Here is a 142,347-nt window from a genome sequence, read left to right as displayed (position 1 = left end):
AATTGCCTTTCATTATGGCAAGGCAAGGCAAATTTATTTGTATAGCATAATTCAGTACAAAAACAATGCAAAGTGTTTTACATGATTAAAATATAGGAAAATAAAACAGAATCAAAGCAAGTAGGGGAAAAAATTATGGAATTTGGCAAGAAAGAAAGAGAATTATGCAAAATACATCATTCTTTATTTGGAGGAAGATTTTCAGTCAGCTGTTGCATAATGTGCTTTAGAGAGATAAAGCAAAATGACAAACACTGAACCTCTATAGACTTTCACTTTAATTAAAACAAGAAAATAGATAAAACAAACATCTATGTTGATAAAAGGATGATGAATTGATACCCAGTAGCTCAAGGTAAAGGGTTTTTGTTGCTTTGTATTTGAGACAGTGTCATGACGATTAAATGGAATTCTATTCTATTATATTTACCTACCTAATGTAGTTAAAACAGAGAAAATTTAAAGTAGTTTAATCAAATCTGAGAATGTTGTAACGGTTGAAAAACATGGTGGTAGTAGAATCATGCTTCAAGGTTCCAGTTGTACTGGAAGGCTGACCAAAGTGGCTAGACTAATGAATAAGAGTGTAAACTTAGATTCAACTTGGCTGCTACTGAAAGGCAAGATTGTAAAATGTTTTGACCATCTAGGCTGCTTCAGCAAGATACTGATCTCGAACAAAAATCAAAACTGTGTTAGAAACTTCTAAGGCAGAGTAACAGTATGCCTCTGGAAGAGCTCAGAGCCCAACTCTTTCAAACATGACTGTGATACAGCATGTTTAAAGTTTGTGATGCCTGGAATCTAAATTTAAATGACTTCAACCTTATTTGCTGATCGAAGTGTTTAACTATCAAATAAAAATATTTTAGAAGATATTTAAAGCTGCAAAAATAACATGTAAATCTTATTTTTAGTAAAAATAATGGTAGAAATGCCTTCTATCGTTTTATTTCAAATACTGCAAGTGATTCTGACTGAAGGTTGTTTAATTAGCATATATGCCTTTTGAACCTTGAGTGATTCAAATACTGGAATATTTATGATATCAGTATATCACTGTAAAAGGGTATTCTTAATTTCTACCATTATCAATTAAGTTTTCCTATTGTCAGTACCACGTTTGTTTATTGCAATTACAACAACTGAGATTTTGGTTTCATTTGAACATGTTTTATTTTGATACTGGCCTCTGAAACTATCAAACAGTTTACAATTAAAGGAAATGAAAGCAGAACAGTTAAAATGTGAAAAAGAATCCAGCATCCCCACAGTTACCGTAAATGTCATTGGCCTTCTTTTCTAAATCCAGCTATATGACAGAAATGTAACTAGATAAATTTCTATAGAAAAGCCAAGGCCATTAGAGGGTTTCGTACATCCGTTTGTAATAAACACAATCCTTAAAAGTTTTGGATGGGACGGGTAGCAGTTTGGCTGATCATATAACACATATTATTAAAGAAAGAGTCAAGCATCATTTAATAGGCAAAACAGAAGTTCCAGATGCAGGAAGGCGATAAGAACACTTAACTGAAAATGTAAATTGTTTATTACTTTTATTACCCTACAGCTGCACAGAGTAAATAAAACACACTTTTAACTCAAGACACACACAAAAACTGTTATGTCTGTATAGACCAAATCAATAATTAAATCTAACCACATTTTTAAGCATTTTAAGCACACTTAGAGTTACATAAGTGGCTGCAAAAAACATAACATGCACCTTATGGTAAGCTGTTGCAGCCAAGTTTGCTAAAACAAACATTTAAATCTGAACCATTCTGTGGTTAAGTCGCTGATTTTATAAACGCGTTCTTCTCTCTAAGGCATTCAGAGTCCATGTAGTCCACATACTAGATTAGCAGGCACCGAAATATCTGCAAAGAAAGCAGAAGAGGACCAGGTAAAGATGTGAGGTGAAGAGTTGCACTTTTTATTTGTACAAGACCCTGTTATTAACACACAGGTGATAGTCTAACTGTTAAATAAGATGATTCAGGTACCTATTTTGTCTGGTTTTGGGAGATTCAAGCTGTTCATAATATCCACAAATTCATCCTTGGACTTTGTCAGGCGAGGGTTAAACTTGCGTTCTTCACCAACTGTGGAAACGGTCTGACCTGGATCATAAAAAAACATACAGTTCGGTGTGATCTTAGTGGAACAGGCTCAAATTAGAACTGCACAGATCAAGCATTACAAATACTAGGGTTTAAAATATATAAAAAAAAAAACATTTAAAAATGTTAAAATATTAGATTTGAAAACTTGACCTACATTTTATTGATCAGTTAAACACATTTTTATTATAAGTCTTTTTTCTGTTGATTTTGTCAAAAAACAACTTAAAGATAAAAAGAAAAAAAAAATGATTTCAGTTTCTCAGAGCAGACTGTTGGGGAACTTACTTCTCCAACAATTTTTCCTTTTACTCAACTTCCATTTACATGCTTGAACACAGCACTTAGCAATTTGGGGATTTTAACCAAATGTATCATCCCTTTCAATGCCATCATAAAACAATTCTAGAAAAAAAAAGGTATTGGAAATGAAAAACATTCCAAGATTATATATGTATCTAAATATATCCTAATTAATTTTTCATTTAACATAATAATAAACACCGCACATGTGTTTTAAAACTAACTAACCTATATAGTCGTGTGCTGGGTATACGAGGCAGTCATCAGGCAGTGTGAAGATCTTGTCGTGAACTGAATCATAAAGGCATTTTGCACAACCTGCAATATAGAATTAAAAAATGGCAAAAATATTTATAATATATCAGAAATATAAACAAATATTTTCCAATATTTTATGTTCAAGTTTTCACAAATAACACACAATAATAATATTTACAAAGATTACAAAAATAAAAGCTCAGCACTGAACCGTTTTTATTCAAATACATTATATGAAGAAAAGATTTTAGTCTCTTTTCCCAGCAAAATGTCCTAATAAATACTCATGGTTCATTAAAAGGCTGCTTCAAAACTTCCAAAGAAGATGAAATAACTTGATTCAGGTGGTTTAGTAACACAGGACGTTATGCCCGAGGACTAAGATTGGGAAACTCAGTGTATGCAGTGATAGTTCCATTAAGAACAAGGAAGTGTCATGACATGAACCTACCCTGCTGGAAGTCTGTTCTGCCGCAGCCTCGGATGAGCAGAGCGTCTCCAGTGAAAGCCATGCTCTCATCTCCTGATACAAGAGTTGTGCACCCATCTGTGTGTCCTGGTGTTTCTTTCACAATAAGGTACTAGAAAGAAGAGAAACCATTCAACACCAAGCATGTTAAAATGAAATATTTCAAATTTTATGGCAACAGGCACAATAAAAAGGTCGAACAACAAAATTTAATAATGACAAGCTAAAATCTAGAATCAGTGGGACAGGGAGATAAAATGGTTGTAAAAAGTTTTAGAGCCTTATTACATGTTTTCCAAAGGGGATCCGGTCGCCTTCCGACAGCAGGATATCTGCAGAGGCGCCGCTGTGTTTAGAGATGGCACTCTTCAATCCTGCAATTTTTTTCTTCATCAACCCAGAGCTCGTTATGTGGTCTGCATGGCAGTGGGTGTTTACTACCACGAAAAAAAGAAAAGAAAAATGAAATGAAATACAGGTTAACATATAGCATTAGGTAGGTTTCGGTTATTCCATCTTTTGTATTTCACTAGAATTCTTTTGATAAGAAATTATGTCTCCCACAGTATGATTAATCCAGATTAAGCTACAAACCTATACCCACCTGGGGGACATTTCCCAGCCCCTTTGACAATGTAGAATTGTAAATAACTTGCAATAAAAATCTCACCGGGGTGGCAAGGTGTCTAGGTTTGTAGCACTGTTACCTTGAAGCAAGAAGGCCCTGTGATTGAATGCCATCTAGTTATTTCCTGCATGGAGTTTGCATGTTCTAGCCATGCATGAATGCATGAATTCTGTTGTTCTCGCTCATTAATAGTCTAGAATTGTGACTGTGAAGTTGAATCCACCTTGATTGGCATGTTAATTACCCTTAAGTGTTACGGTAGAGTTAGTGGTAGAAGATTGATGGAATATTCTTAGTCTACACTATAAGAATATGATCATGACTCACAGCACTGGCATGTTATCACTTGTAGTTTTATTGAGGTTTTAAAAAGTTACAGGTATACTAAATCTTTCATTCAGCATTCCTACAGCCTGCCACAATAAATCAGTCAATTGCATGATAAATGTGCACAAGCTCAATACTTGTTGCTTGTTTGTTTCCTTGCGTCTACCTCTTCTTTTACTATAAAGACTGGATGACAAAATGTTTTACTCTGTCTCAACTAACCCCTCCCCTTTCTCCCAATTTCTTAAGCCACTTTCACTAAGAAAACCTGAGTTTTTCCCGAACCGGGTTGACCCACTATCAACCGGCTTTTGGCCTTTTTCCGATTTGACTGAAAAGTTGAGTCTGACACCCTTCTCCCATTGCACTGCGTTGGGTGAGCGTTGATGATGTCGACAGTGGATGGGAGCCAGAGCATAGTTAGTATTCTTTGTTTCAGTCTTTTATCCTACCGAATCCCTCTTACCAGTGCTGCACCATATTTATCGAATGTAAACAGAGCTGTTTCGGCTTGTTAGATCAGTAATAACTGGCGCGGTGTGTTAAAGTAGTTATACGTTGCGTTCAACTGAGTCACATAAGTTAGCAGGTCAGCTTAGGTCTGGTGTTCCCACTGCATTCCGATCAGAGCCGAGGCGACTTTAACACAGGCCGCTTGACCTGGGTAGACACACGTCAGTGAGCTGTTCCCACTGCCATTAAAAGCCGATTGCTCCCAGATTTTCTGTTTTTTCGGCCAGTGTGATATGGGGTATTATTGTTTGGAGGAATGAACAAAAATTCCAGGGGAGGGTGTGGTCTTCCAGGGGGTGTGTTTGATTTCAACGGCTGCGGCCTCTAAGGACCCGGTCTATCTAGACGGGTCCTTCAAGGTCCATAAAAATAAGAAGGCTGGAAGAGTTTTGGCTATGGATTTAAACATATCCACCCTTCTGTGGCTTCCTAGGCCCGTATGCTTTGTCACCAGCAACTGTGACAGTTGACACACAAAGCAGGCAAACTGGATGCCAAAATTCTCCCATTGTTCTGTGTGCTAATTTAACTTTCAAGGAGCTTCAGCAGCAGTACCATTGTTGTGAATAACTGTCTTGTAGTCCCCACACTGCAGAGATATTGGAACTATTCACATACTTCTATCATATTAAACTACACTTACAATATTCACCATGGCTCGGTGCCATTTCCCTTATTCCTCTGAGCATGGAGCAGCTGGTCTGCTTTGACTAGTAATGAATCATGGAATAACCAAGGCTACGTGGGATACACCGGACCTGCTCTTCAAAACCGGCAAAAAGAAGGCTGCATTTGTCAGCTGCATAACAAGGAGTCTTCCCATCCGAACAGGCCTTGGTGCCGTGCTAAGTCGTAATCGGCAGACGAATCTTGCCTTCGGAGGACGCAGCTGCTGAATTCGAACTAAACAAATGTCTCTGTATGTTCCTCAGAATGAGGGCAGCTGCAGTGTCCTCGCTCTGCGGAACATATCGAGAGAACCATCACCAAGGATTGGCCGAGAGACCCGTGACCAGGTTGCTAGTCCTTAGTAGCAGTCACTGAAAAAACGCAGAAATTGAAATGGTTTCAGGGCAAGCCAGTATGTAGAATTTGTTATGGAACAACTAAACCCTAATTATCAAATACCGATTTCCAAGCTGAGAAATATTTTTTTAAAATACGACAGATGGGAACATCTCTATCGTCCCATTAATTCATGCTTATAAGATGCTGAATCAACAAAAAAATACAAAAAGGGGATCCAAAATGGTGCATACTCACAGACTGTGCATTTCACTTACCCTCTACATAGATGCTGACCTCTAACACCATTGAATATTGCAGATATTTTGAAAACTGTTGCAAAGATCAAATACCCACCCAAAAAAATTGCCTGGAAAAAATTACCTTCCCAGGTATATGTGGCCAATTGAGGCACCTGCTCTTATTTAAACAAAGCGCATTTGTTGGTAACTTTCAGTTTTTTTTTGGCTATAAAACCACCCCTTTTCTGTTTTCAATGTCTGAGCCTAATGATTCATATTTTAAGGGTCAATATAGTCTACAGAAAATACCCAACGTATTTTATTTATTTTTTGTCATTTCCAAGAAATTGTTTTCGAATTTGTCTGATTTTTATTCAAGGGCTTGTTTTGTTACACAGGCTCAGAGTCCATTTCTTCAACAGTTTCTGGTATTTTAAGAGTTAATACTTGCTTGATAATGACATTATAATTAGTTTAAAATGGTCTCCAAACAACGATATTATCGTTTATCTCAATAGGTTTTAGGACAATTTATTATCCAGCAATACTGGTTATCGTGGCAGGCCTATAGTTCAAAGTTCCTTTATTAAGACAAAAGAGAAAGTACCAGGTAAATAGAACAAAAGTTGCCTCTACATGACTCGTTCCTGTACACTGCCTGTCAGCTGGCTGAAAGAAGTCTGCTTCACTTGCAAGAAATACAAAGTTCTCTTTTAAATATACTATTCATGCCACCAACAAAATGGACAGTCCTGATGTGGAAGCAAAGAGAACCCCATCCCTCTTTATCATTAAGATAAGGCTGTTGTAAAATCATGGGTGGCGTGTCTATTAGGCTGCTGACTACAGGATAATTCCCTAAAAAGATAGCACAACTGATTATCCAGCTTGTGTCAGCTTGTTATACTCCTGTTGCTAAACCCTGTGAGATCTTAATAGATTCTACATAACTTTCATATCACATATTATAAAGGGCATTAATGGAGTCTATTTAACATTTCAAATTTCTGTTTAATGATGTTGAACTTATCCACATAGGCAAGTTTACTGGATGCTGTGGAAATGTCACATAACTACTGCTCAGAACGTTGGTCAGAGACCAACCAGTTGAGAACCAGCCTGATAAAACACGTTTAAACCATCTATAAAACTCTGCTTTATTGACACTAAGATGTGCAAACATTACCTTTATCAGTTTGTGTTTCCAGTCCTGATCTTAATTTCATGTCAAGCTGCTTCCGTTTCTACCGTCCTCTCATCTAAAAATAGGTTTCAATGTTAAATATTTTAATTACATGGTAAATGTAGGACCCATTTACCTTATTTTTTCTGTATTTATCTACACCTAGGGGTGCATCTCCTTTTGTGTTTTGATTATGTTGGAAGGAGGAAGTGTCATTCTATTCAGGTGTAAATGAGAAGAGGCAAACAGTTTTCTACTGTGCTTAGAAGTTATGTGGGTTTATTTTGTTCAAAATGGAAATGGAAAGACAATGGACATACAAAAATAAAATGGCTTTAAGAATAACTCCAAAGAAGGCTGACATATTCTTGATTGAGCTAATGTAAGGCCAAAGCATACCAGGAAGGAAAGCAACCAGTGGCCTAAAATATAAGATTTTAGCTGCTACAGTAGTGTTTCTCTTTGGTAGCATATCATTTAATGCAAAATTAGTACTCCTATTAAGTCTATATTAATAATAATAATAATAATAATGGCCTAAAAATTACAGGTAGTAATAATACAAATAAGTTTGACAGAGCAATTCATAGGTTTTTTGTTAAGGGTTTTCAATAAATATTTTTCATTATGTTATCAAGGTTTACTTGCAAGGGACCACTTGCTAGTTTTCTGCAAGGTTATCATACTATCATAATCTCTGACTGAAACATAGCCATGTGACTGCAATACATAATATCTTCAGGGAGTTATTTGATTTGATCATGAGGCAGAATCCTTCATATTTAATAAGAGTTTGCAGGCTGGGAATGGGAATCATGATTCCGGAAAACGTTCTTAATCGCTGTAAAAGTAATCCATCTGCCTAAAACAAAATTAATGGAAAAACGGTTTCAGTTTTGAGTAAATAATGTATCTTTAAGGTATGTCTAGGGCTGAAACAATTAATCGGATTAATTGTGATTAATCAATTATGGAAAAAAGCTACAACTAATTTAGTAATCGATTAATCTGTAACTGGAGTAGAGACTCTAAAATATGCCTTTAGCTGAAAGAGCAACCCACTTAGAGCAGTCATCATATCAAAATTGTAAAAAAAAAATACATATTTTGCATTTAAGATAGAATATTAGAATATTTATTCATTTGTCAATATACTCTATCCAGAACTCCCCCACTGGAAAGGTTTCAGTTTATGTTTAAATCTGTAAAAACTCTTCTTTAAGTCTTTTTCTAAGAATGATCAACAAACTAATTGATTAGAAAAATGATCTTGAGCTGCAGCCCTAGGTATGTTAAATAAATACATGGCACTGGAGCATGTTTATGATTAGATATCCATCTAATTCTTGAAAATACTTGACTCAAAATGAAAGAAAACATTTTTAGTTTGCTGGTACAAAAGTTGTTTGTTTAGAGGTAGGAAAATTGGCATTAACTGTCAAAGTAGTGAACCTGATGTATTGTGTCATCTTCTGTGTGGATTGTGGAGATAACCAAAGTGACAGCACAATCATGAAGAGTGATTCAGATTGCAAATCCAGAAAAAAAATAGTGGGAATGAGCATTAATTTTTTTCAGCTTAGCTGAAAAAAGTCACTCAAAGATACCTGCAAAAATCAGATTGAGCCCCAGCTCCTTCACCAGGATTAGATCCCTGTCCATTGTCTCCAGCACAGGATCAATAATAATGGCCTCTTTGGTGTTGGTGTCTGCCAGCAGGTAGGTGTAGGTGCAGCTCTCCACCTCAAATAGCTAAAGAGGGAAAACACGTGAGAAGAGGCGTTGCTTTGCTATGACAGTAAATATAGGTCAAGTTCTTCACGTTCTGCTCGTGTTCATAAGAGAAAGTAAGTGGAGATGCAAAAGCAATCTGTGCCCAAACATAACTGACAACAAAAGAAAAGTTAAAACTAAGATATTCTGTCAATTACAGTAAGCAGGAAAATGTATTAATATATTGAATTTTTTTTAAACCCATAAAATAAACTGCAACCTCATGATGATGAGGGCATATGATGGTTCTAAACATATAGATCTACAGCCTAGCTTAGCTCTGTTTGAACATTAGGCTAACAATATAAACACAAATGCTAGCAGTAATGCCTCTATTTACTGCAGCTTTTATCTTACAACCATGAAGGTTAAACATTTTCAGAACTCTCCCCCTTTGATAGAATGACAGAAGCTAACATAATTTGGACCTACTTGTCTGAACAGCAGTCCTTCGGTCTTCGCCGCCCTGGAGCAGTAAAACCTGCCGTTAGCCGCGGCAGAGCTCACGCCGGGGGAGAAACGCTTCCTCTGGGTCGCCACATAACTCGAGCCCTCGGTGTTGGCTCCGAGTCGAAGAGTCAAGGCTACAGCCCGGTGAATGGGTCTTACCCTTGTTAATACAGAGCACATTTTAGGTCCGAACTAACAGCGATGTTCGACCGGATTGGAAGTGGAACCTAAAAACCTTGAGCTTCCTAAAGAGTTTCTGCTCACACAGGTCTCATCCGGTCCTTTCCTGTCTGCTCTGATCTCTACTATACACAGAATTTAGATCTTTAAACAACAAAATCCGGGATTTTCCGCTTAGATCCAGATACTTCCTTTCAACCGGTGTGATGTTCTGAAACTGGGCCAAATCTGTCAGCTGTCGCGCGCAACCGCTTCCCAGGCGCGCTCACAAGTGACGTAGACACAACCGACTGTCGCGTACGTGACAAATGTATCATAACTGTTTCGTGCAAACGAAACGAAACCTGTTTTGTTTGTGATGAATGTGCCAACTCATTCATATAATTACACAAGCACGTACGCAGACCCACGTATATTTATATACTGCCAAAGTCATTTAGGGACTCACCTTACAGTTTTTAAAGCTTAAATACACTCATTTGAGTTATTGCTATATTATTATTTATCAAAGACATAGCAGAAACCTAAGATTTATAGGTAGAGTTGCCTGATGTTTACAAAAAAGAGAGATTAAACCTAGGCATGTGGATATATATATATATATATATATATATATATATATATATATATATCTGTTGACACTCATTGATTTTCAGTCATTTTCGACACTGCCTAACCCTAAAACTAACCCTAAACCTAACCATTACTAATCCATACCTCACATTAACCCAATTGACACCTTAGCCCTTAACCTAACCATTAGCAAAATACCTTATGAAGACCAGAAATATGTCCTCACTTTACAAAAACTGGCCCTCATTGTGATAGTGAAATATAACTTCTATTTTATCTGCATTCAGGAGCAGAAAGTTAAGAGTCCTCCAGGTTTTGTGTTCAAGACATGCCTGTAGTCTATGTAATGGGTTAGGGTCATCTGGATTATAGACAGATATAGCTAAGTATCATCAGCATAACAGTAGAAATTAATCTCATAGCTGTCTAATAATTCTACTGATTGGGAGCATATATATAGTAAACAGAATTGGTCCTAGCACTGATCCCTGTGGTACTCCACAGGTAACCCTTGAGCATGAGGAAGATTTGTCATTAACGTGAAGAAACTAAAATCAATCAGATAGATAAGATTTAAACCAGTCTAGTGCTGTTCTTTTAATCTATCTTTCAATCCTTATGTCATTTTGTTTGTATTGTGTGCTCTTGTCTGTTTGTGGGATAAATAAAGGATAACTCATGTTTCTGAGTGGATTCCAGTAACATATGACATATAATATCTACTTTGAAAGTTAATATGACTCTTATCTACCTAGATATTCTCTTTGGTCTGAAACGCCTCTGTCAGGTCGAGGGTCTGTCGGGGCAATAAGTGAAGTTTCGACTACGGTACTCTGTTTCTGTAGATCTACGTTTTCTTGCTCATGTTTTTCATGTGCTTATATAAACTTTTTGTGTTTCCACTGCATTTAACCAGCTTTTTACAAGCCTTATAGCTTGCCATTGTTTCATTTACAGCATTAACATATAATCTTTTTCAGCTCTGGTGTCTGAGGAGCAGCAAGTGGAGAGAGAACTGAGTGGGCGGGCCAGGCTGGTGAGAGGAGAGGGGGGAGCAGCAAAGTGCTGTGACACAGACAGGGTGACTGGTGAATCTGCTGCAGTTAGTGCGTGCGGGAGAAGTATAAAAAAGTATATATTATGTTAAAAAAAATATTGTTCAATATCAATACCAGCCTTGGAATCGTTACTATCAATCCTAGGATCGATCCGCCCACCTCTAAGGGAAAACAAGACTCTAGGCAGAGCAACCTAAGAGCCTCTTTGACCGAAGAGCCCTTTTAAAGCTACTTGTTCAATAAAAATTTTCATTTGTGTAATATTCAGTTTACTTTCAAACCAGTGGGCTTCAATCAGACTGTAATTTTGAATATAAATTTATGCTACAGAAATTAGAGTTCCTTTTACAGCAACTAAAGCCCCCGTCACACTTTGACGCTTTAGCCAGTCTTCTAAAACACTGGCATATGCTGAACTTTCTATGTATTTTTTTCAATTTTGGGTGTATGCATAGAGTATTCATAACGAGTCCAGAACTTATGTCCAATGATGGCCTAACTTATGCATAACGCAGAGCAGCGTGATGCCTATGAAATGTTACAAGCCTGTGTCCTGAGGGGGGCAGCAATGCACCCAGAGGTGCCCGGGCTGTATAGAAGATTTTTTTGATCATGGTATTAACCCAGCTGCTGTTTACCACCTGGCAAAACAAGAAAAAAAAAAAGAAAGAAAAAGAAATAGAAAGAAAGAAAGAAGGTTGGCAGCCACAGCAGATTCAGCGTCATGTCTGCTAGGAAGTTTGTTGGTCGTGGCCGTGGGCGCGTACGCAGGCAGGATCCATCACACTCACCTTTTCGCTCACCCTACCACTGGAACAGAGCCTAATTGATGAGATCATGCTGATGTTGGAAGAAAATGATCAAGATGTGCCAAGTCCAGCTCCTGAAAAACAAACCCTTACCATAATCTGCCCTCCTCCAAATTTTACACTTGGCAAAAGGCAGTCAGACAAGTACTGTCTCCTGTCAGCGGGCCTCCTGGCAATCACTAAACTTAGTCAGATATCCAGATGGAGAAGAGCGATTAGCCAAGATGTGCTTCTGACCCTACAGTCTAACAAACTGTTGTCTGTTTGTCAGGCAGTCGTTGATCCAGGTGATAGTTGATGCCTCCACCTAAGTCTTGTGGAGTTTTTTTCACAAAGTAAGTCAGGCAGAATTGTGTTAAATACATCGGAGAAATCAAAGAACATGATACTCGCAGAGCTGTCTGCTGTGTCTAAATGACAGTGGGTTTGTTGAAGCAGGTGCATGATGGCATCTTCATCTCCAACTCCATGGCGATAAGCAAACTGCAGAGGGTCCTGATGACTAGTTTGCTTGCTGAGTGAACCAACAGGGAAAACAAGGTGTAACTAAAATAGTGCCCCTCATCCATTAATGTCAGTGCATATCATGTGAAAGAAGTAGTGAAACATTGGACAGCTGTCCATGTTGACTGCTTTGTAACCTCGTTATTACCATCTAGTCAGCAAAGATTGGATTTATCATGAGTTTGTTGCTTTTCCCTTCAAATGGTTAGTGCACAGTTAGACTCATGGACAACTGGAAATACTGAAAGTTAAGGGCTTTTCAGAAAAAATGTTTCACCTAGTCCACCCTTTTCATCATTTTACAGCCAGAAAATAAGTAAAAATGGTCAGGTCACCTGTATATAACTATGAACGTACCGTGTTTAAAACCATCTGTGTAAATGTAGCACAGGTGTTGGACATCATTATTGTTATATATGAAGAGCATGCAGGGGCAAACTTCCTTCAGGTCAGTCACCTTGTTTAATGGTCAAAGTATAGGCTTATCAGCTATATATCCTTATCAGAAAAATTACATGGAGCCTGAACGTGTTATGCAACTGCTTTTATTACTACTATTATTACTATAAATATTTGTGTTTTATTGCTTTCCATTGCATAAGTTTGCACAACTGAAAAGTACCCGATTCTGATTCTGATTCTGATTCTGATTCTAAAGAACGTTGGTCATATCTGTTGGCTTCTTCTACATTTCATTGCCATGCCGATAAAACTCTACAAAGCCTTAGTATCTATTATATCAGCTTAACAAAAGCTGTGTTTAATGATAAGACCAACAACCTGAGTGACAGATCTCTAATATAATTAATCTTTATTGTCACTTATTCCAGAGAGGAATTGATTAATGACCCAGTCTCCTTCACAACTGTCGTGACATCCTTCGATACTTCCGGTTTGATCTGAAACAAACATTACAAAAAGAGTAGCATTAGCATCAAATGTATGTTGATTATTTAAAATGTGTGCAATGGGTTAAAAACTAAAGGATAATGAATCTGTTAATGGGAATGCTCTATGTATTGTATGCCTTATCAGTGCTATTAAAAAAAAAACATTTATCTCTTATGTTTTGACCTATTTTATTCAATCCTGTTTAATGCAAAATAGGTACTGAATTATTTAAAAACCAAAATAAAACGTTAGGGCGGTTTTAACAACCTAACAGTTATGAGTGATTTATTATGGCTGACCCTAAAGGCCCGCCCTTTTAAGAGTCTTGATAACAGACAATTTCATATGTCTTTTGTGTTGTATGATTATTTTCTGCCTATAAGTTTAAGAAAACAATTTTTTTTTTTACCTGCAAAATGTTAATAAAAAAATATCATATTTTCTTGAAATAGGTGTAATTGCACTTGATTTGAGTTGGTAAGAAAAATTACATGCCGGCATAAAACTTTGCACTAAAATAAAAAAAAAAACAACAACAACAAAACATATCAATAATCTTTTGTTAACACAGAACATATTTTCTTATTTATTTAAATATTTACTTATCTTTACATGCTTTTTTGCACAACTATTGAATCCATGTCTTGAGTATTTAGCTTTTCTTCAATAATTCAACTCTAAGTATTATTTTTAAAGTCAATGAGGCAGATAAGAACAAGCTGTTTTTTAGACAGTAAGTTATTTACCTCTGTGACTCTCTCAACCCACTGGAGCAGGTGAGTGACTCTGCTATAGACGCCTGGTTTATTGGGCCGAGCGCAGCCTTCTCCCCAGCTTACCACCCCTGCCAGCCTCCAGTCGCCATTAGGAGTCTCACACACCAGGGGTCCTCCACTGTCCCCCTAATGCAAACCAAACAGGACAGAATGTTTAGATCAGGCTTTTGAGTATTTGTTTCTGAAAATCATAGCAAAAAACAACTATTTATTTAGATGGTTTCTCAGGCCCCCTGTTAGTTACAGTATATTTGTTGTGAAATGGAACCATATATGTATTCTGAGATAAAGTGAATTGTGTCACCTGGCAAGAATCCACTCCCCCAGGGAGGCTACCAGCACAAATCATGCGCGGAGTAATGAAGGCCCCATAGACAGGCAGGCTGGAGCAGATGGACCTAGCTATTACCTTCACCTGAGCCTGTCGTAGATCTTCTGATACAAACCCTTAGACATAAGAAACAACACAAACAACAAATCTTAAAGAGATAACTCCTAAAGGTGTTTTTAAGATTATTTTAAACACATTTTGGCAAGTTTAAGTTTAGCTTCATCTATAGCTTTTTGTTCATTTCATCACCACAGTGATTGAGTTTTGTGGCTAAGGGGCCATTAGGGAAAATGTTTTCCTTGTCGTTCACCTCCTTCGTGGGTAAATCCCCAGCCTGTGATCCAGCAGGGCGTCCCAGGGACAAAAGTCTCATCTGGTCTTGGTAAACACACTGGCCGCACCCCACCTGTAAAAAACAGGTCAAAAATATCGTATTGCAACATTTTATAACAGGTAATCTAAGCAGTAAAATGATAAAGGTCTCTGAAGTTTAAAGGTCCCAAAGGCATCTTTTGTTAGAAGAAACCAGTTAGCCTATTTTATTTCTTAACATACTTCCTAATGTTTTTGTTAAAGCAGATTCTTGTTTTGAATTAAATGGAGTTTTTTTTTTTCAAGCTGAATTTTTTACATTTAAGTTAAAAAACAATTTAAGTAATTTAATTGTGGTGTACCTGTTCAGGTAAAAAATGCACTCAAACATATTTCATTAAAATATTAAAATTATCACATAAAATAATAAAATATTGACTCTTTTTTTCAATACTCTACTTGACACTAACATATTAAATAAACCTTTCAGGATGCATAATCATTAGTTTAATGTAGATTATTTATTTGAATTAATACTTGCTAGTATTAATTTTGAGTAAGTATTCAACACTTCGTTAATATACACAAATACACAACTTTATGATAATACATGTAAAAAGTAACCTTTATTATACAAATGAATATGCAATATGTCAGGTGTGTTGAGTAGGTTTGTGTTAAAATTAGCTTTAAAAAAAATGAAGTGGGAATTTGTTATGTAAAAAAATGACAACAAATTCCCAAGATTCCCCCCAAATCTTAAAATGACATGCAGATGTATGGTTTAAGACAACCAAACTATGCTTTCAGTATAATGAATTTAAATGATGCATCCTTTCACAAATTTATCCTAGATGAAATTATATTAAAGCATGGAGAATTAATTATTTTAACAACCAAGGAATGGGTGCGAGGGCTTGAATTTATTTGTGACTTTCTCTAATCCATAAAGAATTAAATGCGTAGAAATACCCCCACTTATATTATATTAAATTGCTGCAAGATACAATTCAGTTCAATGTACTGTTTTGTTTGTTTTTTCTTTTCTTATTTATTGATTTGCAGCTAAAAGTATTATTCTGGCTGAATGTTACAGTATGCTTATGATAAGCCAAGTTACAGGCTTCAGACCTAAGGACACTGAACCAGCTGACAGTTATGTAAATAAACACCCCAGGGATGTATTAATTTCCCTTTTTCCTCTTTTAATTTTAAGACTGTGATAAGTTCTCAGCTGTCAATATAGAGCGCCATTTCTTTCTTACCAGTCATGTCCATGGCTGTGATGGTGCGCAGCAATCCCACATCATAGTCATTGTTTTGCTTGTTAAACTGAGGATGGTGGTGAATCTGCAGGGCTCGGTGGCGTTTCCCAGGGGAGTTGTTTGCGATGCTCACTGTACCCACCACCACCAACCAGTCTGATGCTTCAAACATGTTGTTCCTACACACAAGTAGAGGAGTAAGTATAATAGGCTCACCTCAAGTTTTGTTTAAAGGACTTATGGATGTAATTGATAGTGCTGTTCTCACCATGTTAATGATATTTTGCCTTATTTTGTTATTCAGAGTAGCAAATAGGAACAATTTAATGTGGCAAAATCATCTCATAACATTTTAGAATATTTGCCAGACTTGCTTTTTCATAAGAAATGAATGCAATGTTGGGGGGGGATTTTATTTTAAGTACAAAATTATTATGCAGGCAAATATTTTAATAGAGCTTTTAATGGCGGTGCTTATATAAACAATAAAAACAGCCCTGCTGACAGCTGAGCAAAGCTTTAAGGTTAGAGAGAAAATATGCAGTTTGCCTAGTAATCACCAAAGAGCTGGGATAATTCCGGACACATACCCAAATATTGGTCAGATTCTGCATTATGTATTGTGCCTTAAAAAAAACCAAAAACAATCACACATATGAAGGTTCTTTGTTTTAAAACTGTTTGTGCATTTTAAGTGTGAAGTTGAAGTTGTAGAGAGAGTAACATTCTAAGTTTTGTATTTTAAGAATAAAAAAAATCACAAGTACAAATATTTTTACACCTGTTCAATTTTGAACTACAAGTACACAAACTCTGTTCTACAATTTGCACATTAAAAACCTCTGACATTCTCAGTTTTGCTTCAAATGGTCCAGAGCTATTGTTGCAAAACTACTGTAATTACTGTGTTTTGTAACGGTAGATTTCTTTTTAATTTGTCACAATAAAAAAAAAAAAAATTTCACCATTTCAAATTCTTGAGTACAAGTGAACAAATTGTGTTCTGTGAGTTGCATATAAAACATTTCTTCCATTCAGTTTTGCTATAGTTGATCTAAAACAAATGGTGCAAAACAAATTCCAAATACGTGTATTAAAATCTTAAAAAAAAAAAAAAGTATATGTAAATCAATGAATACAACTACATGAATCTGCTGCTGTGAGTCACAAATGTAACTTTACAAGTTATCCTTTATTTTCACTTTTGACACAAATGTCACACTGGTGATAAATACTGGTGATAAATATCTGTGAGGTGTGGGTAGAACCCTTGATTGGACAGCAGATGGCGCTGTCTGCTCAGCCAGTTTGTACCAACCTTAAATACATATATGGCCTTCTGCCATGGATTTAGCATACGTTTTTTGGAACTTCTTTTTTAATTTACAAAAAAAAAACTTAGAATGTAACTCTCTCTGCAACTTAGCAATAAAATAACAAACCCAGAACCATGTATAATTGACTGCCTTCTGAATTAAACTTTACTATATATCCTGTACATATGTGGAATTTCAACCATTCTATGCACTGCTTGATTTGCTGGTTCACACACATTTTTTTACGGTGGCTGAGAAGTGCAAAACACATTTACAATTCAAAAACACATTAACAAATAAAAAACAAAATAACATTTGAAGAAACAAAATTATATTTTGTGAAACAAATGTATTTTTGAAAAAAAAGTTTAAATTTTTAAAAACAAATTTACATTTTAGCAAACAAATTTACATTAACAAATAAACAAAATAACATTTGAAGAAACAAAATTATATTTTATGAAACAAATGTATTTTTGAAAAAAAAAGTTTAAATTTTTAAAAACACATTTACAATTCAAAAACACATTAACAAATAAAAAACAAAATAAGATTTGAAGAAACAAAATTATATTTTATGAAACAATTTATTTTTGAAAAAAAAGTTTAAATTTTTAAAAACACATTTACATTTAAGGAAACAAATTCACATTTTAAATAAGTTAGATTTTAGGTGAGAGAAAGTTTCATTTTAGAGAAAAAAAAATACATTATAGGGAAACAAATTTACATCTAAAAAAAAATTGACCGTTCGGAAACACTTGTACAAGTGCAAAGACAAAACTGCAAGTGGCAAAACACATTTACATAGCCAAAAACAAATTAACAAAAGACGGCTACACGGAAAGGGAATGTCCCAGTGGCCGGATGTGACGTCACGATTACCCTGACTTGTAGTACAAACAGCTCAATCTGTAGTCCTCCTGCTTCACGTGAAAAGTCAGCGGCGATTTTAGATGGAAAGAAGATGGTCGTTTGGTGCATGGCGCGTGTTTTGAAGCTGCTTATGGAGAAATGCCTTGGGCCGTGAGTAGTGAGGAAACAGGAAGCGATTCTTGTGGGATGGAAGAGGGAAATAGTGACAATGAAGGTTGGAAGATAGCAACATCAAAAAATGAGAAAAAGCGGAAAAAACAGAGATCAGTTCAAGGGGAATCTAGTTCAGAACAATCCAGTGATGATCAATCCATACATTCCACAGCACAACAAAATGAATTCAAAGTCATATTCAAAGTCGTTAATCAGGCAGACTCTTTTACAAATTGGAATCCGGTTCACTTAACAAAAACCATCAATAAACTTGTCGGAGAAGTCAAAGGTGCCAGAATTCTGTACAGTGGAGACCTGCTAATTAACTGCAGAGACAGCGCCCAGCAAGGCAAAGCAATACGGATCAACAAAATTGACGGGATAAGAGTTCAGTGCAGCTTAATGGAGAACAAAAAGATCAGCAGGGGAGTCATTGGAGGAGTTCCTCTAAAAATTTCTGAAAAAGAGATTCTGGAAAACATAAGCGGTGCAAAAGTAAAAGAAGTAAAACGGTTAAAAACAACAAGAAACGGAGAAAGATCTGACAGTTTATCTGTGCTAATTAAATTCGAAGAAGAGCAATTACCAAGCAAAGTATTCATCGGTTACATAAGCTATAATGTCAAAATCTACAATCCTCCACCATTGAGATGTTTCAAATGCCAAAAATTCGGTCACATTGCAGCAGTTTGTAAAGGGAAACAGAGGTGTGGAAGGTGTGCAGGAGAACACGAATATGGTGAATGTGGAAAAGAAGCTAAAATAAAATGCTGTAATTGTGGTGGAGAACATACTGCTGCCTATCGCGGCTGTGAAGCAAGCAAAAGGTCTGAGGAAATTAAAAAAATGAAATTTGAGCTCGGAATAACCTACGCTGAAGCTGCAAAAAGGATCCCATCTCAGTCAGAAAAACCCAAACCTACAGTTCAACACACAGCAAATTCCAAACCTCTAGAGAAATCTCTAAAAATTGATGAAGACTCACTTATTGTTAAAAAGACAAATTTTGTTCTTTTCATGGTAGAAGTAATTAATTGTACTGCACAGACAACAAAAAAAACGGAAAAAATCAAAATAATAGTGAAGGCTGCAGAAAAATATCTGGACATTAAAGATTTGAACTGGGAGATGGTTGGAAGTATGATGGGAGGACCGATGGGACCATCAGAAACTGGCAGAGTTAAGATGACCTAGAGTAAATTAAAATTATATGGGCAAATGTGATTTAGTATTATGTTGGTTTAAGTTACACAGGGTTTTTTTTTTTTTTTTTTTTTTTTTTTTTTTGGGGGGGTGAATCGTTTCCTGTTTTCTTGCTTTACTCCATATCAGTTGGTGGCGGTAATGCACAATTCACAAGTCTGCCAACCGCCATAAAATCCCATAAGAAGAAGAAGAAGAAGATGGAAAGAATTGCACTGAAGCTGTTTTTCTTAAGTTTACGCTAACCGAACAATGTTTTCAGCCAATTTACACCATTTTGTTCTTCGTGCGGACGGTCTCTGGAACTTTTACGGGACACGGACCAGGTGGCAGGACCAAGCAGCAGGGCCGGGCGTATTACTGGCCGGAGCCACTATTATTTTGTCATGTAGTTTTTTAATTACTTTTCTTTGGTATTTAATTTTTTTTTGGGTATTTTTCCTGCCGTTTTTCGGCAAATGCCTTATTTATAGTACTTCTAACTAGATTGTTTTATATAGATATATATATATATGCTATATATTGTGATGTTATCGCTTAATAACCTGTATTAAAATGTATTCTTTATGGGTTTCTTTTTATTGTGATGTTATTGCTTAATAAACTGCATTAAAACTTTTATAATGTCACATTTACTTGATGGAACGGAGCACTTTATCTGCGAATAAGTGGCCTCGACCGGCAGCAGCCACCATCGGCCTCTCCGATGGCAAGCTCTGACGGCAGCGGCCACCATCGGCCACTCCGATGGCAGGCTCTGCCGCAGCCACTGCCACGAATTGAGCTCGGCCCTGCTGCTTGGTCCTGCCACCTTGTACCGTGTCCCGTAAAAGTTCCAGAGACCGTCCGCACGAAGAACAAAATGGTGTAAATTGGCTGAAAACATTGTTCGGTTAGCGTAAACTTAAGAAAAACAGCTTCAGTGCAATTCTTTCCATCTAAAATCGCCGCTGACTTTTCACGTGAAGCAGGAGGACTACAGATTGAGCTGTTTGTACTACAAGTCAGGGTAATCGTGACGTCACATCCGGCCACTGGGACATTCCCTTTCCGTGTAGCCGTCTTTTGTTAATTTGTTTTTGGCTATGTAAATGTGTTTTGCCACTTGCAGTTTTGTCTTTGCACTTGTACAAGTGTTTCCGAACGGTCAATTTTTTTTTAGATGTAAATTTGTTTCCCTATAATGTATTTTTTTTTCTCTAAAATGAAACTTTCTCTCACCTAAAATCTAACTTATTTAAAATGTGAATTTGTTTCCTAAAATGTAAATTTGTTTTTAAAAATTTAAACTTTTTTTTTCAAAAATACATTTGTTTCATAAAATATAATTTTGTTTCTTCAAATGTTATTTTGTTTTTTATTTGTTAATGTGTTTTTGAATTGTAAATGTGTTTTTAAAAATTTTAACTTTTTTTTTCAAAAATACATTTGTTTCATAAAATATAATTTTGTTTCTTCAAATGTTATTTTGTTTATTTGTTAATGTAAATTTGTTTGCTAAAATGTAAATGTGTTTTTAAAAATGTAAACTTTTTTTTTCAAAAATACATTTGTTTCATAAAATATAATTTTGTTTCTTCAAATGTTATTTTGTTTTTTATTTGTTAATGTGTTTTTGAATTGTAAATGTGTTTTGCACTTCTCAGCCACCGTAATTTTTGATGGCTAAAATAATAGAATACGAATGGTAAAACAATCAAATGAATACATATGTTGAATAATTAAGTGCAATTGCAATAACACTATAATTACAGTCATATTTTATTTGGTCACGCCTAATTTTCGCCACAGCTCTGCAAAGCATTTAATAAGCAGCTTTTTTTCTGAAGTGGAGCTCAAAATATCTGCAGCGAGTGCTCAGAATCCCAATTAAACATTCAAGGGGCTGTTTGGAGAGTCCCAGCAGACAGAGCACCATCTGCCTGGTTCTAGGTTGTATTTTATGTTAACATACTCAGATTGATCAACAACCTTTTACCAAAAGCAAGATTAATGAAAACGACTTCCTGACTGAACTACGCTTTTGGTCTGTATATTTATGTTCTCCTCATAAGTCTACCTCTTACTCAACAAAGCAGTGAGCTGCAGTGATGACCCAGTAGGGAGAGATGATGGCACCTCCACAGACGTGTTTCCCCCTCCAGTGCATGCTGACCTGCCAACCCCAATTACTTTCCGACGCCAGGGTCCCACCCACAATGCGTTGCCGGTCACTGACCGCAACCTGGCAGCCTGGATTTGAGATGACAGTAAAAAGTTATGCAGGAGCTATCAAAACACACTCCAGCAACAACCCATGTAAACATTTACCTGTCAATGAAGGTTAAGAAATTGTTAGTCATTAAAAAACGTGGAACATAATTATAGTTCTCCATCTAAGACAGGTAAGCACAGAATGGATACTCTGCATGCATTTATCTTTCAGTGACTTTATCTTTCTTTACCTGCAGTGATGTTTCCTGTCTGGTTGGCTGGGTTCTTAGATAGAAAGGGCACTTGACTTGGGACACCACAGCTCCCTCCTGCATCACAGGAAGGAGGTGATTCATCTGTCTCAGATGGGAATGCCAGGAACTTGACTGATAAGAAGAGACAAGAAAAGCAGTAAGATGACAGAATAAGTTATTTTAAACTGACAGTGAAGCACGGATGCACTATGGAATAAATCCATATCATTAAGTAAATCAGATGTTTGGTCTGTATTTGAATTTCATGATAGAATGACTACATGGCACTTGAAAACTAATGATTTTAGCTCAGAAATGTTACTCTAGTAAAAACTTTGTCCATTTGCTGCACACTTTATACACTCTGACCTGCTGAAATCTAGGCCCTTCTGTTTATCCTCTACTTTTCCCCCCAATTTCTTTTAATATTCTTCTAAATAGAACTCTGTGAACCCCTCTTTTTTTAATCACAATCATATTTTGTGGCTTATTGTCCTTGTTGAGGGTCTCATTGAATACTTGCTTGACACAACTTTCAAGTCAGCCAACTTGTCCAGGATTTTGTGGGCCGTTGCATATCGATAACATAACATTTGTGTTTTTAAATGTTTTTCTTGGCTCTATCCTATATTGGAGTTTTCGAAGATAAACCATAATTAGGAAACTATGCAAAAAATTACGCTTGAGACATAACACAAAATATTTAATGAGTATATTCACTATCCTCTACATATAACAATTTCACATTTTTTACAGTTATGGAAATAATTGAACTTTCTAGTGATATTCTAATTTATGTACGGTATATGAATATATGTATGTAAGCACCTCTATACTACCATGTGAAACCAATAATATATTCAACGATTTCATGACCAAAATCACACCACTGTGTAAAAGTATTCTTTTATTTATTTATAACTCCCATCAGGTCAAGCTCCTGGCTAGTGACCGGTCATCCTGTAAAATCGTCATCTCATCCTCCCTGAGCTGCTCTTTTGCAATTTGAGCTAAATGAATCCTGGCACTGACATTCCATCCCAAATGGTCGGGAATGAATTATTAAGGGTACGTGAAGATGGGGGTTAAATAACAGCCAGTTTGTTTCATTTAATCTGGATTACTTTGTGGCATAATAATTTGAGAGTAGTTGCATTTTTAATCCTTACACAGAAACATACCTTTATATGATGTTCTACCGTGTATGATCTGCATCATCTAGCTAATGTGCTTGAGTTACAATTCATTTACAGTTTGCCTAAAACTTGCTAGAACTAATTCTCTAATTCTATCACATACCTAGGAGAGCAGAAATGATGACCAATTTAATACCAAGTGGGATTCCCACTATTGCAAGCAGTTCACGAGATGTAAGTGCGTGACGGTTTCCATCTGCAAACAAAATACAAACAACAAAAGCAATGCAGATAGTTGAAAGATTCAGTTTTAAAGGAAACGAGGCTGGAAAGTCTAAATCCTACATCTTCTAGCATCCAATTTCTTTTTTGGCTATTCAGTATTCGCTTTGAGTCACAGATTAGCTCCGCTGCTGCTGGGACCCTATCAAGCATTGCATGAAGTCCATGTAGAGCATGACTAATAAAGTTAGAAGGACTCAGGAAAGTATAAGGTTTGTGGTCCATTATATGACATGACTAAAGTATTTCTATGGAGTTGGGATTGCTTGAGTGTTTCATCATTCTATGCCCGGTTAACAGTGCCGCCTAATAGACAGAAGTATGCAAGGCTATCTGACGCTCTAGTAACCTGTCAGTGAGTTTTAAGTTTAACATTCAGGGTTCTGCTTCAAAATTTTACCCATTCTGTGTCATTTTTTTCTTATTCTTATTATTATATTATATTATATTATATTATATTATATTATATTATATTATATTATATTATATTATATTATATTATATTATATTATATTATATTATATTATATTATATTATATTATATTATATTATATTATGTGGAAAGTTATTTGAGCTAATTTTTATAATCAACCCTAAGCATGCAATAATAATTTGAATGATTAGAAATGTTTTTTTGATCAACCCAACCTTAAATTCTTGTTGTGGGGGTTTCCTATTAAATAAGAAAATCCCAGCCTGTTTTAATTTGCATAGCTTGCCGTTTATGAGACAAGCACATTATTTATTGATCATAGTTTTCCATTCAAAACAATTTACGATAATGGAAATGGAAAGAGAAACCCTGTATTGTAGCAATAGATGCTCTTGGATGAGATGCAGGGTCTTTTCCATCTAAAATGTTGTGCTTACATATGCATGAAAAAAGAGGATAATTTCATTATTAATGCAAACTTGGTAGCAATCTGCCTGATGCTAAAAAATAACATATAATATTTAAAAAAAAGTTTTCTTTGTGTTTTTGGATTACATATGGCCTGTCAAACACTAGTGTATTTTTTATTTTTTTTTGCAAAGTAAACAAATAAAGTAAAAATGGTTAAAAAAAACTGATTTGGAGTCATATTTTCAAAACTAAAGTAAACTATACAGTAGATAACTCTGCTCTGACTTTAAGTTGTTATTTAGGTCACATAATCCTCAGGGAGTCTGGTGTTACACTCTGTCAACTGCTCAGAGGCAAACACAAGCAAAGCTTTTTCAGCCTTAGTAAGGTAGACAATGAGGTACAATTTTCTTCTCAGCAAAACAAGCTGTCATCTGAGCCGAGCAATTTACTTTGCTCTCTAGCTGGCTCTGATAAAGGTGAACAGAAGGCTTTTGTAATGAGAAAGAATCAAAGGGAAACAACACTCAATGACTTCTAATCGACTCAGCGAACATTACAAAAATCCTGGAAATGTGAAGAAAAGTACTATTTCTCATTAGTTACTGGTAAATTGTTTTAGTTTAACCATTTTGTGACAAAAGCATTCTCTTCCCTTGATTCTACAGTATTTCATAAGTACAGATTTATATTCTGACCTCATGAGTTACTGAATCTGAATATTTTACTCTTGCTACTCTTTGGGGGCAAATTTAGTTTCAGTTTAGCACATTTTAGGGATACAATTCTATAAGTTGGTTAAAAAAAGGCCATTTCTTAATTAAACATGATGGATTTTGTAATGTTATGTAACTTAAAGGAAGACATACAAACTACTTGATATGCTGAAAAAGCATAGCATAACTGCAAAAACAAACTGCAAACCCAAACAGGACTGAGTGAGAAAAGGTGTTTCCCAGTTACACAACATCAGAAAAAGTTGATAATTTCTTTGAGATTAGAAACAACTAAAACATGAATAAACCAGATTAATTGTAGGTTTGTAAAATAAACTGTTTTTATGCTGCAATGCTTTTCCCTTTTTGTCTGACTGTACAATCTCTTGCATGACTTAACCAAAATCTGAGGGTTTAGTATTTTTTTATGCTTTTTTTTGCAATAGAATTTTCAAAGTAATTGATGTATTTGAATTATTTAAAAAAACAGAGACAGTGTTGTTAAATATTTGTTGTAAAATGCACTTCATAATAAAGCAACTAGGTTTTGCAAACTAAGGGTAACAGGTGGCATTTTTCATCTGAAATATTCTTTTGTTCATAATTAACACTTAAATATATCTGGTTTCCAATGTTTCCATTTAAATAGAGCTTTGTGAATTAATATTCAGTTGGTTTCTTCCCTGGTCTAATAGCTGAAAAAAAAATGCATTTAGTTTGATGAATGCAAACAAATTATATTTATCATACATATATTCTTAAAAATAAAAGTGAAAAACATTTTCACCAATTTTGACTTTAAACAAGTCTAGAGAGAAAATTTTAATGAATTTGTGATGCTAATGTAATGCAAGTCATTTTTTAAATCAAGTGACCCAGCTGGTCAGTCTGCTAATTATGATTAAGCTTCCTTAGGCTCTTTGACGAAATAGTTTGCTCATCGCAAGGCTGAGCCAACACAACGTTTATGCAGTGAATACAGAACACGTCTTTAATATCAAGTAAAACATGAGCTGCATACAATCGATTAGGGCTAAAAACATCTTAAAGTCAGACTTTATGCTTGAGTGACAGAGACCTAAGGCAGATAAGCACTTCTTTAATATATAATCTCTCTTAGGTCTCTAATGAAAGTCTGTTGACAGACAAACTGACAGTTTATTTTATTTTTTTTATTTTTATTTTGAACAGTTGGGTTGTTTCTAAATGAACAAAAGACCAGATGTGTTTTGTTTGGTTAGAATGTCACTATTGACGTAAACGTTGTGAATTTTTGACTCGGTGACACTTTAACAGAACTGGGGGTGTTTTGTTTTTGACAAGGATTTTAAATTTAGCACACAAGTTGCCTCTAGTCAACACAACTCTAACAACATTCCTCTTTTAAAGATGAAATTTAAAGTTTACACTTTTTAATACACGCTAAGTCTGATCTTGAAACTGTTTTACCCAACTTTTTTATCAGCTCAAGTAGCGATTACCCCCACCATTCAACACCGTTTATGTTGGTGTCTCTCAGTTGTCCATTAAAGGGTCTCCATTGGTCCTAATTGTGGCTGCAGATGTTTTAATTGACACCTCCAGACACAAGCAAATCTTCAAACAGCTTTCCGAACATTTTAGAAATTTTAGAATTTAAAAGACTATTTCTCATTAATCATGTTTGTCTGTGTGTGTTAAACTATGACACCATCGTCCCGGATCTCTATGAATGTGAGAACTAAATCAATATTTTCAGTTAGTGGACCTTCTTAGTCTCAGGTATACAGAGTCTGGACCCAGTTCCCCTTTTATCTAACATCAATCACTGACATGGGTCTTAAATACAAACAAAAGCTTTTTAATCAGGGAGGCGTTTAATACTCTGTAGCACTGTGACATAACAGATCACCAACTTTTATTCATTTTTTAAAAAATTTTCAAAGTTTCATCTGCTTTAGCTTGTTTAAAAATCTGACATTGTAAGGCACTTTGGATTTCTGGTTGCCTTTTTTAAGAAGGCTATAAATTAAAAGGAAGGGGGGGTCATAAATACTGGTAGTTAGGTAAAGTTCAATTTCCTTACATAGTATTCTGAGTTGTTTTCCTTGGGAATAAACTAAAAGCTTTATATTCTACTATTTACCTTGAGTTGTGTTACAGAAGAGAAGGTAAGACAAATGATACAAAAAAATTACAGTTGACAAAAATTTTATTGATAGAAAATCATTTTAAATCCCTTCGTATATGGTTTAGTTAATGGGTCTGTCTTGCAAGTCAACAAGTTCTGCAAATGCATGGTAAACCACTATGTTGATTGAGGTGTTAAAAATGAGTAACATCTAAATTTGGATATTTTTCTCTTGAGTTTTTGTAATTTTTAGCTGTGATTATTTAATGTGTTTCATACATGAACAAGTGCTAATGAAAAACCAGGCAGATTTTTTTATTTAAAAAAAGTCCCCAAATAACACCCTATTTATTAGTCATAATCTCACAGGATCATATAGTTAGTTACAAAAAACCTTTTCCATGGTGGGGATGGCCTATTCTCTTCAACTGTAGGAGTTTAGACCAGGGATGTCAAATTCTTTTTTATTAGGCTACTTCAGCATTATCAAGTCTTTAAAAAGGGTAGTTTCAGCTCCATCAGTGATACTTCTGATTTCATCTAATATTATAATTTTTCTCCCATTTATATTTAACAGTTTAGCCACTTTTTACATGTTAACAATCATAGACATATACTGTACAGCATAACATGACTTTTTTTTTTTCAGTTCTTGAGAGTTGGATAAATTATTGTGAGGTTTTCCTACAAAAATTAAAGAGGTGTTAACTTCACTACACCTGCAACAACCTGAAAAAAATAATGCAACCGTTTTTGGCGTTTACTTAATAACATTTAGTTACTTAAACACAATTGTTTCATGTTAGCAGGGTAGGACATAAAACAATTGTGTTAAAGTAACTAAATATGATCAAGTAAATGCTAAAAGTGGTTACATTATTTTTTTCAGTACATGGCAAAAAAGCCTTTTAGCTTTCATTTATGTTTATTTTGTTCAGTCAATGAATGACATGGGGAAGGTCACTTGAAGTTCAACAGCTTTATATAAATGAGACACCCTTTCTCTATCCCATGCTGCCATTCTTATTAGAGTGACCTTATCCCTGGAAATCACCTCATATCATTCAAGGACACATTTGAGAACTGAAATTCCAGTGCCTACTACTGGTAAATGTAGACATAATCCCAATAGGAAAAGAAAACTAGAGTGAAAATTGATCTAAAAACTATTCAAGAAATAAGGACTATTTTCTGAGAAATATCAGGGCAGCACACAACCGCAATAATCTTTAAGTATGGTCAATATTTAAGACTTCACTAGTGAAGAATAATGCTGAAGCGAGTTCAGTTTGCTGCATTAAATTTACAGTAAAACTTTTAACTTTTGCAGAAGAGGCCTTCAGGCTTTCATTGACAGACTTCTACAAAACAGTAAATCAATACCAGTAAGACTGTAGCCATTCTCCTTTATATATATAAATTTGTTCAGAACATATGTCCAAATAAAATCTACATCCAATGTACAATGGTGTTTTTCTTATTTTTGAAAGCCATTCCCCTTTATTACACAGTTTTGTTGGTAGTATCCTTGTATACAAACTAACCATTTTAAGTTTGGATATTTAATATATCCATATGCAGCATAGGTATTACTCTGTTTGCCCCATTGTAGAAGTGACTTCTCTTATTTGTTTTATTTTTTTATGTTATTCATAAACATATGCAAACCTTTAGTCCTTCTAGTCATTGTGATTCAGACATATTAAAGGCTTTTCAAAATCTCACATTTTATATTTTACTTATAAAAGGCCTTAGCACTTGAAGTGCTTTCTAAATCCTAGACCAAACCAGTTGCTAGCATACCTGTTTCCTCATGATGTTCCTCCTTGGGCAACATTAAACTTATGGATTTGTCCTCCAGCGGCTGTCCATCTGAGGGCTTTCTCTGCTCAACCTCTGCAGGATTAGAGCCATTAGGAGTAGGTATGGTTTCCTGATTGTAAGTTTCTAAAAATTCTGAACTAAATGTTTCAGGATATTTCTTCTCTTCTGTTACGTTGAAAGAAGATGGAAATGCAGAGTATGGGTTTCCAGTAGTAATGTTGTTACAGTTGGGTATTAATGTGAGGACTGTGGAAGGGACCAGAGACGAAACGCTCAAAACTTCATCTGCACTTTGAAAAGATGTTGATGTCCATTGCAGTTGTGTATGGTTCAAAGTTATTTGGTCTGACTGGGTATGCAAATCCATAATTAGAAAACATAAAACATGTGGCCTCAGATGAAGGGATATTACTAAAATAAAAAGTTTTTATTGCTGGTGGATTTCAGCAGTATTCAAATGGCAAAAAGCCCTGCAGGAGAGAAAAATTCAAAATTAGTGTAAGGTTGACTTTTGTGTTATTTAGAAATAAGCAACGCCCTAAAAGAATCCTGACAAAGCTTAAAAAAACACATAATCTTATGCATGAAACTCTTTGAAATTTAATATTGGTGTCCTTTTTAAAGCAGTGTAAAGATTTGTTTACCTTAACTCAAATGCTTCATTTTTATGCAAAAGATCATCCATCCATGCTTTGTCTTTACCTAATAAACCAACTGGAGTCCAAGAGAGCAAAAGAAATTCATCATCTGTGTGGCATAGGCGACAGGACTCCGGGGGCTCCCGCTTACTGCAGTGCATCCTAAATCCAACGATATCTTCTCTTATTCTGCGTATTTATCATCTTCAACTTGCACGTTTCTGCAGTCAGTTACCTTTGCCTCTCTGAACTTCTTCAGATAACGCTTAATCCACATTGTGTGTCACACCTCTCTGCTCCCTTCCCATAATCTTTCTTCTCGAGCTGCGGCAGAGGAGTCTACAGCAATCGGGTCAGTAACAGATATGCGCCCTTGCTGTCATTGGCACTCTATGAAATATGCATGGGTATTATTGTGAGCCTGGGTCAGAGTTGAGAAACAGAGGGTAATGTATACTGCAAACAATGAGTCACTCACAAGGGCAGCTCAGACTCATGTAAAAAAAAAATTGGATTTCAGATAAATGAAAGATAAGTATCTAATACCCTGGCTCTCAATATGTGTCTTTTTGTGTTCGATTTTCCCTAAAGCCTTTTTGATCTTCTTTCATGAAACTTCCAAGTATTTAGAGGGATCACCGTGTCATGGAATTTGTCAGTATGTTCTAGGTTACATTGCAAGGATTATCACAGAGAAGGAGACATAGGGTTATCCCAACAAGACAAGATGTATCTTTGTCTTTCTTACTATTTCTGCAAGAAAATATCTTTCTTGTTATTTTTAGCTTAGTGATTTTGTTTCAATTTTGTGATTTTATTCTGACCTTTAGTTTAATTTCAATACATTTATGAGCTGTAGTTCCTATTTTATTTTGATAATCTTATTTCATGTTAAACCTGATTCCAAATTGTTTTCTTGGATTTCTCATCTCTTTGGTGTTTAGTCATGTTCAATTTGCTCTATGCCTAATTTGGGTGTTTTCATTGCACTTACTGATGACTTATCATTTCCTCACTTGGCTCCATTGGTTACATTTATCTGCTTCATTAGTGGTTACAAAATGTGTTGTGGAAATAGGCACTAGATGCATGTGGGATCTCTTCAGCCATCCATCCAGACAACCTGTTATCTTATTTTGAAATGTATTGCATCTGTCTTAATCTTCCTGTCTTGCTCGGTTTCCCGTTTTATGAAATTGACTAGTTTTGCTTCATCGTCTGTTAAAGTAGACTCTATTCCTGTTTCTGAAAGACAACGGAAGAGAGCTGCATGTGATGCCGAAACACCACAGAGCTGGTGGGAAATACATTGAATAAAATAAGAAGCAGGATGAGGGAGTCTGTGTGAACGAGGGGTTAAGTTTATGATCTCCCACACCTGCTCCACATTCATTAAACTGTTGTCAACTGTTGTCGAGGTAGCGACTGCTACCGTTTTAACATTCGTTGTTACCAAATTCTCAGCCATGGTGTAATGCCAATTTGTCTCTACATTACATTAGCTGTAGTTCTTCCACGCTGGGTTTTATTGACTGTTAAATTAATATTTTTGCCTGCTTGAAGATGTTGTGGCTGTGTTTGGCTCTGAGAGAGGACCTCAACATCCTCCCTGAACAGGAATCAGTCACCATCACAGTGACAGACATCCAAGAAATGTCTCAGGTATGAAAAACTGGACAGCGCCAGGCCCCGACATGATACAAGCCTACTGGCTTAAGAAACTCAGGGCACTCCATGAACGCTTGGTAGAACAAATGAACCAGCTTCTGAGAGATGGAAACCACCCTGAAAGGCTAACCAATGGGTGCACAATCTTGATCCTGAAGGATCCTTCAAGGGTTACAGTCCCATTCAGCTACCTGTGTCTTCACAACATTGAAGCTCATGTCTAGGATCATAGCGGCTAAGATAAGCGGGCACATGGATCAATACATGAGCACAGCTCAGAGGGGAATCGCTGAAAATACCAGAGGTGCCAAACATCAGCTCCTTGTAGACAGAACAGTTGTTCGAAATTGCAGAACCTGAAAACACTAACTTGAGCACTGCCTGGCTTAATTATAAGAAAGCCTATGACTCGATGCTACACCCTTGGATCATTGAATGCTTGGAGGTATACAGCATCAACAGGACTCTAAGAGCACTCATTACAAACTCAATAAGGTTGTGGAAAATCACCCTTGAGGCCAATGGCAAGAAACTTGCACAAGTCTCCATCAACTGTGGCAAATACCAAGGAGATGTGCTGCACCCACTGTTGTTCTGCATAGGTCTGAACCCCCTCAGCCAAATAATCAACAAGGCTACAGATACATACTCAGGAATGGGGCAACCATCAGTCACCTCCCTTACATGGATGACATCAAGCTCACGGATCCATACCACCCGGATCTACAGCACAGACATCGGGATGTACTTCGGATTAGAGAAGTGTGGTCAGATGGTGACTAAGAGAGGGAAGGTAGTCCACTGGGTCTCACTCCCAGAAGACAGAATTAGGAATTAGAAATTAGAAAATTATAAGTACCACAAAATCTCACAAGCAAATGGCAACCTTGAAGAGGTGACAAGGAGTGTGGCTACGGCCAAATATCTCCAACGAGTAAGGCAGGAACTAAGAAGCCAGCTCAATGGCAAGAATAAGTCTCAAGCAATAAATAGCAACGTTCTACCAGTAATCAGATACCCTGCAGGAATAATAAGCTGGTCAAAAGATGAGATACAGGCCACAGATGTTAAGATATGAAAGCTCCTAAACATGCACATAAGGAACCACCCCAAATCCAGCACCTTTAGACTGTAGCCGTAAGGAAGGAGGCTGAGGACTTGTGAGCAGAAGAGCTACTGTACTATCCAGGATGAAACATCCAAGATCCATAAGTACATCAAGGACACAGCACCAACAAGCGACATGCTCAGTGAATATCTCAGACAATGGGGAACAGAAGATAAGGTGCTGGCGGTTCCGTCATGGGAGGATAAGCCCTACATGAGATGTACTACCAAAACATAACCAAAGTAGCAGATATCAGAAAATCCTACCAATGGCAAGACAAAGCCAGACTGAAGCACAGCACAGAGGCACTCATCATGGCTGCACAGGAGCAGGCCCTGAGCAGAGATGGGAAGTAACGAAGTACAAATACTTCGTTACTGTACTCAAGTAGATTTTTCTGATATTTTTACTTTACTTTATTACTTATTTTTATGGCGACTTTTTACTTCTACTCCTTACATTTTTACACAAATATCTGTACTTTCTACTCCTTACATTTTTAAAAATTGTCTCGTTACTTTAGTTTTGAATCATTTCAATGGAGTTACCGTTATTATTTTTCACGTCATCAATACCAAATTCAATCTAATTGGATGGGAATCTACGTTGCATTTGACGCACCACTACAAGATGAATCGACAGATTCGGCGGTATTCATTCGCGGCAAATCATTGCAGCTTGGTGGCGGTGGCGTTAGCATAGTAGTATGGATGACGAGATGATTGAAAATGAACACAACGGAGATCTAGTCCTATTGGCAGACATCCATTCAAAATGTAGGCAATGGCATGAAAAAAGTGGTTTCTACTTTTACTTTTATACTTTAAGTAAATCTACAAGCCTGTACTTTGTTACTTTTACTTGAGTAAAGAAGTTTAATAAGTACTTCCACTTTTACCAGAGTATTTTTTAACACAAGTATCTGTACTTTCACTCAAGTACAGAAAGTGAGTACTTTTGCCATCTCTGGCCCTGAGCACCAGAACAATAGAGGCCCAGAACTACCACACAAGACAAGACCCCAGGTGCAAACTGTGTAAAGATGCCCCTGAGAGTGCTAGAGCACATATGTCAAGGCCCGTGGGACTGATCCAGCCCGGGAATTGTTTCTCCATGGCCCCCTAAATGATATTTAATTACCATTAGGCGGAGCTGATCCTGCAGGTTATAGGGACGGACATGCTGCTGAGCAAGGGGCAGGTGGGATCCTTACAATACTCTGATCGAGACGGAGTGCTTCTTACAGATGCAGACCACTGCCATGACTGTGCCATCAGGTCACCTCCCGGTTTTCTGTGCCTGGCATGCGTGTCCGTCACTATCACCTGCAGGATCGACTCACCTCTCCCTCCCTCAGCCTATAGAGATAGATATACCGTAATAGAGACCCAGATCTACCACACCAGACAAGACCCTAGGTGTGGAATGTGCAAAGAGGCCCCAAAGACAATCCAGCACATAACTGCAGGGTGTAAGATGCTGACAGGGAAAGCTTACATGGAGCGCCATAACCAAGTGGCTGGAATAGTGTACAGGAACATCTGCGCTGAGTATTGGCTGAAAATACAAAGGTCAAAGTTGGAAACACCTCCAAAGATGGTATAGAATGACCGAGCCAAGATCCTGTGGGACTTCCAGATACAGATGGACCGAATGGTATGGGGAACCCAACTGAATATTGACCATATGTTAACTTATTCACTAGAACTAGATATTTTTATTGCATAGTAACAAAGGAACAAGAACTGTTCAGCTTTTTCACATCCATTATAGCATGTTTCTTCTGTTTTGGTTTTATTTGTATTAAGAAGCCTTTTTCTGCCAGCTGAGTAAGTTGAAAATGTGTGTTTCTAGGTCATACAGAGTAGAAAATAAATATTGCAGAAAGAAAACAACGTAGTGCATACAGATATAGTATTATATGAATCAAGACTTAAGCTTTCTAATGTAAAGTTTTCGCTCAGACTGTTCAGAACCAAAGTATGTGGTCCCATTCTCCTCTCTTCATCATCACACTGATCGTGAGTAAATGAAACTTGCACATTTCTGACAGCTTCACATCTGAGTAGTAACAAACCAGGGAAAGAAAATAAAACACTTGGCTTTTCTGTGTTATGAAGAAGCAGTGTTTACAACATAATAGCATCAATTGTTTTATCTTGTGTGTGTTGACAGATCAGTAAGCTTCACTGACAGTGCAGCAGAGCTGCTGTCATGAAGCCGTAAGTTGCACACTGGAGTAAACTACTTTTCTTTGTCTCTTGTATTTGAAATAAAAAAGCTGGTATACTTCAGCTGATAAAGGAAGGTTTATCTAAATTTTCTATTACTTTTTCTACTTGTAGTCTAGACGCTTAATGGATTAACATCTAAAGAAAGTTGACTAAATCACAGAAGAATTTGTAGTTATTTTAATCTTTAGGCTTCGTTAGAAGAGAGGTTTGTGACAACAAAGGAAAATATCTAAAATGAAAGAATGCCTATGATGTAAATTAGTTTAGTCACACAGCCCTCTGATAAAATTTCCAGGTTTCTGCTGGATGCGAATAGAGCTGAATCTCTATGGTTGATTTTATTTGGTGTCAAAACAAGAATGCACAGTGATCATCCCATTATTACAGTAGCCAAATTCATTTGGAATAAATTAAACAGAGCAGGTATCTGGGATTTTATTAAGTCATCTCTAACTCCTTTATTGAATAATAAAAAAATCAGGGGGGGAAATCAGTTAAATGGCCACAGTGGCAGAAGGTGGGAATTTCCTGTGTATTTCATTTGTTTGATATCAAAACTAAAACGTATCTTAACTTTGATGAGTTTGTTGATAGGTATAATTTGCCTTGCAATCAATTTTGGAGATTTGTCCAATGAGGTAGTTCATTGTCCAAATGGCTAGGCAGCCCACTCAGATGTCCTTTGTGCGGCTCTGAAGAAATATTGCTTTGTAAGCTGGCCAGTGGCAAAGGTATTACCTCTAACATATACAAAATGTTACTTATTCAAAGGGTCAAAGTAAAAAAAACCTCAAGACTCAAGACATGGCTTTGGACATCTGAAGGTGATTGGCACTCATATTTACAAAATGTAAAAACAATGTATAAAGAAATTAGTAACAAGTTTATTCAATTAAAAACCATTCATAGATGGCATAGAATCACTCAAAAACATAAACTGAATTTGATTCCTAAAGACACTTGCTGGAGATGTAATGAGGAGGGAGCATCTATTCTACATATACTGTACTATGGGCCTGCCCTGGTCTTCAATGTTGGTGGATAAAGATTATGGAAGCCATTTTCGGAATATTGAAAAGAAGGTTTAATGCTACCAAGCTTGCAGATTTAGGCTCATCAGTAGAAGTCCCAGACTCACACTTCTCACCTTCTGACAAGAGGTGGCCTTTTCTGACTACAGCAAAAGGGATTCTATTAAAACACTGGATGAAAAAGAACCCTCCTCATTATGATGAATGGCTGAAAACTATGGTTTAACTGGCTGTTTGGTTAAACTGTTGCTGTATATTGTACATGGTCTGCTTTTACCACCTGGCTAGCGGTAAAGTAGAAGTGGAAAGGTTGGTGTGACAAAATTGACATATTTGCTTTTTAAAAACAAAATAAAACTTGCATTAAAAAAGACAACCACCAGCTAGTCCCTTCATAGTTCAACTTGCACATTTTCCATTTTGCTTCACAGTTTATTCAGAGTGACATTAGGGCTTATTTTTACCTTTATAAGTTACAGATATTGTCTTCTTATGGGACAAAACAATAACTTATCTTTAATACTTTTCATTGATGCAGCATTGAACAAATGCATAAAGTACTCTTTTTTGTGGCATCATGTACATTCAGAAAGAGAACAATGTATTTTCTACATATCAAAAGAATAGAAAATAAGCACATGCAGAGTTCATAGTGTTTAACAGTTATCCATTGTGAAAAACAACTTCAGATTGTAGGGCCTGTGGGAAAAGTTAGGATAAATTAGGCAATAAAAAAAACCCCAACAACAAATAAAACAGATTTTGTGTGAACTATTCATTTCTGATGCCCTCATTTAAATATTTGCACAGGCTGTTGATAAGCTTATGTAAATACTGAGTTTTTTCTTAATAATTATTCATACAATGGTCAAAAAATAAAAAGCATTCAAAAGTAAAATTTACGTTTTAAAACAGTCAGCTGAGTAAAAACACTTATTTACAGCACAAACATATGAGTTTATTAAAATAAAATAGATTCTTAAAGAAAAATAACAAAAGAGTTGTCAGCAATACAAAAAGACGATTTATTTTCCTGTTTTTGTTTGTTTAAATGAACCCTGTCATGTGAGGAATACAAGCACATGGTGTTTGTCAAGATTACAAGTAAATTCAACAGAGCCAGTCTGATGCAAATCCAGTGAAGCTGTACACCTGGACAACATTATTATTATCTTAAAACCCACAAAGGAGTTAGACTGAATATATTACTCTTTACTGAATATATTTACATTGCACAGAATACATCTCTTCCACTATATATAAATCCAACTTTTTTGTTTACCTTGTGGCTGTCTTCCACTTTTCCAAATCTGTTTTTGTGAGTTCTTTTGAGCCTGTTGTCATTGCCTTTCTTAAACGTTGTTTTCTCTCCACGGTTTTGTCTTGTCTTAGCCGCTGGTTCTATTTTTCTCTTCTATCCTTCAAAAAAGTATTTATCTCCATGTCTCCAAGTTATCCTGATTACAGTCTCAGTTCTTCTTAGCATCGCACTGTCACAGAGATCTTTATCTTTGCTTTCTCCTCTATAGCCCCACATCTATTTTTCTTATTTATTCACTTTGACAGCTGGTGCTTCTCGGTCAGGGCTAGCAGTGAAGGATCTTGATGAAGGCTTTACGAAATTCAATGTTAAAAGTGGTGTAGATAACGGGGTTTACAGCACTGTTGAGATATCCAAGCCAGGTGACAGCACTGTACAGAGAGGGCGAGATGCAGCAGCTCCTACAGTGGGCTTTAAGCACGTGGGTCAAGAAGAAAGGCAACCAGCAGATAATGAACACACCTTGGAGATAAAAGACAACATTGATTATACATTTGTGTATGTTTAAATATAGCATGCTTTTGTGGTGTGTCTCAGGAATAAATGCATAATTCTACCCTCACTGTGCTCAGCAGTTGGACCACTGTTTTGGGACTTTAAAAGCTTAAGCCTAAATGTTCCATGCAGCTTTTTGTCATGTGGCCAATTAGCTCAATCATCATCATGTCATTCTATCATAAAACCCTTCATGAAAAATTCCCTTTTCTTGCCCATGTGGGCAGCTGAAAATGTTATTCAAGTTTTTAAGTGTCCTATTTAAGGTATTTCCTCTGTTTTGGCTGGTAACATCTTGGGTTTATCTAAATTTCATCTTGAGGATGAATTTTGTCACAATGAACATTTGCTCAGGCGTTCCAGTATTTTTCTGTTAATTGAAGAAATAGGTCTAAGTGTTTGCTGAATTATTCTTAAATATATAATGACCAACTTCCCTTCATCTGAGACCCAGTTTTTGTTAAACTGTTCAAACTTTGGGATATAATTGAGTTTAAATGTAAGTTAACAATTTAGTTAGATTTAGGAAGACTGGTTATATATCACTTTTTATGGGATGCCTATTTAGTTCAGAATATTTATGTATATTTAGATAAGATAGCTATGTATGATAAAGGATTTGCTTTATGCATCACAATGTGTGTGAAACCACACCAGCTATTATTCTCTAAATAATGGATCAGTAAACTTCTATTTTCATAATAACCAATTCAGATAAGCATTTATGAAGCAACCCCAAGAAAAAATCTTCAAAGAATATCAAAAGACCATTTGGTCCAATTTACACTAACTTTTGAACTTAAACGGGTCTAAATTAAACTAAAATACCATGCCTTTAGAGACTATTTGGCTCCCTTGAACTTTTCGACCTTTTGCCACATTTCAGGCTTCAGAGATAAAGACATAAAATTGTATTTTTTTTGTGAAGAACCGACAACAAGACACAATCATGAAGTGGATCGAAATGTATTGGACATTTTAAAAAATTGTGTGCAAAATTATTCAGCGATTAAATTTGCTGTGATTACGGCTGCAAATCAAATGGAGTATGTCTCTATCAGTTTTGCACATTGAGAGACCAACATTTTTGCCTATTTTTCTGTGCAAAATAGCTTAAGCTTAGTAAGGTTGGATGGAGAGTGTTTGTGAACAACAGTTTCAGTTCTTTCCACAGATTGGTTTAAGGTCTGGATTTTGACTTTGCTATTTTAACACCTGGCTATGTTTATTTGTGAACCGTTCCATTGGAGATTTTGCTTTATGTTTTTGATCAATGTCCTGTTAGAAGATAAATCTTCACGGTCTAAGTCTAAGTCTGAGACTTAGACTTAGACCGCGAAGACAACTTTTATTGTCATTTTGTACACAGAGGGTGCATACAAAATGAAAATTCGTTCAGTACAGCTCACAACACATTTCCATTTTTTAAAGTGGAGCAGTGATAAAATGTAAACATGGTGATTAGATGTAAACATAAGACTGAGATAGGATTTACAGTTTTTTTTATTTTAATTTTTTTGTTTTTTTCAACATTCAGTAGTCTAATGGCGGTGGGAAAGAAGCTGTTCTGGAATCTGCAGGAACTGCATTGGATGCTTCGTAGCCTCTTCCTAGAGGGCAGCAGGGAGAACAGTCCATGGTGGGGGTCTGAGGGGTCATTTATAATGTTACAGGCTTGGGACACGCAGGGCTGGGATGAACTATCTTTTATGGAGGGAAGAGGAGCCCCGATGATCTTCTCTGCGGTTCTCACCACTCTTCTCACCTTCTTCCAGTCTGAGGTGCTGCAGCCTCCACACAACACAGTGAGACAGCTGGTCAGAACACTCTCTATGGTGCTTCTGTAGAAGGTGATAAGAATGGGTGGGGGCAGGTGGGCTCTCTTCATCCTCCACAGGAAATACAAGCGCTTTTGTGACCTTTTGACCAGTTAAGTGGTGTTTACAGTCCAGGTGAGGTTGTCTGTGATGTACACCCCCAGGAATTTGGTGCTGTTGACCACCTCTACAACTGAGCTGTTGATGACCAGTGGAGCGTGGTTAGACGGTTTTTCCTGAAGTTAACGATGAGCTCCTTCGTCTTCTTCACATTCAGGATCAGGTTGTTGTCTCTGCACCAGCCCACAAACTGCTCCAACTCCTTCTGTAGTCCAGGTCGTTGTCATCTCTGATGAGGCCCACCACTGTGGTGTTGTATACGATGTTCACGATGCGATTGGTGGTGAACCTGGGGACACAGTCGTGCATCATTAGAGTGAACAGCTGGGGGCTCAGGACGGAGCCCTGATGGGAGCCTGTGCTTAGGTTGATGACATCAGAGGTTTTCTGTCCAACCTGGACTAACTGGTATCTTTTTGTGAGGAAGTCTAACAGCCAATTACAGAGGGGTGTATTGAAGCCCATCTGTTCCAGTTTGCCTGTCAGATGTTGTAGGATGATGGTGTTGAATGCTGAGCTGAAGTCCAGGAACAACATCTGCACATGGGTGTTCTGCTCCTCCAGGTGTGCCAGACTCAGGGGAAGAGCGGAGGAGATGGTGTCCTCAGTGGAGCGGTTCCATTGGTGGGAAACTGGAGCGGGTTGGTAGGAGACTTGAAGCATGCTGGCACTATGGATTGGTCCAGCGAGGTGTTGATAATGTCTGTGAGGACAGCAGCCCGCTGACCTGCACTCTCCTTGTACAACCGCCCAGGTATGTTATCAGGGCCTGGGGCCTTTCTTGGGTTAACTCTCCTCAGAGTTTTCCTCACTTCAGCTATGTCAAGGTTAAGTGTCTCCTCCCCCTGGTGTAGAACAGGTTTCACTGCTGAAGTGCTGTTTAGAGTCACTGCTGGAGTGCTGTTTGGTGCCTCAAACCTTCTAAAGAGGTTTTTTAGTTCATTTAGGAAGTCAGCGTTTCCAGATGCAAACAGGTTTCCTTCAACAATGGTACTGTCTTTGGGTACATCAATCTTCCCATCATCCCTGTCCCTGCTGAAGAAAAGCAGGTCCAAACCATGATGCTGCCACCACTATGTTAGACAGTGGGGATTGTGTGTACAGGGTAATGTACAGTGTTGCTTTTATGGCAAACATAATGTTTTGCACCTTAATTCCACAAGTTTACTGTGTTTCCTAGGTGGCTTGTTGCAAACTTTAAACAAGACTTTTTATGGGTATGTTTAAAAAAATGTCTTTCTTCCATGAAGGCCAGATTTGTGCAATATTTGACTGATTGTTATCCCATGGACAGTCTCTCCTTCTGTAGACCTCTGCAGTTCATCCAGTGATCATGGGCCTCTTGGCTGCATCTCTTATCAGTCTTCTCCTTGTTTGAGCTAAAAGTTTAGAGGGATGGCCAGGTCTTCCTAGATTTGCAGTGCCTTATACCCCTTCCATTAAAATATTATCCCTTGCACAGTGCTTCTTGGGATGTTTAAAGCTTGGAAAATCTTTTGGTATCTAACTCCAACTTTAACCTTCTCAATAACAGTATCTCAGACCTGCCTGGTGTGTTCCTTGTTTTTCATGATGCTCTCTGCGCCTTACTTCTTACTTCTGAGACTATCACAGAGCAGATGCATTTATACAGACTTGATCACACACATGGATTCTATTTATGGTCATTAGTCATTTAGGTCAACATTGGATCACTTAGATCCTCACTGGACTTTTGAAGAGTTTGCTACATTAAAGTAAAGGAGCCCATTCATTTTGCATACCCCAGTTTTTTTTATTTGTTAAAAAAGTTTAAAATATCAAATGATATTTGTTCCACTTAATGATTCTCTCCCAATTGATTTTGATTCTTCACAAAAAAATAAAAGATTTATATCTTTATGTTTGAAGCCTGAAATGTGGCAAACGATCATAATGTTCAAGGGGGCTGAATACTTTCCCATTGAATTAAATACAAGAACAACTCATCAGTGGACTAAGTTTGGAATTTTATTCTCTTGGACTTCTTTTTTAATCATTTAAAGAACATTTCATCATTTTATTACTCAGATAGGGCATCTAAGCATTTATAGAGATTTTAAGATACAAATATCTAAAAGAAAATTTGAAATTAAAAGAAGCATTAAAAACATGCTCACTATGTATAAAGTTTAGGTGAACAGCGACTCTTCCAGGTCATTGGTCATTATTGGTAGCCCTTCCTATGACTCTGTACCTATGAAGAAGCTCTAAGCCTTAAAAAGGGCGGTGACCCCTGCTCTGTAAAATTACACCACAGACAATTATTTTAAGAAATTATTTCTTTACTACGTTGATGTTTTTTGTTTCAACTATAACAACGCTTTGTTCCGATCATCTTTAAAAATATAGTTCAGCTAATTCAACTGTCAGACAGCTTGTGTGTTTAGTTTGCGCAGCAAGAAAACAAATCAAGCAGCAATGTAAGTTATAAGAATTTCATCTATCTGCATTTGATCATTTCAAAATGTCACAAAACTGCTGAAGCTACAGATAACCTCATTGGTTTTTATTGTGAGTGATGCAGTCAGCCATAAAATATAAAACGCGAGGTTGTGAGAAGGCAGAATGCAATCGAGTAAGATATCAGATATAAATGAGATTGGAAAAAGATTGCTGCTATGAGTGTCAGATTTTACCAATAACTATATATCTCTTAGAAGTAAAAAGTGCAGTGAAACTGAATCTGAAACTCTCCAGTCAGTGTCAGAAAAACTATTCTAATCTTAACAGAAATTAATATAGTTTTAATACATTTTTAACTCCTTTTTCCCCTTAATTCATATAAAATTTTGTTCCTTCTGATTCACAAAAAAACCCTAAGTACAGAAAAATGAGACTGTTTGACTGTTCTCCCTGCTGCCCTCTGGAAAGAGGCCTTGCAGCATCTGCTGCAGGTCCAGCAGGTTCTGCAACAGCGTTTTTCTTGTTGACATCAGACTGTTGAAATGTTAAACCTGAAAGTGGACTTTGTATCAGTCTTGCAAAATTATTTTGCACCACCAACATGGCTGAAAACTTTTATAACCCTTATAAGTAGGACACAACTCAATGTTATACTGCATTTTGGATCTTATTTTGCACTGCACTGAACCTTTTCATACTAATGCTCCTTTGCACCATTTTTTCTTTCTAAACTGGTTTTCCTTTTCTCTTATATTGTTTACATGATGATCACTACTGCACTTCAAATGGCAATGCTCATTTCACTGTTGGAAGCTGTAAGCAACTTAATTTTGTTTTGTATACACTTGATGTATACAAAATGAGAATTAAGGTTGTCTAAGTCTAAGTCTGTAACTATAGAGATTAAAACTGTTCAAAATGTGTCTTTTTAATAAAGTAACATGATTTAATTTGTTTTAATAACATCAGTATAACAGTAAGGCAGATTATAAATTGGTTAACTGTGTAAATAATCCAGAGGTGAACATCTGATTAGTTTGTCTGGCCTTTCTCTTCCTCACCGAGCACGATGGCCAGCATCTGTGTCGCCTTCCGCTCCTTTTGCTGCGAGAGCCTCCCTCTCACCCTCTCCTTGGTGGTTCCCCATTTCTCTTTGCCTCCGCTGCGCTCCCTCCACCCCTCTCGACCTCTCATACCATCCTCTAGAGTAGGAGGACGGGGCATCAATGCTGATCGTGCCACAACAGAGGAAAGGGTGGGGGCCGGTCCCACTGCGATGGAGAGGGAGATCTTAGACTGTAGTGAATTAGAGGAGGGCTGGGGAGCGTTGGGAGGGGGGAGGTCCTGCTCTGTCTGTGGCAGGAACCGACCTGGCTCCACTTCGAGAGGATGAACCACGGACTCCTTTACAAGTGTCTGACAGACAATAAGAGAAGACGGATGGAAGTGAGGAAGACAGGCTTTGGGAAAAAAGATGCAGATAATTTTAAACCATGAACTGCTGGTGAATAGCAGACTGTTCAGCATTTAGTAACAACAAAAAAATAAAGCAAAAAAAAGTTGCTCACCACTTTCTTTCGTTGAGGGCCTGCAGTGGCAGGTCTAAGGATCATGGTGCATAATTTCACATCTTCTGGTTGTGTGCATTTATTCTTAAAAGAACAGAAGCAGGAAATAATAAAAAAAAAAACAGGCATTTACACTTGAGAAAAATTCATTTACAGAATTTCAATTACATGTTTGGTCCACTGTCCCTTATTAACTGTGGAACAAAAATGTTTTATATAGCTTTACTATTAAGATATTGTTTTTTGGACAACAATGGAGAACAAGCAAGAAAAACCAAGGAACATGTCTTTGTGTTTTCTAGCACACAAAATCATCACCTTACACAATATTTCTTATGTGGTAGTCTTGATTTTCATGCATTCTGTGGTGTTTCCAGCATAGTGTGCTATATCTGCTCTGTAAAAAGGATATCTAAAAATGGTATTCTCATTGTGTGAATAACTATGAAATCTAAATCAAATCCAGCATTAAAGTAGGCAGACCATAAATATGTTATTGCAGCCTTCTTTTGAATTACAACCATTTGGGTTGATTGTGTGTTGGAGTGCATGACTAAACATTTTTGCATATATAAATGTTTTGTGTTATTGTAAGGGAATGTTTGTAACCTAGATGTGTACATTTAAGTTTGTCGAGCACCTAAATGCAGCAGGGGGCAGGTAGACCCCACCAGAAAAGGCCACAGCAATCCAAGAACATTACCTTAGGACAGCCAATCTCCCTACTCAGAGGTACACATCCAAGTCAAATGTGCAAAATTTCTAAAGTTGGTGTTGTATCTCGAAAGGACACTGTTAATTACACTTGTTTAGTTTGATTCAACTATGCAGGAGTTAGTTCTTCTAAATATTTGGTGTTACTTTACCCACATGGCCTATCGATGGCAATCGGACGGCCAAGTGGGGTCTCTGTACAGGCGCCTCACTTGGTTACGGTGTAGCTCATCACCATGAATGAGTAAATGATCAATACTAGTGTGTGGTGTTAAAGTTTGCCCTAGTGGTTAGGGCATAGAGCTTGGAATCCTGAGGTTCTGAGTTCAAACCAAGGTAGAAATGGCATATTTTATATCCTGGGAGGCCAGTGGCCAAGAGCTCAGTAGAGAGAGGACTGCCACCACAGCCTTGTGCAATGCTTGATGCCCTCAGCAAGCCTAACACAGCTCCAGGAGTCACTGGCCACCAGATGGGGGACCATAATACTTAGGGACGTGGCCACTTTCCAAGAAACTTTAAAGGTCTTATTGAATATTGTCTGTATGTATTATGATTTAATATGATTTTAAGTGCTCTAACAACTTTTCTAATGTACATTTAATGTACCTTTCATTGTGCCACACTAGTTTTTTCAAATTGGTATCCTTGCTTGTAAAAATAATAAATGTGTGTCTTATGTAAAGTGTTTTACACTTGAAACACCCAATGAGTACCTTAAGCTCATCTGTAGGAAACCGGTTGTCAGCCAGACACAATCACAACATTTAGAAAGAAGTAAACAGATCCAAAGATAAATGTTCACAATATATCAGTGGTCGTTCCATTTGATAGAATCAATAACACATTACTTTTTGAAATAGGACAAATATGAAAATTTAGCATAATTGTTTTTCTCCACTATGAAAACCAATATTGTTGCTGTGCAGAAAGAAAATTGTGAAGTGAAGTTGTCGGTATATAATAACACTTTTAATCTTCTGCAGTGTCAGCTTGGTTGAAGACAAGGAGCAGATTTATGGGCTTTGTTAAAAAAAAATAATAACAATAATAAAACACAAAAGAAATTCGATCCACAGTATGGATCAAATTACATAGCCGGATGTAATGTCCTGCATTGAAAATAGATTTCAATTCAAAGCTGTGTATATTTGGAGCATTAAATTTTTTGGGGGGATTGCACAATAAAAGTGTCCTCAACTACCTATATAATAATACACAAAGGTTATTACAAAAGGGAAAATGTAAATACTTTTTGCATTAATTATCTGGATATTGTGTAAGCTCCATTAGACATTGTAAGTGCTCACACAGCTTTTCTTATTTTGCCAGATATACAGCTGTATCACAGAAATGAAATCATAAACAACTCAAAATTCTCTCTTTGAAGTATATGTTTCACTTCGAACAACAACTGCAATGTTAATTTTAAAGTGAGTAGGAGAGGTGTAGTTACTTCAAACAGTGATCTTAAAATGTCAGTGAATCTTCATCAGTATGACAGTATGACAGAAAATTACTTTATGAAGTCATTTTATGCTGTATTTTCTTTGCATTCAGAAACTGCAGGTTTCAATTTAATTTCAGTATCAAAATGTTGTTTCCCCTTATAAAACATAACAAAACTTGAAATATTTAAGTAATGATCATATTTATGGATCTAGGTTGGTCTCAATTTTCAGAAATACACATAAGTGATTCATGCTTGCACGAGACAAGATCCACACATGCACAGAGTGATTAACACAAGCACCAAAAAAATCTACACACGCACAGCATGATTCACGCAAGCACACAAGATCCACACATGCACAGACCAAGATTCACCAAAGTATTTCTGGTCTATTAACAGTTATAAATTAAATTACAAAGTACCAGTGCTCTTTAAACTTTGCTGCATTTGTGTATGGATTTGTGAGACTGCCCTGACGTGGCTCGATACACACATGCATTTTTTTAAGCAGGGATGGTTTGCCACCGATCACAAAGCTCCCTTGTATAAGCCAATCACAAAAAAGTACACTACGCGGGATGACCCAGATTCCACATCCTCCCTATCCAACCTGTTCTGTTCTGCCCCGCCCCTGTACGTTGTTCGGACCACTTGCGTACTTGTTTTAATCCATAAGTACTCTTCCACATCCACTGCTACCCCTTGGCAAGTTGACATGTTGATGTCTTTTGCGTCCTTTACTGTCAAAATAAGGAGCCGAGCTATTTTAGCTCCACTCCATTCCAGCCAGGTGCAATCGCACCAAACAGGAAAAAGAATTGCGAGAAGATCCGGCTTGTCCAATTAAAATAAGGTAACGATGGATCTGTAACTACAAATTAGAGCATTCTTCTTATATATTACCACAAACTAACACCGTTTATTTAAATTATTGGATGCAAATTATTATACTTCAACATACCAGGAAGCAGATTTCTCATCTCCATCAAAATATTTATTTTATATCGAGAGGCTTAAAAGTGTAATCAAATCCAGTCCTTCTAAGAGCGCCTCTCACAACCTCAAAATACATTTTTTATTGGAGGCATGGATGAAGAGATGCTGAGTTTGGAGGTAGAGAACAAACCAATTTTGTATGATTATCCCTATTACAAAGAGCTACAACGAAAAGAAAATGTTGGGCAGAAAGGTGTGTGATTGATGCTTATGGTGAGATTCAATTACGTCATATCAAATTAAGCGTTACAACATGTTTTTCTCCTATGAATTGAATAATAATATAGCGTATGCTCTCCTTGAGCAGGAGGAACGGTGGAGGATGTAGGCTTTGCTTATTGCAGGCTGTCTGGAACGGAGCGGGCGGATACAAAGGATGTTGGATCTAGGTCATCCCACGTGGAGAACTTTCTTGTGATTGGCTTATACAAGGGAGTTTTGTGATGGGTGGCAAACCATCCCTGTATAGCATTTGTATATCAAGGCATGTAAGGACAGTATCAAAAATCCACACACAAATGTAGTGATGTTTAAAGACAACTGGTACTTTGTAATTTAATTTATAATTGTTTATGGACAAGAAATTAATCTTGTTCTGTGCAGGTGTGGATCTTGTCCTGTGCATGTATGAATCACAAATGTGTATTTGTGAAAGTTGAGACCGATGTAGATCCATACATATTTAGTATTACAGAGATACAATGAGATTGGCTTGTATACCTATATCTTTTTAGCAGCATAGCGGTTCGCAAGTTCCAATGGTATCTGATTTAAAACTGGAAATGATCTGTGACCAGGGGTGGAAATTTACATCAGCCACTGAGCAAATGAGGGTAAATCATGGAAGTGGAGGGTAGATATTAACAGTGTACCAGCCAAAGTGGCAAGTTGCAGAACATGTTCAATTTGCACAACTTGCTACTCGTCTTCCCCTATAACAGAGGGAGAGCATGTTCTGTATCACTGAACAATGCTGCAGGGGGCAGCCATTTAGTTTGTTTTCCTTCACAAATTGATGATTTTGTTGATGGGTTACAAGTTTTCCTGCATACTTAGACAAAGTTAAAACATAGAAAGCTAACTCCATGGTTTAATGCAGACTGAAAATTTAGCCGTCACTAAAACTGACGTTACCTTCCGTTGCCGATTTTCTGCCCCTGCAGAACCACTCTGTGTAAGCAAACCATGTTTGCGCGGTGGAGCAGTGCGTCTTCCACGTTTGCGCAGCACCACACAGATCTGGGCGTATACCAGCAACGTAACAATAAATGGCACATAGAAAGAGGCCACGGATGAGTAAACCACGAACGCTGGGTCTGCAAAGCTGCATGTGGTGCCATCTCTGCTGGCTGGTGCAGAACATAAAGATCGACAAAAAAAAAGTATTAGTTTTGCAAAATAAGCTTGTCAAACAATCAACTTACAAGATTCTGAGACTCATGAATACATTATTGGAGGTTTGTACGTGAGTTATTATAAGTATGGAATAACCAAGGCCCCCCTCAATAACACACCTGTTTCAAACAGAATTTAAAGGCTTTCTTAACCTTTTTAATTGGCATCACCTTGACTAGTCTTGTGCTTCTTAATGGTGAGCTATTACGCACCTAAATTAAGAAATTATGACCTGCCTTTTAAGTCTTAAATAAGAGCAACACACACTGTGGTGAGCGAGATGTTTTTTCACAGTTTGACTTGCATCATTCAACGTCCTGCTGTTCTGCGTTGTTAGAACTAAGCTCTCGCTTTACTTCACAGCATAAAAGCCCTTCCTTTGAGCTCAGTCTGTGCGCTATCAAAGCTTCAGCCTACCCTCCCACCACAGAAGCATTTATCAGCGCAGAGGCTGGCAGCTGTGGACTATTGTTCCACCTGCTGTGTGAGATGACAAACTAATCAAATATTATCTGTGTCTAATCGCTGTACAAGGCATCTTCTGACATTCCCTAGAAGAGGGACCAATTGTAGAGTTGACCCTTTTTTTCTAATGTATTTCTCAGTATAATATCATTTGAGTATTTACTAATGTTAAAGAATGTTTCAATTCAGAGGAGAGAAATTGCTATTGAACGTCCCAAAAATTTTGACTTAAGTCTAACACTCTACTGAGAATAAACCCTAACATTCCTAATGCAATTTAATAGAACAAGGTTGTTTCTGTCAAAAATAGCATTAAAAGTGACTATGTCTCAAATTTGAGTCCCAGTTTTCTCATGGAAGGGTCTGGAAACCAACATCTGGATGCACAACAGCCATGGAGCCCACTTGTCAAAGTACAAACTCTCTGATTAAACTTTTCTATAATCAGCTTGAGGAAAACGATATACCAATTAAGAACATCTTACAGTCTTATTTAAAAAAAGGCACACAGCAGAAATCTACCTACATTTAGAATAGTAAAACTCTCTTATTTGTTATAAAATCATGCTCTATTTACTTAGAAAATATCCAAATATAGGGAATATAGGGAATTAAAATCTGTGCTTTTAGGGCTGCAACAACGAATCGATAAAATCGATAAAAATCGACTTTTGAAAGCGTTGGCAACGAATTTCATCAACGATTAGTTGTGTCGCGCGATTAATGCGTCATCCGCCGCGCCTCTTGACTGAAAGAGGAAGAAGAAAAAAAATACGGCAGAGCGAGTCAGCGCCGCAGGTGCAGTGTTGCCAACTCAGCGACTTTTCAGACCCCTCCAGCGACTATTTTTCAAAAAAGCGACTAGCGACAAATCTGCCGACTTTTTTCGGTGTCACTGGCGGCTTTTGGAGACTCTTACGTGAAAGCATGCATCATTCCTACTCTGCCGTGGGGCGCCTCCCCCATCCCAACCCCGTTCTCCCACAGGAGTCCCTCTCAGCGCTGCAGTCAGAGCCTCAGCGTCCAGACTGCAAATGAAGCGCGCATGCACCGGGATTGACGGCGCAAATTGATCACAATAATTAAAATAGCCTGTGCTTTGTAAAGTGAAAAAAGTCGTAACATGCAACTTTTGTCAAAAGAAATTAACATGGCACGGAACCACCATGTTTGTTTGGTTTTAAAGAGGGGAAACGTAACGTTAGTTTCTCAGGTAGCTCATCTGATGCTTTCCTTACCTTGTTAGTAGGTTACAGACAGTGATATGGTTGGCTACTTATTTTACTTTTAATTTCATTTGAATTAGCTTAAGCAGCGTTTATATTTACTTTATAAATAAATTAACTTGCAAATTATGAGGGCAAGGCTTTTAAAGTTTAAATCTTCTGGCAAAGATAAAGTAAAGAAGATCCTGCAATTTATGGAAGTAAAGCATAAAATCCAGCAAGATCAGTAATATGTCAATTAATTATATGCCACATTTCCATGTATATATCTGTCTTTGGAGGATGTGTTTTTTAGCACCCCTAGTTCTCTCATTTTTATTCCAAATACAATTTATAATTTGAATCACAGGGCTATTTTTATCTCTATGGTTCAGTATTTTCTCAAGTAGCAACTTTAACTGCTATACTTTCCTGTCTTAAAAGGCAGAACTTGTTGAAATGGGGGGACCTATTGTTTGAACCCCTTAGGGGCTTTTAAAAACAAAAATGTCTTTTTTTGCGCTTTATGAAACAAAGTACCCTATATTTTGTGGATGTACAGCTACATTTCTCATGTAAGTTTGCGTAGTTTTAACACAAACATTTATTTTTCATATTGCACCAGAACAGTTAATGAGCAACCTGTACTTGTGTGCTTGTTTGTTCTGTCTAAAATGTTTATTTTGGAATAAAGAGGTTAATATAAAAAATATTTTTTGTCCGATTCATCGATTAATCGAAAAAATATTCGTCCGATTCATCGATTTTTAAAATAATCGTTAGTTGCAGCCCTATGTGCTTTATAAGGTTAAAAACCAATAGAGTATATAAAAAGGGATGTCAAGTTGGCCCCCTCATTACCCCCCTGTATACTACATGACGCATCATGCACGATGATCCACAAACTCGGTCTGATGCAAAGAATTCTCGCACGACTGGAAAAATAGCCCGAAAAGGGCTCAGTGTATGCCCAGCTTAAGTAATTCTATTTAATTTTTCACTTTCATGGCCTTAATTAGGGGAATTTTATTGAAAACCTCACTGGTTGATGAGTGTTGCCCAATCTAAAAGAAATGTCTAAAGGTTACTTTCACCTGTGTTGTTTAGGCCGAACAATAAAGGGCAGGAGATGGCAAAAGAGAGAAACCACACTACAGCGATCATCACAGCCACCCTCCTCCTGGAGCTGTATCTGGTGTTGTAGAGCAACGGCATGGCTACTGCTGTGTATCTGCACATACATAAAAAAAACAGTAAGGTAGCACATGTGCATCTGAAAGATCCTCAATACACAATTGACAATTGTCAAGGAATCCAGTGAGTTACTCATCTAACACTTCCAGTTTTACATTTTTAAAACAGAAAACCTGACAAGAAATTCCCAGTTTGCCTCCCAAACATACAAAAGCTGTCACTTCTTGTTTGACAGCTACAAGGACACAAAACACACAACTGTCAACATCAATTGAACTCGTCTGCTGGTGTGAGTGGTTTTAAGTGAGCAGCTCAAATCCCGACAGCAGCCAGAAGGTCACAGACAGAAAGAAAGTATAGGCTGTTAAAACATGGATGGATTCTGCATGATTTCCACTCCGTATAAGTTGGTTCAGGCTTTAAAGCTTGCAACATATAATCACAAATGGTCAGCCTGAGGCAGTTAAAGTGCATCATATGTTTTTAGAGCAGCAACATTTCTAAGGCTTAAGCTATATTCTTACAATTTAAATGACTTTTGTGATTTCTTTGCAGATGATGATGGTTTAAGGTAAGAACACATCAGAACTAAGGTTATGTATTGTTTTTCTTTACAGGTGCTGGTCATAAAATTAGAATATCATGAAAAAGTAGATTGATTTCAGTAATTCCATTTAAAAAGTGAAACTTGTATATTATATTCATACATTACATACAAACTCATATATTTCAGATGTTTATTTTGTTTAATTTTGATGATTACAAATGACAACAAATGAAAATCTCAAATTCATCATATCAGAAAATTAGAATATTGTGAAAAGGTTCAAAATTGATGGCCCCTGGTGCCACACTCTAATCCGCTAATTAACTCAAACCACCTGTAAAAGCCTTTAAATGGTCTTTCAGTCTAGTTCTATAGGCTACACAATCATGGGGAAGACTGCTGACTTGACAGTTGTCCAAAAGACGACCATCGACACCTTGCACAAGGAGGGCAAGACACAAAAGGTCATCGCTAAAGAGGCTGGCTGTTCACAGAGCTCAGTGTCCAAGCACATTAATAGAGAGGCGAAGGGAAGGAAAAGATGTGGTCGAAAAAAGTGTACAAGCAAGAGAGATAGCCGCACCCTGGAGAGGATTGTGAAACAAAACCCATTCAACAATGTGGGGGAGATTCACAAAGAGTGGACTGCAGCTGGAGTGAGTGCTTCAAGAACCACCACACACAGACGTATGAAAGACATGGGTTTCTGCTGTCGCATTCCTTGTGTCAAGCCACTCTTGAACCACAGACAGCGTCAGAAGCGTCTTGCCTGGGCTAAAGAGAAACAGGACTGGACTGCTGGTGAGTGGTCCAAAGTCATGTTCTCTGATGAAAGTAAATTTTGCATTTCCTTTGGAAATCAAGGTCCCAGAGTCTGGAGGAAAAGAAGAGAGGCACTTCATCCACGTTGCTTGAAGTCCAGTGTAAAGTTTCCACAGTCAGTGATGGTTTGGGGTGCCATGTCATCTGCTGGTGTTGGTCCATTGTGTTTTCTGAGGTCCAGGGTCAACGCAGCCACATACCAGGAAGTTTTAGAGCACTTCATGCTTCCTGCAGCTGACCAACTTTTTGGAGATGCAGATTTCATTTTCCAACAGGACTTGGCACCTGCACACAGTGCCAAAGCTACCAGTACCTGGTTGAAGGACCATGGTATCCATGTTCTTAATTGGCCAGCAAACTCTCCTGACCTTAACCCCATAGAAAATCTATGGGGTATTGTGAAGAAGAAGATGCAATACACCAGACCCAACAATTCAGAAGAGCTAAAAGCCACTATTAGAGCAACCTGGGCTATCATAACACCTGAGCAGTGCCACAGACTGATCGACTCCATGCCACGCCGCATTGCTGCAGTAATACAGGCCAAAGGAGGCCCAACTAAATACTGAGTGCTGTACATGCTCATACTTTTCATGTTCATACTTTTCAGTTGGCCAACATTTCTATAAATCCTTTGTTTTTATTGGTCTTCAGTAATATTCTAATTTTCTGACATGATGAATTTGAGATTTTCATTTGTTGTCATTTGTAATCATCAAAATTAAACAAAATAAACATCTGAAATATATGAGTTTGTATGTGATGTATGAATATAATATACAAGTTTCACTTTTTAAATGGAATTACTGAAATCAATCTACTTTTTCATGATATTCTAATTTTATGACCAGCACCTGTATGCCTTTACTGCAATTGCCTTCAGTCAATATTCCATATATCTTTCTGCTTTTAATTTCTCCAGCGACAAATTTATAGCTTCATATATTAATAAGGAGTTAAGTAGACGGTTTGATTCTCCCTTGTGTTGCTTGCATATTCAATAAACCAGAATCATTTTGGACTGATGTTTTCAAGCCTTCATGTTAGTTATACTGATTTTACACTTGCAAGTAAACTATTACATTTCAGATTACAGTACATAAAATCAATACAATAAAATTATTTCACTCTAGCAATAGGAGCTTAATAAGCGTTATGTTCAATATGTGCTTAAACAAGCCACATTCTAATTGGCGGAAAATGTTTCAAATATTATTACAGACATATTACTTATATCCATCACCATGCCATCATAGCGGCATATTTACATGTCTGTAGTCATTTTTACAGCTGTACATCTTTAATTAGGACCTATTTCACAAATTCCCTTTTGCTAATAAGCCTACGACAGACTTTGTCTAAAATCTTGTTAGTAAAATGAGATTTCCAGATTAAATTAAATTCAGTTCATTTATATAGCGGCAATTCACAACACCTCTCAAGGCAAACAACGGAGAAGATAGATAGATAGATAGATAGATAGATAGATAGATAGATAGATAGATAGATAGATAGATAGATAGATAGATAGATAGATAGATAGATAGATAGATAGATAGATAGATAGATAGATAGATAGATAGATAGATAGATAGATAGATAGATAGATAGATAGATAGATAGATAGATAGATAGATAGATAGATAGATGGCATGCCTACTGCTAGTACTAATCTTTGCAATTCAGACTCATCTACTGATCTTTCTGATGCCAGTTTTGCAGAGCGCTTGGCAGAGTTTATGAACTAACAACAGAAGACTTGGACAGAAAAAAAACTCAAGTTTTTGTGCAAATTGTGCCCACTGGAAATGAACAAACAAGTCCTTACCTCAGCAACGTCCACTTCAAATTGAAAGAGACACATCGAGTTAAAGCATCTGAGCTATCGTGGGAAATATCTGCTACTGAATGAGGAATGCAATAAATCATATTTGATACAGATCTTTTTAGCAGAACCTGAATGTACTCCTACGTTTCTGTAGTTCTGTGAAATTTGGCTGAATAAATGCTTTACTGCACATACAGTATACCTTGACTGCATTGATTGTTTTCCATTTCTTTCTCTATACCATGATCACACATTTAAGGGTGATGTTATGATGTTCTACTGTGTAGGATTGTTGCTCAGTTGGCCAAATAAACTTGAGCTAGTTAATTTATAGGTTTGTGAACTTAGTCCATTTTTGAAAACGCGAACTATGAACGTGAACTATTTCATTTTTAGCTGTAAACTAAACTTTGAGCTAGTATTTTTTAACTATAAACTGGCACAACATTGGTGACATCAGCTTCAGTGTATGTGATATATTTAACCGAAGCAACTTTGGATAACTCATTAAGCAATGTTTTTTTATTCGCTTCTTGTTTAGGGTGTCCCTGGGATTTTATCTCACATCATTGCATGTAAGGGTCTCTACTAAATCTCATCAATATGAAGATCACAAAGAGGCTTTGATGATGGATAACGACTTATAATTCAAATGCTATGCATGCATATTGTTCTTCAGTCAAACCAAAATTAACCTTATCTGTTTTTGTTTGTTTTGGGGTTTTTTGGTAACTTTTAAAGAATCATAAAGACTTGGGTCGATGTACCAAATTGGATGTGTAAACTAGTGCAACCTAAAAATGTCGATTTGAGAAACGAGGTCACAGCTCTAGACAATCTGCCCGCTGGGTGTCTGGTGACCTCCCCCAGGCCCAGTGAAGAGGGCATTGACTGGAAGATGACATCATTAAATGTGTTATAAGGCAGAAAACCTGCCAAGATCACAGACGACATTGGGGATATAAAATCACAGACTCCTCCTGCTGGGCCGATAAACAATCAAAGTACATGAAAGGCTTCTTGTCTTACAGCTCATTGACAGGTAGAAGCTTACATCTAAAACATATCTTTTTTTGCTGAAAATAAAATGATAAAGCAGTTGGACTACTTGGACTTGTAAAAAAGTTATTTTCACTAAAGGTTTAGACAGATTTGCCATCATTCTAGCTTGGTTATTTGTTTATGTTTTCTCAATTCCAAAACACTAAGGGGAACCACAATATGTTTTCTAAACTATTATTAGGCAGAAATGCAAGGTAAGGTAGCTTTAAATAAATTTTGGAATACTGTCAGAAACTTTACCTATATAATTAGGAGAAAAAACGCAAATGTTTTTCTATTTTACATTATTTACTGTTAGCAGCTTATTATAAACAGTGTTTTTTTCTACTATTCTTACAACCGAGTTTCCTTTCAGAGCTTTGAGTATGAATGATATGAATAATCATTTCCTGAAAAGGTGTTCTGAAGAAAAAACAATCTATTGTCAGAGACGTAGTTAATAAATAATGGTATAGAATAAAAATAACTTAAAGGGGAACACCGTTTTTTTTACATTGGCCCCTTGATTTTACGTTGTTACGTTATTATATCATGTTCTACTCACCCATATTAGTTTTGTGTCATTTTGAGCTGTTCCAAAGATATTCGGTTTTGTAATCCAAGTAATGTCTTCCTATGGGCAACGACTTGAAGGCACAAACTAAACTGTTCATAATGTTTTCTTTATAGTACGCCAGCATTCATACCATGTAGGCGAATCACTGTCCCTCAGACATCCACGATAATATTTTTTATATTTATTTTTATTTTTTTTAAAGCGGAGTGTGTATGACATCATCCTGGCGCCGGACTGGAGTTGTGACAGGCAGCCCGGGCCAAAGGCGGCTACGCTCTACCCCTTCTATTCGTTCATCTAGCTAATCTTAATCGTTCAATTCCATTTCAAGAGCGAGATCATCTGTGGTAGTAGCACTAGACATCTTCCAGGCATGTGAGTAAAACTAGCAGCAGTTCAGCGGACAGGATGAAGGAATGGTAGCCGGCGCGGGCAGATGACGTCATACACACTCTGCTTTGTTTTGATGATCATTATGTATTAACGTAAAATCAAAATCATCAAAATCAAAATCATTTTTAACACCTCTTTGCTTTTGCAATTACCCTCCTTTGTTCCCTCACTTATATTTCTCTGATTGACATTGTGGGGCCAATATCAGGTAATTTTTCATTTTTGTCATTTTTTTCCCCTGGAATTTATGGTTTTACTTTGCTTTTGCAAAAGTATAAAAGTTTAGTTCACTAGCCTGTCTTCCCTTTGTCATGTTAGGTTCATTTCAGAAAAAAAAAGAGGAGCCCTACCTGTCGATGCTGATGGCACACAGGTTGAGGATGCTGGCAGTGCACATCATGACGTCCAGAGTGAGCAGGATGTCGCAGTGGATTAGACTGAAGCGCCACTCGCCAACAACCTTCAGGAAAATCCAAAATAAACCAAAGTTATGGCTCGGTTGTCACACAAGGACACAGCAATGCACTTATTTTTGACAGTTTGACCCTTTTAAGACGTTATACTGGTTGAAAGACATGGAAATTATGATGACAGGCATAACATTTTCCTATAAAACTCAATAAGATTTTATACAAGCTAATGGGCTGCTCCTACTGCTAGAAAGCACTTATATAAACATACATAGATTAAAAAGTAAACTTCATGACTACATAAGTGTTTAGTAACTTTAAAAAATAACTAAACAAAAATATTGGGAATTGCATTTATGCAATAGTTACTGACACAGAAATCAGCTTTTGTTACCACAGAAATTCCTTATTAAAAACAAGAATTCATAGAATTCCTATAAAGAACATCTTGGTGTATTTACTTCACTGAGAATGCGATTTTGTGTCAAAAAACAGGCAGTTAACGAGTAATATGTTTTAATTCCTTGAAAAGAATCAAATGTACCTATCGAATCTATTATTCTTCTAGTAAACTTCCTTCATTTTTGTCTGACTATAAGCGCACAATGCATTGCCAATTAAATATCAGTATTAGCAAAGACTGAAACTGCATGTTTATGCTTTGGTGTGATATTTGAAAACAAGTACAGGTGTAATCTCTGTTCATATAAATGAACATAGTTGGTCAGTCAGACTGACTTTTTAAAAGGCTTAATGCCCAAACCAGTCATTGTTGTCACTGATTAAGAAACTAAAACCAATGACAAGTGGTTGAGAAGTTTCAAAAATAGTCAAGTCAAAGAGAGAGGAATCAAAACTATGGATAAATAGCAACAAACATAACTTCTATTGACGGATATGCAAATATAATAAATGCATGTTTTTTTTCCTCCTCTCTCACAGTGAGGAAACTAAGGAGAGGACATGCAGAGCCTTGCAAAAAGTGATACTTTTAAACTTTCACCAACAATGGCTTGAAATAAAAACTTTAATTTGTTTTACATTTCATCCAACAATACATTGTTTTGAACCTATGGAGAGTCAGTGGTATTAATCTCTGTGTCAGAGTGGTTGTTTACCAGTGTGACTAAGAAACAGAATTATGCACACTTGTACTGTACCTCTAGGTAGACACCCCAAGGCATGACCAGCGTTGCAAGCAGCAGATCAGATACAGCCAGGGAGACGATGAGGTAGTTGGTGGTGGTCTGCAGAGCACGCTCCCGAGACACAGCCACACATACCAGTACATTCCCAAACACCACACAAAAGATGAGAAGGACTAACAGCACGGCGTAGAAGTTGTACGGGGGTGAGGAAGATGCTGGAGAGCTGGTGCAGTTGGAGGGTGTCAGCAGGGAGGAAGAGGATGTGGGATAGGATGAAGGGGAATAAGAGAGGTCAGGTGTGATAAAGGCTGAGAAATTGTTCCTAAGGGAGGAGAGGGGAAGGGAGGGAGAGGTGGTCTTCACTGACTCGTTGAGTAAAGTCATGATCTTGCTTCAGTGAACATGATGAGGCTGAAAGTGGATAAAACAGAAATAGGAGGGGAAATATAATTACCAAAAGACCTCACAGGACCCAGAGTTCATTCAAGTGAGCAGATACAAACACTGTCTTTTTTTTTTTTTCAACAACAGAGAACATCAAAAGGAAAGGTTCCTGTAACACCAGCGCTGGAAGTTTTGTCCCACATCAAAGAGAAAACTACATAGGAAATCACCCAAAGGACAACACTGTAAATAAATAACATATAAGCTCAAAACCCTGCTTCAAAGTTAAGAAAATTCATTTAAAAATTGAAAACTTTAGCAAATATTTCTAATATACTGTGGAACATTCTCCATTGTAATGGTATTAGTAATTTTGCCCTTCCCCGAGTTGTTCTGGTAACCTGACAATGATAATGACAGTCACTGGTTGTAAAATATGCAAACAATCTAAGGAAATTTTTAACACCATGTTGCATCACCTCCTCAACTCATAAGACGTGGTTGAAAAATGGCAACAAAAAAAAAGACTATTAAGAGGTCAGTTTGATGAAAGTCATAACAAGGAACAGTAACTCAGAAACTGAAACAATAAATCTAAATGGCAAAAACTGAGCCTGAATGGAGCATATGTTGCTCCTAAACCTGAGTGTATTTTTTCCAACTTTATTGACAAAACAACAGATGTCTGAGCGTCCACACCTTTTACACTTATGGGGATGGCGAGGCAACCACTATAAAAACCATATGGTTCTTGTGGTCATTAGACCACAAACTGCTGTTCCTAGGCTATGAACAACTATTTCAACATTTCAATGCGTAAAGCCAAATAAATGTTTTCCTAGGCAATCCAGAACAGAAAATGTTCTTTTTCTCTTGCTTCATGGATAACAAAGTGTCCACTCAGCATCATTTAAGATGACAGAGGTGTTTTATTTATCACCAGCTGCCTTTAGGAAGCCTGTAAACTGCCACAATACAGGATTAATGCTCAGCTCTGCTCTAATCCATCTTTCCATGGCCGTCACTGGTTGAAACGCTGAATTAATCATATTTGAGCAGTAGGGTTAGGACTCAATGGTTCTCATGGCAATATAAAAGACAGAAGGCAGGGGCTGTGACATGACAGGAAATTCTTCCTCACATCTATTTGTGAGCAAGCATGGGACATGTACAGAGAGGTCAAGTTACGAAGTACAAATACTTTGTTACTGTACTTAAGTAAACTTTTTAGGTATCTATACTTTACTCTATTACTTATTTTTCTTCCCATATATCTTTTCTGACTTCTACTCATTACATTTTTTACACACAATATCTGTACTTTCTTTTCCTTGCATTTTTAAAGCAAATGTTACTCATTACTCTTAGCTTCGGTTTTATGTTTATAAATATTTATTTCACGCCATGTGCGCCATCCAATGCAGATCACTGGCGCCATCCACACCTAGTGAAAACTAATGTAATTGGATGAGTCATATAATGCAAACACTCATTGGTTAGCTGAAGAAAATTATAATCAAAAGTAAGCAGGTGTTCTTCAAACTGCAAACGTGAATTGTCTATGCCATGCTACAATGTTGGATTCAGAAAAAGATGTTGAAATGTCTGAAAGGTCGGACACAGGCGAGAGCGTATCGGGAGATGGAGACCAACAAGTCCTCCCTCATCCTTGGCCCTATCTCAAAGAATTTTTCAAAAAAATTGAAAAATTGAGCTTTCAGTTCATATAGTGGCATCTGGCTGTTTTTTTAAGGTTACTTTATAGCAGTTTAAGTAGTTTTTGGAGCACATACTTTTTCACTTTTACTTGAGTAAAGAGGTCAAGTTGAACAAATGTGTACTTTTGACACCACTGGACTTGTATGAGAGAGACTGAAACACGTCCATCCATGTGGCAAAAAACAACTTCTCTTTAAAAAGATAGAACAATCCAAGCAAATAAAAAAAAAAGGATTATATACAACATGAGAATATAATTTTTCTAAACTAGCCCTAATCAAGTTGTTCAGTGAAAGCACTGACATTTTAAGAATGTGTTTATGTATAAATACATAAACAAATCTTTAGTAGTATTTCTACATTAGTACTTTCTTTTCGATTGTCAAAACTGCTGTAACTCCAACTGGGGTTTAAATTAAAGGTATAGGGGAGCATGTTCCTTTCCCAGTGGATCATCAAATTAAGTGGTTTTCCTAATTGTCAATCTTTCCGGTGATATGTTTCTGCGCAGGCGCAATTTCAGGCATATTTATGTGAGCTACAGTTTCAGCCAGTCTTTGAAGCTCACCTTTCTCACCATGGTTCTTTGAAAATGGTTAAAGTAGTGTACGAGAAGAAAAGAAATGCATCAAGGGGAAAAATATGACCAGAGTGTTTTGGGGGGATTCTTTCACACAATGACGAACAATGAAAGCACAGGTCGGGCTTCCCACTGATGCCTTGGTAGCGAAGTTTCCACTCGACAGGTAAAGTTTGGCATGCTATTTTGAGAAATCCATTTCACATCACTAACAGTAAAATGAGGAGAAACGGCCTCATGCATACTCTCGCTTAATATGCGTTCCCTCTCTAGAGTAGGTACAGGGTTGTGCATATTTTTTGTTAAAAGTGGAGAGGGTGGATCTTTTCAAAAATCCATGAAAAATCTTCCACTATACCTTTAATATGAAATTGGGAGAACAGATGAACACAAAAATCTGTATTAACAGGAAAAGGTGGACATTAGACAAATCTCTAATGCCAGTATGCATGCAGTAAAAAAACAACATAAGCAGTGATTATATCCACTCTTCCCCATTCTATTCTTATCCCATTGTGTCCCCTCATTTGTCCAGCAACTACAACCAATAGTAACATGCAAAGTGGCACATCACTTATTTATTACCAAGAGAAAATTGAATAGGACCTTTAACCTAAAACATCATTATATCAAATCTGTTGTTAGCCTTTAGGAATAATATGAATAAATTCATATTCCTACATAGCTACAATGCTTACCTCACGTTGATCTCCAACAATAATAAGCACATTCTAGGACGAGTTGCCCATGATAAATCAGCAACCTGTCTCACTTGTTGACCTTGTAAAGGACATCCACAGCTTATGCTCTAATCACTCAGATATACTGACAAGCTTCACATTCACACAAACACCCCTTGCTAAGAATCTAATAGGCCAACCCTTTTTAATAGATTGCTCAGACATAAGCTGCACTTAATGTAAAAAATAATCCTACATATCTATGTCTTTCTTCCAAGGACATTTTATTCGTTCCTCATGTTCTCTAATTTTTATGTTCCTGTTTTTCTCTAAGGTTGTTTAATTTTATGTCTTTTTTTAAGTGTGTCCACAAACTGTCCTATTTTTTTAATTTCTGAATGAAAAGCCCAACCATAAAATAACCAATTTTTGACCAAAACTCTGGGCCAATATACTGCATGTCGGTAAAACTGAATGAAAAAAAAAAAAAAAAAAAGCAGGTTTCTAACGAGTGGCTAATTTTATGTTGGACTACTTCTCGGACTGCACATTGGGGTGGTGGGTAGCACTGCTGCCGTTCATAAAAGGGTCTTTCTTAATGAAGTTTGCCTGATCCCCGCATGCATGTGTGGGTCCCTGGCTTCCTCCCACACTCCAAAAACATGACTGTTAGGTTGACTGGCATCTCCAAAGTCTCCTTAGGTGTAGGTGTGTGTTTGCATGGTTTTATGTCTTTGTGTGTCTCTGTGTTCATTTTCCTTTCATTTTTCTTTATTTAACCAGGTAAACCCTGTTGAGATCTAGATCTCATTTTCAAGGGGGACCTGGGCAGAGATCTGCAAAAAAATTTTGCCGTGCGACAGACAAGCAACCTGTCCAGGGTGTGTACTCTGCCTCTCACTCACAGACCGGACCCAACGCAACCCTGATGGAATAAGCTGGAGAAGATAGATGGATGGATGAGTACTTCTAAGATAGGCTAAAGAAACGATTAATTCAAAAGCATTACAGAAAAGCCACATTTTCTACTCACTATAATGCCTGCAGACACGTTTGCATGGGAGTGTGCAGCTAACTTTAAAACCTGTGTCCAGTATCCATTTCAGGTTTAATAATCAATTTCCTGGTCTCAGGCATTTACATCTTTTATCCTCCTGCAAGTAATTAGCATTTTTTGTCATCTGCATATGTTCAAAATTGTATAAAGACTATCAGGCTAAAAAGCTTTCGCTAATTGCTCTGCTCATTCCAAGCACACTAAAATGTGTGCTTGGTTAGAAGATCAGCACACACTATCAGGTTTTTTAAATATCAGGCCCTTAATATGATGTGAAAGCAGCCCTAATGATTTATTATCAACCAATTCTGCTAATTTGATTTGTTACATAAGTATAATCAACACAATTTGTTGAACAGTTATAATCAACACAAAATATGCCCTCTTTGGTACCAGGAAGTACATCTACTAAAATTGTTTGGAAGAAATCTGAAATGCATTAAACACTTTATTTTCTAAACTGTGTTTTATATAATATTTATGAATTTGACTCAGTAAATCTCACTTTAGTTTTATTCCTAAATGAATTCTGTGACATCAAAGAACAAGATGCCCTAAATACATAAGAGCATAAAAATAAAGTGTTGCAATCCTTAAGCAAAAAGGAAAAAAACAATTTAAACATTACCAGCTCATGCTTTGCCTAGGGTCCCTCGAATGGAACCTCTATTATCTACTTTGAACTTACAGCAGCAGGAAAATCTAACATGCTTGGCAAATACTCATAAATAATTTGATCAGAACACAAAAATGTTTCCTATGATCAAATATTTCTTCAAAAGTTCTTGAACAGATCTTGCTTCAATGTTGCTTTTGTAACACAACATATCACTTCCTTGCTTTTTTCGTGGAACCAAATACATAGATGCTGTTCAAAGACCGAAAAATTAAAACATTGTTGGAACACCAGCTGTGTTGAAATGTGTTTGTAAACAGAAATGACACACTATGGTGACAGCAAACATAATTGCAGAACTGAAAGCATAAGATCAAAGTTGAAAATGCTGTAGAGAAAAGAATAGAGTAAGTGCCAAAACGTCTCATGGGAAAACAGCAAGTTGGTTCAGTTTCTTTGAATTACAGATGGTCAGGGTGGCTTAGTGATTTGACTTTCACATAAAAAGAAGAAAATATTTGGCCCTGTTAGAAACTTCAATTTATATGATGAAAACCTTGGAAAACTAAAAATGTTCTCAAAAACTTTTTTGTTCTAAATAGACCATTTACACCATCAGGCCATCGTCTGATGGGGCCCATCTCCAGCAGCCTATGGGGAAAAGGCGGGGTACAGGTTGCCAACACACAAAGACAAACAACCCTGCACACACACGCTCACAGCTTAGGACAATTTAGAGATGCCAATTAACCTAACAGTCGTTATTTTTGTACTGTAGGAGGAAGCTGGAATACATGTGGAGAACCGACAAAAGGACAGGGAGAAGATGCAAACCCCACACACAGACACTGTGCCTCAAATCAAACCCAGAAAACCTTGTTGCTTCTTCTCTGTAAGTAGAATGTCATTAAAATATGTGTCTGATAAGTAACAACTCTGAAGGTTTGTTCATGCAAAATGCAAAACCTGTGAAAATTTTGCCAGATGTATCTGCTTTTTCTTGCCTTGGAATTCGCCTGGCCAGGGAAAGGATTTCGCGTGGCAAGCAATTCGCCCCGCAGGCGAGGTCATGGAGTCTGCTGGACATGGATTTGTCAAGTGACTGGCAGTACTGATTTAAAAAAGCCAAACAAAGCTGTCAATGCTCCTGTTTCCAACGTATTCCTAGAGACAGAACCACTATGTTGGATTACCACCCCATCCATAGGCTACAACTGTTTGACGGTCACTTTCAGAGTCACTTCCACCTATGCATTAACCAGTTCAAGGCTCTGCTGTCTTGAGTTGGGGAAAAAAATCACCAGGACAAACAGAATGTCATCAAAGCTGTGGAGCTCGAGTATATGAGGCTGCAAGCTATTTGTGCACAAGCTCTACTTTGCTATTGGTAAGATATCCCCTTCCCAGCACTGTTTGTGTGTGTATGTGGCTGGTGACTACTTATTCATTATCACCTAAAGTTTTTCTGATGAAAACTTTTCACTAAATTTTATATAGGGGTTAATTTTAATAAATTTACAGCTAATGGCTGTTTTTTTTTCCTTTAGAGTTGCTTAATATCGATTGAATTAAACTGTCAACCTTACATGTCCGCACTTAAGTTTTATGGGGGGGTTTGTAGCCATTTGCTACATTTTTCTAACTGTCTTTTTGTAGTTCTTTTCTCGAAGGCTGTAGTCACGGTTTGACCAACATCAATCCTGTGCATGTCTGTCACGTAATGACGTCTATAAGGCTGAAGGCTGTCTGGATTCAGCACAGAAATACGAAGTTAATTTCCTAACCTGGATATTGTTTTTACTGTTAAATCAGCAAAAGGATTGGGAGTTAGTAACAGGAGTTAGGAGCAACAATTTGAGGTATTCTGATTGAACATGTAAACTTGAATGCTCCTTTCAACCTTACTTCATTACTTAGTTTGAGGTAAGTAAGGAGAGGAGTGACGTCTAATGTTATTAAATACTAATTGCAGATGGAAATCAAAATATGGGACAGAGACCAACATGGGACACTTCATTTTGTCAGATCACATGGGACCTCCTGCCAACCCAAGACAGTTTTCAACCCTACCCTCTATGGCAGTGCCTACTTGGCAATGGCATAGTCAGCACCGTGAAGCAAGCAACGACTGTTGAGGCTGCAGCCCAATGGGCTCCACAGAGCCTACGTCAAACTCCAGAGTCAAGAACGGTGAAAAATACACCTTAAAAGATCTGTTCCTGGAGTCATTACCAAAGTCCCTCTGTTCACTCTCTGTTCTTTAATTAGACTAGACTTACAAAGGGTAAATAACACTTAAGATGTCTCCACTGTTTTTTAGAGCAGAAAAAAAAACAAAAATATCAATTGCATGTTGAATATCAAAACAATATTTACATAAAGTCCTAAACTCTTACAAACAGGCCAAATAATTATAACTGCACAGTTCCTACCTGTTTGAACAATGTTTTTAAACTTCATCTTCACCTGTTGACAGGTGTGCTTCTCTCTTGTGAGAGTTAACCTTGATAGATATATTGATACACCAACATTTAACCATTAAATTCGTTTTCCCCTTTAATGGTGTTATGATTAGACAAAGCTATGTTAGGCCATTTGTTTATTTATTAGTTTGCCTGAATAGGTATTTTTGTTATCTGAAAAACTTTTTTTGCTTGTCAAAAGTGACTTTTTACAAAACATGACATTCTTTATATCTTAAATACACCTTCTGGATGTCTAGAATTTATTTTCATTCCATATTTTTACCATTACTGGTCGTAATTTGTTTAATTTTGATCAGAAAGAAATATATATTTCAGATATCAAGATTACATATTCAGTCAAGCTGATAAATGTCAAAACGTCCCTAAACTTGCTGTGGAAGGAGGCCCCAATAACTCTGTCTGAAGAGCCTTGATTGTTTGTTGCAGCATAGACCTGTCCTGTTTTGTAGATTAAACAAACCTATTGCATCATAATTATGTCAAATAATCCAAGAACAAAACAAACACACTCACTTAGTTGATCTTAAAAAAGTGTTTAACACAATTACTCACAATTTATTAATCAGGATATTAGAACATTATAGAGTACTGGAAGTAGTTCTGGAGTGAATGAAGAGCTACTGAAGCAGTAGGCAACAATATGTGAAAACGGGATTATCAGTCTTCATGCTTGGAAATTGCTTGCATTGTCCTTCAGGGGTCAGTATTGAGACAAATACTATTCATTCTCTACATAAAAACCATGAATTTCAATAGCATTCTTTTTTTTTTTTTTATGACAAATATTTTCTGGAAACAAAGCGCTTACAGCTACTTCTGGGTGATATTGCACCAAAATGAATTGGCTACAAAGCTGTGTTGACAAAGGAAAATTCTCCTTGAACCTGGAAAAAAAAGTTCATGTTTGTAGATGGGCAGAAGTGAAATGATGTATTCAAATTCTTGGGTGTGACTAATGACTATAAGATCTATGGGACTCCTACCATTCAATGATTTTACCATACCTGAGATTCTATGTAGAATTCTGGGGTAACACCTACAGGACATCACTTAAAACGCTAAACGCGGTGCAGAAAAGATCCATCAGTATAATTCCTAAGGCTGGTTATCATAACCACATTAATCCATTATTCAATCATTCTTACTTACTTAAATTCTTTAATCTAGTAGAGATTCAAACATGACAATGAAAGCATAGAGCTAGAAACAACCAGCTATTAGACAGCATACAAAAAGTACTTTTTGAGAGAGATGAAGGGTATAATTACAGAGATTAATTTAATTTAAAAATTATATGTGCTTGAAAAAAATGAAAGGTATGCTAATTTTAATCAATGGTGTGAAAGTGTTAAATTAAAGCCATTTCCACGCATCAGACTGATAGGCTGAAACCAATTCCTTAAAAAGATATGAGATTCTAGGAGGGTATGTGAACATCAATTTTTTATTTTTTTTGACTAATGATGTCTATTAGATACATATCTAATGCCTTTATTAATGTGTTATAGAAATTTCATGAAAAATATCAAATTAAGCATTAGTCTTGCTCTTCAGAGCAGCGGGCCCCACCAGTAGCACTTTGCTTTGGGGGTTGGTGGCTGTCACAATAAGGGAGACTGGTTTCAACATCCAAATACTTAGGAGCATCGCAGGATCATTCAAAAGCTTTAAATGAGATGGGTAAAACTGAAGCAGCACATTTGATGGTGTTTTTTTTAATTTAATTTAGTTCATACAAAGCTGTGTAATCATAAAACATAATTTGATTTTCGACCTCCTATATATCTGATGAAATAGCTTTGAATCATATTGGATAAAAAAAAACTGCTATAGAGAAATATTTGAATTCAGATAGCAGAATTAAATAAGAGCCAACAGACCTGTATTGAAGTGTCTGTAGGCACATAAACACCAAATCATTCATGCATAGGATACATATTCTAATTTAAATATGTAAGATTTACTGAAAATAGATGGACGTACTTTCAGGATATAAAAAAAGCTTTAAGGATATTAAAAAAGTTTGACTTAGATAACAAAAATACAACGCATCCGACTTTCTGTCAACATTGATGAAAAACAAAGAAAAACATAAAAAAGACAATGTTGTTTATGACAGCTTATATCCTCTAACAGACTCTTATTTCTTCAGGTTAGATAAATCACTTTCAAGAACCTCTCATTCTACTATCGTCGTCCTCCCACTAACATCACCCAACCTCTTTTTTCCTCTTATCACCCAATCCTCCAACAAAATATGCCCTTGATTCTCCTCATTCACTGCCCTACTCCTCCCTGGACACACTTGACAGTTCTATTACATTCTCGCCCTTGTCTGGCTCTTGCACTTCTGGAATTAAAAACAACTGCATACAGAGTGAAAGAAGTTTTCAAAATATATTCCTCTGTAAGTGAAAGCAACGAGCTGTCCTGCCATAAATCTTTAATTGCTCTCATTGAGGAGCGGGAATGAGACTCGGTGCCACTGGGAATGGTGTTCAGCTGGTGTTTAATAAGCTCTATGTTTAAACTTCTCCACAAATCTTTCCCTTTTTTAACCACCCCTAAAAGATATTTGGGGCAACACGTTCATCCTCATATAAGATAACAGAGAAGTGAATTCAAACTAGGATTCAATCAGAATATCTATAACAGACTTTCAATCTGTTTGCAAGATTGGACTTAATTGATTTTGGGAGTTATTCATACTTTGTGTCGAGCTGATGCTACAGCAACAAATTGATATGAACTGCATTAGTTTTCCTTCTCTGTGTAGCTAGTAAAATCCCTTAACTTCAACTTTTAGAAAATTTAATTAGAATGTTGCACTAATTAAACTGGCAATTTAATTCAATTCAGTTTATTTATGTAGCGCCAATTCACAACACGTCATCTCAAGACACTCTACATAGACAATTTACCAGATCATACAGTCAAATTGATTCAAAGTTTAATATCGAAGGAAAACCAGCTGATTGCATCAACTTATTGACCCAAAAGCAATCCCTTACACCAAGCATCTTTGTAGTGACAGTGGAGAGGAAAAACTCCCTTTAAAGAGGAAGAAACCTCCAGCAGAACTAGGCTCAGTGTGAGCGACCATCTGCCAAGGCCGACTGGTGTTCAAGGAGACAGAAGCAGACTTAGAAAATGGAGCAGAGATACATACACATCTAACACACAGCAGCTTTAAAACTGCTGTTCACTTAGTGCTGCATTAATGCATATGGATGGAAGGTTAAGTGGAAGACAAACTTGCAGAATCAGAAAGCATGACCACAACCTTTAAAAAAAAAAATTCGGGGAATTTCACAAGAGGTGGTTTTCAACTGGAGCCAGAACTTAAAAGGTCACTCAAAACCAGAATATTGGAAGAGCTCAGCCATGGCTGTGACACTCATTATGCTAAGCCACCCATGAAGTAGGCAAAGGGTATGTCCTAAATCAAGGGCTGTATCCTCCAAAGGGCATGGTCCATGTAGACTGGGTCTTCAAAGACCTCAAAAACAATGAGGGAGGGAATTGTTCAGGTTTAAGCTGTGTAGCCTTTAGCAGCTGTCCACATCCTAACTCAGTGTAACTTTAGCTGTGACAAATAGACCTGTGGAGCCTGAACTTTTCTTTTTTTATATCCGTTATCAGTTAAGATAAAACCTAAAAAACAAACAATGCCATTTCAGATGAAGGCTCCTGATTTTGACAGACACATGTCAAAAATCAAACAAGACATGTCTTCAGCATACTGTTTTTTTTTGTAATTTTAGAAAAGCTCAAAACTATCTATTTTTAAATATATATAAGTTTAGAGGCAGTATTTAAAAAAACAAAAGTTTTCCTTATACATATTTAGCTAGAACAATCAGGTTTATAATCATAAAGTCTAATTTTGAATCTACAAACTATAGAGCAAATTTTACATGTTTTTATGGATCCTAACTCCTTAATCCTAACTCCTAACTCCTTATATCATTCATTTGATCCTTGATTACAACATCAAACATCTGTATCACTGTGATGGACTGGCGACCTGTCCAGAGTGTACCCCGCCTCTAGCCCATTGACAGCTGGAGAATGCATTGAAGAGCAAGTTGTTCATCTCTCAATATCTCCTACAGTAAAGTTAAATCAAATAATTACATTTTGAAGCTTTAATTTTAAGTTTAGCCAGGAATTACCGAGTAACAAATAAAGACTTGAAGAAGCCAAACATGAACGCATAGATATTATCTCACGGAATATCCACCCAGAAGTTTAACAGTTTAAATCAGGGTCTAGTAGTCTGGAAGAAGAGTGAAGAGACATAGAATCCAAGTTGCCTCACGTCCAGTTTGACATTTTCCCATCTAATCTGCTTGTTTTTGAAATTCGTCTTTAATAAAGTCCATTGAGAGAAGCCTTATCCCGTAATCGTGCTTTACTTTTTAAAGTTACTTAAACATATACATTAAACATTTTTATAATGATCTATACTAATTGGTTTAAATTCATCTGAAATAACACAACAACAAACAATTAACTGCACTCTTGTAATTTTCAGAGATCATTCGATACTTATAAAAGGAACATAAATGATAGAAAAGCAACAAAAGCCAAAATGTGTTGTTGCTTGTGTGCTAATATCTAATTTCTGTGTAAAAGTAGAAGCATTTTAAAGCTGAAGTCTGTAAGTTTTTAAAAATCACTTTTTTGTCATATTGGCTAAAACTGTCCCTATGCCCAGACAGCAGTACATGTGATATGTTACCTGTGGAAAAAACTGCTTCAATTGGTACCGCCTACTGCCTGTATTTCAATCTGGAAAGAATAATTCGGGACGGGTCAAAACAACCAATCACAGCCAGAGGAGCGTCTGATGGAGTGTCAATCACAGCTCACACACGCTGAATCCCGCCCCCCCCCCCCCTTCTGGTCGCATGCGGTAGCCGCGCAGATGCTCTGAGAGGGGTGGAGCTTGGAGGTGGGGCATGAGTGAAGCAGAGAGGGTGGGGGAGTGGAGTGAAACCTGTTTTTCTTCAAATTTTCAGTCGAAGTCTGCTCTCTCCTCAATGTTACAGACTGCAGCTTTAAGAAAGAGTTACCAAAAGCTCGTAAAGTCCATAAAATGTCACGCTGAAAAGATAAAAATGGAATTGAATTAAGGAAAGTGCAGGTAATACTTTTCCCTGTGACAGCTTTCAAAAATTATCTGAATTCCTCTACTTAGACGAATTCCCCATCAACTGATGAGTATAAAGGAGAATCAGTTCAATGCAGAACCGCAGAATTTTCCCTCCTGAGGCTGAGCTCCATACCAGCCACAAACATTTATTATTCAACATGCAATTCCACATCTCCTCCATCTCTTATTTAAAATGATACAGTGCAGCTCTTGGTAGTCACTTGTAACTGATGTGAGCCTGATGCGAACAAACCAAACGCACAGAACTCAGGAGTCAACAGCAGAAGATAAAGTGCTTAAGAGTTACAGCATGCAGAAAACGGCTAAGTCATTTTTTCCTTATCTGGTAGAGATTAAAACCTTTTTTTACTTTAAAATTTAATAAGAAAAAAGAAGTAAGCATTTGTTACATTGCAAAGATTATACACATGCTTTTAGTCATAGAACAAGGTTTAGCTTCATTTCCAAGCAATGCACAAATGAAAAGCAAAAAGCTTTGACTTTTGGCTGAACCTATTAAGTAGATTATTTTATTTCAAATTAGCTTATTTTAAACATTATAGGAAAATATAAACAGAAAAGTAAATCAAATAGATTTAGTTCAAAGTTTCCCAAGAAAAAAATCTCACCAGTCCATTTATAAGCTTAAACATGATTAAGGCAGAGCCTGGGTTCACCATGCATTGTCTAAAACAAAAATAAAACTTAATGAAAATAAATGTGAAAGCAAAAGAAAAATGACACTTAGGCTCTTAGATGCTGCTTGTATTTATTGTGATAGAGCTACATGAGCATGTGCTGCATGCACTTTATAATAGCACTATTATTCTTCTAGTTTAGCATAGAGTCAGGATTAACAGGAGTTTCTAAATAAACAAAAACAGGCAGACCTATAGATAATTAAGTTGCTGCAACTATTAAAAAAATGAATAACAGGGGTATTTTAGTTTTTATGTATTTATTTTGCTCTAAAAACATCTGTATGAAGTAAGTAAAGAAACTAAAAATAAATATGTTTTTTTGTTACACTGCATCAAACTTCTCCAAAATATCAAAGTAGACAGATTGCGGTTTAAATAATCCAATCCCAGAGGCAGTTCTAGACAGGGGCCAACAGGGGCCAGTGCCCCTGTAGAGCATGTCCTGGCCCCTGTTATGGCCCCTGTACTGAAGACATTATACTCAAAGAAATTCTAATGATGATATGCGCTGGAACAGACATGGTTACTGATAGGTAATTTGGTTCTATTTCATTTTTTTCTTTACAAATCCTGTTTTACTCATTTAAAATCAATAAGGTGATAGCTTCAGTGGTATTGCGATAGGATCCAGGTTTTCTTCTGCTAAATCTTTTCTTCAAAACAAATTGCTCTCATTTTTATGGCTGAATTTATTAGTTTTTCTTGAGTTCTAATTCAGATTTTGTAAAAAAAAAAAAAAAAAAAGGTCATTCTAACTTAAATTAATTCATTTATGTTAAATTCCTAAATTATGAAAGTAAATTGACCTAGTAGGACATATAATTTTAATTGAACCAAATTGAATAGAAATTTCACTTCATAAAGCTCTCTTAACGTGTTTGAATCCCTTGTCCTATGTTTTATTTCATGCCTTTCTGAGCCCCCATGAAAACATGCTGGCCCCCTCCTGGCCCCCTGGTACATTTGGTCTAGAACCGCCACTGTCCAATCCACCGGTTTAATTTCCTTACCCAGGCAAATTAAAGTTAAAATTAAATAGTATATAAGGATCACAATTGGGGGAAAAAGAAAAAAAAACATTATTTCCAGTCCTAAATGAAGGAGTTGAATAATTTCTTTAGGAGAAAAAAAAAAGTGAATTGGAGCAAAATTAAAGAAGATAATTAAATGATAAATTGCAATAAATTCTAAACTTTCCATTAATAAATCGTGCCTGTTCCTCCTCTGCTGGCATTTCAGAGCATCTTTACCAAAGTGCGCTCCTACCTGAACTTCAGCTCCGCGCTCCTCTCACCGAGCGGCTCAAACATCCGTCCTCCTCCCTCCTGCTCAGTAGGGAGATCTGGGAGTAACTGGAGACCAGCTGAGCAGCGGAGGTGCTCTTTGCAGCGGAGAGGCTGACAGCTGCTGGGGAGAGGACAGGGGGGTGGGAGGAGGGGGGCTTACATGCTCATTTCTCCTGTTTATATTTTTTTCTGGTGAGAAACAGCGAGAGCCACATGATTGGCTAGAAACAGAAAGGGGGTGTGGCCAAACTGTGAAGTTTGAGCCTCAGAAACTGACATAATTTCAGGAAAATATGTTTTCTTCTAAATAACCTGAATAATATATACGCATGTTACATATTCTATGAGGTGTTTGCACACTGAATCTTGATCTGACCTGTTTATGGGAATATGTTTCTATCTATCCAATGGTGGTCTTCTTTTTCAGTTACATACACTGAGTGCAGAATTATTAGGCAAGTTGCATTTTTGAGGATTTTTATTATTGAGCCACAATTGTGTTCTCAATCAACCCAAAAGACACCTTAATATCAAATTTTCATATTTTTGGAGGTTGATGTTTTTTTTTTTTTTTTTAGATTTGATCATTTTATGAGGATGTCTGTGTGTGCAGGTAAAATTTACTGTGCAGAATTATTAGGCAATGTAATTAAAAACAATATATAGCCGTCTTACTTGTTTATGTTCACCAGGTAAACCAATATAACAACTTAAAATTCAGAAATAAACATTTGCGACATTCAAAAACAAAAAAAAAACAAATCAGTGACCAATATAGCCACCTTTCTTCACCATGACGCTCAAAAGCCTTCCATCCATACATTCTGTCAGTGTTTCCACATTGCGTGCAGCAGCCACCACAGCCTCCCAGACACTGTTAAGAGAGGTTTACTGTTTTCCCTCCCTGTAAATCTCACATTTCATGAAGGACCACAGGTTCTTGTTGGGGTTCAGATCAGGTGAACAAGGGAGGCCATGTCATTATTTTTTCTCCTTTTAGACTTTTTCTGGCCAGCCGCGCTGTGGTGTATTTTGATTCGTGTCACGGAGCAATGACCTGCATGAATATCATGCTTTTCTTGAATGATGGTGACTTCTTTTTGTACCATTGTTTGAAGAAGGTGTCTTCCAGAAACTGGCAGTAGGTCTGGGAGTTGATCTTGACTCCATCATCAACCTGAAAAGGTCCCACAAGCTCATTTTTGATGATACCAGCCCAAACCAGTAGCCCACCTCCACCGTGCTGGCATCTGAGTCCATAAGAAACCTGCTGCCCTTTACTGATCCAGCCTGGTGCCCATCCATCTGGCCAATCAAGACTCACTCATTTCATCAGACCAAAACACCTTGGAGAAATCAGCCTTCAGATATTTCTAGTCCCAATCTTTACGTTTTGTCTTGTGTGTCTTGTTCAAAGGTGGCCTTTTTTTGGCTTTCCTTATCCTGGTCCCTGAGTATTGAGCACCTTGTGCTTCTCGTCACTCCAGACATGTTGCAACTCTGAAATATGGCACAACTGGTGGCTAATGGCTTCCTGGCAGCTTCACGCTTGATCCTTCTCAATTCATGGGGAGTTATTTTGCCTCTTCTTTGTTCAACACGCTTCTTGCATAACTGTTGGCTATTTGTCATTAACCACTTGATTGTGCCATGATCCTGCTAAAACGCTTGGCAATTTCCAGACTGCTGCACCCCTCTGAAAGTCATCTGACAATTTTTGACTTTTCAGAGTCTGTCAAATCTCTTTCCTGACCCATTTTGCCAAATAATTGCCTAATAATTAAGCACACCTTACATGGGGTGTTGATGTCATTAGACCACACCCCTTCTCATTACAGAGATGCACACCACCTGATTTACTTAATTGGTCGTTGGCTTTTAAGCCTATACAGCTTGGAGTATGACAACATGTATGAAAAGGATGATCCAAATACTCATTTGCCTAATAATTCTGCACACAGTGAATATTTGAGATATAACTGTGGCCTTAATGAGAGAATCCAGCCCTTATTTTCCTCTAATAGCAAACTGCAAGTGGCATCGTGGGGTTTACTAAGATCTTAGATGTTTTATGCCAAAACCTTGGCAGAAAGGTACTCAAACACAATGGCTATCACATATTTTATTTCTGATAAAACAATTTTTATGCTTATGCTTTCTTTCATGCTGGTGGAACCACTTTGGTATGAATGACCAGGACAGTCACTGAAAAATAAAGCTATTTCAAACTGGTTTTAAGTGCTTTAAGGGCCCAGAAGGGCAAAAAGGTACATGGAGAACGTAGAGTTATTAAAATAAGAAGGATTTGAAAAGGCAAGGTGAAAAAGGAAATTAAATAATTAAATCACCTTTTGAAATGTGTGATTAGAAAAGGTAATTATGTTACATCATACTGATCACTCTGAGAGCCCAACTGCATATGTTCTTATTGCTTTCAGGATGTTATTGAATATAAAGAATCAAATATGATCTTTGATTTCTTTCTGTTACAGATATAATGAAAAGTTACTCCTTGTTGGGTTTTTTTATAGCAGTGATTTTAAATCTTTTGTTAAATAGGTTATAAAACACCTACTTTCAGCTCAGAATAGAGTCACATTGAGTTTCTTGAATAGCTTGGGTTTCTAGTTCTAAAGAAATACATCCAGTTCTAGGAATATGGACGTGAGATTTAGAAGAGAAACAGTTTCCCAGCTCTTATTACAGCTTATTAACCTTGACAGCTATATTTCAAATGCATGGCTGTACAACCTTTTCTACAGCAATCATTGGGCATTACTGAATTATAAATAAAGAGCAGCATTCCTGGAGAAGAGTAGACATTAATTATCACATCATTGTCAACTGTCTCTGATCAAAATATGCAGTGAGACGTTAATCAGTGGAAACTAACTGATCAAAATAAGTAGCAAGAAGAAGTAATGAGCCCCAATAACATTGCTTATTATAAACTACAGTATGTACATTTTGCCAGGTTGATAGCTGCCATGCATGTAATATGTGACTAAATGTTCAACCGAAAAGCACTTTATGAGCGCTAGGATGTAACATTTTACATATTACGGCTTAAATGTGCTATGATGTATAAATGCCCTTTTATAAAGTCTATTTTAAACCACAAACATCTCCAGCTTAAATGGATTAAGTGAAAAATACTAAGTATTAAGTAAAAAAAATACTGTGCTAACCTTGCAATCCTTTAAATGTTGCTTCATTCTCCATCATGGGAGATATTTAAACCTGATTGAAAGTCGAGATTTTTTCCCCCAGCAGAAATACTCAGATGATGATTCAAATGCCATCTCTTTTTCAGTGTGCACAATAGCAGAGGAGGAAAACTATTATTTTTTATCTTATAAAGCTTTTAAGAAGAAATACATTTTATTTTTTGCCCAAAGAAATATCTTTCTCCTTTTAATTTTAAGTTATAGTCCTAATTAAAACTTGTAATTTTTATGGTAAAATATATAAATACAAAATTGTCTAGCAAGGAAAAGATAAACAAGTCAATAAAAACAAAGGTAGTCACATTTTCCTGATGGTTAATAATTTGAGGGGCACCTTGCTGTTTGCAGGTTTGGAGCAATCTGACTAATTGCATCAATTATGAAATCCTAGGCATTTATATCTGAGGTTGTTTATTGATTCTTTGCTTCTAACAAAAGCAGTATTTTTTGTAATCCCTCATTTTTTTTAAATGTGAATCATTACTACTAAAATTGTGGTACCAAAAATACAATATTAAAGTTGTCCTTCAAGCATATCTATTTATTATTGCAAAATAACCTCTATAATATATATAGAGATATGTTTACTTGAATCTTTTTGAGGCATCCAAGGAACATTTTCTCCTCTGCGCTTTCTTCTGCTGGCTCAATGCTGATGAAAGAAATTGACATTTTAACAGATCTTTCCCCTATACAATTATTAATACTGAGCATCACAAAAAAAACAAAAAACAGAGAAAACAATATTTCTGAGTGAATAACTGTTTATCCAATTCATCCCATAGCTTTCTCTAAAGATGCACAGTTGTACGGTGATATTTACGTCAAATTATTTTCATGGTCAATATTTGACCTTTAGATGACCGTGCTATTTTTAGCATAGTTAAAAAGTTTTAAATGAAACACATTGTGTGTTGGCATAAGAGAATGGCTGTGAAAAATAACCTCCAAAGAAATAATCCTTTTTGAAGGGACATTAATTATTCAATAATTATCATTTATGACTAGGTAAATAAATGTAATATTAATAAAAATAATAAAAAAACAACTTACCAGTAACTTTACATAATCTATATTTTATATGCATTTAGTAAGAAAGCTGTATTGCTGTTAGTGTGGTGTGGAGGTAATATAAATGAAGATAATCTGTTCCGTAGAGTATATATGTAATGAATTCTGTATTTTTCTTGGTACCCTCCCTTGCTTTTGGGTGATATATTGTCAGGGACTTGTTCTGAATCAAATAACAGTAAAACTAAAAAGTCTGTTCATGTAGTAACACAACATAGATATATCAGGAATATTTGTAATAGAAAATAGGAGATATTTATAATATGTTTAGGTTTGCTATATTAAGGTTTTTCTTTATGGCATTTAACTGACCAGAAATGTGCTTTTAGTATTGCATTTTGTCAGTAATTTAAATAATTAACAGCACTTGTAGAAGAAAGAAAATATCCTTAGAAAAACACTATGAACTTAGAAATGTTGTATGTGCATAAAGTGCATAAAGTGTTCCTGAGATGTTAAGAATATCCCTTTCCTCACCATCTGGGCTCCATTGGTGAGGAAGTCACTGATCCAAAGGCAGATGATCCAGTGCTGTTGAAATTCAGGGCCAGCGTGTCTATCTAAGTAGGTTAGGATCATCGTAGGTTTTACTGTTTGCTAAAAGGCAGAATAACGACATGCGATTCCTTTTAGCTCATCCTTCAGACATAGATTCTGACATGTATTTAGTATTCAGCAGAATTGCATTTTAAACTGTATGGCATGGGTCAAACATCTTGGTGTTCTTTCATGAGCTCTTGGTGTAGTGGCTTCTTCGTGGCTGGTTTTGCAACGTTCTCAGTTTCGGCTGATTGATGCCAGACTTTTAAAAGTTAACTGATTTTATTAAACTGATAATTATTAATGACATGTGGTTTTTTTATACATGTTGTCTCATAACAAACTGATTTACGTAAACAGCAGCTTTAAAGGTGTAAATCCAGCCTTTCCCAGAATCTGAATAATTGAGTTCAAGTTAACCTATATATGCAAGTCTTGACTATTACAAATGAAGGCCAATTAGTCTGTTAATATTGTGCAATGAGTGATTTTATTGGAACTTCACAACATTAATTTATGTTTCCAATAGATAAATGCTTCTCCTGCTGTGTTCTATAAACAAGCAGTTCACCAGCAGTTTGTCATTATTGCCTCGCACTAATGAAATGTGCTCACATTGATTTAGTATCTCAGCAGTACCAATGTCAGAGGCAAAAGACAACCCTAATCACAGACTGCACAGGTCAGACATTGCATGAAAACAGAGCAATCGTGCAGATAAAATGTTAAATCGTAATGTTTACAGTTTCTTTAAAGATAGGAACTGATGTTCCATAAGCTGGTTTTACGACATAAATTTGAATTGCTATGGAAATTTCTCTGGTAATATGGATTCCAGCAGATGTTTACAGTATATTCTAATATACTTTGACTTGATAGCATTTTTTTGAATTATGAATAGACTATTTCCAGAGCAGAAGCCAAATTAATTAGTGGGGAAATCATTTGGCTTAAAGTAAATCTCCCTCAGCAGAAAACACATTTTTAGGATGCAGTTTTTAGGCTTTGCTTACAGGGACAGTTTATAAATATTTTTGATGCAGTGCATTACTGAAGATAGGTTCAGGTAAGCCTTGGAAAAAAAGGTTCAGTGATTTTCTCATCATGACAGATTTACTTTATTGGTTTTTATCAGTTGGGCTGGTTTAGAAGCAGGATGCTGATATGTTTACCTCCTGAAATGATAAAAAGAAATCCTGGCTGAGCCCTTTAAGCTGATAAGCATTGTCACTGAGAGCAGGGTGGAAATAAAATAAATAAGAAAAAAAGAAAGTCTAACTGAAAAATAAAGGAGCTTCAAAAAGAGGGCAGCCCACCTACCTAACAAATCCAAGAAACAAGAAAAAGAAGGTGGAGAAAATAGAAGCAGATGAATTTAGGATTGGTGTCTAACTCTGGCTCAGTTTATGAATTAGGTTTGGAGGTTTCATAAATTATTTGCATTATCAAATATTAATAAGTGACTTTCACATGATACTACTTTCAATCAAGTACAAGCTATGTGAAGTTAACTAAGTGTTTATTGGAGATAATCAAAATGCATCATTTAGATTTCCTTTAAATTCAAGGTTTAAATATTTTCATGAAGTCCTTTTTAAGATTTGACCATTTTACAACCGCAAACTATTTATTTCAATTTATTTGACTTTTCTATGTCCATAAAAATAATGAAGACTTGTGAAGTGGATGGGGAAAAAAACATTATTTTTAAACTTTCTAAGTGAATTTTTTTTTTCTGTTTTAGGGCCTTCAGTTTAAAAACTTGTAGAAATACTTTTTCACTGTAACTCTTATGAGGCTCATCTTCATAAATGCTATTCATCACCAGGGACCTAAAATAAAAAAGCCTTGTGCACAACCTTCCACATTCTCTACAGCATACAATTTCTGCATAGTAATGATGGCGCACCGGCTGGGGAGAAAATCCTTAGGTGGTATGCCTTTGATTTAAACTACATCATAAAAATTCCAGTGTCAAGTGGTATTTGGTTCATATAAATTAAGGTCCTGGTTCACGTTTTATACGTAGCAGGGAGTTTGAGTTTGGGAAAAGCTTGGATGAGTTTCCCATACCTTATGAAAGTTTAACTCCATATAGAATCAATATGAAAAGTATGCAGAATACTTCAGTTCTGAATAAATCAATTAGTGAGTAACATTGAACTTAAATTAAAACTAGCGAAAGCAGTCATTTACCTTGACGTAAGCAGGTATGTTAAAAATTAAAAAATTGAAGTTCCACATCACATGACAGATGACATTTTGTTTAAAACAATTTCTGCATTGGAAAAAGTGACCAAAAGCCGATGACTAATCATGGCATGCTAACTCTCTGTAATAGATTTACATATTCAGAAGTACTAGCTGTAGATTATTGTTGTTTCAGGTACTCAGGTAAAATGTTTTTACTTAATTAAAACGTTGAGTGACACGAAAAGAGCAAAACAATTGCTCTTGCTGTAAAGTGCTCTTTAAAATCCGGTTTGGAGCTTTGGTCAGGTTTCCCATGCAAAAAGTGTGATCTCTTTTTTTAACAGTGTCCTGTCTGGTAATGTGGCAATAAGAATAATTGTCTTGATGCCAAGAGCCCAACAGATAGCAGTGTAGCAGTATGGCAATTGCCATACTGCTACACTTGTGACATGCATATAAATTGCTTTATTATAATTATGCAGGGAGTTTTACAGTTTATATAGACACTGCAATGTAAATAGAGCAGAAAATCAGAAGAAGAAAAAGGAAAAAAGAAAAAAAAAAGATGAAAGAAAGAGGAGATAGAAAGGAGATAATGACAAAACATTTTCAGTCTGCTTCATCACCTGTAACGAGATGAAAAAAAACAGCATGACCAAAAGACATGGTACGAGATATACAATAAAGCAACACCTTGAAACTATCGCTAAAGTAATATTATTATATCTGACATGTACTCTGTGTTACCTGAAGATATGAATGTGGGCTTTCTGTTTGGAAGTGAATCTCTAAGTACCTGGAGCCTAGCACCTGTAATTGTTTATGAGGGTGAACTTGTGCATGTAAAGTTTATCCATAGAAAAAATTCTCAATAGTGGTTGTGGAGAGCTGGAGAGAGAAGAAGTGTGATCTCACCACCGTAAAAACCTGGTTACATGTACCGAAGACAAGGTGTGGACTACATCATCATCAATAGTAACATCTTACAAATAAAGCTCGGCTCCTGATTAATTCCCTTCCATCTTAGTGTGACAGCTGTCAGATTGCTGACATGGACCTAATTAGGTTTAACAAAAATGTCAAAGCTGGATTAGCAACTGAATAAGCAGGCAGAAAAACTTGCTAACCTATCCAAACTTTATAATCAAAGCGCTCCAATTGCTTCAAATGGCACAGGTGAGTAAAATCAAGGTGGCCAACATAAAGGAATATCGCCCAACAAGTCATCATATTTTTTATAATACTAGATGTGTAACTCATCTGTTAGTATTGTAACAATGTCAAACCTGATGGAAAGATAAGCAGTTCAGTTACAATATGGTAGTCCATGAAAAATGACACTTCGCTACAGTTTTTAAACAGTTTTTTTTTAAAGACTAAGCCATACAAATGTGGATGAGCCAATTTGGTATGGAAGAACTTTAATGCATGGAAAAGTGTGAGATCCATTTTGAGTTGCCAACAAATATGCTTCTTTGGAGAATTAAAAATCTTGCATAACAGATTTCCAAATGAAAATCCTCCAGAGAAGATGCAAAGCTGTTAAAGATGCAAAGTGTGGATTGACATAATTTCAAATCCTATAGAGGGGAAATAATTACAGTATATGTGCAAAAGGAGATGTTATAATGCGTTTGGCAATATAGGGTATCAACATTTGGGAAAGTCTTAAAGTTTGTGGGCAGAACTAAAATCAAAGAATATTTTATAATTCTACATTTTTAATGTGACAAATATCTTAAAATAAAAAAATGAATGAATGAAAATCAGAACAATAGCATATCCAGCAGCTTAAGATGCCATAATCATAAAATCAGAGGCTTAAGATCGGAGTGAAAGAAATCTTTACTGTTGAAGCGGCAGGCAATAATAGCCCAAGCTTTACATGAAACATAAATACTGTTACAAAGAGCAAATAAGAAATCTTTTGGGAATAAATTAAGCAGTCAAGAATGAGGAGAGATAGCCACTTAAAAAACTTTCGTGTCACCAAGAAGATGGAGACGGGTTCAAATGGGAAAAGGTGCTGCATTTGGTCGACCCCTTTCACAGACTAGATTTTCTCACTTTAGGACATAAATGAGTTTGGCCCCAAACTCAACCTGTTATAAAAGGCAAATACAGCACAAAGTTACAGGAAAGGGCTCAACATTCTCAGCTGTATGTGTGTGAGCCGCCTTTCACAAGAAATACAGCCAGACAATCCAATACTCCACTGCTTTAAAAATGCATCCTTGCAGAGATTTCCAACCTTTTCATCTTCCCTGAATTCAGTCTCCCCTGTAACCACCCCTACTTCCCCATCTCTCGTCCGCATACCATGCTTCTAATTCCCTTGACTGAAGTGCAGGAGACCCAGTGGCTCTTGGCACAAAAAAGGAGAAGTAAATTAGAGTGGAGAGAGGACTCAAGATCAGAGAGGGAATGGAAAAGAAGAGCCTCTCAAGCAGCAAGCAGAGTTGAAGCTAGAGAAAAGTAAAAAGTTGGATTAATAAGCAACAGTAATAAGCAATTAATAACAGCCAAATTCTTCGATAAAAACACTTTTATTTGGACAAAATAATTATGTACTACAGCAATACAAAACATTTTTTTTAATAATCAAATTTTGCTGTAGAGAGAACCCAAACAAACCACATGCTGCAATGTAAAGAAGGTAGGCATTTTTAAAATATCAGTGATGTAAAATTTGAAGTGCCTGTTTATTGCCTAAATAACACGTTCTCATCTTTTTCAAACATAAAGAGAGCAGTCACTGAAACAGAATATAAAACATAAAACAGACACCTTCACCTTCAATATTTTTAGTCAAGTTCCGCCATTTCTGATGCAACTTTGTCAAATTCTTGACTACAGCTTTAAATAACCTCAACCTTTCACTTGACTTTGGGTTGATCTCATAAAGTCTAACAGTCTGCAACAGTGAGTCTCTTATCAGTGCCACTGGCAGTCAGGACAACATCATTACTCATTCCCATCCAGTAGCCTGAGGTTGCAGAGGGGAGCAGCAGCAGACAGCAGCTGCGCGTGTGTCGAGAAACTCCAACAAGCTCCGAAGCAGGCATTTTGTCTTTTTTTGTAATGTCCAAGAGATGAGCTTCACATGAATGATGGTTCTCTCTTTTTCTGCTGGCTTGTGACTAACAACTCTAACAAAAGAGGTTAATAAACAAAAATCTATAACTAATTCTATCATTGAAAGCTTAAAGGGAAAGCATCTTAAGTTATTTCATTACCATCATGTAAGTCGATATAACCACAAACCCCCCCCCCCCCCCCCCCCCAAAAAAACGAATGAACAATCAATGGTTTATTGCTTCTTTGAAGTGGATAATCAGGAAAAAAAGAACTATGGCTTTTCCCTTCAGTGTATCAATCAGGAGTTGAACTGTGTCTCAGACTCCTCAGTGTGTTCGCGTATGCTGTATTTATCAGGGCACGACAGTGTAAGGCTGATAGGGCAGCATTTTCTGACGTTCATTGATGGCGTAAATCCATGCAGGCTTCACAAAGTTCAGGTTACAATTGTCCATCAGCGCCTGTGAACAACAGAAAATTGTGTAAATATTTAAAGATAAACTTTAAAAGCCTTATTGTGATTATTTTATAGCTAGAAAGATCAATTTATGTTTTGATTTAAAGCAGGACCCAAGTAAGAAGTACTGACCAGAAGTCACCCTGTTTTATCTGAAAAGCCATAAACAGATGTTAAATGAGGCACGTTGATTATGTTTATTTACCATATAATGGCTAAAAAGGCCTGGGTATCAAGGTACTGTATTTTCCAGATTATAGAGCGCACCTCATTATAAGTCACACCCACTACATTTTTTGGAAAACACTGAAAAAAAAAAAAAAAAAAAATATGCGAAATTGTTCTCCATCCATCCTGCTGCCAGGATGTTCTTGTGCTAAATGAATCTTTTTTTTTATTTTCTATTACTGAACTTTATTAATCTTACACTAGAGAAATTCATCTCTGCATTTGACCCATCTCCTTGGGGGGCAGTGGGTTGCCATTGTGCGCCACCTGGGGGGCAGTGAGGGGTTAAGGGTCTTGCTCAGGGACCGAGAGTGGCTCTCTGTGGGAGTGGGCATCAAACTCAGAACCTCCGCCACCCAGGTGCAATGCTCTAACCATTAGGTCACCACTCCCCTAAATTAGCCCCTTATTCTTTAACTTCCAACCATGACCTCCCTCTCTGGTGGATAGAAAAAATCCAAAGAAAAGCTGCAACTTCCTATAAGCTGCATGGTTCAAGGCGTGGGAAAAAGTAGCAGCTTATAGTCTGGCATATTAAACCATTTTGTTTTCCAAATGGTTTAGATTGGACCATTTCTACAGTTCAAGTTTTTTTCCTGTGCTGCCAAAGGAAATTCCTTGTAACGAAAGTGTTCCTTGACTGTATGGAGCATCGAGAAAATAAAAATCTGCTTCAGATTTTTGCCCCTCAACGAGTTTTTAATAAGGACATTGTGAACAGAAACTTTTAAGTTGTTTGTATTACCTTTTCTCCTTAACTTTTGGCTTATACAACAAAGCTAAAGAGGAGGTCCTAGTTTTGAAACATTTTACAAAATTTAACTTTTAGTATTTGAACTGTTGACCAAGCGAAATAGTCACATATCTGGTTAATTGATCGATGCGTCTCTAGTTATAACACCTAAACACATTTAGTTCATTGTAAAAGGGATTTGATTCAACAGATAGGTTGTCAAAGTTTGTATTCACACCAGAAGAGTCTTTTGGTCCGCTCCTTTAGTCTGGACCAAGACTGGACTTTATCTTCTTCTGTTTTGTGCAGTTTTTGTTTCGCATTGTGAACTATAAGTTGTAAAGAAAGCCTCAAGTATATAGGTTGCTGTTCCTGTTGAGGAGAAATGATGATGGCGAGACAGAGCATGGAAAACTATTATGGGAGTCCTGCATGCAGCACCTCTGTTCTGCATATCTGTGCCTTCAAAGAAGCTGCAGAGTCATTGTCTCCTTTGAAATTCAGCTCAGTTTTATCTTATATCAGAGTGGCATTGCCGGATGAGACCCATGGCATGCTGTTGGCAGGATGCCTGAGAAAGCACAGGGAGAGGCGGGTCTTGAATAATTTCTGTACCACTGCTATAGTGGTTGGTTCAGTCCAAAGAGATGTATGTTTTCTGTAGTTGCGACATATCAGGGTTATTGGTCCTTACCAAAGGTTCAGGACACGGGGAACAAACCCTGGTCTGTTTAAAGTGGATAAATGTGACAAATGCAAATAAACAGCAATTTAAGCATTTATATCATGTCAGAAAATGTCAAAAAGGTTTGTGTAAGCACTCAAGTAGAGATTATTTAACTAGATCATCATACACTGACAACCTCATTTCAGTTAGACCTGCACTGGGCAATTGGTAGAACAAATGGGCAGGTTTATAAGTGATCGGCTAAGACCGGCAACCGGCGAGTCATTATGATGATGAACAATTTATAGCGGACGCGAATCTCTTCAGAACTTGGTCCATGTTTGTTTTGGTCACAGTACCCAAAACAGGGGGACGAGTCACCGGGACAACAGAGGTAATGTGACACCGCATTCTGAATCTCAGACAGGAGCAGCAGGAAATCAGTATGTAGTTTGGAGAAGATCAGCGGTGTAGGGAGGAGGACCCAGGGCAGACAGCGCATCAGAGCAGGGAAGAGGCTGAGGCTTGCCAGTGCTAGCATCTAGAGGCTAACTGCTGGAGGTAGGAAGAGGAAGAGTCTTTCTAGGGCAAAATTACAACTTTTTTTAAAAGACACAAATGAACCTCATAAGAGTATTCCCAACTTCATCCTTTGTCGAGATAATTTTCTCTAAATTCCATTTTAATTGAAAAAAGTTTCTCTCAGCTGCCTCCTTCACTAAATCAGTGGTTAATTCATGATTCCTTCTCATTTCCTAATTTTTATACCTAATAATACAATGTAAATTTACATGAGAAAACAGCATTGAGGAATTGTTGGTTTTGATGCTATGATCCGTCATCGACAATATTGGGATTTTGGTCATTGCGATCGGCTTTCAAACTCCTGATCGGTGCATCTTTAATTCTAGTTCAATATTTTTTAAAGGCTTATGTGTTGGGTTATAATCTAATCTAATCTCTCCATTTACTGTGGGATCCCAAACTTAAGCTTCAACCTTGAAAGTAAAGTTAAAACAAAGTATTATTTTTTAAGTTAATAGGTATAAAATTGGAAACATTTCAATGTAAAGGAAATACCTGCATGTCTATGTAAACCAACCCAGCTACAAAGTCTGATAATAGTTGATAACTTGTAAAAACTCTGAGGAAGCAAAAATGATATAAACTAATTACTTGATGATTCCATCATATCTTCATATCAGGCAAAAACACAGCGTTGACGTATACATACAGAATATTCCTCAAAAGCTGCTTTAGAGGAATAATCTGCATAATTGAGCAAGAATTTACACAATCACCTACAGAAATTTGTCTCTGAATTATATGCTGGAAGTCGTAAACTGAGGAAAGTGCATAATTCACTCGAATGTTAAATACTACACTTATTAAATGATATTTCAGAGGGAGAGGCCTTACATCTTCAAAGGATTCATGCCATCCTTCACTGGTCACAACAAACTGCACTTTCTCTGACATGTAGTCCTCAATCACTCTGAAAAAGAAAGAAAAAAATCAGTGAGATATGAATTATATCTGAATATATTGCATCTTTGAAAGGTTTCTGTTAATTCAGTGTGAATCAGACAAACTTTTGATCAAAAAGTAGAATATTTAAAATTATACAAAAGTTTTTTCCTACCCATTGAAGGCAACGATGTATCGTAGAAGTAGTCGCCTCTCGTTGTTTGGGAATTTTCCATACAGTAAAAAGTGCTTTCCTTTGAGGAAGTCTGGTAAAGACCAAAAGAAAACATTCAAAGGAGGCAGATGCCAAGACCAGACAATATGGAGGAGAGCAATTTATAGATGCTTTTTGTCAAAAGAAAGGCCACACCAAATCTAACAATAGACACATGGGTGTTTGGCCATCAATTTTGTGAGGAGCTGCAGCTGCGGCCTCTCATCCATCAGACCTTCAGAGACAGATGTGTTCCTGAAAGTGGGACATGAATAGCAGAGAGGAAGACTCCTACATAAGAGGCAGACGTACCTGGCAGCTCAGGGATGGGATAATCCTCTTCTGCTTCAGCATCTGTGTTTTCATCCGTAGACCCCCCATATGGATCCTCCTCTTTCACTGATGATTCCTTCACGGCGGCTTTTTTCTGCCTGCTTTCCACCCTTTGACAGAAGAAAAACATTTGAAGTGAAATCGTTCAGTGGTCATAATGAAAGGAAACATTTCCAGTTGGTCTTCTCAAAACACAGAAAACAAGTTTTCAAACAAGGATATGCTTATACATTTTTTCTCTGTATCAAATTCTAATACGTTATGCTTTTCAGTTTTCACTGTTTTTAATTATTTTTAATATTAAAGCGTCGCAGCAGCGACTACTTTTGTCCAAAAGCAGTAAATTAAAAAAAGATTCCAGGATTTCATACCCATCTTTAAATCTTTTTAAATCAATGATCCTCTGTTTGCCCATTGTTTACTTTTTGACACTAAAATAGAGGCAAGTTTGTTTTAATTGCATCTAAAATTCAATTAATCAAAACTAACCAAGAGTCTTGAAAATAAGATTAGTTTGTATTATTTCCTCTGCTTACGTACCTCTGGAGCTCGTCTTCTGTATCCACTCCAGATTCATCCTCATCTTCATCTTCTCATGTTAAAAAAAAAAAGAAAGTAAAAGAAGTTTAACATGACTCACGGAGGTGATCCCAGAAATGGCTAAATTAAATGTGACGGAGGGGGGGAAAAATTGCATCTTGCAGGGAATTCTATTTGTAAATTAAATATATGCTTCCGCAATTCGACATATAAACTCAATGAGAGTAAATTGTGCTGACTGCACTGCAACTCCAATCTCAAAACTAATTAACTTTAATGTGCGCAAGAGTTAAATCCGTTTTAAATTCCTTGCCATCCGTGGAGAAGAGCTTGATGTCTAATTTAAATGCCAGGTGAGTTCGCATTTCTATGAAATATACAAAAACATTTAATTTGATGTAACCTTGCTGGCAACACAGTTATTACCAGCCGATGTTGTTTGGGGGGGGCAGCTCTCTTAAAAATGCAGTCCCCATGTAACGCGGTGCGTGTTGGCGGGTCAGAGCTCATTGTCTATCCTTAATGACGCACCTCAGCACTTTGCTCTGGGCCTTGCATTAACATAGAAATGAGAATCATGCACAAGTCCCTCTGCAGTCATTACTGCTTCACTCCACTCTCGCCTTCCCTCAGACTGCATGCTGTCTTACTCTTGCCCTTTTTGCAGCAGCGTTGTCCACTCATCCATTTCAAGTGGCTTATAATAGTTAGCCCCTTTATCTAATCCAACGCCTCTCATTTTGTCCCCTAACTCCCTCTTTGCCCATTCAGTCCTCTTCAGTGGTGCTGCTGCCCTCTCTCTCTCAGGTTCCAGATATTTGAGTGAATAAAATCAATCATTTCACCTAAGTCAGTTAAAATTGGCTCTTAGATTCACTCCATGCTGACATATTTTCTTTTTTTTAAATCTAAAGAGATTTGTGGTTATTTTCCTATTTAATTGAGCTCAGTGAGTAAAAAATGGCTCCTCATCATTTTCACATTTCATTTTTGTGTTGGACCAGAATTATCTCTACTTACCGTATTTTCACGACCATAAGGCGCACCGTACTAAAAGGCGCACTCTCAGTTACGTGTGCCATTTCTGTATTTAACACACACATAAGGCGCACCGGACTATAGGGCGCGTTTTTTATATACAGGTACAAGTCCTCTACTACCTTTAAATACCTCTACTGCGTATTTAAAAATACAGCGGGGGCAAAACTGAGTATGACTGTGCTTTATTCATGTATTTATTACAAAGTATTAATCAAACCATGGCAGCTGGCCGTGAGACAGACACATCGCAGATGACACAGCGCTGTGGTCACTCCTAAATTAACTTAAAATCCTGAAACCTGCTGACGGAATATGTTCGCTTTTATTGCCGGTATCCTGGTGCCTGCAGCTAAAATTATTTAGATGAAAAACACCTGCCAGCAGCCGCGGTGAACCCCAGGCTGCCCAGCCTACAGGCTGCTGATGAAGAGATTTCTGCTGTCAGCGCACCGCTGGTATGTGGGGGTCTGAGCGCCTCCGACAGAAATAGATAATCTGGATGAACTGACTGCAATTATTAAGTTTTCAGGTGGACTTTCTCACTTAAAAACATATTAAAACTACTTTATTCCCACTGATCACAGCAAATATAGCTGCAAGATTTAGATTATTTAGATGAAAAAACACCTGCCAGCCACCGCGATGAAGAGGAGGAGACGCGCCGGGGATGCTGTTGAATTAAGTTTTCAGGGAGAAAAATACAGCGGGAGCAAAACTGAGTATGATTGTGCTTTATTCATGTATTTATTACAAAGTATTAATCAAACCCATCAAAGTCATCATCCTCTGTTTCTGAATAAAACAGCTGCGCTAAATCAGACATGCCAGTTTCCCCTTCTTCGCTGTCAGTCACTTTCCGTGCAGCGCAGCTCCTCAGAAATAATGCCGGCTTTTGCGAAAGCTTGAACAACAGAGCCAGCAGACACTTTAGTCCAAGCATCTACAATCCATCCGCAAACTGTGGCGTAATCTGCCCGGCGCTGCCTTCTTATCCTGAAACTGTGGTCTCCGTCGGTCATCCATCGCTCCCACGCCGCTCGCAGCCTTACTTCGAACGGCTGCTTCACACCGATGTGGAGCGGTTGAAGTTCCTTTGTCAGACCCCCGGGATAACGGCGAGCACAGCGTTCATTTGATTCACCTTTTTTTCACATCGGCTGTGAGATGGGCACGCAGCGATGGTGATGCGTGGAAAAAACCACCTAGTCTTCTCACATACACCTGCCTCAGCCACGCATCCATCCAGCCTTTTCCATTTGCGTTAATATCATATGTCATCAGAGCGCTGTCTGTCTCGCTGGCAGCTCCCAGATCAGCTTCTCTGATTGGTTGATGCGGCGCGTCCAGCAGCAAAACTTCAATTTTTCCATCTCGAGCAGCAGAAGCGCGGCGCTTCAGATGCTTAAACGCTCCCGACGTGCTGCACCAAAATGCGCTGCGGGACCTTTTGCTGCACCTATATGCGCGTCAACCATTGACTTTGCATGTAAACTCGCTGCTTCTGCTGCACCTGCTGGGTCCGGTTCACACCGATGTCGAGCAGCGTTAATTTGTTTCCCCATGTTTTTCACACCAGCTGTGAGATGGGCACGCATGGAGTTACATATTAACAGCGATGGTGAGGGGTGGAAAAAAAACACCTGGTCTCCTTACATTCAGCCACTCTTTCATCATCTCCTCAATGAGGTGGTCTCAAAAGTCGCAGTTACAACACACATAAGGCGCACCCCACCAAAGGGCGCACCGCACATTTTGAGGGAAAAAAAAGACGTTTAAGTGCGCCTTATAGTCGTGAAAATACGGTAATAAAAAAAAAATCACTACAGTTATTCACTATATGTAGAGTTTTTGAAAGTTTCAGTAAGTTAGATAAAGGACTGAAAAATGTTTAACTTTTTAAACCTTAGGTGTGATAACTTACCTAACCGCTGAAAAAGGATGCGTTCAACTTTGTCAACTAAGAATTTTGTTATCAAGCTCTGGCATTTGGCTGGAGGTCTTTTACAAAGAGGTAACCTCACTTTAACATCTTCCTACATTCAGTCATTTTGTTTCTCAAGGCTAAAAGAAGGTTTTTGTAAACAACAGAAGTGCTATTTGAAAGACTAAATAATCATGGGAAAAAACACAGATAATTATATATATATATATATATATATATATATATATATATATATATATATATATATATAAACTAATAAAATATATATAGCTAAACTGCATGAAATGCAAGTTTTCCTATATTTACCAGAGCTGCCTCTCTCAGCTCCATTATTCGGTTCATGATAGGTCCTAATTCACTGAGTGTGCACATAGGCGTGACACGTAGTGCACTATTGTTCACAAAAGACTCGCCACTAGTTCCCCTAAAATCCCTTCAGATTCCTATCAAGAGTAAAAACATACCACATGTCTAGTGGGAACAAAAAGGGCCCCATGTCTGATTGACGACAGAATAAGACAACAGTAAATGCTCACATCTGCCCTCTTTTTGCTAAAAGGGAAAAAATTATAATATTTGTAACTTTTTACTCCAGTTGACATTAAAAACAAAGAGTTATGTGTCCAATAAAACTAAAGACCTGTGCAGACTTGGCAGCAGACTGCAGTGCTTTTTGTCTTACTTGAAGTGACACCGCTATCATTTCAAGTTGTTGCCAGAGGGGACAAATGTCTGCAAACAATTCTGGAACTTGATCTATGCTCCGTCAATAGCAGTAAAAGTCTGGGAGCCATTTATGTAGAAATAGCTTTACTTCTCTATCGTTGTACTAGTCACTCCCTGAAGCTCCTATCATCCTGTCACCTATCAAACACTGTGCTACTCAGATAATAATGAATCTGTTTTTCTGTGGGTCTGAATGGGGAAAATTTTAAAAATTTCATGGAATAAATAGGTCTGTTGTATCTTTTTAGTGTATTTTTAGTAATATTAGGAGTCACCACAGAAAGTTTTACCCTGCTCTTCCTAAAGCAAGTAGGAAACAAACCTGCATCACAAAGACCTAAACTGCTTCACCATAGGGACTGGCAGTAGTTCTGATTAGAGCCTGTTTATCTGGATTAGATGTGGTACTTAGGGATCAACTGATGGAAAATAACTACACGTCACTCCTAATAAGGCCTCAGTGTTTTTAGGTATCTTTTAAATCAATCTAATTAAGATGAGGACCTACTTTGGACTATTGCATGCTGGTATGAGTGAAGAGTTTGCATAGTGTGGTGTGGGTTTAAGTTAAGTTGTGATATGGGAAGTACAGTGACCTCAGCTTTGTAGCAGTAGCTGTGTTTCTATCCAACTGAAATTTTAATTTTAAGCAAACTTAAAAGTTTAAAAAAATGGAAATGATAATTTGCATATGGGTCTGAGGCGAATTAACCAAGCACCACAAACCACAATGTCATCATAGGTCTTCCTCCACATTATGTCGTCACATGGCTTTAATATACAGGAAGTAGAAGCTACAATCCAGCACTGATCACAAATCAATAAAGGTTGAAAGTTTTAGTCAATGTGTTGCAATCGGGGAAGTTGTTCTTACATTAAAATATAATTTAGTAATGGCAATATTGCTTCCAAACATGTTTAAGCATATAACTGCATGTTTAAGCAATAATCCTGGAAGACGTCAACATCAGAGACAGCTGATCAATCATGAGAAGTCAAAGTTCCTAATTAGGAGCTGATTCAAAAAAAGTGTTTATATGTCCTTTTTAGCTCATCCATCTATTTTCCATCACGCTTTATCCCAGCTGGGGTCACGAGGGGTGCTGGTGCTCCAGGTGTCCGTGGGCGAGAGGCGGAGAACACCCTGGACAGGTCGCCGTTTTTCACATTAATCCTTTTTTTGCAAAAGCTTAAAAACACCTCAAGCAAGGGTAAAAGCTTTTTTTTTTTTTTTTTTTTTTTTTTTGCGAATTTGGGGGAGTTTTTTTTTTTTTTTTACGAATTTTGCCGATTCCATGAAGCTTTTCTGATATGATATTTCAAAACGTGCATTTAAAAAACACTGATGGAAACGGATCTAGTGGTGGAGGGTTACAGGTGCAAAACATAACAGACACGGCATAATTTGCATGGATGCTGCAGAATTCTTGGAAATCTACAAAAATAAACAACAGTCTGTCTAGCAGGGAATTAAAGTGTTCTGCCATCTATTCTTAAATGCACAGTAAGCTTGTATTGTGTCACTAAAACTAAAGCATATATGCAGTAATGTGAGAGGGTTTTAACACGTTCAGAAAAAAAAGGTGTATTCCTTCCAATATACCTTTGGGTTTCAATTCTGTTTATGCACTTTTGGGGGTGAAGTTAATAAATTATGAGGTTCAGCACTTGCTGGGCTTAATGAACGGGTGAAATTAGCATAGGCTTTGATCTAAGAAAAGGGGGAAATTTGATTGACAGCATGCATGAATCTTGGTTTACTAACTCATAATTAACCTTTCAGAAAATCAGAACACTAGTACAGAATAAATGTATACTCACTGAGAAGATTTTATTTCAGATTAGCAAGAACATTTGCTAATCTGTACTAAAAACAGTTAGGAAAAAAAAGGATCGCAGAAATGTTAGAGGGTCGGGTTACAGATTGGGGCAAGATGCAGAGTAATTAGCAAATACACTATATTGCCAAAAGTATTTGCTCACCCATCCAAATTATTGGAATCAGGTGTTCCAATCACTTCCATGGCCACAGGTGTATAAATTCAAGCACCTAGGCATGCAGACTGTTTTTACAAACATTTGTGAAAGAATGGGTCGCTCTCAGGAGCTCAGTGAATTCCAGCGTGGAACTGTGATAGGATGCCACCTGTGCAACAAATCCAGTCGTGAAATTTCCTCGCTCCTAAATATTCCACAGTCAACTGTCAGCTGTATTATAAGAAAATGGAAGTGTTTGGGAACGACAGCAACTCAGCCACGAAGTGGTAGGCCACGTAAACTGACGGAGCGGGGTCAGCGGATGCTGACGCGCATAGTGCGAAGAGGTCGCCAACTTTCTGCAGAGTCTACAGACCTCCAAACTTCATGTGGCCTTCAGATTAGCTCAAGAACAGTGCGCAGAGAGCTTCATGGAATGGGTTTCCATGGTCGAGCAGCTGCATCCAAGCCATACATCACCAAGTGCAATGCAAAGCGTCGGATGCGGTGGTGTAAAGCACGCCGCCACTGGACTCTAGAGCAGTGGAGACGCGTTCTCTGGAGTGACGAATCGCGCTTCTCCATCTGGCAATCTGATGGACGGGTCTGGGTTTGGCGGTTGCCAGGAGAACGGTACTTGTCTGACTGCATTGTGCCAAGTGTAAAGTTTGGTGGAGGGGGGATTATGGTGTGGGGTTGTTTTTCAGGAGCTGGGCTTGGCCCCTTAGTTCCAGTGAAAGGAACTCTGAATGCTTCAGCATACCAAGACATTTTGGACAATTCCATGCTCCCAACTTTGTGGGAACAGTTTGGAGCTGGCCCCTTCCTCTTCCAACATGACTGTGCACCAGTGCACAAAGCAAGGTCCATAAAGACATGGATGACAGAGTCTGGTGTGGATGAACTTGACTGGCCTGCACAGAGTCCTGACCTCAACCCGATAGAACACCTTTGGGATGAATTAGAGCGGAGACTGAGAGCCAGGCCTTCTCGTCCAACATCAGTGTGCGACCTCACAAATGCGCTTCTGGAAGAATGGTCAAAAATTCCCATAAACACACTCCTAAACCTTGTGGACAGCCTTCCCAGAAGAGTTGAAGCTGTTCTAGCTGCAAAGGGTGGACCGACGTCATATTGAACCCTATGGATTAGGAACGGGATGTCACTTAAGCTCATATGTGAGTCAAGGCAGGTGAGCAAATACTTTTGGCAATATAGTGTAAGTAGGTCATCCACCAGCTGCACACAGGCTGACTGAAACTTTATTAATACTTGGCCAATGTAGAAGGAAACTTTAAAATGAGCCATAATGAGAAGAGGACTCCATGCACTGGCAGAAGAGGTGGATTAAACAAAAAAAGAGATTCAGAGCAAACTATTGCAAAAGTCATTTAAAAAAAAAAGTAAAACTCTCTTAAAGAAGTACGAAAGACAGCAGAAGTGTCCCTGTGTGTAAATTATAAATGAACTTTGAGCATGAAGATGGAAGGTGCTTTATTAAAGATCCTTAGAGAAGGAATGTGTTTTCTTTAGTTTTTACTTAATCTAAGCTGTTGGTGTAAGTCTAACTTCATTTGTAAACACAGGTTAAATTAATACGTACTTGTTTTGGCCTTAGAGAATTTAATATGAAGAAATATTTTGGACTTGTTCTGTATCCAAACAACATCTCATTTAATATTGTGAGTAAACTATTCATCTGAATAACATCTTCAATTAAACGTCCACATTTAAAACTAAACCTTGTTGTTTTATTAATCTCAGCTGCGCCTTGGTTTATAAACACGTTGAAGCCCAATTTTAAAACCTAATATTGCCGTCATTAGAAACAACACAAAAAACATTTAATCAAATTCAAGGAATTAAAACAATAAGGTATAAAGAAAGACAGAGTTAAAATTAATTAGGTGTTTACCAATACTGTGCTTTGAAACTACTTATTACCTGGTTCATCAACATCAGTTGAGCCCCCGTATTCATCATCCTTATCCTTTTTCTCTGGTGTCTTTTTCGGGGTGACTTGTCTCACCTGCTTCTGTGGAATCTGCAAGAACAGCAGGTTCCTGGATTGTTACATTTCACAGGTTTCTTTTTTGTATCTTCCCGATTATTTATTGGCTCACTTATAAGACAAATTCACCTCTGTTTCCATTTCCTCTTCACTCTGGTCGTCGACCTCCATTTCACTCTCAGAGCTAGACTCCGCTCCATCCATCAAGTAGCTGACGGAAAACAAGAAACAAAATGTGTCAGGATGATAAAAGGCCGGAGGGGAAAGAACAGCTGAGCAGTATATCCTGTTTGGCCATCTGCTTTACAACATGATTCAAAGGTAGCGAGGCCCTTAGCTGCCACTTTCTCCCACAAAAAAACAAGATTCAGACATTTTTTTCTGCAGCCAATGTCCTAATGTTTAAAACATCACCGCTGCTTATGAGTAATATACTTTTAAATCTAGCAGTCCTCAGACAGATTTTATTTTCCCAGGAGAGGAGGGTATCTGTTAGGAGGAAATAAATTCAAGACAACAAATACCATAGGGCCTCGTAATTAAAAAGATTTGTGGTTTTTGGGGTGGGGTGGGGGGGATAATCAAGTCACAGGTTTTTTATTTTTTTTTTTGGTTGTTTTTTTCCCCAAGGTAAGATAACATATTTAATACGTAAAAAAAAAAATTAAATTATAGATTTATTTTATACTGCAATTTTTTGGTCAATTTTAAACGTTTTACAAAAAACTTAAAATTTAATTACTTAGAAACATATAATACAACATAACACTACAAAAAACAAAAACATGAACACTAAAGAACTTGTATGACCCACCAAATCATGGGGAAGACAGTACGAGTGGACAGCTGTCTAACAGGAAGTCACTGGCAGCCTCTGCAGGAATGGTTACCTGGCTGTTTATAGAGGGCTGTGTGGAAGGACTCAACTTTAAAGAGGTTTAATTAAAACAAGGATAACCAATACTGTAGAGCAAACATCATTTAAGGGTTTGTGCGAGAAAAAAAAAGACAACAGCTTGAGTAAGTTATCAATGAGCCACTAGACACGGTATCCAGGACATGTGCCCGGCTGCTGTTTGGCTCTTGTTGAGCTGCTCCTAACGCAAATTTTTCATAAGGATTTCACGGACAGGGTTGCATGAAACACCACATGCTTTTTTACACAAATGTATTTATTAGCTGTTGTTAGTCTGCTGTTTGATCAAGTCCATCACCAGTGCAGCCATCAAGTCAGGAAAAATTAGAACACTACTCGCCCCCCTCTGTTCACAAGCTTTGTGAAAAGGTCCAGCCGGACCTGGAACCTGCTCACACCATCAGACGTACCTGCTTTAAGATCGTGGCATTTCTGTGCTTGGAGCAAACTCCAAAGAACTAAATACAATAACAGAATAGAATAGAAGAATATAATAAAATTTAACTTTTATGTCATTACACTGTCACAAGTACAAAGCAGCGAAATTAACTCTCTGCATTTGACCCATACCATTGGGGAGCAGTGGGCTGCCATGGTGCGGCTCCCGGGGAGCAGTGTAGGGTTAAGGGTCTAGCACAAGGACCCAGAGTGGCATTCTGTGGGAAATGAGTGGTACTTGAACTCAGAACCTCCAGTACCTTAGCACAGCGCCCTAATCACTAGGCCACCACTCCCCTGATAACATCGCCCTCACAGGGAATGGGCGCCATATTATCAAGAAGATGATGGAAAACAGACTGACAATACAGACTGACTGAATGCTGGTATTAAAGTGCCTCATCAACCATGCACAGCCACAAGCTGTTTATCCCCATAGCGTGTATCCCTGATGTAACAATTAATGCAAAGTAGTCATGACTAATTGTTAAGAACATAAAGTGGAGCACAGGGACCTGACATTTCCTGAGAAATATATATATTTGAGCTTTTATTTAGCAGTAAGCCAGAAATCAATTAGAAATAAATTAAATCAAGAAAAACAGGACAAATATTCATTGATATTCTTCATAGAGACTCCACTATACAACAAACACAGGAACCAGAAAGTACCACCTCAGATAACTGTATTAGAAAACAGCTTGAAGCCCAGGAGTAAATAATCCTCCAACCTTTCCTAGACAATTCCCCTAAGCCACTATAAAGTCAACTGAAAGTTATCAGTGGGGAGATTTGAAGCTCAGAAATGATATACCACGGATAAGGTAGGATCATTTTGGTGCACATTGAAGGAGGACATTTAACTGACCTCTGCTTAGGCTAGGAAATTGGAAAATGATAAATGAGACTTGGGAGAGGGGAGTAGTAGCGACAGTAAGAACTGTTATCACAAAATAAACAGATCAACATGCCAGAATGTTCTCCAAGATGGGAGAAACTATTTCTTTGACAGAGTTGACCACATTATACCGTCGCTTCAATAGTTTGGATGAAAATATTTTGCTTCGGGTAATTTATTGTTAGCTTTTAAAAATTAGCTTAGACACAAGTTTAGACACTTTTTATTCCACATAGAAGCTGTTGCAGTCCTTAACTTGTGAATGTAAAAAACTTTGAAGCATTTAACAGTGCTTTTGTTTTATGATTTTCACAGGATGAATAAAAAAAGTATATCAAACTGTTGCAATTGATGTGTTACCCTGGAGGCCCAAGATCATGCACCACACCATAAGAACTGATTAAAGAAGTTTTTATAAAAAACACAATCTCTTTATTACACATATCTGCTAAGATTTTATATATTTTGCAAGATGCAGTCAACTATAATGTCAAATATCCAAACAAAATGCTGTTTACTTGTGTCATAAACAGATTGTATTGTCAAATAAAACTACCGTATTTGAAAGAGGACCTTTCCTTTTGACATCAATTACATCTTTTTTCTTTTTCCTAGCTTGTGATTTTCTGTCAATGTGTTGAAGAAACAGCAAACCAGAGGAATTGACATTTGATTTCACATGTTTCCTCCAACATTAGTTCCCCAATGGGCTCTATGCACAGCTCCACTGCTTCCTGAATTTAAAGCAGCTCCTTTGTTTCCTGTCTTTCATGATTGGATGCACTGATTAATCCAGGTGTGTATGACCTAAGTAACTGGCCAGACACACCTGGATTAATCAGTTCGTCCAGTAAGGAAAGACAGGAAACAAAGGAGCTGCTTTAAATTCAGGAAGTAGTGGAGCTGTGCATGGAGCCCATACACCTGCTACCAAATTCTAGGCTGAATGGTCCACTCGCCCTACGCACTACGTGGCTTGGGACGGCCCATAATGTGGAAGAACCTCCACAGGAATGTTCAAACCGAGGTTTAGTGCCTAGGGATGATGTTCAGGATGCTGCTCAGTAATGCCGTCACTGATTGGTTAGGTCATGATCACATGGTACTTCAGCCAATAAGAGATGTGTTTCTGCAGGAGATTTTTCTTCTGATTAAGGCAGGAGCCAAATAAATTCATAGGTACACACTAGGGTTGGGAATTGAAAAGATTTTCACGATTCCGATTCCCTTTTCGATTCTATGAAACGATTCGATTCTTTATCGATTCTTTTTTCGATTCCAATTTCGGGGAAAAAGGAGAACAAACAGTTTGATTATCGGAATCAACTTTGTTTACTTAACTATTGCACAATCTTACAAACTCAACAAGATCAAGATGTCCACAGGAAATGTGAAACTGGAGTAATATCTGTGTTTAAATGAAAAATGAATACAAGAACAAACTTAATAACCAACAATGTCTAATAACAAATGATGGGATAATAACCTATTTTAAATAACAAAAAATACTAATTATAAAACAGTAGTAGGGAAAATTAACAGTTCTTTTGCAGAAAGATGAGCATATCTGCTTTTTCTGGAAGGATATGGGATCTTTCAGGGCTTAAGGTGTCTCCAGCCGTGGAGAACACCCTCTCAGATGGGGTGGAGGAAGCCTGCACGCAGAGGTAGTTTTCAGCCAGTCCAGATAGCAAGGGCAGCGTATCTTGCTTGTTCCACCACCACAGTGTGGCGCTATCCCTGCAGGGGATGGAGGGCAAGCTTTTACAGAGCTGGATTTCCTGATCTACCCTCTGGGCTAAGGAAAGACGGGGCTTTGATTCACAAAGTGACCGCAGCTCGTTGTCTTCCTCCTCGAATAGTACTTCCAACTTGCGTAACTTGCGTAAGTTGCGTAAGTTGCGTAACTTACCTAAAAAACGTGACGTAAGTCGTGCTCCCCAGAGCCGGCGCTCTAGGCTCTGGTGCTGCGGGAATCGAAAAAAGAATCGTTCAGCGAGCTGCCAAACGATGCCATGGAATCGAAAAATACGGAACCGGTTCTTAACAGGAACCGGTTTTCGATTCCCATCCCTAGTACACACCGCCAGCTAATGTATATGATTAGGTAACTTTATTAAACAAACTATTTTTTCTTATTCTTTAATATCAAAATTCAGTTTTATTCAGTCAATTATGATAATCCTAATATTTTATCATACTGCAAGTATATTCATTAGTATTGGCTGTAATGATTCTTTAAATGACCTGAAATTGATATAAAAAAAAAAGATAATTGAAAGTGTAATTTGAAAGCAACAGTCTTAACATGTAATGCAACCTACCTTGGTTCAATTACTGTTTACATCTGGCAAAAAAAAAACCTCGAAATGTGTAATGGCGTACTGTGATGACGCCTAAATAGCAACCAAAAGGATACACTAAATAAGTTAAATAAACTTTCAAGAGATTTATATAAACCATTAACACTACATCTGCACTACATTTATGTAGATGTTGGACAAAAAGGGGTCATCTGGCGTTTTATTCTGCAGTTTCAGGGGACCAAACTTAGACATGCAAAGGTGACCTAGAAATCATGTATTGTGTCTTTACCCAGTGGGAGTTGAGAAAATAAAACAAATTATCTACATCTTTATTAGATGTAAAAAAACTGACTTTCAAACATTGACCTTATTTGCACAGACCTCCACAATAGGACCCAATATAGAAACTATCTGCTAGTTAGGGTTTAAGCTTTGGAAGTAAAATTAACTCTGAAACTTAAAGGACATTTTTTAACAGGTATTTTAAAGAGTTTTAAATTATTTATTAAAGCAAGACTATATTAAAATTTTGAGCCCAGGCATCCTTTTTCAGTGGTGCAAGACGCTGTTAAACAGGGACAATTGTTTGCTATTCATCAGAACTGCTTGAGTGTTTTTTGCTCTTCTCATTTTTCTCTGCGTTGCCCGTTGCTCAGTGATTGTTTAATGACAACACAGGCAGCGTCTGCTGGGTTCTTAGCTGATGTCACAATCTGATTATGACAAACACTCCACGGTCTGCATGGATGGCAGGAGCTGAGCGAAGCTACACATTTTACCTCCAGATGCTCAGCAACAACAGTTAGAGTGTTAGTGTGCAGATTTGTTCGGGTGCTTGTCAGGATCAAAGTAAGTGGTTCTTTTAATTACCCATAGCAGATGCAGCTTTTAAATAAAGAATACATCATCAAAGCTGCACACTCCACACACAGCACAATAGCAGCGCTGGGCAGAGGAACCAATAGGGGAACGAGAAATCTCCGGCACATTTGGAAATTTGTAGAGAAAGGCGAACTTCTCGTTTTTATTCTGTTCCTCAAGAATTTTCAAAACAAAGTTCAAGGGTAAAAACACTGCAGCAGCATCCAATGTATTAACCCATGTATTAAAACCATATGTTTTCTCAGATTTTCTGCTGATCACAGGACAGTCTGCGTCCTAATTAAAGTAATCAAACTGCTCCTTTCATAACAAGCAGAGTCACAATCTATTATCTCTCAACTGAAACAAGAAAAGTCTTATTTACAGCCAAAGAGCAAGAATTTATTGTTTATTTTGAACATTCACACCAAAAACTAACACGGTGCTAATGTGGATAGTTACTTTAGTTATGAACCCATTTAAGAAATTAAACATCTAAAAAAAACAGTGTGTTTTTCCCAAAGGACAGTATTAAACCAAATTATATATAGACGGGATGTACCACCGGAACATAATCGAAGTGGCAGATATCAGGAAATCCTACCAATGGCTAGACAGAGCAGGAATGAAGGACAGCACAGAGGCACTCATCATGGCTGCACAGGTGCAGGCCGTGAGCACCAGAGCAATAAAAGCCCAGATCTACCACACCAGACAAGACCACCAGGTGCTGCAACATCAAGAAAAAAGAACAAGAAAAACTAGAGAAATACCAGGGGCTCAGAGAAGAGCTGGAAGATCAAGGCATCTGTGATACCCGTGGTCATTGGGGCACTCAGGGCAATGACCCCCCCAAACTGAAGGAGTGGTTACAGCAGATCTCTAAAAATACATTAGACATCCTGGTCCAGAAGAGTGCAGTTCTACGAACTGCAAAGATACTGCGCAGAACCCTCAAGCTCCCAGGCCTCTGGTAGAGGACCTTTTTTTTAAAATATATATAGTGTTTTCTAATTGTTTACTCATTTATGCTAATTTTCAGTATCCATTTTTGGATGAAAAATAAAACAATCACTAGGGGATTCTATTTTTATAATAATCACTAAGTGAATCCATTTCTAACATAATTGTTGCAGCACTAATATTAGGTTCCATATTAGATTTAAAGAGAAAATCTTTATATTAAACAAACAAAAATAAGCGGTCTGTGTATAAATGACGTATGAGCTTCACTTTGTGAATTTATTTAATTAGAGAAATTAACTTTTCTATAATATACTTATTTATTGAAAAGAGCTGTGCATCAAACTTAGCTTGTGTAAAATGTAAAATACACATTTACTTGCCGAAAAAGTTCAAACCTTAAGCATTTTTAAGCTAGTTATTAAACTTTGTAAGACTGAAATGGTTCAGAAACACAAATTACTGCTGTTTACTCTGTGTCCATTTAAATGGATCATTAATGAAGTAATTTTTCTTAAAAGGGGTAAAAAAAAAAAAGGCATCCTTTTGTAAAAAAGGAAAGTAGGAGACTTTGATGTCTCAGATTTTTTACTGTTTTTCCAGAGTTGATCTAAGGGAAACAGTGGATGGTGGTGTGTGTGTGGAAACTTCGTAAAAATGAACACAATCTGATCTCCCAATGTCCAAAATGAGACTTCAGGCCTACATTATTTAGTACACACAGATTAATCAACAACCAAGACACTGACCCTTGATGCTGCTAACCGCCCCCCCATAATGAGGCCTATAATTAGAGAGCTGCTGGAGCTCAGTGGGCAGAATTTGTGATCGCAGCGGGGATCGCTTGCTCAAGGTTACATTTCTCTCTGCACCAAGTGGGCATCCCTGCTGTGGTGGAAGTATTTCTGGATGTTTCAATCAGGGAGATTGTGGAGGACGAAGTGCACCAGGCAGAAGAACAGACACGGCTAAAATAGAGTTCTAATCAGACATGGAGTCATACTGCAGTGACATGTTCTGTGCTTCTTAATCCCTACCAGCTGCTCATTTGGAGTCGCCCCAGCAGCTCTGCAGGTCTGAAATTAATATTCTGTTCACTTTAAAGTATTTGATGTTAGCATGAGATTTTACATTTTTTTACAACTTTGTTCTATATTTTAAAAAAGGACCTAATGATTTTTGCACTACATACAAAACACTGTTACTGATGAATGTTGCTTTGAAACCAATTAGAACTTGGGATGCTGCAACTTTTAGTAGTGATTTATAACCATGTTGAAACTCTTGCAAACTACAGTGTATTAATAAACACATCTAGACAGAAATCTGGTGCTTGAAAGCAACCAGTACTCAAAGTACAAGACCCTTATTTATCAACATGGAGTTGGTGCACAATTCACACAGGAAAACAAAAAAAGGTTAATGACAAATGCATAACAAGGTGAAGTTTTTTAGTGATGTCAAGAGTCTGGACATACCTAATATGTTTTTTGTTTTAGTGCCAATACTTCAATAGTTTCAATAGTCATATTATAGGGATGCCGGTTCAGGCTTTGTCTCTGACAGCTTTCAGAGCCATATCCTATTATTTCTTTAAAAACCTCAAATCAAATCAAACTGTCTTGTGCAGAACTGCACAATCTAAATTGATGTTTCATAATTTCTCATCCAGCAGACTTCCTCCCACTGCTGAAAAAGCAGACAGATCTCTCTTTCCCAGAAGACTCATTCCGCTAGTCTCTGTTTATTCTTCTCCAGCCTCTCCACTGTTATGGCTTTTTGGTGCCTGTCTCCTAATGTAAGTGTAGTCCTGGATTTTGGCAACGCTTTAAAAGGACAAGATGGAAGTTGTCGATAAACTAGTTAATCTAAAGTTGATTGATCCTACTTATCAATTAATGATTAATTGATGATATATATTTTCTTAAAAATTTGAGTTTCCTCTTTGATGAAGATGATGTCTCTATAACATGATGGGTAGGGTTTCATGTTTAGTGTGAATAAAGTGGGCAGTATGTGGCTTTCAATTTAAAGCCGGGCGTACACTGTGTGATTTTCGGGGCGATTTTCCAGTCATGCAAGAATCTTTCGATCGACTTTCAGCCTGATTGTCTTCTTTGTTTGGCTTCTGGATAGACGAGTCACAACCAGCTCCATCTCACTGCGGAGCTCAGTCCGATGTGGTTATTAAGGGTACAGTGTGAGCAGGCAGATTGCATGAGAGCGTTGGGCTGAACATAAATCGTGAGCTGTGAACTCAAACTGTACGACTAAACCCTGCGGTTTAGTCGTACAGTGTGAGCAGTAGCTGCGTGCAACGGTTGAAAAAAAATCACACAGTGTACGCCCAGCTTAAGCGAAATCCTACAATCATTGGGAGCAACACCAAACAGTGCTTCTAAGCTGCAGGTTATTTTTTTGCAGGTTAATATTTTCCATAATGCACCTCAGTTATCCGTCATCACATGCTCTTACACCGGTAATCTTTGGTTTGGCTGACACTACTGGGCTGAACGGGTGCCTGTTAGGGGATAACTTAGGGGGATTGTCAAGCATTATATTTACGAACAGAAAGACGAAAGGTCAATTTTGCATCCTTGTCACGAGTGTTTTTTACGTCTCAGTTATAACACCCCTCTGGTCTGATTAGTTCTCTATTAACTATCAAAGTTTGCCTCTGCTTAAGAATAAACAGCAGCACCCTCTTTTGGATGGCGACAAAACTGCAGCACCGAAAGACGGTCTGTCAGAGAGGAAGTTAACAGTTCATTTGATGAAATAAAAAGATCTACTAAACCATTATTGCATAATTAATCAAAAGTTGACGATTTGAACATAAAGATGTTGATTCTATGAGATCAACACAACAGTCACAGGTCATGCAGCATAGAAAGAAACAGTTTTATGTGACGAACTGACTATTTCAATCTCCTTAAATAATCATGATCTGGTGTTTGATTTTCTACTTTAAATGCCCCAAAAATTAACAAATTCCTCCCAGATTTATAATAAAAAACATTTTAAACTTGGAGTATCATCTTTAGAAGACTGATATATACAATAGTGTCCTCAGAAAAAAGATCACTTGATAAAAATAAATAAGTTACTATATTCAATCTGCTTTAGGGATCAATAAAGTATTTTTTGGGAGTTTTATTTATAGCAGCTATACTATTGAGATATGTTTTTTTTTATCTTTATCTAAAACATTTCAAATTTTAGAAGCTAGTAGTTGCTCTTCTTATTATTCTATATTGTAATGGCATTATAGCATATTCTGCAATATAACAGAAAAAATGTATCATGATTTAAGCCTTTCGTATAAGTTGGTATAAATTATTATTGAATAGTTATTTTTTTTTTTTACCAATTTAAGATAAGGGTCAGAAAAAAAAAACCTAAAATTAAGCAGAGTTTAAATACATGTCCTTAGAAATATAAGAGTATATTATAGATAATACATAATATCTAATGTCAATTCTTACCGTTTATATGAGATTTTCTGTTTCCTCTTATGGCAGTCCATCACCCATTCTTTCCTCACGATGATACCGCCTGCTGATTTCACCTGGCTGTACTTGGGGGTGTTGGCGAAGGCACAGCTGGAGACAAACCAAAGAAAAATCCAGTTAGAAAACTAAGAAAGAGTCATTTAAAAATTAACTTTTGGATGTTAAACAGAAAATGAAGAGGTCATTTTCCCCAGTAGCATGTAACACAGTTGGAAAAGTGTTTAGTGGGTTTAAATTTAGAACAAAAGTGTGATAAATTCACTTTTAATGGGTTTTTCTTATACAAAAGAAAAACATTTCTTTAAAAAGAGAATTTAAAGAAGATGTTTCAGCTAAGACAGTAGGTTTTCATTCCTGCTCTACTGTCTTTTATCTACATTATGCAGTTTCTCAGTGCATTGATCTTCTAGCTTATCTCGAGGTTATTTTGCATTTGTTCCTCATTTATCTCTTCAGGTTCTCTTTGCACAGCAGTATCTCTAAGCCGTATCTGTAAGCAGTCCTTGTCTCCAGAGAACTGCAGTGAGGAGTTTCTCTTAACAGCTTTTGGTGCGGTGAGTATTATAAATTGGATCTCACTGCAGTTTATGTTCACACAGTGTTTCCTCAGAGTGACAGCTGAACCACTGAAGAGGTGCGCAATTTTAAGCAAGAACTGATTTATTTTTATTTTTCTGATGTCTACGCCGGTCATCTGTCCATATGAATTTAGCTTGAAATTGATTTTCCTTCAGGAATGCGATTTGTCTTTGTCTTTTAGGGGATTTGTGAAATGGGCTTATTTGTGCTGTTTGCACAAACTGTCCGGAATTCCTAAAAATGAAGACAAGATGCAGAGTGTTCCTTCTTTTCATTTGTCTTTCGATACAAAGCTGTATATTTTTAAAAAGTCTCAATCTTTATGCATCTCCACACAACCGTATGAGTTTTCAAGCATAATTTGTCTAAACGATGACCTGTTAGACAACAATATCTGTCACTATTTGTGCTAAAGTTTGGTTTTGTTTGTATTTAAACTAACGATTATTTTGCGGATCCATGGATCTGTCGATTATTTTTTCAATGAATCGATTAATAATTGGATAGCAAAAGGTTCCTAAAAGAAGACTTTTTGCTAAATTAAACGAGATGAAGCTCAAACTTTTCCACTTGAGGAGTTCCGGATTTTAATTACTGGCAGACGAAAAGGACTTTTATCTTATTTGCAAAATGTTTACTTATGTTTTTTTTTTACAATTTTGGTATAATTGCTGCTCAAGGTGGTGCGCTCTTCCAGCTAAAGACATGTTTTACAGTCTCTAGACTCCAGTTAATGATTAATGGATTACTAAAACTAGTTGAGGACAATTTCAATAATTGATGAATCACGATTAATCCGATTAATTGTTTCAGTCCTAATTTAAACAAGAAAAAGGCTGCTTTTCAAGAACAAAATCAAACCTGCTGCAAAACACAAACTGTGTAGGAAGAACTTAAGCTGAAAGTATTTAATAAAAATGCAATATGTCCATGTCATGTCCATAAAGATCTTTTTTTGATGAAGAGATGCAGTATATAAAACCATTCATATGAGGAACTAAGCTAGCCTGCCATCCTGCAAACTATCAGGAAGTACACACAGAGACAAGATGCAGGCTGTTAACTAAAAAATGATCAAAAGGCTCATTTCACTAATTATAGGTGTTTTCAGGCCAAAAACATAATTTAGTCCATCTCTAAATTATTTAAAAGCACATCTAATGTATTGTTTGTTTATTTTAACTACTATTAGTGAAGGGTCAATAATTAGTTTATATAAAAGGGAATTTTAACTTTAAGAATTCTGCCTAAACCTTCATGGGGAGACCTCTTACTGTATAGCTGGATGGTCACAAAAGAACACTGCTTAAGAATACACATTTTGTTAGAGTGCTAAAGCTTAGAAAAAGAAAAGTTTTATAGATGAAAAAAGTGTCTCCAAACCCCCAAGAAGAGCATTATAAGAGATGTCAGGAATAAAATGATCATCTTTAGCAGAAGGGTTACCATTAACATGAATAATTAGATGATTTGTGATCCTCCTGAGCTGAACTACTCACATAAGATGTGTGGAGTCAGGAGTCCAGTCTGGTCGATATTTGGCTCCCATTTCAAGTGCCTTTTCTCTCAGCTCCCCTCTGAAGGGGTTCTGGAAGCCACTCAGGACAAACACCACCCCCTCCAAGATCTGTTTAAATGGAACTTGCTGCTCAGTCTTAGTCTTTGTTTTGGGTTTGGGTTTAGGTTCTGCTTTGGCCTGGCTCTCCCTCTTCTTCTCAGCAGATTTCTGTGCTGATGATGCTGCAACAAGAATAGGATTTGTATTTTTTGGGGGTAGCCACAGCAGGTTATTATGAATTGCTGGTCATACTTGGCAATGTTTTTATCCCAGATGCCCTTTCTGCCAAAAAAGATCCCCTTTATTGTAGTTAAAGATGTAAACCACAAAACGATTGATCTTTTCTAAAGATAAATAAGAAGATGAACGATCAATGAACTGTTACCTTTGGCAGTGCCTGGGCTTGGCGTGCTGACTGGGCTTTGTTTGTGTTTAGAAGTTGTAACTTTGGTCTCAGGCGAGGCAGCCGGGCTCATTTTCTTTGCTGGAGGAGGTCCTGGAGCTGACTGCCGCTCTTTGCTAAACTCAAACTTCCTTTTTGCTGGGGGCTAGATAAAGAAAAGGCAAAATTATTTTAAAAAGTATTTTATCTTAAACAAAAGGCAGTTTGGTTACTTTAACATGAAAATATTTCTATTGTTTGGTTTTTGATTTTAACAATCAGACTTTACCATTTTCTTTATAAAACATAAAAAAGGCAAAAATACTTTCTGTAAATTAAACAGCCCTAAAAATAAACTATATACAATCAAAAACAGATTTTTCAAAATATTTTATCAAAAATAAAACATAGCCTTTCTCACTGCTAATTATTTAACAACACAAAACACTCCCTGTTTTAATTCAGCTGTGGTTTCAAAAATGATCAAATTAAGTCAAATCCAGAATAATGACAAAAATTTTAATCTTTTTTTTTCTTTGGCTTTCATAAACTTGGAAATAAACATATATTTCTGGTACAGCTCTCCTTTAAACTGTTTGACCTGGGTCACTCAATTTGGCAAGCCTTCCACAAGCCTCTCACTATGTTGCTTGGATGTCGGCCCATTCTGAACCGACTGAGTGACCTTGTCAGTTCTGCCCACATGTTGTCAATGGATGAAACAGGAATTTTCAAAGGCCGCTCCAAAACATTGAATTGTTGTCTCTATGTCCATTTGTAGAAATTTAAGCCCAAATTAACTTCCAACCCTGCTTAACTGAATAAAAGCTACGTCTCTGACATTTAAAATGTAGTTAAATGCAACATATGTTAAAATTTTTATACATTGCCTGAATCCACAGTTCATTTTACCAAAATAACTGTAATCAAAGGCTAAAATTTAAATAAGTGATTAAAGCTGTGTGGTAATCAGGGAATTATTTTAGTGCAAAGGTTTCAGAGAAAAAAAAAAATGAAAGACTAGATTAAAAATTATCCTGCTTTGTAATCCAGTGTGGATCATCATCAACTCTGCACATGCATTTTACATTCGCAATAATAAAAAGGAGCAGGTCTCCTTTCTGCTCTCTTTGCTCTGACTGCATTCTGAGCTTTTATGCAGAGAAGCTGCCAGCGAGGCGAGGCACTCACTACCGACCGTTAGGAGACAGTAACGGCAGAATGACTGCTAATTTCTCCTTAAGTTGCTAAACTCACAAAACAAAAAGTCACTGGATTTATCTCTATCTGCTTTTTTGAAGCTAAAATGAATTCAAACTTTCCCTTTTCTCTCAAAAATTGTAAAAAGTGTTATTGTGACAAAAAGAAATGTGGAATTCTTAATCTAAATTCTGAAAAAAATAAATAAATAAAAAAATCGCTCCAGTAAAGAGGACTTTCTAAATTTAGCCGCTGACATGGCTGTGAGTTGTTGCACAACATGTTCAGAAAGAGAAGAAACCTTTCACTTCACTTTGAGAACAAAGGAAGGTCATCAGAAAGTAAAGAATGCAAAGATTGCTTATGCAGTGTTTTCAAGAAACTATTTATTACATCATTATTAAGAACAAATGACTGCTTAGTCAGGGAATGTTGCTCTTTTAAGATGAATATTCTAAAAAAAAAAGAAAATCTAAATCAGCTTTTTTCATAAACACTGAAAAACTGCAATTGGCTCTCTTTAAAACACCAAAAGTGACAGAAGGAAAAACAGGTATTTCCTTCCCGAAAGCACCCTATTTAGATTGCATCACTAATGTAGATTAAAGCAGAAAGGGTTGCTTTTTCTCTGCCCTTAATAGAATATCTGATTTTTAGGAAAATCGTTGGATTAAATTCATGCATAACATCATAAACTGTTAGAAATGCATTGAACATTTGTTTTTCATCTAAAATACCATTTGCTGCAGGCTGCAAACTCCCTTCAAACTTTGCTTCATAGTTTTATCTCCTCCACTGCCTCCTTGGCCTCATGTGGACTAAATAGAGGAGGACTACAGTTCCCTGATGAGCAGGTGCTTGGTGGGTGCCCTTCAGAGCAGAAAATGATGAGGTTATTTAGTACCTGTGGTGAGGCAGAGACGGAGGTTGAAGCTTGACCTGATGATTGAGAGCTGCCTCCTGCTTGCAGAGCAGCAGCAGCGTAGCTCAGCTTGTCACTTGGTGGAGATGCTAAAGATAGAGAAGAGCAACACACTGTGAGGGAAAACAAGGTAGTCATTAACATTAAGACCCTCCTAATAATAAAGCAAGTCTTTCAAATATCTTGTCCCTCGGCACAGTGTAGTGGCCTAAAACAAAACCTCATTAGAATTCAGTTATAACTGCTTTATAATCACAAAGCTGCCAGAAGAATTGATTGGGTTTGTTAACTTAAATAAAAGGCTTTACCTTTGAGTGAAGTGCTTGGCTTTGTTGCATTGTCTCGGTTGAAGAAGAGACTGCCAGGTTGAAGGCTGGGCCCAGATGAAGGAGACTCATCTTTCACCCTGAACTGTCCAAGCTTTGTTATTTTCTGGCAGGAAAGAAGGATGAGTTCAGTCCCCAAGCAGAAGATACAGGGACCCAATTAAGTGACTTTGGTTCAGACTAGAAAGGAGCCTTTCAATATTAAAAATACATATTTTAACACTCCCTATTGAGCTTGCCCTGGATTCCAGTCTAGCATATACAAAGCCTTCGATTTAAGCTCTACAATTAACAGGGCTACAAAGCCTTATTAATACAACAGTCTTTATTGAATTAAATCAATCTCAGACTGACAATTTCATGAAAAGTAATGGATTTAACATTAGTTTATTTAGAAAAAGAATAATAATAATAATAATAATAATAATAATAATAATAATAATAATAATCCCTTGGGGGGCAATTACTACCACGGGAATCGATTTGCCGATATATTGCGATTTTCGGGTGTCCAATATAATATCGATCTTCCAGTTCCTAATATTGATTTAAAAAACTAAAACATTGAGGGAAAATGGGCTACCTCTGCACCGCCACTCTGGCAGATAGCGCCATGGAGCCCTTTTGCTGTGCAGCTGAACACCAGTGCTGTAGTTGAGGCAGTAGAAGACGTAGACTGACTCAAACCCCAAACAACATGGATTCTGATGAAAATATACAGCACTTGCCTTTTTATCTATAAATTTCATTTGGATAGCTTGGAAAGATATTGTAGTATATATTGATATTGGAATATCATTATATGTGACCCGAGTATCGTGACACGTATCGAAAAAACACATGCCAATACTCAACCCTACAGCGCAAAGGACCCCTGTCCACTCCTATGAGGTCATTTTTCATTTGTTAGCATGCTATCCATAAACTGACATCAACCATAGACTGAGGCAACAGTGGCATTGGGTGAAGGAGTTTGTCTTGCAACCAGTAGTTGCAAAGAGGGTTCACCTGTCTCAGTTGCTGTGTCCTCAGCAGCTTTTGGTAGAGTGCAGCTTACCACCTGTACATTTGCACGTGACTGACTGAATGTAGTGTAAAGCATTTTAAAGGCCCCCGATTTGAAAGGGGCTAGAGAAGTAATGGCCTTTTACCAACATAGGTGCAGTAATACATTATTTACATCAATATATAAAGACTAAAATTTAGTGTTTTCTGGGCCTAAAAGGCAATCCCAGAGTTTTCATTGGTCCCTGCTTGGCCATCAGTCTGAAACCTTTCTAGCTCTGTAACCGATGTGCATAAGGATCCTCTACAAGGTTTGAATCTACAGTAGATACCCTGTTGGCCATGCGAGGTTTATGTCAGGGTAGGGGAACTATTTCTGTGTTTTTATGGACCGATATATATGGAAGTATCTGTGTCACTGGGATTTTAATAAAAAATGCCACTGAAATTTAAATGTTGTATGTTTGTACTTACTGTTTCAGTGTTAAAATATATTCAGAACACATTTTTGACCTAAAAAAAAATTCATTGTCATTATTTCTACACAGCTGAAACTTTATTTTTGATTTTCTCTTCAAGCTAAAAATTCACATTACTATTTCAAAGTGATTACATTTTCAATACTTATTTTTCAGTTAAATTTTTCAGTGTTAAAAAAAATCTGCATATAAAAAAATTCAATCTTTTAAAATTCAAACTCAATATTTTCAGCCTCCTGAGATTCAACTGGCTCTATTTCCCTGTCTTAAATTCGGCGTCTAAATTCAGTGTAATAAGGGAAGGGTTACTTCAGGTCACAGACATTAGCAATGGATTGTGGCGTCCAACACCCAGCCAATCCCGTTATGTTTTCTTAGTCACGTGACGTGTTACAAATATAAGACCCCGATGGAACCCTGTTATCGTCATGAACACAGTTTCGTTGTATTTTAAAATAAAGCAACACGATGTATAACTTACAGGGGATGAAGTCGGAGGATCGGTTTTATCAGGTGGCGAGTGGAACTTGACAAAAGCCAGCCCGTATGCAATGTTCTGAAAAGTTTAAAAGACAAAATGAACACTAATGCTGCTAAAACAAACACCTATATTCAGCTTAAATGCAGCAGAAAAAGGCAAAACTAAAGATTCCCATTGACAATTATTTCACATCACAGGCTGTTATAATAATTAAGCAGTAATGTTCACTAAAGCAACTGTTTTTATTTATAGGGTCAGAAATGTGTTGCTTCATATGCTGCAAGCTTCAAATGGATGTAATGTATAATGAATGTCAGGCCTCCTACTAAATACGTAACTTCTACTACCACCCCCCCATATGGAAAAATTCACAACTAATACATTCACCCTGAGAAAAAAAGAAAAAGATAAGCTGATATGAAACCAGTACTTCCCCCACCTTGCTGTATGGCTGGGTGCACACAATTTTTACTCTGTCCCACTTCTCCTGAGCCGTGCTTTTCTGCAACTGGTTGGGTCCAAAGAAACGAACCCGGTTCATGTTGGTGCCATTTCGGCTCTCAGTAGGGGACATGAAGGAAGACGTAACAAGAAGAACCTGAAAGAAAGAAAGAAACAAAGAACATCTTTATATGTTCATAAACTTAGGATGGGTAGGAAGTGAGAAATTTAAAAGTGTGATTTGTCTAAATAAAACCTCATAGTCTTGGTTTTTGACAGCTGAAGAATTTCCGACCAATACTTCGATGAAAGCTGATCCTTCATTTCCGATGTCAATACTGTGGACCTGCTCCTCCTTCTCAAACTGGGGAAGAAGTACAAACAAAATGAGGTTGGAAGAGGAAAAAAAATTCAGTGAACATAAGAGAAGCAGATCTCCTCATAGTTAAGGCAACAAGCAGCTGTGGCTTAAGTCTCATAGCATCAGATATTTCACACTAGAGTTTGGAGATTTACTAAACATTAATCATCATAATTAATTCGGGAAGTATTGAAATCTTTGTTATTCAACATGTTTTTGTTTTTTTCTCTAAAGAGATTTAAATAGTTGCACTTACGCATTTTACATGTACGGTAACTGGAAAGGTTCTGATAAAAAAATATATGAATTTGCAAAACAGTATGGTCAGCATAGAATATCTGTAAAGGGCTGCCTTCATTTCCAAATAACAAAGATCACAGAAAATCTCCAATTTCAGAACCTCTGCTTCGGTGGGAAGAGCTGAAAATATTACAAGGTTTATACATGAATGAGTTACTCTAATTTATTGCTTTTAATGCTCTTAGAAATAATTTTAATGCGATCAACAAGTATGTATGACTAATATATATATATATATATATATATATATATATATATATATAAAAACGCGGCAAAATTGTTCGCCATCTTTACCATCGACAGGCTGCAGCCATGTCCCAAATTCCTCGTTTTCCAGTCAATTTTGTTGAAATTTGCATTTTCCCATTCTCTATTTTTTCTCCGCCTAAAGCTTCTTTTCCAAACAAACAGCTTTACGATCAACAGGAAGCAGTTCAGCCCAAACAAGGGGAACCAGTTATATCTGATATAACATATCTGAGGAATTTGTTTTTTAGAAAAAAATAAAAAAACAATTTTAAAAGCCACGATAATCACATTTAATGAATTTTAATGCCAATTAAGGCCTTAAAGGAATAGTACACCCAAAACATGATTAGCCTTCATTTTCTACTCACCCCCATGCTGAACAAAACTCTGGAGTACTTTTTTGATATCTCAAATGCATCTGGAGATCTGGGAGGCTTCTTGCTGTCTGCTGACATTCAAATAATGGAGGTCTATGCTGCCCGAGACAGAAAGGTCCATAAAAGTCCACAAAAAACGTGTCAATATTCCTCCATACTGCTCGTCCAATGTATTCCAAGTGTCCTGAGTGGGTAGCATCCAGAATTTACTTGAAACGAAGTCATTTAGAATGTTTTTAGAGCATAAACAGTAGTGTATAGGATTTCCTGAAAGCGCGCACCTGCGCGATCACGACGCTACGGAAGCCGGCAGACCAAGCAAGATGAAAGTGCGCATTCAGCGTCTGCTCTGCCAATAATGCAAGCGTAGAAGAAGAAATGTGCCGTTTACCTGTGCAAAGAAAGAAACAACGAAAGAAAAATGTCTGAGGACTTCAGTGTTGAGGAAGAGCATGAGTTCTTTGCCGAGCTGAATGCGCTGGTTTGGTCTGCCGGCTTCCGTAGCGTCGTGAACGCGCATGTGCGCGCTTTCAGGAAATCCTATACACTACTGTTTATGCTCTAAAAACATTCTAAATGACTTCGTTTCAAGTAAATTATGGATGCTACCCACTCAGGACACTTGGAATACATTGGACGAGCAGTATGGAGGAATATTGACACGTTTTTTGTGGACTTTTATGGACCTTTCTGCCTCGGGCGCTGGGCACCTCCATTATTTGAATGTCAGCAGACAGCAAGAAGCCTCCCAGATCTCCAGATGCATTTGAGATATCAAAAAAGTACTCCAGAGTGTTGTTCAGCATGGGGGTGAGTAGAAAATGAAGGCTAATCATGTTTTGGGTGTACTATTCCTTTAATTTAAAACAATAATAATTTTAATGACTTTTAATTATTTTTAATGACCCGCAGAAACCCTGTTAGTTTATTTTGTCATACAAATAATAATTTCAGTTAGTTATAATAACTTGATAAAGTGATTTTTGTTAAGTAACCTCACTGATGGTCCAGGATGAACCAATAAAAAAAAAAAAAAACACCAACATGCAGGAGATTTTATTATCCAAATACAATATATTAGGCTTAAATGTATTTAAGTTGGGAAGGTATCAGACATTCTACAACCATAGAAAACCATAGATGTGTGCATGTAATGCTTTCTTTACATTACTAATAAAACAGTTGCTATATCTATAGACTAATAAGGTGAAATGTGCTTCTATATGATGTAGACAACGGTTTTTATAAACTTAAAATAATTAAACAGCTGTGGTTGGGAAACTAACGTACATTTATTTAAAATATATTTTAGATGAAACTGGTTGCCAAATAAACTGAAAATGATAATAATACTACTACTAATAATAGAACTTTATTGATCTCACATTGGAGAAATTCACCTCTGCATTGAACAGGGGCAGAGCTAGATGGGGGCCAGGGGTGGCCATGGTCACCCTTAGCCAATCATTGGCCACCCCTACCATTTTTTCCCTCTAATACAGACAGTGGCAGCAGTAATACTCTCAAAGGGGAATATTCAAAACATTTCAAATTTTTTATATATTAACAATTACTTGACAACAATAACACATGTTGGTAATTATGCACATTAAAATACTAACATTAAAGATGATTAGTACAGAAGTCATGCTCTTTCCATAACTAGATTCATGGGGTAAAGAGAAAATGATGTCTCTGCAAGTCATCTAGGAGTCTTTAGTGAAATCATAGATAACTATTTTAATAAAAAAAACCTATTAAATAATCAATTTATGTCGATATTAGTACTTGTAAATATCTATTTTATCCAGAATGATTGTTGATAAGAGTAGGTAAGTAAAGACAATGGAAAAGATGTTTGCCCCAGAACTCAAACCTGAAAGAATTTTATACACTATACCTTTTATCTAAAAAAGCGCAGATGTTTAAATATTTATGCGTCTATTTGTTAGCGAAGGCTGTAGGAAAGTATGGTTTGTCTTTATCAAGAAATATGGATTCTTTGCTCGTTAATTTTCCTATTGGAACAGTGTAGATTAACCCTGAGGTTCAGTTGCCACGCCTCAGTGTATATTGGTTATTGCTTGGCCACCCTAATAAACATTTTCTAGCTACGCCTCTGGCATTGACCCATTCCCTTGGGGAGCAGTGGGCTGCCATCTTGGGGCACCCAGGGAGCTGTGTGGGGTTAAGGGTCTTGCTCAGAGACCCAGAGTAGCAGTCTGTGGGATTGGACTCGAACCTCAGGATTCCAGGCTCTATGCTCTAACCACTAGGCCTCCATTCCCCCATCAATGAACGAATGGGTTATCGATTTAAGATGGCTGCAGGGGCGGTCTAGACAGGGGCCAGGATATGATCTACAGGGGAACTGGCCCCTGTACTGAAGAAATTATACTCAAAGAAATTCTAAAGATGATTTGCGCTGGAACAGACATGGTTACTGATGGGTCCGTTGGGTCTATTTCATTGTTTTTCTTTACAAATTCTGTTTAACTATTTACTTAAAATCAATAAGGCGATAGCTTAAGTGGTATTGCGCTAGGATCTCAAGTTTCTTTTGCTAAATGTTTTTTTTCTCCAAAATAAATTGCTCCAATTTTATTGGCTGAATTTATCAGTTTTTCTTGAGTTATAATTCAGATTTTGTAGTAAATGGTAATTTTAACTTAAATTAATTCAAAAATGTGTTAAATTCCTAAATTATGAATGTAAATTGACCCAGTAAGACACATTTTAATTAAACCTAATTGAATAGAAATTTCACTTCATAAAGCTCTCTTAATATATTTGAATCCCTTGTCCTTCGTTTTATTTCACGCTTTTCTGTGCCCCCATGAAAACACGCTGGCCCCCTCCTGGCCCCTGGTACATTTGGTCTAGAACCGCTACTGGATGGCTAACATATATATTTATTTAGACCGGGATCTTAAAAACAATGAAAACATGAATCATTGAAAAGAACCCAAACCTGTAGGATGACGGATGTCTGCTTCTCTCCGGGTTTTGCGGCTTTCCACTTTCTGTAGGTGTCTGAGCTCAGCAGGTTGTCTGCTTTATGAGTCTGGATTGTATATAAACAAATGAGGCAGGAAGCAGCTTACTTTACAATTATCAGACGGTTAAAATGAAATAACTTACACTGTCCTCCGTGGAGCAGGAAACCACGTGTTTTACTTTGATTTCTGGCATGTTTGGGTTAATTTTCGGCCGCTATTAAATGTGATTATGACTTTCCTAAATCCGCCAGCGACGAGTTTATAAAGAGACAACCATCTACCCTAGAAGCCAGTAACGAAAGACACACAGATTGCTTTTAACGGTACAAAAATGAACCCACTGAATGTCTGCTCAGCGTTATTAAAACTCCTGATCAGCCAGATAGCATGCTAGTAAACAAAAGGCAGGCAACTTTCCTAGAGTAATCGGATCATTCAACACCTGTAACAGCCTTTAGCGCGGTAATCTCTCCGTGCTGTTAAGCTTGACATATACACATTACTCTATAGTTACAGCATGTATTTCAATTTATATATCAACCATTTGGAATTTAAGTTAAATTTGCGCCATAGCGAACACATTTTCCCACCAAAAGGGAGCAAACGTTGCACTGTTGCGTAACTTCCGGCTAACTGGTTTTCTGTCCAATCAAAACGTGTCGTTCTTCTTCTACGCTGAAATTATGTCCCCGTGTGATTGAGCTCACCACCAAGTAGTGTAATATGCAAAGTTTTGCTGTCATTATTTTTTTGAAAGTTTAAAACTGCAAAAGGTTTTAGGTATTAACTGCGTATTTACTGTGTACATGTCAGTGTAGGTTTAAACACTTGATCTCTGTTATATTTTGTTATATTAATGCACACTTGAGAAAAATTACTTTTTAATTATAGCATAAATAATCATAATTTTCTCATTCATTAATTTCTAAACGCATTTTTTTGTTTGATGCATTTCTATATCTTATTCAATGCAATTCAAATTTTAAAAATACATTATGAATCCCATTTTTTTAGCTTAAAAATACTTTATTGGATTCATCGATTCATTCGTGGAATCGATTAAATTATTTATCCGTTGTAATAAGTTTTTATTCCCCATATTTTCTCTTAATTTAAGATGTAATTGATCATTTTCAATTACTAATGTAAAGCCAATCTTTTATGTGCATAGAATGGAATGAAGCACTTTGTCTGGGACATGCTTTAGGTACTGGTTGTAATTTTGGAGTTTTTGACAAGAAAAAAAAAAACAGTTTAGGGAGTGACGGATTTTGGTACTGTCGATCCCAAGACATTTGTATGTTAGAAAATATATATAATCCCTCCATCAAACTGTTGATCTGCTTCAAATATAGAAAAATACATTTAGGTTATATTCCAAATTATTATCATGACAAAAGTTGGGGCTTTTATACAGATAGATGTGTATACTTTTTATCTATCTAACAGACTAGACAAACCTCTTTGGTGCAGATGCGGCTTGAACCTTCTCATCTGTTTTCTGCTCCACCCGACTGTACTACCACTCAAAAAAGTAGCCAAGAAATATGAACTCTAATGCATAAGTAGGAGAATGTCAGTCAACCGGGAAGAAACAATCCATTTTTAGATTTTTCCCTCTAATGAAGGTGAATACGTTTGTATGTATCACACAGAGTCATGTAAGGATTAAGAGCAGCAGTATAGCTCAGAGCTGTGGCTAAGAACTTCAGTAGGTTGATGTGCTAACTGAAACGGCGATAGGCAGCATACTGCTTCCTCCTCGTCTTCTTTACTGCCCGCACTATTTGGACAGCACTTAATATGGCGATCGCTGACACACTTCCACTGCAGCTTAAGAGTCTTTACCGATTTGAGGAATTCAGGATTGTTAAAGATGGGCTCTGTGTATGTACCCTGATGCTCTATATTTCAGGTTATTTTTCCTGAAAAGAGATCATTCGGGACAGACTCTTTAAATAACACTTTATAACTTATATGTATTAAATAACCAGGAGACATGATAACAGGTTCAGGTAGAAATTGTAATCTTACTCAGATCAGAGAAATTGTTTCGAGTTTACAGAAGGCAGCTGCTCACCTCCGGGCTCACCTCTCAGGAAGTGGCCCCGATTAACAGTTGAAAGGCATTTTATACATTTCCAGTCTGCCACATCCTTATATTTTACATCATACACGTTACCAGATGATTAGATGTCCATGGCTCCAGCCTTACCAAAATATTTGGTTGGTTCTTAGCTGAAGGACACCGCTCTCATTCCATTTCCAAATCTTTACCACGTACAAAATGAAGATAGCTGTATATCCAGACAGAGGAAATTTCCTAATTAGATTAAAACGTCAGTTCTGACGTGCAACAGGCAGCCCATACCAGGGTGTAATAAACTCACACATCTTCAATGATAATTATCCTAACAGGACATACAAGCTAGATTAGGATTATGGGGCCTAGCCTTGCAACTCTGAAGCAACATAATCTGACTTTGGGGCCTTTGTGTAATTTCTCTTGAAATACTAAAAATCCATAACAATAAACTGCATGTTACTTATTATCTAGTCCTTTTCATTACTTAGTCCTAGTACATAGAATAAAAATATAAATGATATTTGATAGATTTTTTTTAAGTCATTCAAAAGAACATTTAATGGATCAACACAGGGTCCTTGTTTTATAATCCTTTTGACCTCAAAGACTGTGAATCTATATGAAAATAACACTTTTGCAATATAATAAGCCTTCCATGAAAAAAAATCCACACAGATACAAAACAGATCCCAAAATATAATAGGAAAAATCTCTGCATCAAATGTAATATTCACTTCCGTCTATTTAGAAACAAATTTTAATTTGTAAGAGGGATAAAAAATATCTTCTCTATAAAATATTTTAAAACCTAAAACCCTTCTTAACTTATTGATGAAGCTGTAGCACCACATGGGGAGGGTAGTGTGCTTAGAGCAGCTGTCCTGGTCTGAGTCCTCACCATGGGCCAATTACCACAAGTCATTCCCTATTCTATGTTCTCCTTCTGTGAGGCTAATAATTAAGACGTGCCACTAAAGCCACAGAAAAAGAAGCAAGGTTTATTCAGAGGATGATACACCACTGACTGGTTCAGCTACTTATATCGTCATTTAAACCTCTGATTTCTCCCAGAATCGCAGATCTGAGGATCTTTGTCCGGCTTCTTATGAATTTAGCAGATCAAATGATAAAGTATCATTTCAAAACTATTCTACTAAAAAGTCAATGATGTTAGTCGAAAACAATACTTACAAAAATCAGTTAATGTATCACATTAATTACATATCCACTTATTTTGTCTTTTTAAACTTATAATATCTCCACATAGATGGCCGTCTCTGGATCAGCTAGAGAAGCACTTTGAAGATCTCTTGAACCCCGTAGCCCTACACCTCCTCTATCTCTCCCTCCAGCCTCTCTTCCTCTTCTCCTCTCCCCACCTCTTCTCCCCATTGGACGGGTCTAAAAAAGAGATACAGTTGTTTAAAATTCCAGGCAAACTGTTTTTTTAATGTAAAATCTATACAACATGTCCTCTATTCAAAATAGCACAGTCTATAAGAACCAAAATATGTGATACCTGTTTTGTATGAACAAAAACAGGAGTGGAGTTCTGGTACACAAGCTGGTAGCTCCCATTGGTGTAGACATTAGTGACTTCAGTGCAATTAATGTAGAGAGGCATTCTGTTCTGATAAATTCCCAATCCTTCAGGGTAAACAGCTTGATGTCTCCTCAGGTGTCTACGAGGACAAAAACAAGACCATTAGGTATAGCCACATAGAAACAAGATCCTCATTCTATAAGTAAATTTGCCTCTCATACCTTTTAGCTCTTCTTCGATGGCAGTGGTAGATAATCAGAGACGGACAGAGTATTAACAGGAAGATCCCTACAGCAGCTAATATGATCCAGACCACAGGTACAGATTCTGCAACAAAAAAGACACAGATCAGTGCAATAATGTGTAAATTGAATAACTTAGATACCAATATAATTTTTGGTGACATTGGGAAATATTTCTTTTTTTCAGCTTTTATTGTCACTACAGTGTCACAAGTACAGAGCAACGGAATTAACTCTCTGCATTTATCCCATCCCCTTGGGAAGCAGTGGGCTGCCATCATAGGTTGACTGGGGAGCAGTGTGGGGTTAAGGGTCTTGTTCAGAGACTCAGAGTGGCAGTCTGTGGGAGTGGGGCTCGAACTCAGAATCTGAGGTTTCCAAGCTCTATGCTCTAACCACTAGGCCGCCACTCCCCCACTTCTTGTGCTGTAAACTTTTCTTTACAAAGTTTTCTTAATTTTTGCCACATTTTTGACCTACTGTTTAGTTAACTCATTGTTACCATCACACTGATAGATAAAACATGGAGAGCTGTTTTCTTTATTAGTTTGATAAGGACAGTGACATACCTTCCTCCCCCTGCAGCAAAACCAGGGAGTCATTTCCAAGTGCATTAAATGCAAAGCAGATTACGCTCAGTGGTTTAGCCATGTAGCCCCTCAGAGACGCCGTGAGCACAACAGGCTCTGATGTTATAGACATGTTGTAATCATAGGGTGGAACACTCCCGTTTACACTCCAGGTGACAGCAGCTTTTGGGTTGGAGTCAACCAAACAGCGACAATGAACCTCAGAATCCTCCACGGTACAGGTAGAGGAGAGATGAAGGATGGAGGGTTTATCTGAAGTAAACAAAGGATATCTTTTTAAAATGTTATACAATTATTTTTTTTTATAAAGTGTTAAAACAAACTCCAAACCATAAAAACTATTAGAGATTTTCTGATGCGTTTTTCTTTTTTTTTTTTTTCCTCTTTTTTAGCCAATGCCAATTATTTTGACATCAGTGTAACTCATGGATTCTCTGACAAAAAATTGTAATGGTGGTCTGAAAATTACACAATAACATTTTTTTCCTCAACCAATAAAGACATTAATCAAAACTTCCTTAGTAAAAAGAGAAATTAAACTGTGATTTTTAAAAATAACAATTTTTTCCAGAAAAAATGTATTTAGATAGAAGGAGTCTTTTGCTATGCTTCATTTTAGGATGTATTATAGAGCTTCTACGTATTGTAGTGCAAAGCTAGTCTGGGGCTGCTACTTTAAACAAATAGCGCTGTCCATGGTGCTTTGACTCTGAATTAGCAACACTGATGCAAACATCATGCCCACATTGCTGCTGTTGGGAAAATTAAAGGTAGACATGATTTCCTGACTATGCTCACACAGACCAATAATAGGAGATTCACATAGAGCCAGTTCATTTTATGAATGCAGTTTTAGGCTGTACTCAGACAGGAACAGGAACACCAGTTACTGGTAGTGCTGGGAAATGAGAGGAGCTGAGATTTGTTGCCATTTGTATTTACTGAATGTAATCACTGTGAAACAATCAGCAAAATACTTTTTATTCAACTGATTAATAACAGCTTTATCAAGACAGGAGCTCACTTTCTCTTATCGTTACTCCATGCCTCTCTACCAAAGTTCTCTCCCTCTCCTTGTCCGACACAAATCAAATTATACTTCTAAGAGTTTCTATTTTGTGGCGTAATTTGAGAGTCAGATTTAGACTGACGTGCAGGTACATGAAATAAACAAAGTGAGAACACACACATATGTGTATTATCAGAGCTTAGTCCATGAATCCACCTTTAGAGACTTTTTTGTTTTTTTAAGCCGATCTGAGTATCTCTCTTACTCTCACTGCACCTGAAAATCCTCAGGAATAATGTTGCGGATAATGTGTGCATTTTTATTGCAATTTAATTCAAATTCAGTTCCAATATTATTTCCATAACATTATTATGATGGGGTTGTGTTACTTTAACTGCGATTCTTTTTGCTGTTGTAAAGATGTGTGTTCTGATTATTTGAGCATGATTAAACATGCTGCCTTTAATATGGCTACAAGAAAGCCTTGTTTTGTTTAAAAAGCATATTTTTAAGTTGTGGGTAATTGGGGTTGGGACACAATAGGGTTGCACGGCTAAAGAAGTGTGGGAACCGCTGGTCTAACCAATCATGTGCTGCCAATATTTTTTGGCTGATTGTTGTAAACGAAATAGTTTTTTATTCCTCCATTTAAACAATAAAACTTACACAGGTTTCAATTTAAACAGCAAACAAAAAAACATCTTTTAACAAATCAAACATAAAATTAACAAAAAGCAGGGGTGGCAGTGCAATGTATAATTCGATCTCTATATTCTATATTGCTACTTTATTCGCTCATTCATCCAAATGATTGAATTCAAATATTCCAATAATTTTAATGACCACAGGTGGCAGGAATTAAACACCTAATCATGCAATCTGCAAACATCTGCTTAAAGATGGATAACTCTTAGAAGTGAATGGAATTCCAGTAAGGTACTCAGGTGGGATGTGACCTCTGCAATGAAATGTCCTTGCAGCTTAATATTCCTACCAACTGTTAGTGATACTTTTGTAAGGTGAAAGGGATTTTGAAACAACATAGTGATCAGCTGATAGGCCATGAAAATCACAGAACTTGTTTAGCAATTGTGATAAGTCAACAGCCAGAAAACTACAAACCCCTTGTTTTTATATTAGCTAAAAGAATCGGGTTTGGAAATTGGTGAAATGTGGTGACCATGGCCAGGAAGCTACATTCAAGACTTACCATTCTAAGTGCAATATAAAGTATTGTGATAAATCATTTTTTTTCTAACTCTGCTCTTTGTGTCACTGTGCAACTTTTGCAATTTATTCAATGACATTAAGCACCTTGGGTACTATAATATGCCAGATGTGGGCATTAACTACAATGAATATAGCATTATAAGGGTTATTGGCATAAAAAGTGTAAATTCCTGACAATTGTATTTTATTATAAAACAAATAGCAATACTTACTTAATTGGAAATTTTTTGCTGTGAAGTTTACTATATTGATGGATCAATATAAACTAGGTATAATCTGTGAATTCTGAGCTGGACAAACTCATGTAGTTGGAATGAAAGTGTTTTAATCTTAGAGCCACACAAATCAAGTATCTGGTTCTTATAAGATTATATTGTTTGAAGGGTTTAGTGTCAGGGAATCATTGCAACCATTTAAAAAGGTCAAAAAGGAGGTAAAATTACATTGTATATTGAGTGACGTCAGCTGGGATTCTCCTCGACCAATGGCGTTCTGGGCTGAGCAGCGGACTCTCATATCTTTGGTCACATTAAACACTCGCAGTATGTGGGTTCGGTGACGGAGGTGCACAGTCCGACCATGTTGAGTGTAGCACCAGCGATACTCTGTCACCGGAGGGTCAGCTTTGCATGAGCAAGCAAGCAAGGCGTTGCCCCCCTGATGCACAGTCAATGTCTGAACCTCAACCCTCACATCCTTTGGCGGAACTAAAGACATGGTCAACACAAACAACGTTAGATGTAAGCTAAACTGAGAAACAAAGAAATACGGTAAGTGTCAAAGCTATGCTTACATGTCACATGCACATCCCTCTCCACGGTTAACATTTTATTTTCTGGATAATTCACTGCACATTGAAGCCGGGGCTTCACCTGGTGCGAGGCAATAAAAGACAGAGAGGCAAGAAGCATCCACCTGTTGGGATCTGGATGGAGAGTTTGTATCTCTCCTATTTTGGTGCCGTTCAACTGAGTTCCTTGCCTTAACTTCCACTGCAGGGTCGGGGGTCTGGAAGGACAGTGGTAAGTGACAGAGCAGTTCAGTGAGACCAGCTGTCCTTCTTTAGCTGACAACACTCCGCGGATGACAGGAGGCTCAGGGGTGCCTGTCAGTACAAACAAATAGAAAACAACAATATAACATATTTGTATGTGCAATGACTATTAGAAACAATCCTCCTTTATTTCAGTTATTTCAAGAGGTTATACACTTTAAACCTCTTCAACAAGTTCAAGTACTTTAAAAAAAAAAAAAGAAAAACAGAAAGATTAGGGTATTTCTGTGTTACTCACCAATAATGTCCACATTTACACTTCTGGATATTCCCCAGGCTGAATCCCTGCCTTTCTTCAAAGCCAGTTCAAACACCTTTGGATCATCAGCTCTTAGCTGCTCTATCTTTATCGAGCAGTCTCCATCTGACATTTTGCCAAAGAGCAACGTTCGTCCCAGGAAATTCCTGTTGATTTGGTTTTTGCTCTCGCTGTTGAAAGCAATACTCCAGAGACGGATAACAGCTCCACTACCTTTGAACCTGAACCGTACATCGACCCTCTCCCTCAATCCTACAATGGGGTGATAGGTTGCTGGTGTGAAGGAGCAGGGAATCACAATGCAGGAGCCCACCACCCCCTGGACACGGTCAGGGACTGAGGGCACAGGCGAGGCAGCATGGACCCCCCTTAACAGGACAACTTTTGTAATGAACAACAAAATATTGGTTAGAAAACAGAAAACTACACAATTTTAGCTTAATATTTATATATGAAAAAAATGAAAAACAGTGGAAAACCAACATCTAAGGTGAAGCAGTTGTAGAGCTTGTAATCTCTTTATAAACTGATCATACACAAGACACAGAAAAACCTTGCATTGACTGGGGATGATGTAAATAGAATTAGTTTTTGAAGGGCTTTGTAGGAGTTATTTCTAACCAAAGTTACTTCAACTACAATGACAATATAAAGAAATGGTTGTGCAAGGGATATTTTTAGAAAAAGGAAGGGAGTAAGTGCACCATTGGTTCTGGTAATAATTGATCACACTGAATGTTGTGCAGGGGGAATAGATATAAGAGTGTCTCTTTTTAAATAAATATTGGCTTTTTTGCCTGCACCACTTATACTTAGAAAATGGTTAGTTTATGAAATAACGTGTAAACAATTTATCTTCAATGACAAGAAGATGTTTTGGGGAGAAAAAACCCTTACTGAAACCCTACCAATGATAGAAGTGCATTACTGGCTATTTTAACAATATCATGCAAAGATCAGTGAATATTAACAATCTTAAGAATAGCTAAAAGAGAGAATTTGTTCATCATTACTTACCTATAACCTGAAGAGTTTTAAGAAAGCTTGTGTCTCCATGCATGGCTGCAACACTTTTCTGCTAGCAGTCTGGAAAAGACAATGAGAACGCGAAGAAGAGGAAGTTGGCCTGGTTCATGGTGTCACAACTGTCTACTAATGGTGCTGATCCACATTCTACCAATAGTGGTTTATATACCTTCTGAAATACTGTTTTTAATGTGTTTTTGTCATCAATAAGCTTAAAATAAGTATATTAAAACTGTAAAGTAACTCACATTTTACAAAAAATTACCCCAAATAATAAAAAAAAAGTGGACATTTTCTGCTTAGGAAAGAAGACATCAGCAAGACAACACATGACAAGGAGTGAGTCACTCATGCTGCTAGTCATTTCCCTATTGTTTCCAATGTGGTCATTTCTTTCTTCTTTTGTCTGCTCCACAAAAGCTGGCTTACATTGCCTTGGATTCACACATTTTTTTTTCTATTTTTAGCAAGGATACAAACATAAAACTAAACCAAGTTTAATGAAAGTTCATGAAAAAGGCTAAATATTGAAAAATGCGAAGTGAAAGGAAAAAATGTTTTACTTAAGAAAAAATTAAAAACAACCCACTATCTGTCAAATTGGATGTAGAAAATCTATAGTCAGCAATTTTCTATTCTTGGCACATATTTCCATTTAGATATAGGGCAGGAATTTGAGTGCGCTCTTCAACAACAAAAAAATGCTTTATTGATTTTTTTTTTCTATTGAAGGTGAGGTGGATGTTGCATTATAAGGAGAATCTTAAATCTTTTGAAACCTTTAACATGTTTTCCTTACGAGTGCCCAATATTAAGCATCTCCTGGCTTCCCTGTACCCTTGCAAGATCTGAGTTTTACAGTCTCACAACAAATCTGTCTTGAAAGCCTCCCACCAACATGTCCGTCTCCGAACCAGCGCCGGGTCGGACCAGTGACATACCAGCAGTGTTTTTCAGGGCGGGATATGTAAGAATGCTTGACAGTTAGAAGGGCCTTGTCGGGGCATTACAAACATGGCTATGCTGGAGGACTCACCTGTTGATACCTCATTTTACTTTCTATACTCATTTTACTTTCTTTCTATATTCGATACCTCATTTTACAATTTCTTGATTAATAAAGGAGCAAAGAGAAGCACCTTGTGCATTTGTAGATGGAAAAGATGTCTGTGCTTTTCTTCCGATAGGATTCGGAAGAAGTTTGATTCATCAGTTTTCAAAACGTCACGATTTGCTGCTACAATTGGCCGAAAATAGTTGGATAAGTTATGGGTCAGTTTTGTGTAAGTTATGAGCCCGCTGAAGCACACTGGCACACGTTGACATACGGCAAGTGTGTTGAGGAATTTTTCTCAAAGTTTTTTAACGTATGCCAGCATATGCTTATACGCTGTTATACACCATAACTTACAGATACATTATTTGATCGTTCGCATACGTTGTGTAAGTTACTCATAGGTCGTGGTGTTTAACTTGTCCGAAACCTATGAGTAACTTGTGCATAACTTATGCATAACTTATCAAGAAGTTATCTCCAACATATATAAACGTATTTGACGTGTTCAAGAGGACAGCTGAAACATTTTTTCTAACTTATAGCTACTGTATAATGGCGTATTGGCAGCGTTTTGGTATAAAATGGGGTTCACACGAGGAAACCGTCAGTTCTCCTCCAGACTTCATCCCCATGATAGGGTGTGCATGAAGATGAGTGTGATGAGTCCTCCCTGCGTTCACACCCACGACCAACAAACTTCCTAGCAGACATGATGCTGAATCTGCTGCGACTGCTAACCTTCTTTTTTTCTTTTTATTTATTTATTTATTTTTTGCCTGGCAGTAAACAGCTTACGCATACGCAGGCCGGGCCCCTCCAGGCGCATTGCTGCCCCCCTCAGGACACTGGATTGTGACATTTCATGGACATTACCCTGCCGTGCGTTATGCATAAGTTAGGCTGTTGTTGGACGCAAGTTCTAGACTCATTATAAATCTGTGTATATGCCCAAAATTGGCATACCCTGGATAAATTATCGAGATGTGACAGGGGCTTAATCAGGGTAATGACTTGAATTAATTGTATTCTGCAGGGAGGCTCAAAGATTCCCTTTTAATCTCACCTGAGCAGGGCACCTTCTTCCATCTGTTGGCTGTGTCCCCTACATTTACCCATTTACCCAGCAAGGTCTTTTTCTTCCATCCATATCAGCTTTTTCGAGCATATAACAAGAATATTTGTTTTATCAAATGATTTTTTTTTTCTAAGCTGTAGATCTCTAACAGTTTAAATGGGAGCCCACTTCTTGCTAGATTTGCACTCAGATGATTAATTATACAGTGCTCTGTGGCGAGTGTTTGAAATTCAGCATAGCTTTATCCCTCCTTCATCCCCTGTGATGTTGCTAGGTTTTCTTGATTTTGTTTCTTGTTTTCTAACAAACCTAAATACTGCAATTGTACTGTGATTACAATCAATATAGGTGGACTTTAACAGTGAGGTGCAACAGAATTGGCAACCCAATAACTTATATCCAATATCTTAACCCAATGTCTTATCTAAAGGTATCAAAGTAAAGGGGATTGAATTCCTATTCAGGCCACATGTTTTATAATTGTGTTTTTAAGCAAAATGAAAAATCATCACTTTTCAAATTAATGACCTGTTTTTTTTAAGCCTTTTACAAAAAGGAGTGCAAGGGTTATATATACTTTTGCAAGGTATTGTATTAAGCCTCTCATGCTGATGATAAAAGCATGTTGTAAAAAACAACAACAAGTATAACACAGTATCAAGCTGATTAATGGTTAACCTGGATAAGCTTTGAGTTTTGCTTTGCCATCTGATAATAAATATGTATTGATGCAAAGAAGGTCACTTTTTAAAGGAAAGTGAAGCAGAAACAAAAGCATTTTATTTGAGCAGTTAAAATAGAAACATGTGCAAAAATGTGGAGGAAAATGTAGGCCCTTAGTGTATCTCATGTTTAGTGAACAAGAATGATAGTATACCCAGCAAGTATAATAAATGGGCAAAGACGGGTATAAAACTTTGAACCTTGAGCCTTTGAATTGTTGAGTTGCTCTCTATAACTTCTACTAAAGACTAAGATAAGCTCTTGTTGCTGCTACAACACTTCTGTCTGAGGAGAGAATTCAACATGTGAGGCGCAGGAAGAGCTATATTTTTTACTTTATAGTGAGTTTTAAAATAATATAAACAGAATATTTATGCAAGCCATTATTACTAAAAAGTCAAATTATTGAAACTTATTGAAAACGTTGGAGCGAGAGTTAACACTCTGGTTCCAAAGTTTGGGTAGGGTAGGATAGGGTAGGATTTTCTGAAAACATGACTTCGGCTAAACAGCTGCTCCGATCACAGAAGGACTTACTGCTAAGTTGGATTTGTGAGCATCCAACTCCCCTGTTACGATGGCTCTGTGATGATGAGGTGCTTTCTCACACTGCCTACACGTCTTTACTGGAAAAATCATCTTCCGAAGCTGTAGCCCAGGCTCTGGAAACAGCATGTGCCTCGGAAGAAAGCAGCCAAAAGTTCCTGGAGGTGCTGAGGGAAGTGCAGGATTATTACTGCAAGGATCTGCACCTATGGGTTGATAAACACTGCAGATCAAACCCAAGCATACTGCCACAAACTGAAATGGTAAAGGATCAAGGTGAGGATCATTTATGGCTGTGTTTTATTTTTCAAAGCAGATTAATGTAGAGGTAAAGTAAAATTGACTGATATTTTTGAATTTTAATATAAAAGCTCGTATTTACACAGATAGATACTGCTTTTTTAATGACTGTCATGTACGAAGATTGTTACAGTCAACAAGGAAGAACTTTGAAGATGTCATTTTTGCTGACTTAAGCAATTAAGCAAAACGAATGCATGAGGACAATCAAAGTGAACAATTGCCCCAGATTCCTGCATAAAATAACAGTCATGAAGTCCTGTTAGAAAGTTATTTCTGTTTTAGGGCACTTTCAAAGTACTTGAGTGCCAGATGCATAAACTAAGAATCATTCAAACCTTGGAGCAATAAAAGTCAGAACAGAGCCGCTGCTGGCTGACAAGTTCTTTGAACTGTGACGCGTCTCCAAGAAGCCACCATGAGCCCCATTTGGGTTTTATTTCTTTATTTATTTTCCAAAAGGTTAGACTCGACGGTCAACAGAAAAGTTTGCCAAAGCTCCTCATCCATCTACCTGATGGGTACACTTCAATCTCCTAAACAACAAGGGACCACATCCCCAAAGCAATTACCCCAGGTATGGGGAGATCTGTGTCACCAAAGAAATAAACAAAATATAAACCTTTCACTTTGGCTCTTGCTGAGTCCTTCTCAGTCATGCTGTTTTTAACCCTATGCATTCTATGTTAAATGTTTATCATATTGTTATCATTATAAAATATTCATTTTTATAGGGTGACTAATTGAAACAAAAGTTTCTCTTAATAAGAGTTACCCGTTGTTTCTTTTTCTCTTTTCAAAAGGAAGATTTCCAGTAGTATCCCTACATGTTTCACTGTCATCAAATATCTCTCTTCCTCACCTTCATGCCTACCTAGGCATGCTAGAGAATTTTACCAAGTTGATCTGTCATCATCTACAACTTGTTAAACACTCACTATCTCTTTTTGCCAACCATATTCCATTAGGGAGCACATTCTCAAAGACTCCTAAGACTTTGAGCCTCCTGAGACTGTATGCAGAGACAATGGCGGAAAGATAAAGAGAATAGAATGATGATCCCTGTACAATGATTAACCTTTTTAATCCTTCACTATTGTCCTCCACTGCTGCTGTACCAACAGCAGGCAGTGCTCTCTCATCCAGCGGGGTTTTCTTGATGTTTCTCTGCATTTTATTTCAGCCGCTTTGTCACATTAAGTTATTTTGTTGTAATAGGAATTAATCAGTCAATCAATCAATCACATCAATTCAATCTAATTCAATGGATGAGCATGTGGTGACATCATACAGAGTAAAATGCCAACCACTGAGTAAACATTAATTTCATAAAGAAGATAAAGAATGTTCCAGACATTGTCTGTTCCATTTCATCATCACAACTTGCATATTTATTAACAGACATGCTTAGAAATTAGTTCATGAAGTGATTACTTCAAGGCTAGACTATTGTAATTCTTTATTAGCAGGAAATTCACAAAGTTTAGTAAACAGCCTTCAGCTGATCCAAAACAATGCAGCCAGAGTTTTGATGAACATTTAAAAGAGAGATTATATTTCTCCAGTTGTAACTTCCTTTCATTGGCTTCCCGTTGCATCTGGAATAGAATTTAAAATGTCATTCTCATGTACAAAGCCCAAATAACCATGGTCCATCATATATCAGAGAGCCGATTCTTCTTTATTCTCCTAACAAATCACTTCAACCTTAATCTGATGGTTCCTATAATTTCTAAAAGTAGAATGTGAGGTAGATCTTTTAGTTATCAGGCTCCTCTCCTGTGGAACCAACCACCACTTTTAGTCCATGAGGCAGACACCCTGTCTACTTTTAAGGCAAGGCTTAAAACTCTCCTTTCTGTATTTCAAAGACAGAGATACTTATGGAGCTAGTTTAACTTTACCTTTTTCTAACTTTGGAAGTATTTATAGATCAATGCTTCTACCAGTGTGCCTCAGCAAATAGCCGCTCACACTGAACTTGGTTCCTCTAAAGGTTTCTTCCTATTAAAAGATACATTTTCCCTCTTCATTATAGCTGCAGTCATGTTCAGTATGAGGAATTGCTGCAAGATCAATAACAAAATATATATATAAAAAAAACCTTCAAAGTCAGTGATTTGAATCAGTCAGCTGGTTCTCTGTAGATGGAATTTTTTTAACCAATCTATCTGATTGACTTGATTGACTTTTTTCTTCAAAGTGCCTTGAGGTGGCATGTGTTTTGAATTGGTGACATGTAAATAAAAATAATTAAATTGAAAGTGAAACTATTAAGGCCTAAATATAATCAGTTAAGCTTCTTTGCATCAAGCCTAATGACATGAATTCTGTGACAGATAAACATAAGAAGCCTAAAGGACCAATTGCCAAACTATTCAGAAGGAAGAACAAAGTATTCTCTATAACAGCAGGTGTGAAAGGTAAGAATGAGTCATTTTAACAAGATTTAAAATAATACTGAAATAAGAGGTAGAAATTTTATTTTCTGATAAACTTGAATTAAGATTGAATTAATAAACACAAAATAATTAATAAAACACATAGACAATTATGACAACATTAGATATTACTTGCTTTTTAATTTAACAAATTTCTCCAATTGCTTTTATTTTAGACAGAAAAAGCAATACTTCTTTCTACTGTTGTCAAAATAAAATACAATATTCAGTTACATTGTAATATTAATGTTTACTTGCTAGGTAATGTGGAAAGGATTTCATATTTCGTCTTTTTTTAAGCAAAGGAAAATATCAAGTAAGCTATTCTGAGTTAGTCATTGTCATGGGCAGCTCAATAAAACCAGAAAAAAGAATCTTGCCAGACTGGAACTACTTCTGACATTTAGGGAAATAGCTGCACAATATCAGAAAAAAATGCTATTGCTGAGTTTAATGAATATTCTTAATAGTATTAGAGACAACAGTTTTTTTAGGTGGCCAGGCCAGTAGACCTTGGTATGATAATTGTCTAATGCTTTATTTTAATATGTTACATAATGATGTAAAATGCTAAAATAATAAAAAATAATAATTTTGCACAGTTGACCAGCAATTTTTTTTTATTTGTTAGGTAAAAAAGATCTGAAGCTAATAAGGACTCAAATAATGGCCAACCTTAAAGGTAAGTAAGAAAACAACACAAATGCCTAGGACTTCTTTTCTGATATAATGTATAATTTAAAAAAAGCCATAAACTATGACTAAATGGAAATCCAATTTTGGCAAAAAAAAAAAACTTTTTGCATAGAAACATTTGACAAATGCAATTTACCAACTAAATTTCAGAAAATTAACAAATCATGTCCCATTTCAGTTCCAATTGCTTCCCACAAGGCATCCTTACTGAAGCGCATGGAGGAGCTGACATGTTATTCTGAGGGCAGCAGAGAAGTTTCAAACTCAGATTCCCATATTGAGATCCGCTATACTGACCTCTTTGTGACGGAGGACAATGACTTCACTGACAGCAGCCAACATGAATACTTTGACCTTGCAAGCAGACGAGCCCGTATCTATGTCCACCAGTCATGTCAGCGCATCAGGCCAAGCCAACTACTGAGCCCTTTAGAGACAACAGGACAGCCACCTAAAAGGGTGAAAGTGAAGGGTATTGCTGGCATTGGAAAGAGCGTAGTGGTCCAGAAACTTGTCTATGAATGGGCAATTGGAAAGAGCATGCGAGAATTCATCTGCATTTTTGGTCTATGTTTCAGGGAGCTCAATCTGATTGAAGCTCCGCTCAGTTTGTTGGATCTTCTTGGAGAACGGTTTGGAAACCTCAAAGATGCTCTTCAAGACCTGTTTACTGCACCCAAATCATTGCTCTTCATCCTAGATGGCTTAGATGAGTTTAAATTCTTCTTGAACTGGAACAGTCGTGACACAAACATTGGTATAGAATCAAAGTTGCCAGTCGCTGAGCTGATAGTTGCTCTGATTAAAGGAAATCTTCTGCCAGAGGCATCCATCATACTCACAACAAGGCCATCTACAGAAGCACCAAAGCATTTCTTTCAGAGATGCTGTGTGGTACTGGGCTTTGAGGAAAACCAGGTTAAAGAATATACCACAAAGTTCTACAAAGACAGAGAAGTCTCAAATAAAGTCTATAAATACATTTCCAACAATGACAACATTTTTGTATTGTCCTTCATCCCCCTATATTGCTATATCATCTGTATAGCTATGGCAGAGTTCTTCTCAGGAACCCAAGCTGTTGATGATCTTGAATCTCTGGAGTTGAATCCACCCAAAACAGTGAGTGAGGTTTACCTCTGCTATCTGTTTACAGTAGTCAAACACCATGCACTGCGCGGGAGTGCAGAAAGATCAGCTTCAAGATCTAAAGTTCTGTCCCTAGCTAAGCAACAGCTGACAAACCTGGGAAAACTGGCTTATGAAAACCTCTTGAAGAGGAAGATCATGTTCAGTGAGGAAGATCTTGAGAGTTATGGTGTAAAATCAGATCAGATTCAAGGCACCTTTTTATGTCAGATCCTTCACCCTCTCAAAGAGGAGAGAGTTAGGCTGTTTTCTTTCTTCCACTTGACAGTTCAAGAACATTTGGGCGCTCTCTACTGTGCTCTAAACCTCCTCAGCCACGAGGGTATAACTCAAGCTTTGAACCTCTGGTGCTTTGGGTTGCATCCACCATCTACCTCTTCTACACTACTTAAACACATGGAGCTCGACATGGAAATGCTAGAAAGTCTTCAGATGTTCACACGGTTCTTTATGGGACTTCTCCGAGCAAGATTAGAAAAGCAGTTAGATGGCCTTGTTGACTCCTCAACAGATGAAGGGAATGGCATTCACACCAGTCTGGGCTTGTGGTTTCAAGCCCAGTTTAAACACAGGAAGATGAAAAATGAAACCGCATTGAATCTTTTGCACTGCCTGATGGAGTTTCACATGGAAAAGACCACTACAATTGCAGCACCAGAGATAAAGAAACTCAACTTGTTTAAAATGAAGTTGAGCATTGTGGATTGTGCAGCAATGCACTATGTGCTGAAGTTTTCTCCACACACGCTTGAGGAACTCAACCTGGGGTACTCCAACATTGGAAACCGAGGATTACATCGACTAAGGCCAATCCTCCACCGCTGTGAAACTCTCTAGTGAGTTCTTTATTTCATATTCAAATGTCAAAAAGAGTAGAATGCAATAAGTAGGTATAAGGGACATATTTCCTGGCTGACTGATGCCTTTTATGTGGGTAGAATGTATTATTTCTCCTGTTATACTTACTTTTTTTTCTCTTGTTAAACCTTTTTGTGTTTGCTCTCTGATGCAAAAGCAATCTTCCCAGTGGTACTTTTACCCTTAGTTCAAATTCGTGCTGAGATATAAGTCTGATCCTCAGTAAATCATAACCGGCAATTAAAATTATGTTTTTTCTACTGTGTTTCAGTTTGAGATACAACTGTCTGGACTGGCAAGCTGCAATTTTAGAATCTGCAGTTCTGAAATCAAATGAATGCCAAGTGAAGAAACTCTTGTAAGTAATCTTAGAATCTTAAATACATAAAAAAATATCAACAGTATTCAGAATCAACAGATTCAGGTTAGAGATTTATTTTTCTTCTCTAGCATTTTTCTTCTGTATGCAAACCACTGTGTTTTTGTTAAAAAACAGTTGGCCTATTATCCTTTATGTCTACATTGTCATCAACAGCATCCATGAAATTTATGTGCTAACACATGAGTTTTTCACATTGATGTCAATTAATTCTGGTCCAAATCTCTTTGAATAATTGTATTAATTAATTCAGCCACACTAAAGGATTTTTAAAATGATTGTCTGATGGTTTCATGGTCATAAGACATGAGCATTTCAATTACGTGAATACAAACTTTGAACCATTTACATGTAAGTTACTTATATTTTATGAAGAACTAGTAAACCTTGGAAATTGGGAATATAACATGTTTGATGCTTTTGTACAGCAGGTGCAAAATCCCACAAAATATCTTTGCTTTCAGCAGAGTTAGAGAACACTGAAGAGTCATAGTTGATCTGGAGGATTAAAACAGTAAAGGAGTCTCAACCACACAAGACAAACATGACAAAATATTAACCATGACAAAACATCACCTGACATAACAAAAAGGCCCAATCTAAAGCTGAATATAGTCAAAATCTACTTTTGTATCTCAATGATGTGTTTTAAAATTTCCAAACTTTTTTAATAGAACATGCATCATTGAGTAATCCCCATGAGTTCAGCACCTGCCCCTTACCTGATGTGTAAAAATGGGAGGTTGGAGAGTAATTACATAAGATTGACCCCTCTAGGAAACACCTACTGTACTTTAACTGTGCCCGAACTGTAAACAAATCCCCCTTCCTCTGATCAGGAAGGGGGGATGAGAGGCAGAAAGCGATGATTATGGCTCAAAGACAAAGGGTATCTTTAAGCAGCTACTATGCACAGGGAGGCAACTGTTAATTTTTAAGCCTCACCAGCCAGACTGATTTAAACTGGGCATTATTTATGCTCACTGCTCCCAGACCAGACAATCACATTGAGGGAGGCGAGCCAATGATGCAGCAGCTCTTTTCTGTAACCATAATAGTCAAGACTGCAGCTGCGTTGGAGTATTTCTTTACTGATGCCTTTTATTATGTCCCGGAAGAGCTGTAATGTCGATCCAATTTCAGGAGTTTTTCATAGATAACAAAATATGTTTTTACGTCAAATTTGCTGTTATCTGATTGGTTCTAAGTTGTTTCGTCTGACTCTGTTAGTCCCGGCTTTTACATCAGGTTCTAGCTCCTTTCCAAACGAATATGCTGTGTACACTTGTACCATGTTTTTGGGCCGTGAGAGATTTCAAGATTTGTTTAGCCTACACAAGTTATGTGATATGAAGACATCATAAGATGGGTTGGACGAAAACAACTGCATCTCATAACAAATTGATACCCACATTAAGGTTTTGATTAAATCATATATTTGACTATAGCTGACTTTGAAAGATTTAAAAAAGCATGATGTAGTCCCTTTAGAAAAATGTGAAAAAATAAGCATTTTCATGTCATAGTGAAAGAAAAAAAGGATATTTTAAACATTGAATGCAGTTATTTATGTAAAATGTCCTTTGTTTGTTTCAATAGATTAACATATGCTTTCAAACTGTTCTTACAGTATGTGTGGAAATAACCTGGGTCCAGAGGGAGTTAATGAACTGTGGAAGGCTTTAGAGCACAACACCACTGTTGAAGAGCTCTATCTGGACATTACTGGCATTACAGAAAAGGGGACGGAAAACATTGTTAACTGCCTCAGCAAAAACACATCACTGAGGATACTGACGTAAGAGAGCCACATTTAACTAGTTTCTCTGTTGTATTGGAATGTTATAACTGCCATCTAGTGGAGAATAATTATTCCACCACTGTTTTTCTCCCTCCCATTCAGAATTGTTGGAAATGATATCGGAGATCTGGGCAGAGAAAGATTAAGAGAACTGCAGAAACTGAGAGCAGATCTTAGGATTATTGCAAACTTTGTGGATGATTTAGGGTTGCTCCAGGCCTACCTGGACTGGGTGGAGGAGATTCGTGCAGACAGGGATCAGATGGACTCGGTAAAGAATGTGGACGCCCTGCAGTCGGTGCTGAAGGGGCTGCAGCAAGTTGGGGGAAACATGGCAAAAGGACAGAATGCAAATAAAGCCATGGAACTATACACAAAGACTGAGGAGTTGCTGAATTCGCACCTGATTGGATGGAGATGATCATAGATTTTGTTTACTTCAACACTTTACTTCAACAATATGTTAAATAAACTGACATCATGAATACAGTCAACTAAACTTGGTTTTAAACTAATGCTGAACATTATATCAGTAATGAGTACATTTTGTTTTCATTGAAAATATGGCAGAGATCAAACTTTGTATGCATTTTTTAAATACACTTTTATATTTCTTTAAAAAAAGGTTATTTAATTCTATCAACGAAGAAATAAAAAACAGAAATACTTTACATGTGTTTACTTTTCATATTATTCAATAAGGCAAATTAACAAAAAATATTTTATCTTGTCAGTGCAGTTACAGTTGTAGGCATGCCTTACTTTTTCTATAGCCAACTACAGATGTTTCCATAACTAGGGTAATTTAGATGTTACCTTGAATAAAACATTTGAAAAGGCATCTGTCTGCACTTTTTGTGCTGACAGATATTATTCATTGATAAAACAGTTTGATACCACTGTTGAACTTTCATAATATTGCCTAACTCAGCATTTTCAGTTCTTGTATTGCATTCCATTTGGTCCCTTACTTGCATCATAGCATATGTCCTATTGATAATAAAAAAAAACAACACAGTCATCTCCCATGAATATATTAGCACACCCTGTGATCTTTTTAACAATTCTAAGTGAAAACACAACATATAATTAATCTGAGCAAGCCGTTACAGCATGGGGCCTGAGAAGACTGAGTCAATAGAGGAGGCTGACGACATTTAAAAAATCCCTTGACTTTCTGTCTGCGGAGGTTTCTACAAGTGGGCTGCAGAAAAAAAAAAAACATTAAATGGAGTTTGGCGAAAAGGGTAAAGCTCTCAGTCATCAAAATAAAAAAAGAAAGACAAGAGGATCCACTACCTGGAAAACAGAGTTTCTGACCTGGAGCAGTATGAAAGGATGAACAAAGTTATTGTTCCTAGACTACAGATAAAACCTTGGTTGTACACACATGCAGAGCCTGCTGACAATGGAGGAGAACAGAAGAGCTTGACTGTGAGTCTATGGAACAACAGGTTCCTAACTTTCTCCGGTCCTGTGGTCCTTAAAGTTTGCCATGCCGTGTTCAGGAGAAACTCTAAGAATTAACATGGTAATATCATGAGGTTCTTCAATAGAAGGCATAAATTAGCTCTGCTAAGACAAGGAAGGAGACTGAAGGAGACTATGGATTTAAGACATTTTAAGCAGAGAACCTCTTAATTACACAGATGTTTTTAAAGTGATATTGATTATAGTGTTTCCTATACTGAAGAGCAATACAGCAGAGCAGTTAATACAGAAAAGAAATTATCTACTATACAGTCAAAGCAAACTTAAGAACAAAAAAGACTATCTAGGCCAGTTCATGCAATCATTTAGCATTATTACAATATCAGAGACATGAAAAGCGGTTGGACTTTGAGCAAGAGGGCAATTCATTTGATTATAAAATATAGTAGACAAGAATGTGGAGGAGTGGCTGTGTACTGTATGTTGACAGAAACGTGAGATATAAGGTAATTGATAAAATGACAATGATGACTGAAGGACTAATTGAATGTCTAGAGATTATTTCTGGGCAGCATTGGTGGTGTATTCTAAGATCTCACCAAACTAATCAATTTGACCTGCCTAAGGGTAATGCTGATGCAGTATTAAGCATGCATATAATATAACTGTCTTTCCAACATACCTCTAACTATGTGTGGGAAGTTTTTGTGTATAATATCAAGTGTTAATTACATATTACTAAAATGAATATTAGGTATCAAATGAGATGTGCACTAAAATTTTTTTATAACTTTTTTCCAGAAGTGACAGCATATTCCTTCATAACATTGGTATGCTGTTTCAATAGAGTACAGCCAACTGAGAAACATGACATTATACAGGTGCTGGTCATAAAATTAGAATATCATGAAAAAGTAGATTGATTTCAGTAATTCCATTTAAAAAGTGAAACTTGTATATTATATTCATACATTACATACAAACTCATATATTTCAGATGTTTATTTTGTTTAATTTTGATGATTACAAATGACAACAAATGAAAATCTCAAATTCATCATATCAGAAAATTAGAATATTACTGAAGACCAATAAAAACAAAGGATTTATAGAAATGTTGGCCAACTGCTGATGAAGGTTCTCAGTCATCCAGGTCATAGTCATTCCGTAAAAATTCAAAAAATATCCACTGGACTTGGTTTTCAAGATTTGAAGACGTTTCGCTTGGAAACATGCAATTGCATGTTTCCAAGCGATACAAGGCGTGTCTATATAAGACTCAAACTCACTGCGGATCCAGACATTTGAATTGAGAAAGCTTCCTGGAGAGGTGGCGAAACGTCTTCAAATCTTGAAAACCAAGTCCAGTGGATATTTTTTGAATTTTTACGGGTTGGCCAACTGAAAAGTATGAACATGAAAAGTATGAGCATGTACAGCACTCAGTATTTAGTTGGGCCTCCTTTGGCCTGTATTACTGCAGCAATGCGGCGTGGCATGGAGTCGATCAGTCTGTGGCACTGCTCAGGTGTTATGATAGCCCAGGTTGCTCTAATAGTGGCTTTTAGCTCTTCTGAATTGTTGGGTCTGGTGTATTGCATCTTCTTCTTCACAATACCCCATAGATTTTCTATGGGGTTAAGGTCAGGAGAGTTTGCTGGCCAATTAAGAACAGGGATACCATGGTCCTTCAACCAGGTACTGGTAGCTTTGGCACTGTGTGCAGGTGCCAAGTCCTGTTGGAAAATGAAATCTGCATCTCCATAAAGTTGGTCAGCTGCAGGAAGCATGAAGTGCTCTAAAACTTCCTGGTATGTGGCTGCGTTGACCCTGGACCTCAGAAAACACAATGGACCAACACCAGCAGATGACATGGCACCCCAAACCATCACTGACTGTGGAAACTTTACACTGGACTTCAAGCAACGTGGATGAAGTGCCTCTCTTCTTTTCCTCCAGACTCTGGGACCTTGATTTCCAAAGGAAATGCAAAATTTACTTTCATCAGAGAACATGACTTTGGACCACTCACCAGCAGTCCAGTCCTGTTTCTCTTTAGCCCAGGCAAGACGCTTCTGACGCTGTCTGTGGTTCAAGAGTGGCTTGACACAAGGAATGCGACAGCAGAAACCCATGTCTTTCATACGTCTGTGTGTGGTGGTTCTTGAAGCACTCACTCCAGCTGCAGTCCACTCTTTGTGAATCTCCCCCACATTTTTGAATGGGTTTTGTTTCACAATCCTCTCCAGGGTGCGGTTATCTCTCTTGCTTGTACACTTTTTTCGACCACATCTTTTCCTTCCCTTCGCCTCTCTATTAATGTGCTTGGACACTGAGCTCTGTGAACAGCCAGCCTCTTTAGCGATGACCTTTTGTGTCTTGCCCTCCTTGTGCAAGGTGTCGATGGTCGTCTTTTGGACAACTGTCAAGTCAGCAGTCTTCCCCATGATTGTGTAGCCTATAGAACTAGAGTGAAATACCATTTAAAGGCTTTTGCAGGTGGTTTGAGTTAATTAGCTGATTAGAGTGTGGCACCAGGGGCCATCAATTTTGAACCTTTTCACAATATTCTAATTTTCTGATATGATGAATTTGAGATTTTCATTTGTTGTCATTTGTAATCATCAAAATTAAACAAAATAAACATCTGAAATATATGAGTTTGTATGTAATGTATGAATATAATATACAAGTTTCACTTTTTAAATGGAATTACTGAAATCAATCTACTTTTTCATGATATTCTAATTTTATGACCAGCACCTGTATATCATCTTCCTATATGCCACACATATAGAACACCAGTGGCACTACTATTGTTCTACATATGATATAGCCACAATTAACTACTTCATGGCCATGAATATGTTTTTCATGTACAGATTATATATATTTGTGCTTATAAATGTGTATTTCTTGGGAACAAACTAGTATTTTCTACATATGCTATATCTGTTTTTTGTTTTTTTGCTGTTCTGTTTTTCTAAGAACAACATTTTAACCTGAAAACACTTTTTGTAGACAGATAATTGGTGTGCAATAGTAAAGGTTAAATGTTTTGTTTAGTCATAATATGGTTTTTTACACAAGTATTCCAGCTCTTTGTCCCCCAATAAACAAATAACTTAATTGATTATACAGACAACAGAATATAAAAATGAACAAATTGGAATTAAATAGTCTCTCTATTTTTTATATTTATAATAATCATTTGCTTTGGAAGACATTGTATTTGCAAACAAGAAAGCAGACAACCTGGTTACTCTCGTAAGTGAGACCTCATGCCTCATGCATGCGTGTATGATGTATTGATGTGATGATGTGGCATACTGGAGTTTTATCAAATGTTTCTTTTACTGTGATTCGAGGCCATCTTCACTAAGAAGCGAGCCCAATTGGGAAGCAGCTGTCTTTTGTAACCCTAAGCAACTTCTCTGGCCTGAGTAAGATTACAATTTCTGTCAAAATCTGTTGTCATGTCTCATGGTTCTTTGATACATATACATTATAAAGTGTTATTTAAAGAGTTTGTCGAGAGTGTTCTCTTCAAAGGAAAATAACCAGGGAGAGAAAGCTCAAGGTGTAAACACAGAGCTTTCATAACAAAAAGCTTCCAAGAAAAATGTTGTCCTTTGAAGACAACTTGGAAGTGAGGAAGAACACAATGATTCAATACTGCTATCTAGTGTCCGTTTTTTTCATTACCACCAGTTATTCCTTGATAAAGACATACTTTTTAAAATCAGCTGATGAGCTCAGTTGAGTTGCATTTATAAAAATAAGTATTACACGTAATTCTGGATAATATTTTACAGCACAATACCGATGGAAAACTTGTTTGCAGAGTATACTTATGCGCATCCATTTGTTAGATTTTTATCCCCTGAAAAGCTTACTAAACCTATTACAAGGACTTACAGTTGTATGCAATCACTCTAAAACTAACTAATCAACTTCATTACCAGGACTTAGGCCTGTCCCAAATACAGCAAATCGCAAATCAATCAATCAATCAATCTATCTATCTATCTATCTATCTATCTATCTATCTATCTATCTATCTATCTATCTATCTATCTATCTATCTATCTATCTATCTATCTATCTATCTATCTATCTATCTATCTATCTATCTATCTATCTATCTATCTATCTATCTATCTATCTATCTATCTCTATCTATCTATCTATCTATCTATCTATCTATCTATCTATCTATCTATCTATCTATCTATCTATCTATCTATCTATCTATCTATCTATCTATCTATCTATCTATCTATCTATCTATCTATCTATCTATCTATCTATCTATCTATCTATCTATCTATCTATCTATCAATCATATGGTGTCTACCACACTCAACACTGACCAGAGGAAATTAGAGAAATAATTGTCTCAGTAGAGTACAAAGAAAGTTATAAACAAGTATGTTAAAGATAAAGGTTATGAGACCATTTCCAAGCAGCTATTCCAGATATTCCTGTGACTATAGGAACATACTTTTTTTTTTTATTTAGAAATTTAAGATACTTAAGAAGGTAGCAAACCTTTCTGAATAGGAATATTAATGACAAATCAGATATAAAAATATAAGTGGTGACAAATAATAATAATAAAAAAATCTAAAGAAATTAAAGGTGAACTTCAAAGCTCAGAGAAAATCAGTGTCAGATCACATCATCCGTTGT

General features: G+C 37.1%; 6 protein-coding genes across 7 annotated transcripts; 1 reads left to right on the top strand and 5 right to left on the bottom strand.

Moving 5' to 3' along the window:
* Window positions 1-1,552: 1,552 nt before the first annotated feature.
* On the bottom strand, window positions 1,553-9,724 carry LOC119797897 (persulfide dioxygenase ETHE1, mitochondrial-like). Its single transcript, XM_038307156.1, has 7 exons — window positions 9,260-9,724; window positions 8,662-8,806; window positions 3,445-3,593; window positions 3,139-3,268; window positions 2,658-2,747; window positions 2,010-2,126; window positions 1,553-1,883 (listed from the first exon to the last, which is right to left on the bottom strand). The coding sequence occupies exons 1-7, from the start codon at window positions 9,455-9,457 to the stop codon at window positions 1,837-1,839; spliced, it is 876 nt and encodes a 291-aa protein (XP_038163084.1). The 5' UTR covers window positions 9,458-9,724; the 3' UTR covers window positions 1,553-1,836.
* A 3,336-nt stretch (window positions 9,725-13,060) lies between these two features.
* LOC119797884 (tryptase gamma-like) lies at window positions 13,061-29,898 on the bottom strand. 2 transcript variants are annotated; one of them, XM_038307138.1, is made up of 10 exons: window positions 29,528-29,898; window positions 28,863-29,353; window positions 23,271-23,363; window positions 21,969-22,103; window positions 21,591-21,756; window positions 15,977-16,155; window positions 14,710-14,805; window positions 14,373-14,515; window positions 14,039-14,194; window positions 13,061-13,300 (listed from the first exon to the last, which is right to left on the bottom strand). In XM_038307138.1, exons 2-10 carry the CDS (start codon window positions 29,248-29,250, stop codon window positions 13,223-13,225), a joined length of 1,434 nt encoding a protein of 477 aa, XP_038163066.1. In that variant the 5' UTR covers window positions 29,251-29,353; window positions 29,528-29,898; the 3' UTR covers window positions 13,061-13,222. The 2 variants fall into 2 exon arrangements, with proteins under 2 accessions (XP_038163066.1, XP_038163067.1); XM_038307139.1 differs by having other exon boundaries at window positions 29,586-29,898.
* A 6,004-nt stretch (window positions 29,899-35,902) lies between these two features.
* Window positions 35,903-72,301, bottom strand: drd2l (dopamine receptor D2 like). The gene is made up of 8 exons (XM_038307096.1): window positions 72,143-72,301; window positions 57,508-57,906; window positions 56,288-56,397; window positions 50,630-50,766; window positions 47,605-47,819; window positions 43,308-43,391; window positions 42,801-43,155; window positions 35,903-37,345 (listed from the first exon to the last, which is right to left on the bottom strand). The coding sequence occupies exons 2-8, from the start codon at window positions 57,877-57,879 to the stop codon at window positions 37,149-37,151; spliced, it is 1,470 nt and encodes a 489-aa protein (XP_038163024.1). The 5' UTR covers window positions 57,880-57,906; window positions 72,143-72,301; the 3' UTR covers window positions 35,903-37,148.
* Window positions 72,302-82,462: 10,161 nt separating this feature from the next.
* On the bottom strand, window positions 82,463-116,790 carry xrcc1 (X-ray repair complementing defective repair in Chinese hamster cells 1). Its single transcript, XM_038307135.1, has 17 exons — window positions 116,303-116,790; window positions 116,133-116,225; window positions 112,131-112,238; window positions 111,873-112,031; window positions 111,434-111,508; window positions 109,451-109,574; window positions 109,125-109,231; window positions 107,024-107,186; window positions 106,580-106,820; window positions 104,475-104,591; window positions 94,737-94,818; window positions 94,541-94,640; window positions 86,911-86,959; window positions 86,350-86,480; window positions 85,999-86,089; window positions 85,776-85,851; window positions 82,463-82,732 (listed from the first exon to the last, which is right to left on the bottom strand). Exons 1-17 carry the CDS (start codon window positions 116,351-116,353, stop codon window positions 82,625-82,627), a joined length of 1,875 nt encoding a protein of 624 aa, XP_038163063.1. The 5' UTR covers window positions 116,354-116,790; the 3' UTR covers window positions 82,463-82,624.
* A 2,459-nt stretch (window positions 116,791-119,249) lies between these two features.
* Window positions 119,250-125,312, bottom strand: LOC119797891 (B-cell receptor CD22). The gene is made up of 8 exons (XM_038307147.1): window positions 125,191-125,312; window positions 124,153-124,554; window positions 123,654-123,965; window positions 123,304-123,567; window positions 120,601-120,873; window positions 120,011-120,116; window positions 119,766-119,928; window positions 119,250-119,647 (listed from the first exon to the last, which is right to left on the bottom strand). The coding sequence occupies exons 1-8, from the start codon at window positions 125,231-125,233 to the stop codon at window positions 119,495-119,497; spliced, it is 1,716 nt and encodes a 571-aa protein (XP_038163075.1). The 5' UTR covers window positions 125,234-125,312; the 3' UTR covers window positions 119,250-119,494.
* Window positions 125,313-128,356: 3,044 nt separating this feature from the next.
* On the top strand, window positions 128,357-137,184 carry LOC119797898 (protein NLRC3-like). Its single transcript, XM_038307157.1, has 7 exons — window positions 128,357-128,876; window positions 131,240-131,323; window positions 131,973-132,023; window positions 132,216-134,022; window positions 134,316-134,402; window positions 136,054-136,221; window positions 136,327-137,184. The coding sequence occupies exons 1-7, from the start codon at window positions 128,549-128,551 to the stop codon at window positions 136,643-136,645; spliced, it is 2,844 nt and encodes a 947-aa protein (XP_038163085.1). The 5' UTR covers window positions 128,357-128,548; the 3' UTR covers window positions 136,646-137,184.
* Window positions 137,185-142,347: the final 5,163 nt, after the last annotated feature.

Source organism: Cyprinodon tularosa, unplaced genomic scaffold, assembly GCF_016077235.1.
Source record: "Cyprinodon tularosa strain WSP-4 unplaced genomic scaffold, ASM1607723v1 ctg60, whole genome shotgun sequence".
NCBI classification, from domain to species: Eukaryota; Metazoa; Chordata; class Actinopteri; order Cyprinodontiformes; family Cyprinodontidae; genus Cyprinodon; species Cyprinodon tularosa.
This window is presented reverse-complemented; position numbering and strand designations above follow the sequence as displayed.

What these genes read in the sequence shown, in the direction of transcription:
- LOC119797897 (XM_038307156.1), bottom strand. Translation starts at nt 9,457, where the DNA reads ATGTGCTCTGTATTAACAAGGGTAAGACCCATTCACCGGGCTGTAGCC. An exon ending in GCTCAATCTGATTTTTGCAG is followed by an intron (nt 3,594 to 8,661) that starts GTATCTTTGAGT and finishes TTTTCGTGGTAG; the next exon opens with TAAACACCCACTGCCATGCA. An exon ending in CAGAACAGACTTCCAGCAGG is followed by an intron (nt 2,748 to 3,138) that starts GTAGGTTCATGT and finishes TCTATATTGCAG; the next exon opens with GTTGTGCAAAATGCCTTTAT.
- LOC119797884 (XM_038307138.1), bottom strand. Translation starts at nt 29,250, where the DNA reads ATGGATTTGCATACCCAGTCAGACCAAATAACTTTGAACCATACACAA. An exon ending in GACAGGAAACATCACTGCAG is followed by an intron (nt 21,757 to 21,968) that starts GTAAAGAAAGAT and finishes TCTCAAATCCAG; the next exon opens with GCTGCCAGGTTGCGGTCAGT. An exon ending in GGGGAGTGGATTCTTGCCAG is followed by an intron (nt 14,195 to 14,372) that starts GTGACACAATTC and finishes GGTTTGCATTAG; the next exon opens with GGGGACAGTGGAGGACCCCT.
- drd2l (XM_038307096.1), bottom strand. Translation starts at nt 57,879, where the DNA reads ATGACTTTACTCAACGAGTCAGTGAAGACCACCTCTCCCTCCCTTCCC. An exon ending in CTTGGGGTGTCTACCTAGAG is followed by an intron (nt 56,398 to 57,507) that starts GTACAGTACAAG and finishes ATTTTCCTGAAG; the next exon opens with GTTGTTGGCGAGTGGCGCTT. An exon ending in CAGAAAATCGGCAACGGAAG is followed by an intron (nt 43,392 to 47,604) that starts GTAACGTCAGTT and finishes TGTTCTTTTAAG; the next exon opens with AATAAATGCACACAACCAGA.
- xrcc1 (XM_038307135.1), bottom strand. Translation starts at nt 116,353, where the DNA reads ATGCCAGAAATCAAAGTAAAACACGTGGTTTCCTGCTCCACGGAGGAC. An exon ending in CCTGCTCCACGGAGGACAGT is followed by an intron (nt 116,226 to 116,302) that starts GTAAGTTATTTC and finishes TATACAATCCAG; the next exon opens with ACTCATAAAGCAGACAACCT. An exon ending in GGCATGAATCCTTTGAAGAT is followed by an intron (nt 82,733 to 85,775) that starts GTAAGGCCTCTC and finishes TGTTGTTCACAG; the next exon opens with GCGCTGATGGACAATTGTAA.
- LOC119797891 (XM_038307147.1), bottom strand. Translation starts at nt 125,233, where the DNA reads ATGCATGGAGACACAAGCTTTCTTAAAACTCTTCAGGTTATAG. An exon ending in TGTAAATGTGGACATTATTG is followed by an intron (nt 123,966 to 124,152) that starts GTGAGTAACACA and finishes TTGTACTGACAG; the next exon opens with GCACCCCTGAGCCTCCTGTC. An exon ending in TTTGCTGCAGGGGGAGGAAG is followed by an intron (nt 120,117 to 120,600) that starts GTATGTCACTGT and finishes TTTTTGTTGCAG; the next exon opens with AATCTGTACCTGTGGTCTGG.
- LOC119797898 (XM_038307157.1), top strand. Translation starts at nt 128,549, where the DNA reads ATGACTTCGGCTAAACAGCTGCTCCGATCACAGAAGGACTTACTGCTA. An exon ending in TATAACAGCAGGTGTGAAAG is followed by an intron (nt 131,324 to 131,972) that starts GTAAGAATGAGT and finishes TTTATTTGTTAG; the next exon opens with GTAAAAAAGATCTGAAGCTA. An exon ending in AATAATGGCCAACCTTAAAG is followed by an intron (nt 132,024 to 132,215) that starts GTAAGTAAGAAA and finishes GTCCCATTTCAG; the next exon opens with TTCCAATTGCTTCCCACAAG.